Here is a 124,750-nt window from a genome sequence, read left to right as displayed (position 1 = left end):
GTTCTCTCTCTTTCTGCACTTCTCTCAATTTTGCATCCCAAGCTTCCCCCACGCCCACCCAACCTCCTCATCCACAGTCTTAGTGTCACCTCTCCCCCTGGTCCTTCCACGCTCATCTCCATCTACCCCCCCTTTCCTCGCTTTGCCCGGGCTCCTCCTTGCTCTTAGTCTGTATCAGTGTTGTTTTAGGCACAGCAGTGAAAGGTAAACAGAGAAATTGAAAATTCGTGTCAGTCACTCGGGTGAAAGAGGGACAGGGAGGGAGGGAGAGCAGAGGAGGGAGCCGACAGAGGCGGGGGGAAGAGTGTCAGTACAATTTACTAACACAACAGTGAACAGTGAAGCAGGCCAAGGAAGAGAGCGAGCATTAGGTGGAGTGAAAGAGAGACTCCTGAATCAAGAAATCCATTGGAATGAGACAGATACTAAGGAAAATGTTTCCCGTTCCATATTTAGGAGTCCCGCTGAGCTCACGTATGCGTTGTTTACTTGCTGAGCACAAAGAAAAGAAGCAGGAGCCCAAATCCAATCATTAGTGCCAAGCGAGAGCTCTGATTAGATTCCAAGGTTTCACTCAGGATCTCTGGACACATGTGCTGTGTGCCAGCTCTGGGCTGGAAATGTCATGAGACCTCCAGCGACAACATATGCAGCCGGGGCTGCGGTCATTTCTCATACATTTCCAATACAGAGGTAATCCAACGGTTCTGTTGTCCAGGCCTCAAAAACAGTTATCCTGGAACAATATCTGTGAAGTTAAATTAAAATTGGTTTCTTACAATTGAAGCCAGATGTTTGCGTGCACTGCATGAAATAATGGGTGACCTATTTTTCCACATTTCAATCAGACTGAATTTTTCCTGCTTTAGGTCAGTTAGAATTATTTTTGTTTGCTAAATACCACAATAATGAGAGCTAGAACAAGAAAGGAAATGTTGTTACAATTATGTTTTATTTTCTGTCTTTGAAGTCAGTTTATATATACTGAGATTACTATGATTGTCAATTTAGGAAAGCCCAGTTTTGGCTTTGTATGTTTATTATGGCTTTATTTAGAGCAGCTGAGTACAATGGAGGCACACTTGTTGATGTACTTTGAGGCAGCACCTCAGAGCACTGCTTTCTTGAGTGCCATCAAGACAAAGATCCAGTCCAGTCATCATGTTGTTTGGGATGGAGTCGGGTTCTGTGACCCAGAGAAGAACGTGTTTTAGGGTGAAATGTTTGAATCAATCGCAGAACAAAAGCAAAAGACGTTGTGAAGATGCTGAGTGAAGCTGATAGAGGAATGTTACTATTCATAGTAATAATGACATCCTGCACTGAGTGGGATGAAATGCCACTCGGTGAAGGAGACGCGATTAATTCAAAAGTGGGATAAAAAGTCAAATTGTGCTTGGGTTATTTGTGCACCCAAGCACAAATAACTTAATTTCTGGGCATGTCCAGAAATTAACATGAAACTGTCTAGTCTGATGAAACTAAAATGGAAACAATCTGGTCTGTAAGGAGTTGGAAAATCATGAGTGGATGTTTTGGGATTTATGCATTTCTCAAGATAAATGCCATTATCCTAAAGTGAAATCATGTGGAAATACTGGAGCAACCTCTAAAGAGATCAATCAGAGAGTTAAAGCTCAGGCATATATGTGTATGTAGACAAAAACATTTATCACACCTAAACTGGACAAGTTGATCAGGCTTGTTTCTGGCTCAGCTGAGATTCTCCTTGTTCTTTGTGTTGTTGCTCTCTGTGTGTCTGAATCAGTTGCCAGACTCCAAGGTGCCCACGTCCTATATGTAGCCAATCAGAAAAACTGAATCTACTCCTCTTTTCTGCCACATTTTTTAATCAGAGACAATCCAGTTGCAAACAAACTGTCCTTGTAGAAAACACAATATCCAGGCTGAAAATGTAGCTTAAAAAATGGAACCAGTCACAGCTAAAACAATCGATCTGCTTGAACTTCATCAAAATCTTCTTCATCTGAGAGGTATTCCTCGGCTGAAAAGTCTGACAGACAAGAGAAAATCATCAACATGAGAATTTCAAATTGTTAATCTGCCATAGAGCCTACAAACATAGTCAGGCCTGACATGGCTTCATCATCCTACATTGAAGCCATGAGATTTTTTACCATTTTTGTATTTTTTGTGAAATCCTCCAGTGGAAATCTGCTTCATTATGCAGAGTTGTGTCGCTGAGCTTTTAGAAAAAAGAAATACACCTCAGCTAAGCTTTAAAATAAGGTAAGTTGAGTCGCCAGCTTGTTTGTAGCTGGGGCGATGTGACTGAGATTGTTGATTCTGAATACAAGAATTAATTCACCTCCAGCTTCACTGAACCAACAAAGAGAGACAGAGAGAGAGAGAGAAAGCCATGTTTACGGATTTGCCAAACTGAGGGAATGAATTTTATTTGTATTTCACCCCCTGGCACCTAGCGGTCTCCCGAGATATGCACCTTGGGCAAATAATTTTCTCTGGTCTGTCAGATTTTATCCCAAGGAAAAACAGTTGTGGTTGCCTAGAATGCGCAACCCAGTCAGAGGAAAGGAATGATGGAGCAGAAATGGCAAGAAGAAAATAAGCCGTGTTCATAAAAATATTCAATCTCTCATGTCCAACATTGAGAGATGGAGAAACCGGCAGAAGCAGAACAGACGTGAAGACCACCAGGGCCCAAACACAGAGCCAAACTAGCACAAGCACAAAGCAGGGATCACAATGGTGGAAAGAAAAAAAGTTTTCACTGAGCCTCCCTGAATAAGGTGAGAGGAGGAGGAATCAGGGCGGGGGGATTAAATGGACAGCTCATGAGAGGAGTGGAAGGACTGGAGGAGACAAAGGGATTCCCCGATGGCATCTCATCTCATCTCTCTCTTTCTTTCTTGCTCTTCTTTTCCCTATTTCCCTCCTTTTTTTCTCCCAATAAATCATTCTGACTTCTCCTTAACCAACTCATTCCCAGCAGGCAAAAAAGAAAACTGTAACAATCTCACTTCTATACACCAGTCCTCTCCTTTTCTATCCCCTTTCCTGTCTCTTTTTCCAGTCTGCCCTTTCTCTCACAACAAATAATACCCTAGACGTGTATCGAAGGTGATGGAGGTGCCGGGCTTCAGCGGTCAGTCAACTCATCAGACATCTGATTCCTGTAAATTAAGACAGATAATGAAGATTTACAGACATGCTACAGCTATACTCTCAATAGGAAAACTATTTGTCAAATACTTTCCACAAATCGAGTCTTTGTGGAAGAGTGACAAGTAGAGAGTCATCGTTGAAAGAAAGCCAATAAGAGGCTCTTGTTTAAAGTCATAGGAGAGAGAATGCAGAGAAGAAGTGACCTGTGCCAGATGTGACCAAAAGTTTACTCTTTGGTCATAAAAAGTCTGGGGCAGAGCTTCACCTTTGAGCAGGATTCCAAACAGGAAGCAACAAATAAATGGTGTAAATCAAATTAAATGAGCATCCTTTTTAGACCGGCTGCATGAAAACGGAAAAAATAAATAGCGACAGACTAAGACGAGACAGATTTTTCTAAGGGATCCCTTGGGATCACTTGTAAAAAAATACCAGGTCTGGGGCTTGGAATGGTTGCAATGCTTCTGCCTACCAGGTGTTCTGTTGAAGCCCACCAACAGAAACGGATGAATACAAATACTTTACATATTTGTATCTGTTAAACACAAAAACGTTCAAAACAATGTCATATTTTTTACCCTCTTCAGCTTAACAATCATTGAGGATTTAGGTTGGAAAAATGACAAATGTGAAAAGGTTCAGTGTGCATAAATTCTTCTCTGCGAGGCAGCAGCTTTCAACGTGGATTACTTACAAAAGAAGTACATTTGGTTCAGTTTTGTGGTGAGTCACATTTTCCCAGAGGGATTTCCCCCCTTTATGAGGAGGACTGAAGATGAATAAAACTAACCTACTGTGTTTGGAGGGGAATCGGGATTATTTTATATATGGATATATGCTTTTTTGTCACCCCCGTCTTTGCATTAATAAGACAACTGTGCGTGCAGGTGTGCTTCACTGTGGTGAAAAGGCTGCACGTTGATGGAATAAACTGGTTGCAGATGATCGCTGCGTCTCATCAAGAGCGGGATGTACTTTTGCAGCATCACTGTGAATCGCAGGTACTGAAGGAAAAACCTTGAAGTCGCGCCGATGTCCGGTGATGTGCTGCAACTCGGCCACAAATCTTGGAGGAATGCGCCTTTTTTTTCTCTGTCTGTCGCTCGCAGGGGGGTGGAGTTAGGAAGTGAACGAGTGGTGCCTACCAAACAGAGAGGAGGAGGAGAAGGAGGAGAGCGACGTGCGGGCAGCCTGCTCACCGTGCACGATGGTTATGGAAGGGAAGAAAGCTTGATTTTGTTTTTAGTTGCTTTGCTGCAGCTTTGAGATCGTCTGCGCATTTATTGGGAAAGAATGAAAATAAGCTGCAACAGTTAAAAAAAAAAAACACTTAAAAAGAGGAGGACTTTTTCTTTCTTTCTTTTTTTTTTTAATTTTTTACTGTTGATCCTTTATTTATATTTTTAAATTTTATTTAAAATAACCCGCACACAACTCGTTCTCGGACTGCTTTAAAGACCCGGAGGAACACCGACCTCCCGCTTGGACCCAACGCCGACCTGCGACACTTCTCTGGCGGCCTCAGCAGCAGCAGTTCCCCGGTGAGAGGAGGAGGAGAGGGGGGCGCCTCGGTTATAAACACGGACCATAAACCCCGTTCTTTGAAGCTCTGGGATCCGCTGGTGGAAGAGGAGGAGGAGGAGGTTCGCACAGTCTGGTGTTACAACAGACTTTTACAACACTTCTTACCCAAACAGCATCTCTGAAAGTAGCCCGTTTGTGTGCATGCATGCGTGAAGCTTTGTAAAATGTTTTTCATTGTTTTTATTGCCTCCTTCTCGCTTGTTAGGCATTGCTGGGATGTTTGAGCCGCGCTGTTTGGTGGGGTGACCGAGAGAGAGGGAGAGAGAGAGAGAGAGAGAGAGAGAGTGGCCGCAGAGACCGAGAGAGGAGCCGGGAGCATGGCTCTGGCAGCGCTGTCTCTTTGGGTGCTTACGAGTCTCACCTGGGGCAGCATGCTCCAGGTGTCAGCCAACAGGCACTCCGTTTACTGGAACAGCTCCAACATACAGTAAGATCCCCGTCTTTATCTTTCTTTATCTTCGTTATTAATACTGGACGGCTCGTTTTACACTTTTAATGCATTCCCTGCTCTCTTTGTATGTGCTCTTTCTTTTTTTTTTTTTTGCATGCCCATCTATTTTTTCCTCTTGATGGAAAAGGTTGCACAAGCCCGAGAAAGAAATTCAGTGGAGCTATTTTTGAATCCTGCTCTGCCAGACCCCCGCTGTGTGGTCAAGGTGGCTCCAAAACATCTTTTCAACACCCTCTGCTCCACAGCTGCTCAGACATATTTATATTCCTGCTCCTTGTAGTCTGCTTGTAACAGTTTATTCCCTCTACGTTCATGCATAGAGAGAGGGAGAGAATGTGACTCCTCCATCTCTCATCTCCTCTGTCTTACCGTCTTCTCTTCTTCTTCATGCTGACCCCATTGTGTTGCAGCAGTGTCACCCGTTCAATCTCTCACTCTCCAAGTTGCCATCTCTTTCTGTTCCTCCCTAACTCCCCCTTTTCTGGTTTACACACAGAGCCTGAGTCTTTATTTTTATCCTCCTAATCCTTTGCTCCCCGGTTCTGTCTTTTTTATTCCTCCTCTGTTTTTTATTTAAACATTCTCCTCCTGAGTTCATGTATGGCTCTGTGCCACCGGATTTATAAGGAATGCAGCACCAGTCTGCAGCAGGACAGTAAAAATCGTTCATGCAAATGTACATTTATATGAAAACTAGCCCATTTGGATGCAGTTTGTCTCGGAAGTATTGAAATATTTTATTTGAATCTTGTTTGCAGATTGATTTATTGAGTTCACAAAACAATTCAATTACAAAAATGGTCTTATTTTCTCTTACTGCACCGTTTTCCTTTTTCTCACCATGGAGTGAGTCCTATCTTTGTGAATGGTTTCTGGTACTAGGCATCGCTCAGAATATCTTGTGTTTTGTTCTGCATCATCTACTATTTCCAAGGCTGAGCATTGAGAAAAACAATGATTCTGTACTATTAAGGGTACAAACATCATGTAAGGCTTGAGAAAATATGCTGTTGTTTTCGGACGGGGGGGGGGGACTTAAATGATTTGGTCCGCCGGCGCCAACTCCAATTGTAGGCCAGCAGTTTCTAGCTTGCGGCGTGAAATAAAACTATTAGAGGCGAGGGAGATTATTTTATAGCTCATAACTGGAGAGCTGTAAGTAGTGGATAAAGTAACAGAAGCGGAAACCACTAAGGTCTTAGTTTGTGACGTGTTACTGGAAGCATAATTGCAGGAAAATGCTGCACACTTAGTGCTCAAGTGTTTTAGCTTAAATTTTCTTGCTTTTCTCCTCATAATTTAACATCTCCCCCAACTCCCTTACTTTGAATTATAATTTTGGTAATAAATGCAAATGAAATTCCACCCTCAGTTTTTATATCTGAGACAGAAGTTGGTTTTTGCAAGGGATGCTTAAAGGCATAAAGAAAAGCAAAGGAATGGACGATCACACAATCAGCAAGGCGTAACTCGAGCAGCGCTAACCTTGACAAAGCTTTTAGTTCTGTCGTTTGTCCGTTGATCTATGCTGCACATTCACAGCCAGAAGAGGCATTTTCTTTCCAAGAAAAAGAAATAAAAATAATATGGAGCATGCCTAACCTTTAACCTAGCGCTCTTGGACCCGAGTTCTGCAAAGCCCAGCAGTTTCTTCCCCCTCCCTTCCTACCACTACTGTTTTCATCCCAGAGGCAGAATATTCTTAGCTGGTGCAGTGTGAGTGTCTTTTACAAAGAAAAAAGGAGAAGAAGAGGTGGTTAATTAAAGAACATTCTGATCTCTGTGGACCTGTCTCATCCCTGATCCTCACATCGCAGCCTTTTTTCTGTTCTCTCTGTGCTCAGACACCATGACAGCGGCCTGAGCAGTAAGAAGCAATAACTTTTTTTTCAGAGGTGCACCCATCAATCGGTTGGAGATTGAAGCCTGCCAATTTATTCCTGATCAGCTCTAATTAGTGATTGGCAAATCGAATGCTGAGAATTTCTTTTTCCTTTTTCAAATAATGCACTGATGCTAAAAATGAACATCATTTTTGGTTTTAGAGTGATTCAACAAATAATATGGTTTTTATTACACATTTTAGGACGTAATAAAATGCAGGTTGGGAAGGTGTGCTTTCATGCATAAATTGAGATAATGTTGTAAATCCTTCATTTTCTGTTAGATTCAAAATTTCATGTCTGAAAAGCACAGAGCAAAATTGCCTTTTGTGTTTCGTTGAAGAAAAAAAAATCAGAGTCAACCTATTTCCCCTTGATTGACTGTGATTGGTGATTATCAGAACAAAAATTTTTTTTCTGATTGGTTAAATGCATTAAAAATGAAAACTCCCACTATGCATTTATCAATAAGATTGTTTTTCAGTTTAATAAAAAAAATCAATATATAAAGTATAAATAAATAAAGTATATACCAAGAAACCTAAAGCACAATGGTCTCTCTTCTATGTGTTTAGTCATGGACACTCAAAACCAAGGTTGAGTGTAAACTACCTGCTGTCAAACTAACTATGGTACTTTTCTGCTATTATTTGCGCTATTATTTATTTTTTTCTATTACTTTAACATTTTCTATCTATCTATCTATCTATCTATCTATCTATCTATCTATCTATCTATCTATCTATCTATCTATCTATCTGTCTATCTGTCTATCTGTCTGTCTGTCTGTCTAGAAATTCCTTCATTTTCTGTTGGACTTTAAACAGCAATAAGAAAGAAAACAAGGGCAGAAATATTCAGTTCCTTTTATTCAGACTACAACATGCATTAGTTTCTTTTGGGTAAAAGTAAAACAGTATCAGTAGGGATACTCATCCCCCTCATCAACCACCAGTACAATTGCTTCCCTCAAGGGGACGCACCACACTTTGGGAATCTTTGCTTTACAGAAAAAAAAATCTTGAAGGTCAGATTCAAAGAAAACCAAAAATCTGGATCGGCCTGATGAATGCATCTCTGACACACAAGCATACCATTCTTAGTTAATTTGCAGGCAAAGAGCCATTGATGCCTGCATACCAAAAGACTAAAGAAAAAAACTGTCCAACCGCCTCTTGTGTACACCAGAAATATGTATTTTTTTCTGTTTCTCGGGTTCAGTTTCCACCATTTATTTTAATCTCTGCCAATAGTTACAGGCTTGGCTGGCATGCTTTGTAGCCACTGGCGGTCAGCCTCCCTGGAGTTCCTCTAACTCGCAGCGTAGTGCGGAGGCTTGCAAGGCCAATAATAAGCTGTGCTATTGCTGTCAGTTTGAGTAGTAAACACATTGTAAAGCCTCGGGATGCTGCAGCTTCCCGAGCAGCTCCTAACCTCGGGCCACTCATCAACCACAAGAAACGGTCTAGCAAGGATTAACAGCCTCATGCACTAACACATGCAAACAGATTCATGAAGCTTGGGAAATTCCAACAAGTTTGCGCACACATTTCTGGAGGTTTCTCCCTTATTAGGGCATAAAAGTTTCTTTAGATGTGTGTTTTTATGTGTGGGAGTAAGTGTTTGCTACAGATGTCTCTGTTCACTGATGGGTGACGGAAACAGAGGCAAATCCATCAGTCCGTTAAATCACACATTATCTTCCACCACCTGGCAATTAACCACCGCTGGGAGCAACCGTATACATGTGTACGAGTGTAATTCAATAACACAGCCGTTAACTTGATTAGCGATATCTCTCAATTTATCAGTTGCATATTTTGCAAGTGATTACGTCCTGTGTTATTTGTTGTTTCTGCTCATATTGCGTTCAGGCGTTCGTCCATGACGGTGTCACCTCTAAGGCAGGTCATTGAAACGTGGCCAGCTGTCGCTTGCGGCGTTTTTTCATCATGATGTTGAGCTTCCATATGTTTAGTAATTGATCTCGAGCTGGAAATTGTTTTCTATTCATGCCGCTCCCCTTGCATTGAAGAAAGCGAGGAGAGTCACATAGGCTGGGAGGGAAACAATACGAGAGTGAGTGATGCTGCGAGAGGACAGAGGAGGAAAGTCCAGAAGGGTGCAGATGAATTTTGAGCTGAATTACAAAAGAAAAAGGGGGGAAAGGGTCAACACAATAATAGTAATAGTGCTCAGCTCTGGTCAGATGGATTTTTTTCTGTGTGTGTTTTGCAAGACAGAGAGGCCTGACATTCTGCCTCTAGCATATCATCAAACCCAGTTGTATCCCAGATCCACTTAAGGCCAAAGTATGTCTGCTCAAAGAAAGTTTTAATCTGAGAGCTCCCACCTGTGTGTGAGCCTGACACCTGCATGCCTCCCGTATGGAAGCCTCACCATCCGTCCTAATCACATGACATAAGAATCAGATAATTCATTAGTGAAGAATAATAAGGCTGTGCCGTGTGCATGGGTGAATGGATCCGGGTTGCTGGGTGTGAAGATGTGTGTGCAGATGCTCTGCACTGAGGCCTCATTAATTAAAAGCAATAGGGAACTCCTGCGTGATGGATCACTGGTGTTTGCATAATATGATTCAATGTTGTTGGCTCTCCCATGCTGCTGCAAGTGTCTTTGTGAAAGTAAATAATAATTTTTTTCTGATTGGGAAGGTTTTTTTGTCTTGTAAATGAGCGAAGGAATACGGGACATGCATGCTAAAAGGGAGCAGGGGGAAATTTCTGTCGCGCCTCATTAATAAGTTGGATTTTTTAGGACTGTGCTCAGTTCCTCTTACATGAAGCCCTCCGTGGGAGGTGGTGTTTTGTGGGGTACCTTAATGGGAAACTGTCAAATTAGGTTGGTCTGACTTTTCCCACTACATTAAAATGCGTTTCCTTGCTTTGAGATCTTATTTTTCTTTTCTACGGCTACGCTTTATGAATGTTCACATTCTTTCAGGTGTTGACCAAAGCTCACAAACATGCCTTTTTGTAGAATTTAACCAACAAAAAAAAGAAAAAAATACGCATTGGCCTTGATTTGGTTTAGGAAAACAAACCGAGAAATATTGAGGTGATAAATCTGTCTTGAATGTTTTATTTTTTTCAATAGATTTTACTGTAGTGACTGGCTAATCAGTGGAAGAGCTGTGAAAGTGGAAGAGAGAATGAAGCGCTGGCACTGATCTAATTTTGAGACAGTATAGTGCCATGGTTTAGATTCTAAGTAAAGCAGTAAAGATGCACGTATCGAATGGTCAAAGAGCCACATGGATCAATATTTCTCAATCGGCTCTAATTTGACATTGACAATTAAGTTTAATTTATTTATTCTTTTCTTGTAAATGGAGCAAAAATATTAAAAAAAGCATAATTTTCAGTCTACAAATGCATGATCAGGCAGTGTGTTCCTTGTGAGACTCTGTTTCTTGAAAATTAGATAAAGATCAGAGACAAAGGTTTATGATGAATGGAGATAAATGGAGAATTTTTTAAATAATTTATTTGCTTTCTGATGAATTTAATGTTACAATCCCTGTCAAGAAAATTGCTTTGGAGTCATTAGAAATCAGTTTGGGTCAAAATCAGAATGAGCAATGAAACTGACCAAGAAAAACCTGATTTGTGTTAAAGACGGGTAGGCTGTGGTAAATTTGAAAATTAAGAACTGCACAAAAACAGTGGATTTATGCAGGCTTTGTTCATTTTCAGTGGACTATTGAGTGATCTGCTGTAATAAAAGTAATGCATGAGGCCACCTCTCAGCTGTAGCCCTAACAGTTATTAATGGGCCTTGAGTTGCAATACGGAAAATTAGCTCAAAACAGGATGAATTGTTATTTGTTATTATAAATTGAACAATCGGTAATTGTGATTTTTTGGGGGGTGGATATCTGAGATCTGGTGTCCATTTAGCTTTCTGAACATGTGCTTGTTATCTAGAATCTCATCAAGACACGTGAACGATTTTACAGGACGGTGTAAATTACTTAAAGATGTCACTGTGAGGGTGAGTGATTGCTTCTCACACTGTGGTGCTTTCTGAACAGTAGGAGGATGATTAAAAGCTTCCCTCTGCTGCTGTCCATGACGCCCGATTACAGTAACATTCCAAAACCAACAGTCTGACCGATGCACCTGGGGTCTGGCCAGGTGTGCACAGATGCGAAAACGCAGGGAGTTCAAAATGTGGAGTCTTTCCTTCTGTGCTGCTGGTTCAATTGCTGACCACAATCTGCTGCTCGACTGCACTGATAGCCCTTAATCTGATCGCCAGGGAAATATAGTTGTGAAAATCACAGAAGGCCAGAGCCAAAACTGGCATCTAAAATCACCTAGGGACTTCTGTGTTAATCTACTGTCATGTGTTATATGATGGGAGGTTTAGAATGGAGGTAATTAGGTAAGGCAGCAATTTTACTTGATTAGAGATGTACGATTAAGAAAGTTTCTTAGGAAATACTGGAATTAAAACAAGCAAAACTGGACAAGAATCAGAATGAGACTTGTTCAATAAATGCTGCATGCTTTTAATATTTAGGAATATATGGAGGCAAAGAAAGTCCAATCAGATACAACACAACCTGGAGAACAAAAAGAAAATGTACTCAGATATAAAAAACAAGAACCTAAAGAAGCAAAATCTATTTGCTTCTTCACAGATTTCCTCTGTTATTTCTTTGTTTGCATTCATCATCAAACAACTTTTGATACCAGGCATGGATAACTTGGGTAAATACAAAATACTGTTTTGATATAATGGTTTATATTAGAAAGGGAAGAAATGTATCTAAACCTGTTAAATTATGAATTATCTGTGATTATTCACATTTTCTTGGTTCAATTTTTTTGGCCAGGCCTTAGTACTGGCTAACCAGTGCAATCAAGAACCTGCTTATTGGGAATCCGTCTGACAACCTGAAGTATATAAAAAATATATAAAAAATAAGCAACATCATTCCTCGATCTGAGACATTTTAAGGACAGACTACAAATTGGTCAGTTCGGAAAAGTTCTATCCTCTAAGGCAGAGAATGTTGAAATAGCAGTGTACTCGTCTGGGAGGTTAGTAAAGAACCAAGAACATAATTTAAAGCATTGCAGCCCCCACTTACCTAAATGAAGATCAGTGTTCAACAGTAAGAAAGAGAGAAAATGGCATCCAGAGGAGAGCTAAACAAAGGAGAGAAAACCACTGCTGAGCAAAAGAAAAAAAAAACTACATAAAGACTCGTCTTACATTTAACAAAAACATCTTGTGGATCCTCAAAAATCTTGTGAAAATATCCATTGGACTCAAGAGACAAAAGTGAAACATTTTGAAAGTTTTGCCTACTGTTACACGTGGCATAATACTAACATTGAAATGTCAGAAAAAGCACATCATACTGACATTTAAAGTAAAAAGGTAGGTAAAAGTAAAGGTAATTTTATTTATATAGCACATTTTCAGCAACAAGGCAATACAAAGCGCTTTACAGGAATTAAAAGGAAATACAAACAAAATTAAAGCTGTGAAGCATTCAACTTTTGGCTGTCGTGGAGCGTGCTGGAGAAGAATATGTAAGGCATATTTTCAGTAGTTAAGCAAATGATCCGAACTGTCTAAGGAATACAAACAGATACTGTTCAATTAGTGATGTTGGCTGTAATAAGAGATGACGAAGCTAGTTGAACATATCAACTCTGTATCCACTGTTTTAAAAAAGTAAAATCCTGTTTTGCAGTTATTGTTCTATTACATACAGTGTAGCGCCACCTCTGCTACTAATATAAAGAATCATTGATGGCTCAAGGCAGTAAATGTTGAATAAAAAGGATTATGGGATATTTCTTAAAGAGAGATTGAATTGGCCATGTGTTTTCATCAGTCCCTCTGCTTCAATCCTTTTTGTACTCTAGAAACGTCCAACATGGCAGGTTCTATAAGCATCATCCATTTTTTATAACTTGAAATTTCGTCTCATGAACTGCAAGTGTTCATTTTTTATAGAGTGAAATGACTGCGTCCTCTAATTTCCCTCACCTTTAGCAACATTTAGTAACAATATGGAAGTTTTCAAAAAGCAATGTCTCCCACAGCGACCGTGTTCTTAGCAGTGCATGAAAACACGTGTACCGTTTCACACATGAGATGTTGTTGATCTTAGTGTTGCCCTGTAAGCTGATGCCTAAGCTCTAGGAGCGTAATCAGGTGCTAATAACAAGGCTGTGATGTTTACAAGCTGTTTCAAAGTGGGTTAGGCATTAGTGTGCATGAAGTGTGTGAGCGTTTTCATTGATACCTACTCTATTTCCCACAGGCACTGGGGATTTTGAGGAGGAGGAGGGGGTAACTAATATAGACTCGCGCGCACACACACATGCAGATAACAGATGCTCATATGGTGTGTTGATATCATGGCTAATGATAGCAGCGAAACAGCAGTTATGAGGCCATATGCTGAACCCGATCAGAGCAGAGCAGAGCAGAGCGGCCTAACTCTTATAAACTCTACAGATGAGACAATTAGTCCTCTTCTACATAAAGGCTGAGCAGTTTCATGTTAGATGGCTGCAGTTTTCATTAATAGCACATGTTGAAATTGATTACAGGCAGACAGATTACAGCGTTGCTGTAGTCTTGACAAAAGTGAGAAGTCTAGAATGTAACAGAGTAATGATTGTTTTCCTTTTCTGGAAGTGTACAAAAACGAAGGTAGTTCGGAAAACTGTTTCCGTCCGTCCGTCCGGTCGTCCATCCATCCATCCATTGTAGTAATGTAACTCCTCAATGGGCAGAAATTATTGTTAGTTGTTCAGCCTTGATTATGAATAATGTCCACGGTTTCTCTCAAACAGGTTTTGTAAAAATTAATTATGCACGGAGATGAGAAAGTCTCACTGAGTTTGAAGGTTCAATTTAGCAGCTTAAAAAAAAAAAAGACAAGCCAAAGAAGATTCCTCGCTTCACCAAACTGCACAGAATTTTGCTTCTTCCATCCACTGAGAGAGAGCGTGGTAGAGAGCGAGCGAGTCTTTAATTGAGGTTTTATCCATTTAAGCTGTCACTAAGAGGCCAACTCTGAAACCTTTTAACCACTCTCCTCTCAGTAATGACACGAATCAGAGAGGAGATGTGTTTGTGTCGGCGATGTGGTGTGAAGGCGTGTGTGTGTGTGTGTTAGCGTTCGCAAAGCGGGAGGGTAATTATGCGGAAATTGGGAAATGGCTAAGTGAATTATGACCTTGTTTCAGCAGAAGGTTTTAATCAGGCCCAGCCAGGCCAGAGAGGGAGGCAGAAAATGTTTGGCGCAGAGAGCACTCTGCCGCTGATGGCAACAGCGAGCAGCCGGTGAGGCTGACACTCAGCCTGCCTGATGTGTCAGAGGGAAACTAGTCAATCATCTCACCACTCAGAGAGATACTGTCAAATCGGAAATCCGTTGGTGGAAAGTTTATCCTTGGTGAAGAGGCTGAGTGTATTCTTTAGTGTATTGGTTGTTGTATCATTTTTCAGTTACTTGTAAATCTGCTCAATATTTGGATTTAGGACAGATTACTTCAGTGCTTTCCACATTTTTTTCTTTTTGGCATCCCTGGTGAGCGTGTGTGTGAAAGCCTCTAAATTAGTAGATGTTATGGAGACTTGGAGATCCCAAGATGCCACTCTGGCTGTATTTCTCTTTTGAGATTTTTTTTGCCTCCTTTACAGTCCTCCTTATTGTGGGTGGCAGCAAGATTAACTTGTCTATCACACGTCCAGTACTTTTAACTTTTTAGTGGTGGCTCCGACTGTAGACATGGCCAAGTTTAAGTCAGTAGTTATTTTTCTTTTAACCTGACCTAACTTTCATGTTTTCCACAGTTTCTTATGATCTTATGAGATCAGCCTCTGGTTACATCATATGTTTATTCCAGAGAAACAGGACATTAGATTTTCTGATTAAGACAGAAGATTAAACAAACATTTGGTTGTTCTTCTCTGCCGCATCGATGCACGTAAATTATTGACTGGATCGTTCAAAGAAACTCAGTTTGAGATTATGCCGCTGTAATTAAAGACATTGGTTGAAGAGTTCTTAAATCTTTACATGGGGTGTAATCCTGAAGGATGTTTTTATTTATGTTTTTAAAGTTCTGTATTGAGCTGAGCAATGACTGATAAAGAAGCATTTTTTTTCAAACTGGGCAAAAGATTTAATTTTAGCCCTGATTTTGCCCTTAAAATACCTATCTAAATTTATGCTGCTCAGACTAGACTGTATCTCAGTCTGTTTAGTCGTTGTAAGTTAATTTTTACATTCCAGTAATGAATGAAAAAAAATAAACAAGTTAGATGCACCATCCATAATGTTCTACTAAACTTTAACTTTTAGACCAAATTCATCCCATATTCTGCTGTCAGGATATCTGATTTACAAAATTAAACATCTTTTCAATCAAAAACTGACCTTTGTTGTGGTGATTTTGGCTTCACCGAATATTTTCATTGTGTGTTTCAGCTTCAGTGGAAATCAGAAGTGTCAGATATGATTTGTCAGCTTTTTGAAAGTACCATAACAGAGTAACCGCCAAAGTTAGCATGTGGTTCACAGCTCACTGTTGATGGTAAACCAAAGTATTGCTTTCAGTCCAGACTACATTTGATCATCTTTTATCTGAAACACTTGAACTAATTAAACCTGAGCTCAGATAGTTGCAAAAATCACTGAGATTTTTAAATCAGTTTTTGGACTTAAGAAACCTGTATTCTGTTTGTGAAAGCATAAAAAGGGATAATTAATTGTAGCACCACCACCTTTTAACCTTACAATCAGACAAACAATAACACAACAATAAGGAGACTGGTCAAACCTGTGCTTAATAAATAGAGTGGAGTATGCACATTTCAGCTGAATGCAGCTGATTCACATACAGTTATATTCAGGTTGAAATATTTTGACATGCAGTCTAATTCCATCAAGTTACAATAGAGCAGAGTCAGACTCGGCATGCCATAAAAGGTCAGTTGTTTTGATGCCTGCTTCTGAGTAGACAAATTGCTTCACTACTTTAAGTTCAGACTAATTGATTAATCCTGCTCTTCAGATGTGTGTGGGGTCAGCAGCTCTGCTGCTTGTCAGCCTGCAATGCTTCTGGTCTGGCTGTCTGTTTCTGCTGGTGTTCGATCGATGGCGTCCTGCAGACTATCCACTCTTCTCCTGAATGTTTCAGCCTGTTTTCTCTCTCCCTCATCCAGCCCTCCCATCCTTCTCTCTGCCTCTCAGTCTTTGCTGTCGGCTCGGCCTCGAGGCATCATTTCCTCTCCTCATCTGCATCAGTGTAAACTCTCCAGGCGCTCTTCCCTTCAGACAATGAACTCTCACCATGCGTGCCTATGTTTGGATATTTTCTGGACAGATTGCTTTATTACAATGAATTCCATCTGTCTTCCCATCTTGGACAGCATGTGGTCAAGTGCTAAATCTCATCAGAAAGAGAAGCCCTTCACTCGTTTTTAAAGGGCTTTTGTGTGTGTTTTTGAATATATCTGAGTCAATGATTATTTTCTAATGTAGAAAAAATGAATTCCAAAATATTTCATGTTTTTTTTCCCATATTTTTTAAATCTGGATGTACTAGAAACTAAATGAAGAATTGTATTTAGCTGATAAGACAGACATATCTGAGGCCTGATTTTGTCATTGACTGTCAATCTTAATGATCATCAGCACAATATCACGGAATTTATCATCTCTGTCTTTAATTTAAAGTGCATTGTAGCTACACATTTTCACACAGTTTGTAGTGACAAACTTTTAACCTTCAGCTACAATGAAACATTATAGTATGAATTTTGTTTTGGTCTGATTTTATTCACAATAATGCTTGTGATGGCATTCTGGACTTTTCCTTTGTGGTGGTCAGAAATCTTTGTCCCCAGATTTCTGCATAAACTCATCCATGAGGAGGAACCTTCATTTTAGCTGCTTTAAGGCTGTTAATAATGTACAAAACCTAGACTCAGAGAACTACACAAATTATGAAACAATTGGGCACAATCTCAATGGCAGCAAAAGGTTTTCTGTCAAAGCATTATAAAATATGCTTGTGGAGATGTGGAAGTAATAATCATAAATAGCTTAGTGTTAGAGTTTAGAACGATTTATATTTTTTGATGTGTTGTACAACTTTTACATGCTCAATATATATATATATATATTTATTTTTTATTGGACCAACCCTTACTTCCTTTTTATTGTTTTCATATAGTAATGTTTTTCTACCTATTTTTGTAAAGAGAAATCATCATGGCTTATAATAAATGAGATTTTTTCATAATAACTCAAGCTGTGCGAAATGGAGTTCTTTCAGTGCTACTTTGTAACTAAAGACAGAAATTGTATCAAAGAATAAAATGACATTGAAATATTTTGAAGAAAAAAATGAAACCATTGATACACAATTAGCCATAATAACTAATAACAAGCACATGAAAACCTTTTCATTCAATTCAGAAGAAGCCAGCCTAATTATTCAGATTACATATACAGTAACTGTCACAATGAACAGTGTTTAAAACTTATATGATATTGCTGCCATTACTGTCGTTTGAAGACTGTTCATTTATCCAAAGCACCTGCCAAATAAATAAATTAGTTAGGGGCCCTCAGCCTTTCTCAGATCCATGCAGGACGAAACTATGAAGTGTGGTTGCTAAACTTCACTACAAGAGTAACAGACTAATGTGAAAAAGCTTTTAGAATAAGTCAGCAGGCAGAAGCTTCCATTTTTCTTGGAATTCACAAAATAAATGAAAAACCAATATTTCCTGAAAGCATCCTTTAATGAGTCTCAGTAGAAACATGCAGCATCAATTGCCCAATCTTTCAATGCTTTATCTATTTTATGTTAAGGGTGTTTAAAATGTAAAAAACCCTAGTCTCAGGGAACAGCACAGACTATGAAACAATTGGGCGTTATCTAAATGCAAGAAAAAACTATTTTCTGACAAAGCATCATTTATGCTTATGGAGGTTACTGTACATCTCAGGAATCTAAATTCAACCAGGGAAATACTTCTCCCATTCTCAAACTTTAACTGGAACTTCCCTTTTGTCAGGCCAGACAATGGTAAACTTTTCAGCAAGAAACACTCCAGGTGAGTTTGGCCATAGAACAAAGGATGAGTGGAAAAACACTCCATGCCCACTATTGGGTACAGTGGGTACAGGAAATCTTATTGAGAACCTGGTTTCGATGAGACCTTGAAAAAGCAGGCTTTTTACTGTAAAACGTTTTCTCACAACTGAAAATGTTCGGCAGACATGTTGCCAAATTAACTATTCTTCCATAACCATCTCAGCCTGTAGATGTAAATCTTATATAGAACCTGTGGAGTGAGCTGAGAAGAGGAAAAAAAGTCTATAAAGATGCTGTTCTTACCTTGCTATGTATGTTGGAAAGTTGTGTGTTACACTGGTCTAAGCATGAGACTGTAAAGGTGATTTTTATGAAGTATCAAGTTCTGTCGGGTTATGAAAGCCTGCATGACAGCTTTTCACATGGATTGAGATCAATGGTGTCTAGTTAGAGTTCAGCTGAATCCAACAAGATTTTGATGCTTTTTTTTTTGATGACAGTCATCTTTTATGGCTTTTCCATATTTAAGAGTCAATTGACCATTTCGGAATCAAAATTCAATGCTCTGAGTGAGCAGATTGTTATGAAAACTGACTTCATGACCAACTTTCTGAATAAAAAAGTCAGTGCAAATGACTGACAATTAATTTCACCGTCAGTTTTAAGACTCCATTATGCACAGGTTGGCATTGCTGCATTATCTGTACCGTGGTTGTGTAAATGGTGTGGCAGTGACACACATGGTTAGCATAAAGAGTGTGTGAGAACTATGGTGTTCACGCCCTTACGTTGTTCAACATTTTCAAAAAATGTCTTGCACCCTGGCTTAGCTGATGATTAAATAATGTATGATACAAATTAAATGCTGAAGTTTGTAAAAGAGGCACAATTACCTAAGGCAGTTATTGAAATGTATATGCAATAGTATGAATAGGATGCAGAAGAAGATCCTGGATTGTCTTGTAAGATTGTTCAAAGTGGAATAGTCAAAAATTCAGGTAGAGAGATTTTGTAAAATGTACTCAACAATGTTGGATTTTTCTAAAAAAAAAATTTCTACAGAAGATTATTTTAGGTCTTTTTAAACATTTTTGTCTGGGTTTTATGAGTAACATCCTTATGTTTTCAACCTTTCACAACGTGACTATTTTTAGGTTTACTTGTGTTTGCGGGAAATGCAGATTCATTGCTCGCTCGAAGTAGGAACGTTCATTAAGGGAAGACTGAGAGCTAGCAGTTCTGGCTGGCCCTGGTTCCAACACCCACGCTATCTGCAGGCTCTGCTCTGTGCTTCTACGCTTTGAGGTGCAGAAATGTGCCAGTGCTGCACATGAATGAGCGCGTACGATCTTTTGCAGCCCAGTCGTCTCTCCTGTTCAACTATCTTGCTGTTAATTAGAGTGTAAAGTCCAAGACAGCTGCTTGAGGTGGATAGGTACGCTGTCTTATTCTGCTTATGGGATAGAAGGGGAGAGAACTGGAGGAGTGGGGGTGTCCATGGAGGATGTGGGGGTAGAAGGGTTCTTGTAATGAATGTACTGCAGTTAAAAAGGATTCTGTGTCACGTCCCGGGAGAGTGGGAAATAAAGGTGGTGGAGGAGGGAGAGAGGGAAATGTGGGAGGAGATGTAGTAGAATAGGATGCGTTGATAGAGTAGAGTTCTTCACATCCAGAAAAATACTCCTCCCATTCTACTATGTGCAGATACCAGTGTGTTTGAGTATGAGAACTGGTGCCCACGGCCCACGAGTGTCCCACCCACCCCCATTTATCCACCTATACATATGCATATTTCTTTTTTCTCCACTTTTACGTCTGTTTTCATTTCTTCCTCTGTATTTTTCACTTTCATAAACACACACACTCACGCACGCATCCTTTTCACTAACATTCTGGCACATACATATATGTGGGGAAAACTCATTTCACAGGGACAATCTCTGTCATTACCTCCCACAGATTCCTCAAGGGAGTTCATTGTTATTTTCTGCTAGCCGCAATCAAATGAAATAGAGCAAAGAGAGAGTACGCACTCCTCCGCACATAAACAGATAGAAAAACTTACTCTATCCAGTGCTGTTTGGTAAAGTGTGATTGAATAAATCATTGGGATGCCAACTGTACACCCACTTCCTCTATGTGTTATGAATAGCTGCTCATATCACTACTACAATTCATTTATAAAGTATTTATTGAATTTTTAGACATTTTGTCATGTTACAACAATACACATAATTTTAATTTAATAGAATTTTATCCATTAAAGTTGTGCATAATTGTCAAGTGGAAGAAAATAGACATCATTTTCTACAGTTATTTAATTTATTTTTACAACAAAACATCTAGAAAGTGTGGCTTGCATTTGTATGTAACCCACACCTCTTCCTCCTTACTAATACCGTCTTGTCAGTTCACTAAGAGTGAAGAATATCGTTTTATAACCTTACTCTCTTTCAAACGCCTCCATGCCTTGATCGTTGGCTTGTCTGCTGTTCCTTGGACTTCATGATGTTGTTTGTTCAGCAATGTTCTCCAACAAACCTCAGAGGCCTTTACAGAACAGCTGGATTTATACTCTGATTACATTACACACAGGTGAGCTTTATTTACAGATTGGGTGACTTCTGAAGGCAGGTGTTTGGTCCATATTTTATTTTAGGGGATTAGAAAGCAAATGAACACTAAAGGTTTTAGATTTTTATTTGGGAATATATATACGTATATATATACAGTACAGACCAAAAGTTTGGACACACCTTTTAATTCAATGAGTTTCCTTTATTTTCATGACTATTGACATTGTAGATTCACACTGAAGGCATCAAAACTATGAATAACACATGTGGAAATATGCACTAAACAAAAAAGTGTAAAACAACTGAAAATACCCCTTATATTCTAGTTTCTTCAAAGTAGCAACCTTTTGCTGTGATTACTGCTTTGCACATACTCTGCATTTTCTTGATGAGCGTCAAGAGGTAGTCACCTGAAATGGTTTTCACTTCATAGGTGTTGCCCTGTCAGGTTAATAAGTGGGATTTCTCGCCTTTTAAATAGTCATGAAAATAAAGAAAACCCATTAAATTAGAAAGGTGTGTCCAAACTTTTGGTCTGTACTATATATATATATATATATATATATATATATATATATGTTAGTCTACAGCATAAAATCCCAATAAAATACTTGGAAGCTTTTGGCTGTAAAATGACAAAATGTGGAAAGGTTCATGGTATAATAATTCCCTAAGCTTGTTTAAAGTAAACACTACAACATCTGTGATGCACCAGGTGTTGCTGTTTTCTGTAAAATCCTTTGACACAATCAAAAAGCATTGCCACCATCGTCCTAGACCAGTTTTGCTCAGCAGTGTCTGCTGGTCTTTTAAAAATAGGACAGAATAAGACCTGGCAGAGAAAAGAAACCTAATGGAGGGTGAAGGGGAAGGACTGAGGGCACCAAAGAATAGAAAAAGAGAGGGCATTGCAGAACAGTGGTGCCAAAACCAGGGACAATTGTAATGAAAATGGCTGTTCACATGACCACAATAGCGCCTGACTGACAGCACTAAAGCAGCGCGGACGAGCTTATCCCAATCACTCAGGGCCTTGACTGGGGAAATCACAATGCCCTGGAGATCTGTCCTTTTTGGGCTCCAAGGATCACAGAGAGTCCACGGTCCCCCAGCCTTGGCCCTGAAACGTCCCCAACATTACCATATCAATGGCGTCCCGGCTGTTCCGCCAAGGAGCAGGGCGGCTAGCGATAGTGCTCCTGGTTAGCATCAGGAGCTATTCACTGGGGTGTCAATACTAACTCAATACTCTGTGTGTGAATGGAAAGACGTGTAAGCTCAATCCTGTAGCGTGAACCCGTGTCTACAGAGCATTCAGCCCTCTGTCTGTTCCTGTATACGAGTCTGTGGGTGTCTCGCTTTCTTGCTTTATCTCTCTGGCTCACTCTGTTCTCACCTTCTTACAAGCACTTTCAAGGCTTGGATATTTGTTGAATAGTTTTGTTATGCCAACTGAAATGAGTCCAAAGCATAACAATTCATAATTCTCCAAAGCTGACATCCAATATTTGTTCAGTTTATCTTACATCAGATTTTCTCTTATGCAAGTTCTGATCAGACAGTTAAACTGTTCATTGCTAAAAGTGGTTCAAGGTCACACTTACATCTTTCTTGTAAGTACTGCTGTTTAATAATAATAAAAAAAGCAAAATACAAAACATTTTCTACCATGAAGTTAGGACAATCATTCTGCTCAGAAAAATATAATAAACCACCTCAGATTAGGTCACACCACTAATCCCATCTGATGAAAAAGGCTCTGTTGATAATATGTTTAAACGCTTCAGTTAATCAGAATTATTTATGTTGTGAGTCACTCACTTTTGTAAAGTTTAAACAGCCCTTTCTATTTTGGTGACTCCTAAAGATCATCACTGATATAGTCCTGGGTACACCCCTGCTCAGCAGTCTTAAGGAGATATTCAATATGTGCAATAATATTAAAGCATTGGTACGTTTGAAATACTTTGAGTACAACACACTAAATTAAAACTCGCTTAAGGGTTATACACAGTGGATTTGACGTATGTTAATAGCAATCATAATTAATTGAAACTCCACCTCTGCGGCAGAATCCGCTCAGATGAGATGCCACACTCAAAGTCTGGCTTGATATGAAGTCATGAACCCAGTAGAAATACAGAAACCTGTTGAGGAAAGTTCTGCCATGAAAACAGATCTAAATCCTAAATGTTTCAGCTCTCACCTGTAACTTAAAGTCTCAAGACCAACTCAGCCACAGCACACCTTAGTCACAACTTCATCAGACATGTGCAACATCAGCACAATACGCCACATGTGCACTGACAAGTTTTAAGTTTTTCATTGAACAATATTCATTAATGTTGTTAATGTCTGGCAGTCTGACTTCTTTATGCAAACACTGCTGCTCTTTTCTAAGGCAGTAGATACCAGAGGGATGGGAAACATTAAATTTCACCTCATGGCATTATCTCTTTAAACCCTTTTCCAGTAGCATAACAGGTCATTCTTTCAGCATTATCAGTTGGTTCAGCCACTAGACGTTTGAACTCTTTCTTGTCCTTGCAAAGACGCAGACTTTGCCTTAATCTTTTAAATATATTGTTGGTCTGTACTTCGGGCTCTTTGCAGTAACTTTAAAGATTTTCCTTGGTCTTTAATGGTTTCGCTCATTGTTATTTCTGCTTCACAATGAAAACATTCTGAGTTGAGTTGTGTGTGTGCTTAAAAGAGAAATGAGATGCTGCATTTTATTTTTTTTTTAGTATTCAGTTAATAGTGCTTTATTCATCACCATTTGTGGTAACGTACTATTTCCTGTCAGTTAAATTGGATTACCTTTGGTATTTTTAATAGACTCAACAAATAACATCCAAGTACCAAAAGCTGATCTTTTGACACAAAGAGTTAGTTACTTTGTTAGATTGAGTGGACACCAGATATCTTAAGTAGTGTAGTTTTAATAAGTAGTGCATCTTTATTACTAGACAGCACACAGTAGGCAGCATTTAATTACATTCCTAATAATATTGATATTTATTGCTGCTCTAATGTTGCTAGTTGGTCATAAAATCGTTAAAGCAAAAATGCCAACAATACTTTCAGTTTTCATGATAATGATGATATGATAAATGCCCATTCCTTCTGGCATCTTGCCAATGCTGTTCCCCACCTCTCACCAAATGACCACTGGAGATAGTCAAAGACAACATGAGGTTGTGTAAATATAAACTCCTATTTACACAAACTCATGTGTAAATATATAGCCTTATAGGATAAGGCTATATTGCTTGTTGGATAAAAGGACAAGATTTTATAAGAATCTTAACTTTCCAAATGTCTTCTGCTGTTTTCTGGTGGTATAATAAAATTAACTAAGCGAAGTGTTTATATTCGAACCACAATCATTACATTGTTAAATGCTGTAATTTACTTTGCTTACTCCTAAGGTCGATGGAAATGGGTATCTCGTCACTTTATATGAGGAAAGCAACTTAAAGCATAACTTAACTTAAGATTCTTAAGAAACTCTGCATTGTTTGAAAGTCAGCATTCAGGTATGAAATCTGCGCATTCCTCCTCAGTGAGGGTTTGCTTCTAGCAAAAATGACTGAAAATGAGGAGTTAAACTGAGTTGGAGATTATGTTGTGAGAGCAGGTTATTCCCTCCTTGTGCTGGGAGGATATTGTATCACGGGACTCCAGCGGTATATGGCCTTTTATGTTGTTAAAATGGCATTAGAGATAATAGTCAGTAAGGGTACAAGCCACAAAGTAGTCTTAACCTGATTATTACGCAACAGGGAGGAAATGGATGAGCTGAAGAAGAGGGGCTGCTTTTTAAATGTTGCAGAAGGGACGGAAAATGAGAGAGAGAGAGAGATTGGAAGATGGTTTATTGGAAAGAAAATCAATTCAAGTAAAAGAGGATAAACTAAATGAGTGAGGAAGACAGGTAAGATATTGGCAGTATAGATGTCCTGTTTTGTCATTGGAGCTTAGAGCCACAGGGCAGGACGTTGATTTCCAACTCTCATTTTAATCTGTCTGTCTCCACTTGAGATCTGTCACTGAGTATCGGCAGAGAGCTGAAAGGTTATCATGTGGCGTCAGGTAGCAGGCCGACTCCTGGTAGCGGGTTTGTCATTTGTAATTAGAGAGAAAGGTAGAGCGGCTTGTTTTTTTCCCCCCTCAGCTCTCCTCTGTTCTCCTGCTGAGGGCTGTCTCTCTGTATCGACAGACAAGCGATGAGGCGGACACTCTCGCACAAACACATGCACTGACACACAGTTGATGGGCCAAGTTTGATTCCATTAAGTGGAGTTTGTCAGTTAGTCGGTGCATCGCCAGGCTGAATGCTGATGGCCGTGGTGCAGAATCCCTCAGAGCTGAACAGGATCTGAAGCAGCTTGTTCTAGACACTTACAACAATGAGGGTGATTGAGGATTAAGTAGGCATTAAGAATACAGTTACAGCACAGACTGGAAAAGCATTTAAGAGAAGGAAGTATGGAAATGAGCATGGACAAATGTCTAAAAATTCCATCCATTCTCCATTGACTGTCTGTGTATCAATCAATTTGCTCAGCCATGAACTTGTCGACCCATCTCTCCATCCCCTGATGGTTTTGCAGGTGCCAATCTTAGAGTGTGACCTCCCTAGAAATATCTCTTATTTGGTGTTTGTATTAGCTAATTTGGGAACAAAAACAATACCTGAGTATAGTAGACCCACAGTATTTGCAGGGATTAGGGACCACAATCACCTGTGAATAGCCAAAATCTGTGAATACCTGAGAGCCCCTCTAAATACACTTATAACTGCTTATTTCAATAGTTCAAACACAAAATATACCCTGATATGCATTATTACACACAGGGGAAGCCACCTTGATGGACTTCTGTTTCTCCGCTCTTTGGAGTACAGCCAGTCAGTACCAAAGAATATAAATGGTGCTTCTGGATTGGTTGATTTACAAACGGCAGCCAATAACATGTCAAGTAGCATTGCACCTAAACATTCCTGCTTCCTAAGATGCATTTTCATTTAAATATTTTAGATTACCTCGAAATAATTTGTTTGCTGTCAAACTCTCTGCAAATAATTTGTGGTTATATTCCACAGAAAAATCGGACAATGGTAAATCTGTCAATACTAAACCACAAATATGCAGGGGTCCACAGTATTCTAAAAAAAATGGTCTCAAAATGTATGGATTTTAACATGAACAACCTTCATGAATTCTGCAACACATGTGTCACACATATACAAATTGTTTATCTTGAGTTGTACGGCCATGTGTTCATGGTAATGCACTTCTGAGTTGTGGTCATGGTTAAGAAAGATTCCTTCTTGAGAGAAGAGTGAAGGGGTGGGGGTGTCTTTGGAGGTGTAGGAGAGAGAGATAATAGGAACAGGCAAAGAGGAAGGTTGGAGGGCTGAGCTGACCAAAAAGAAGAGAATGAAAAGAGGAAGATAGATGCTGAAGGTGGGTTCTCTGAGTATGAAAGCCTACGTGCCTCCTTCCCTGTGCCATTGATGTATTCTAATGCTAAGTGTGTAATGCTGGGCCTCGACTGGTCTCTGGGAGAGACGAGGCTTTGATAGACACAGGCGAGCCCTGGGACAGATCCCTTTGTATGCCATTCATATGCATATCTGTGTTTGGGTGTATGTGCGTGCGTGCGTGTACAAACTGTTATTTAAGCAACTGTTTTTAGTTGTTTGTGCCAGTGGTAAATTGCTCTCATTTCCATATCAATGTAAGCATGTTTTAGGCTGTTTTCAGCATCACACACACCCTAATCCCAAATTAGCCCCGAGAAGCATGGTGGATTTCTGGTGTATGTTTTTAAGGTTTAGTAGCCGACAACTCTGTTTGTGTGCGATGTCATGTGTGTGTGTTTGAATTTTCCATGGAGGAAACATTAAAAATATAGCTAGATTCATGTGTGTCCACGCTGTAATAGGACTAATCTGTTCGAGTAATTTAACATCTGCAAAAGAGGGCAAAACATCTCACCAGCCTGTCCAGGACCACCTCTTCAGTGATTCTCAATGACAATCTAATTGGCAGCTCTCCATGACATTTGAATGTCAATTTTGGATGGGAAAGTTGCATCAACTCACACTACAAATGACGTTTACTGGCAAAATGTACAGTCTACTGTTTGCAATAAACAAATAAAACAAGGCCAATTTAAATAGCTCATGTTTAATATTACGGGGTTACTTGAAAGTGTTCACAGAAGGCCTCCTTTGTAGTCTTTAAATTTTTTAAAGACTACAGTAGTCTCATGACAAGTATCTTTAGTGCTTAGTAGAGCACCCTTTTGCTGTACAACCTGCTGCAAACATAATGCATCATCATATATCATCTTTTGGTAGCGTTCATGAGGTATCTGAGCCCACACCTAATGGGCAAAATTCATCCGGTTTATTTATATTCTTGGCTTGTATACTCTAATTTCTTTTTTTAAATGTTTGAAATATATCCCAACCTTTTAAATTGACTTTTAATAGAATTTGATAATAGATTTAACAGACTGCTAATAAAGCAGTTTGCATTAACCTACTTTTTTTTTCCTAGAGCAAATATTGCTAAGTTCAGACTACTGTTGACCACAGATGGTGGACAATTGTGAGGAGGCTGAGAAATGGCTACAACATCCAGCAAAGTCAGAAAGCTTTTTTGGTGAGTTCATGACTAAAATAACAAATTCAAGGACTTGTAATTGGTATGACCTCACTGTAAATGTACTTGTATATTGAGAATTATTTTTGTGATGGCCTGTCAAATGTAAAAATGTCTGCTTCAAGCCAACATTCGCTTTTTTGGTGCATCTTAAGTTTCAAGTGGTTGGTAAAACTGGATGATCCCCAGAAGTGCTATATATTTACCATTTACAAAGTCAGACCATTTGAACAAGAGGTCAGGTATGAACTGAGTTTGCAGGGCAGTAACTATTATTTATCAATTCATGGAAATGAAATATGGTACATTGGTGTCGAAGTTAACAACTGTATCAGCTGCTGTAGGTATTTCCTTAAAAAGAAATGAGCACAACAGGATCTGCACCAGATGAAGTTAAAATAAAATCTATGTTTTATTGTTTTGGTTAAAAAGAAGTAAATATAAATGGGATTTTATAAGTATAAAGCAACCCCAAGTAACATTAGACTGAGACTGTGTCATAAATGTGATGCGTGGTTGGTCTTTTTGTTTGACTTCCTGTTGTTTTTGGGTGGATTACTTTGTTTGCCATGTGTTGCGCTTCCTAAACGATTACAGCTTGAAACGTCTCACTGGGGAGTCTCACATGTGGACAGATTGCAGCACTTATTAAGACAGCAAAGCGAGAAGTCAGGGTGGGTGTTTAGTGACTGTGGAAGACGGAAAGGTTTGGCTGACTCTAAAATGAATTGTTTTATACTCTCAAGTTTACTTTTATGAAAATGTAACATCAGGTTCTGCAAGACTGCCTTCTCGTCGTTTTCCAATCTCCTTTATATCTCACACATAAGGCAATAACAAATCCCATTTCACACTGATCTACACACTGGCCTTTAATGCCCATTTTATGCCATGTAAAACTCAAGCATATATAGACATCCAAATGCAACATATTTTTTATGATTTGTTCATAAACTGATATATTTAGGTATGTTATAAGATACTCAAAGATATGTAATGGACTCAAAATAAATTTGTGAGTCTGTTTGCTGCTACTTCTCATAGCAGCAAAAGCTGTCGCTTTTACACACACATATGAAATTTAATAGGGAGTTGAGCCACTATTTGAGGCTATAACAACTTCAACCTTCCTGGGAAGACTTTTCACTAGGCTTGGAGTGTGCTTAAGGGAATATATGACGTTTTTCAAGGAGAGCATTTGTGGGATCCGGCATTAAAGTTTGACAGGAAGATCTGGCTTTGTAGTCAGTATGAGGTTGAGTTCATGGCTTTGTACAAATCAGTCAGATTCATCCTTATCAAATTAGCTCAACTTCATATTTACGGAGCTCGAAGGGGCTATTCCCAAACTGTTGCCACATAGTCGAGAGCAGGTAAATCTGCAGCATAAAGAATTTATTTAACTGGCACTAAGGGATCAAACTTGACCAATTCAAAGCAAATCCACACCATATATCCAACACATTCTCACTCCCAACTCGTCATATATTGACGAGATGGGACGATTTCTGACCATGTGTCACATATTGACGTGAAGGGTACCCCCTTTGCGTTAATATGTGACGACTTGGGCAGGGTCCTTCAGCGTCACATGTTGACGATTTGGGTAGGTCACATGTTTTACGTGGATTATTGAAGCGAAGGGTTCTCGCAACCGCTGCCGACACTTCAAAACCCGACAATTTGGTTAGGTTTAGGGCAAAAATTACGGTAAGGCATAGGGTAAAACACCTCGCGTCACATATTGACGCAAAAGGGTACCCTGCGCGTCAATATGCGACGAGGACGGACCGTCCGATGCGTAAATATATGACGAGTAGGGAGTGAGAATGGGCTGATATATCCTCTCCATTTGGCACAATGCAGTCAGGCGAATACTATTCTCCCTGCAACTGCCAAACAAAGGACATCTCCACTGCCCTAGAGCTTAGTGGCTTTAGTGGCTTAGTCCCTTTACACTACTGCTTCTTGTGCTTTGTTGTATACCTCATGATCTAGAGTTTGGATGTGGCCACTTGGCCATAAAAACCCTTCTTTGGGACTCTCTACACACCGTTTTTGAGTTAGACTATGTGCATATTTTTAAAAAAACTGTTGATTTATTCAGATTGTCTACACACAAAACCATTTCTCAGGTTTGCAGAGAGATGTCCAAAAGAGAGGAAATATCCATTGAGCAACAGTTGTGTGGAAGAAAATGCATTATTGGTGTCAGAGATCAGAGGAGAATGAACAGACTGTTTCAAGAAGATGAGACAGCAGTAGTCAAAATATCAGCTTGGTACATCCAAGGTATGCAGGATATTGTCTCTGAATACATAATCTGTGGCCCATCTGCATCAAAGTTTGATGCAGATGAGCAACTGCAGCAAAAGCCCACATGAGGTGTGACTCCTCTCAGCGAACAACAGAAAACTGAGTCTACAATTTATCTAGCCTCCTCCAAATAGGACTTTGAGAGATTGGAAAAGGTTGCCTTTGTTCAGTGAGTCCCAATTTCAGTTGCAACATTCAGACGATGGGGTCAGAGTATAGTAGAAACATAATGAAAGCATTATTGTGATGATTTAAAACCATCAGTATTAAACCACACTGATGGTTTAATAGTGTGGGGAGTATTTTCCTGGGATACTTTAAAAGCCTTGACATCGACTGAGCATCATTTAAACACCACAGCCTACCTGATGATATTGGTAGAGTGAAGGTGCATTGTGAAGTAGATCTTCACTATAATTGAATCTTAATCTATTTCTGTGTTCTGAACATCAATCACATCAGTGATGCTCTGTCCACCTCAGGTCTTCAGTTTGATCTCCCTGACCTGGTTTTTGATCTCCTCCTTTACCACTTCATCTAGTTTCAGTTCCCCTACAGCTGCAGACACTCTGAGCTGATGTGCATGGATCTTGGAACATACTTCATGTGTTCCATATCTGTTTTTGCAGGAGATAGTGGAGTGCGATGGGGAGGTTGTGAAAGAGTCGCTGCCTTTACATTTCTGCTCCTTCTGCCAGAAAGTTTGATGGATCTTTCAAAACACAGCAAAACCTGAACGTCGGTGCAACCCACTGATGTTGCTTCTTCTTCTGCTTTCGAATGGGTGCGTGTGCGCCTGTGTTACAGGCGCTGGGGGTTATTTGATCTCATTGTGTTGTTGGAGAGGCGACTGTTCTCTTGTTTTATGACCCACCCTGTTGGGAGATATTCAGCTTCACCTGCCTCTCCTCAACTATCCATCATCCCTCTCTCGGCAGACAAACGCACTCCACTCATCTTATTACTTTTCTACACCCTCCCAGAAACATTTAAGACTTTCTCTCACTGGCTTGCACTTATATGTGCTGCACTGTACAACCAATGTATTACTGTCAGTCTGGCTCAGACCTCACACGCACCAAATTTGATAAAATATGCATTTTCACGGGCTGAAGTCCTGCAAAAAAATTAGATGTAATATTGGAAGCATTTCTTTACGGGCTGTGAATGCTTCTAACAAGTTAACATAACACAAAATACTAAATCTAATTATCTAAATGACTTACCAGCTACAAACTCTGATTTTTATTTCATTTTTTCCCACATATTCAGTGTTATTCCCAGAGCTTTTCCCTCTATGAAAGTCCATAAAACAGCTGTTTCATTTTTCTCACCAGGGGTTCATAGTGGGGAAACATATTCAAAGTGCTGAGACACATTCACAGTAGAGTAATATGAATTATTAACTATATGGAAGTGAATACACAGATATTATCATATTATTTGCATATGTAATAGATGCTTTTGTGGCAATTTGATTAAAATGATTTAGGATAATCCACAACTGGAAAAGTTGAGAAAAAAAGGAGCAGGACTATCTGAAGTGCAATGGTGTTACAGACCATGATTGTGTGTGTGTGTGCCTTACAGTCTCATATCATTTCTGTGTGTGATTACAAGCCATGGCTGTGTGAAAGCAATGCCGCTTCTTCGTTAAGATGTTAAGTGTGTGGTAAACTGAACGGTGATGACAACTCCTCTAATGACTGTTTTGCACACTTCATCAGCCTGCAATATTGCCTTGTATCGCTCTCTAGCACCATCGGCACCTAATAGCGTGTGTAGGGGTGTGTATGTGCACACTGGAGAGTGTTTGTGCATCGCTTCACAACGTGTATTGCTTTGTAGAGCCATTACGATTTAATAGGCATAGTAGAATGAGCGGTGCGTTAATGCTCCGACAACATGAAGTAATGACACAATAAAACAATTAAATATGGTGGAGGAGAATTACTTTTTGAAGAAGAAGCACCTTGAGGCAATTTGGACTGTGAACGAATAAACAAAAAAGAATAATCAAGCTTATTAAAAGCTCTTTCTTTCTCTCCTTCTTCCTTTCTCTCGTTTTTTCCTACAACTTTATTTGTTATGCATTTGCACTGCTTTAATTAGCTAAGCATTGTATTATCTGGGGCTGCACAGTGGCGCAGTTGGTAGCACTGGGTTTGATTCCCGGCCGGGGTCTTTCTGCATGGAGTTTGCATGTTCTCCCTGTGCATGCGTGGGTTCTCTCCGGGTACTCTGGCTTCCTCCCATAGTCCAAAAACATGACTGTCAGGTCAATTGGTTTCTCTAAATTCTCCCTAGGTGTGAGTGTGTGTGTGCATGGTTGTTTGTCCTGTATGTCTCTGTGTTGCCCTGCGACAGACTGGCGACCTGTCCAGGGTGTACCCCGCCTCTCGCCCGGAACGTAGCTGGAGATGGGCACCAGCAACCCTCCCGACCCCATTAGGGACAAGGGTGAACAGAAAATGGATGGATGGATGGATGGATTGTATTATCTGCATCTGTCTCTACAGAAACCTAGTTTAATGCAACTCTTATAAGGTGGCAAATAATTAAAATTTAAGGCATGCGTGAACGCTACATTCAGCCAATCTCAAAATTTTTTTAACTTGTACATTTATGAATTCATAATAAAATTAGACACATCTTTTTCATGTTTAATCAAAAATCAGAAAATGTGAAATTTTCTGATGATTCCCATAGACACTGTGGAAAACCCTGTAACAGAAACCGGCCAGTGAGGTTCATGCCTCCACAAAGATTCAATTCATCTGTAGCATATGCACTGCAGCACCCTCCATGTTCATTGGCACCTCTAATGAAGAATATTTTCAAAAATAGCGTTACACTGATCACAGTTTTGTCAAATAACTATTTTTGTTACACGTAGATTTGCCAAAACAGATTGTTGCCAGTCCTGATTACTCTTGGAGAATGAAGGTATAAGAACTTAGTACCTGAATTCATTTAAAATTAATTGAATTAACAGACTTTTTCAAATTGACACCTTTGGAAATTGATATCAAGTTTTCCTCACCTCTTAAAATTGATGAAGGAAGGAGGAAGTTTTATTTAATATTTTGTAGCTATTCTTTAAAATGGGGAAAAAGTAGAGCAACAAAAAAAGTTGATTACAAACTGAAACTGTGATAAACGAGGTTGGACGAGGATCCAAGTTTATTTAAAAAATTTCAAAGCTCAATAGCGTCAAATATTTTTTGGGAGTTTATGCTTCTGTAAAAAAAATAAGCAAAATGAAAAATACATAGTAGATTCATTTTCAAATGTGTTTTGTGTTTAAGAGAAGAAGTTAATGTGAAGAATATAGAATATTTCAGAAAAATGTAAAAATATTTGTTTCATTTTTCACAAGTTTGTTTTAAAACTTTTTCTGCTTCTTTATTTTCCCCGTCTCAAGTTGGTCTTTATGCCGACATTTAAAGGAATTTGCTGTGAATTTAAGATTGAAAACCAATTTACAGAGGTTACTTCTGTGTGGTCACTATATTTATCTTTTGTGAAATGGAAACTTTACCCTTTACAGCCTCCCTCACTTTGCCTGTTTTTATTCTCCGATCCTTGTAAAATACCTCCCTCAAGCTCCTTTACCTGGAGGGTCACATCTCTTCAACTGAGGAGTGATGAGAGAAGAGATAAAATGATGGGAAAGAAATGAGGGAATTTATTATAGAATGAATGGAAGGTGTATTGGTTTTACCAAGAAATAAAAAGTGTTAAAGTGAAGACACATGCAATAAAGGAAGAGGGAAGAGCCATGTATGTATAAAAATGATTTTATTCTGTCTGTAAAATGATACATTGCTCCAACCATCAAAGACTGAAGACTATTCAGCCTGGCTCTTCATAATAGCACAAGAAGAACACAGAATGGAGAGTTGCATCGTTCAAGTTGTTAAATACTCCGGTTTCTTGATGATAATGACCCATCATATCTTGTGACCAGTTTCCAGTTACATTCTCAAGTAGCATAACAGCCTATATTTTCTCCTTATTTTCCTCTTGTTCACATTCACAGAGCAAATGTTAAGCTCCTTTTACACAATTTTCCATCTTGCCATCTGTGATATTAAAAGATTTCTGCAGTTTTAAATTTGTGAAAAATTAGACATTTTGTGGACCACAATGTACTGTCAGATCCTTGACGTTTGTGTGTTGCTTTTGATGGGACACACAAATCCTACTCCTTTCTGAACAGTTATACTGTTGTTTCATGACCAGGTATGTTACTTTCCTGTGACATAGCCTTTTGTTTTATTATTATCTTTTAAATATTAAAAGGGTAATTTTTTTGAGAATGAAATTATACTACTCTAGAGTTCTCAAAGTGATTAGCTGAAGTAGGAAATTCAGTCCTGCCAACAGTTTCATTATCCATTTCAAGCATTAAATATGTTGAGGCAAGTAAAGCATCTACCTAACCTGGCATGAAATTAATGGGTTATTGCTGCAATATTTATGTTGCAGTTGAGCTTATGTGTGCTTTAAGAGAAGCATGTTGCTCATTTTGCCATTTCTAAATGGGTTGTAAAGTTATGTTGGTGCATTATGTCTTTCCACTCCATTAAAACCTAGGGCAAATATGGAGTAGTGTAACAGATGTATTACATTTTAAACATGGTACATTGATTGACATGAAACAAACTGTGTGACTTGACCTTGAATAAGGTGCCTTGTACATAAAAAACTATGTTTTATATATATGTCCAGCTGTTTGTTCTTAATACTTTTACTAAAAGATAGATTTATTTTGATTCTGATTCTTTAGACTTCATAAAGGCTTCATGACCGATCACTTGCTTGTGCATACACTTCCTCTCACACACGCTCTCTGAGATGATGAGATTTTTCATCACTTGATTTAATGTTTTTATGATCTATTAATTTATTCTGCACTTGTTAGCACAATCACACCTTAATTGAGTTGGGATTTTATCTCTGAATATTAAAAGCAGTGAAAGACTGATGGCCAAAGCAATTTTGGATAAACATTAGATGAAGATGAAGTCAGTATTCCCTCATGTGTTGCAATGGTAAAGAAACTGATGATTGTGAAAACTTTAATAAATACCACAGCAGGAGAGAGCAAGCATAATGCCTGCTTATTGTTACTCTCTGGATCATTTATACTCCTAATAATAAACAGATGCTCTATTTGACATATCTTCATATTCCCTTTGTGGATCATCTTCCATTTCAGTTCATTCCTGAACTGCTCTGACACACAAACGCTATTGCACCTGATGCATTATCATTGTGTACTCTGACAAGATAATGGGAAGAATAGGTTGGCGTAAACCTTACTTTACATTCTCTCCCTGGATGTTTGAAATATAATGTTTTTCTTCTAGGGGTCCATAAAATAAATTTTCTTGAACTCCATTTGCACAACACATCTCTGCTCTTTGTTTTCATTCCTGCTATAGGGCTCAAATATAACCGTCTGCTCTTCGCTGTGCATAATCCTCCTGTAGTGGTGTGCAGTCAAACCTAAATTTCAAGTGTTTCTTTATGGGTCATGTATCTCAGGCTCTCGGTGAGGGCTTGTGAGCTCACAAATGATGGGTCCCTGGTTTTCACCTAGCATTTTTTTTCCTCCAGAATACCATATGAGCAGAGTTAGACAACAAACTGATTTTTTGTTTGTTGTAGTGAATCTATTGAAACAAGTTTGGATGGCCTTTTCAGGCAGGGGTTTCCTAATCTTTCTGTCCAAAGATACAAATATAATTTTTATCTAAGGTCTTATGGCCGGTGATGCTGGTGATGAGAAATTCCATCTTATTAAATATGCTTTCAAACTTTAAGCAATAGATGGCAATAGTGTCTGCACTTGTATATCGCCCTAATTTTTTACAGTAAAGTGTCATCAACTCATTATAAAAAAATTGCATAGCTACTTTTCATGCATAAATAGCGCTTTAAGAAACTAAATAAACTGTTTATTTAGCCGGTTATTTAGTTGAGCACGAACTGTAACCTCAAAACGACTTGGGTAAAACGCAAAGACAGATAATATCTAATAATGTTTTTAAAATAAATCTTAGGTAGGGATGTGCTGTGGTGGCTGTCGCAGGTTTGATTCCCGGCCTGGTGACCTTTGCTGCATGTCTTCCCCTTCTCTCATGACCCACTTTCCAATCAATTAACTATCAAATAAAGGCCACTAGAGCCAATAAACCTTTAAAAATAATTTATTATATAAAAAAGAAATCTTAGGTAGAAAATTACTGCCTTTCAGTGAAGATCTTTATAGTTTTTCTCACTAGTTTAATTCAAAATATCAAAGTCACACATTTTATAAAGTAAGGATTTTTTAGATTTAAAAATGATCTAATTGTATAGTTGCTGCCTAATGAATTCAGGGGAGAAAAATTGTAAAAGATGATTTGTGATTTGGATTTGGTGTGAGTATGTTATTAAATGATGTATGGTGACCGATGGGGAGGTTGGCTTGAGGATTTATCGTGAGAAAAAAAGAGCAGGAAATGATGGAAAACAGGATTAGATAGACAACGCCGCAGGGAAGTGGTTTGGCCCTGTAGTGAGGACAATTGTGTGTGAGTAAAGAGATGGAAAGTGTGTATTTCTGTGAAATACAGAAAATGTTGAAAGAGGAGGTATAAATGAGTCGTAGTAGGCATGGGCTTGATCTTGTCAAAACAAGAACAAGGATTTTTGTTGGAAAAGCAACAAAAATCCTGAATGAAAAGGCGGCAGAGGAAGGCAGACAGATAGTCAGTGTATCTGACACAAAGCTCCGACCCCGACTATTAATATCTCCTGCTAATGAGTCCCACCCCAGCATAGAGCGGCAGAACACGTAATCCTTTTTCATCACTTCTTAACTCAAATTCTGAGTAATGCTAATACCGAATTCTTGAAATAAAGAGGGGAAAAGACTGATCTGTTCTCAGTAAATTAAAAAAATACTGCTTAACCCCAATATCCTTGAAGTTGATTGCCTGGAAGGCTGCCAGAAATTAAGCTTAAAGGGACATTATTAAGTAAAATTGACTATTTGAGCTTTACATATTATTCCCTCATCAAAAACATACATACCTGGAGTATAGCCTTGATTCTTTCATGCAATTGTGGGTAGCATAGTTGATTGATTGTATTATTAAATGGTACTATGTGGCTGGATAAGACTGACCATTTAAAAGGACTGATTGGAAGAAAATGGTAAACGTTCAATATTTTTGGGGATTGTAAGCAGAGGTTATGGGCAGTAAGTACCTTAATTGCAGATAATGCCTCCATTTTTCATAATAAATTGTCTCTTTTGTCAAAAGTAGTCAGAGATGAGCCAGTTAAAAAGCACATTCCACACAGTCATTGACTTGCAGCATTCAATCCTCCTGAATGAGCATGTAGAGACAGGAGGCAATCGTTTGCTTTGTGTTCTTTACTTTATAGCAACCCCTCATACTGAGCGTGCATGTAGTGACAGCAGAACCTGGCTCAGTACGTTCTGCCTTCTGCCATTTCTGATGGTGGGTTTGAGAAGACAGTATATACACAAAATAATAGACAAAAGAACTGATGTTGGAATACTTTCTAAGTTAAAGAAAATGAAAAAACTAATAGCAGCACTATTTGGATGTTGACTACATGCTGTGGAGATAATTCAGTCATTCCATTCCGGTGGGCTGGACCAGAATGTTAAAATTTTTCTGCGTATTCACGCCGCTTTTCTGTCACCACATATTTGCCTTCATAGCAAGTATTTCAATAACTTTTGAATGAGAAGCTGACATTGCTCCGGCATGCTGCTCGGCTGAATGAGCTCTATTAAGGTGGAACTGAAGGAGCTTGTTGAGTTTTTATCTTTCATATGCAATAGATTGTTATGCAATCATATGCAATCTATGATAGATAGATTGTATTTCCCATCCCACACCAGAGTTTTCACTCCCCTGTTCTGGGATACCTCTGCCATGCTTATTTCTGTGTTAACTGGTTCAACTTAATAATCCTCCTTAAATACCTTAAATACTTAATAAATACCAAAAAACAAAGCAGGTTGAATGTTATAGGATTTATCATTCATTTCAGCAATATTCCTTTGCCTACGATAACTTTGCTAACTTTCTAATAGTTCTTCTGTTTTCACTAATTGCTTCCTTAATTTGTTATGTGATTTCCCCTTGGGGATTATTAAAGTAGCATTAAAGTTAATTTAATTAAGGAAGAAATAAAAACCATATTATTTTTATCTATAGATTAAATAAGTGTATATTCTAGTTACTGCTTTGATAGTTGATTATATATACTGTATATATATACAGTATATAGCATAGCATATAGCATAGCATATATGTACAGAATATCTACGTCTTCAGGAAGAGCTATTCATGCAATCTAAAAAGGAAGAACTGTGCTGTACAGATATACACTTTCTAGAGAAGACAATCATCTTACCCAGTGAACTCTTCTGAATGATCAATCAGCATAATGATCTTTTCACTCTCCAAACAATGTTTTGATGTAAGACACTTGACGGTTGCCTGAAGGTTTCTACTCATGTTTTACATTTTTGATCCCTTTATTGTTAATTTCGTTTTAACATGCATGGTTAAAGGCAATTTCAAGTATGTCTCGCCTTACCTCTAAGGCTCATTAGTTCCATTTAATTACAAATGGCACAGAAAACCTCGGAGACCTCTAATTCAGTCATAGAATGTAATCAGTCAGTTTGAATAAGAAGCTAATTATTGTTTCTTTTAAGAGGAGCATCAGAAGACTGGTAGCAAGATGTAGAGCGCTGCACATTGCAAGGTTATCTTGCATATAAAAACAATCTTGATGTAAAGCTTGAATCTCTTCTCCAAGTATTTCCTTTTGAGATAAAATCTGAGTCAATGTTTGAGAAGGGAGCACAGTGAATGTGAGGTTGCAGAAAAACATTACAAGCAGTCGATTACACATGTATTTTTCGCCTCAAAGAGGCATCTGTTTGGAAATGGTGCTTGTATCTGAAAAGAGAATTTTAGAAATGCTAAAAGGGAGCATGTAATTTTAAATGCGTTCACTCGGTTAGTGTTTTTATCTAAAGTAAATTTGATTTGCTTCAAATCAAACGCTAATGCAGTGTAAAACCTCTGTGATCGTATTCATGGTACAGCTGCATAGAAAGCAATCAAGTGTGTTAAACCTTTACAGAGCGGGAATGATAAGAGACAGAGAGAGGATTTTTAGGTTTAGCTTCAGGTTTTCATTTTCTCTTCATGGAGTGTTTTTGGACAGTTTAATGCCAAGATGATGCTTAATTCCACTCAAAACTTGTATGTCTCTAAAACTAACATTCAGATAACATTGAAAAATCATTTTGAAAAAGTCTTTAAATTACAAAGAAAGCCAGAATACATTTTTTAAAATGGTTATCACTACTATGTATCTCTGAAATGTTAGCATTACTCACATTAATAAACCCCAAAGTAAAGGGGCAGTTTTTTAAAGTTGACTTGAGCTTGTTATATCAAGTTTCAAGATTTTAAAAAGTTATAGTTTCAAACCTGCTAAAATTTATTGTTATAGCTTACCTGTAGTTTAATGCCATACGAATGAGATGTCTGATGGTTTATCCATTGCTGGTCAATATAGGAAGTCTTTGCACAATCATGATTGAAAGGTTTTGAACATGAGCAGACAAAAGTGTGCACCCTCGGTCTCCTAACTCAGTCCAGCTCTGCCCTCCCTTTTCCCATTTAGTCCAAACTTTCTCTGTCTGCTTGTTGTTTTTGACATTTTACTTGCTCATGCATGCAGAAAACAAAGCAAAGCTGAAACACATTCTGAAATGTTCAGCTGTCCCTCTCAGGTTTACGCCATGGGTTATGTAAAATTAGCACTTGTTCACTGTAATCACTTAACATGGAAAATATTGTGGATTAACATTTTTTGTAAATCAGAATGTTTGATGTAGAGAAGTGAGATATATTTAGATCCTAAAGGCACAGATTGCTTCGCAGAAGACTGACATCATATCACTGCTCCTTCTCAACTGCTTATAGAGGGAGCCGTGGGGTGACTGGGGAGGATGGGAGAAGTGAGGATGGCAGGAAAGTAAATAAGATGAAAAGAAGATTCAAGAGACATGGAGGTAATAAAGGGACTCTGAGGCATGAAGGCTGACTCAGCACAGTTCTGTTCAGTAGGTGGTCGAGAGATATGTGTTGTTTAAACCAAGCAGAAGTTTTTTGCTTTTTTTTCAGCCTTTAAATTCAAGTAATGATGAGTGTGTACATATAGATGAACACATTTATAGTACAATAAGCACATTTTCTACTGATGTAAAACATCACACTTAAAGCCACGTCTGTACTGGACCAAGATTGCACCACAACACTAAAAATAAATCTGAACGGGGTGCGTCAAAAAAATCATCCTCATTTAGTGTGACAGATTTTCAGTAGTTGCCGACTGTTTTCAGAATGGACACTGTGGTGAGATTGTGGTAGTTTATTATCCAGTGGCAGCATATGTTTGGCCTCGGTGCTACAGAAAGCAACCTGGAGTCATCCATGACTCCTGACTCGCATGCACTGATGTGGAATGATTTGGAGAGTATTTGTATGAAGTGATGTGAGTTTAAAAACTGCTTCATGTCATTTCATGTTCTGTCACTGTTCTGACAGCAACTGACACAACAAATACACCTTCCCACCCCTACACCTCATTTGGGGATTCTTGCACATAGAGCTTTATATGAGTGATTTTCTGGTGGAAAAGGGCTCTTGTGTGAGAGAAGCACACACACCTCCAAAATGCGCATGCAAGCAGGTTGGTGGGAGGACACAATCTTGTCTTTACAATAGTACCAGTAGGACTTTTGTGTTTCCTCTACCACAGCAACGCAGGGACACTGATAGTGGAGGAACAGAAATATTAAAATTCTGCAGATCCTGTTGCAATGTGATACCCGTGGTGACATTATTTTAGGAATATAACAGGTACAGTATTATGTATGTATTTGCAAATTGAAGAGAAATGTAGGTCGTTCATGCTTCAAATTGTGTTTTTCAGAAGTTTTTGCAACCTAAGGAGGTTCAAAAAACAGCCTCCAAGATTCTGGGGACCATAAGGCATGATTCATACCTCCTACTCCTTTCTATTGTTCTCTTGATCTTGAAGGTTGTTGAATGTAAATCTCCTTATTTGTATCTGCCCACGTGGCGTCCACGTCCAAGTGGGCAGCTTGGAGTCCTGAGCTCACGATGACACTGTGCATGTGTAGGAAACGTAGTAGTCAAATTCGAAGGTTGCTGACAAACAGGACAAAAATTTATTGAGAGATGATAATCACAAGTAATTTTCTTCTTCTGTTGTATGAATGTATGAATCACCACAATATTGTCGGAAAACAATTCTTAAATCAGTGTTGGATGCTTTCGTCTGTGCCCAAAACACCTGAGCCATTACAATTTTAAAACAGTCACCTCTAGTGTTTTCTGATGTAATCCAGATGCTTTATGCTCACTTTTCGACAATATCCTTCATTTGGGTGCTGCAGTTCATCAAACAACCCACTCCAGGTCCTCCAACATCTCCAATTAGCCGAACACATGTTGCCTTGTTCTATTTGACTCTTAATATTGAGTGAGGCAGTTGGAAAATAAGCATAAGTAGAATTTACATCTACAGGTCATAAAACCTTTCTGTGGCATATTTGACTTGAAAATGCACATCTTTTACTGACATTATTTTATTCTACTGTTAGAGTCTGTTCTCTGTTATATATTGCTTGCAGGCTCGCCTCACACAGGGCATGATACCAACACAAATGCATGCTCATATGTTACCTGAGATACATGTTATGCCTCCATAAGCACTGTCTTCACTTTGCTCTTCACTTTCTCTTTGACTTATCTGATCTCATGTTTTGTTTTGTTTTTACTCTGACCAATCTAACCTTTCCCACTCGTTTTTTTATGCCACTATCTTTTTTTCGTTTGAGGACGTGTGTTTCGGTCCAGTGTGCACAACGCAGGCTTAAGGTTGGCACCAACCTCAATGCACCAACATAGATCAGTGCACACGTTGACACACAAAATAAACAGGCCTTCAATTTGTGTGTTTATGCAAAGCCAGCATTTGCTGCTCGAATCAGCAGACCACAACCAATTACAGCCAATCCAATTACCTTCTAACGTGCAACACTTGATATGAAGAAAATTGTGCCTGGACCTTAAAGAACAAAGCTGTGATTAAAACAAGCAGCCGTTGTTGATTGTAGGCGTGTGTGTAAGTGTGTGTTTACTGACCTGCAGGTTATTCCCCGGTTGGCTTGTCGTCATGTCTGATTGGCTGCCTGCCGGTTTCATCACATTGCACCAGAGACAGAAACAGACCTCTGTGGCCTCTCACCCACGGGTCTCCATCCTTCTCTTTCTTTCTCTCCCTCCCTCTTTCTCTCACTGTTTGTCTCGTTGTCCGATTGAGCCAGGCTTTGAGCCCAGTGTTGGATGATGCTGGTTTTGTCTGGCAGGCTGAGCTGTGGGGAATCACTTTGATTTAAGTGAAAGACAAAGCTCACGCTGCCATCTTTGAAGCAGCTGTCCTGCACAAGAAAGCCTAATGGTTGACACACACAAACACACACACACACGCACAAAGTACACAAATACATGAAAATAACTGATTCTTTCTCTCACACACACACCCCTACAAACACCAAAGCTTATAAAAGACAGCTGTGACACAAAGTAACGTGTGTGGAACCTGTCCTCTGCTTACACATGTTAAAAAGAAAATATTTTCTTCTTTGAGCTTCTGGACAAACACATAAAAATCAGCCAAGCTGCGTTCTGATTGTTTTATAAACTTTAAAGCCTCAGTTTAAAGTCTTTTTACACTGAGAATCATGTGGGTAATCATTAACATGTCTAAAAAATGTTTATGACATATTCCTATACATAGCTACTTTGAATTTTTTGCTTTGGATCTAGTTTGGTGCCTATCTCCACTATTCATTGGGTGGGAGGCAGAGTTCAGGGTGAACAGGTTGCCGGTCCATCACAGGGCAACACAGGACAAACAACCCTACACACATATACTCACACCCGACCTAGAGACTAATTTACCTAAAAGTTATGTTGTTTGACCTTAGGAGGAAGTTGGACCTCTTAGAGATAATCTATACATGCAGGGAGAACATGCGAACTCTATGCAGAAAGACCCCAGGCCAGGATTTGAACCCATAACCTTTTTGACGTAAGGCAACAGTGCTTACGTTACCTTATGTAAGCACGTAAGGCTTACGTGCACGTGGACTATTCCACTGTGCAGTCCAGCATACACAATATGCAATTTAATTTCTTGTCATCCAAGAAATTAAATTAAATTAACACAAATATCTACAAATATAAAAGCTATACTCCCCATCAGTCAGTTGATCAGTTTTACAAAATAGCCAAGGACTTTAAATGTGTAATGTTTAATGCTAATGAGGCTAATAAGGGAGTCAGTGCATACATAACCTGGAATTTGTATGTTGCGCCACCTGAATTGCTGGCAGATCAAAAATCGTGGCTCACAAAACTTATTTCTTCAGGCCAAATAAGGACCTAAAACACTGAGGAATGATCAAGATATTTGAGACAGACCTTTAAACAGAGGTTGCATTCATTTTGTATAGAATTCTTGTTTGGGACTTTGCCTTTCCTTTGCATGTACCAAAGAGTAACATAACTCTTTGGTGCATGAGTCAAGTCAATTAAATGTTAAGTGGGGGTGAAATTGAAAGTATTGATTATTTTGCCCATCTCTTACCTTCAATGCCCAACGTTTCCAGTTGCTTTCAGTTTTTAACTTAACTTATTCTTATCACTACATTACTAATGTTCTCTTGTTCTGGTTCTTCAATAGATGACAAAAGAAACAAATAGTAGACTGATAAGGAGAATGCGGTGCTTAATTTAGGAGAGAAACAAACTTAGTTGAGAGTTCAGACAGAAATGTGAGTTCTGACTAACAGCTGGTGGTGTTAGTTCAGGGATAATGATAAACATTATAACAAAATAATGGGCGGGGGACCCTGTTACCGTGGCTTCTGATGTGGCTTTATCTTCTCTCTTAACACCCAACACCAGATTGCTCCCAACCTCTGCAGACTTGGATGGGAACGTGCAGTAAGCAAATCGCTGACCGCACGAGCTGCCGGCAAAGCTCGGGTTTGAATTTCAATCAGCGCACAACCAGGAGGAGGGATGGAAAGATGGTTGGAAGGAGGGGAAAGATGAAGGGGTCAGCTCAATGAGATAAGGAAGGGTGTGGAATGAGAAATGGATTATGAAAGTGGTAGCAGATGGAGATATTTTACATAGAGGCAGATAGATGGATGACAGGGTTGGGGGGAGGCTGCGACAAGGGGACAGAGCAGAGAGATAATTACTAAGATAGAGAAGGAAGTAAACCGCCAAAGAGAAAGAGGGGATTACAACTTTCCACCACGGTGGATAGATTGGCAGTAGCAGACAGGAAGACAGGCAAGACAGAGGTGCAGGAGATGAGAGGAACAGGTGATGCCAAGCAGAGGCAGAAAAGACATGGATAGAGAGTATTTGATGGTGAGGGATGACAGTGGGTGAGAGAGAGAAGTCCTTGCCAGAGGGAACAAATATGTCTAAAAGCAAACACCAACGATTCATTTCTCAGTCAATTTTCCCTTGCACTTACTATGTTTTTTTGTGTGATATAAGGCTTGCCTATTTGTATTCTTAAGCAAATTTATCCTCTCATGTGCAGTGCTTAACTAGATGCACACGCACAAACATCCGTGTACAAATGCTCAGTGGTCTCTCAAGACGTAACGAACATCTTTTCGTATTCCTGAAATTGGCTGAATCAAAGAGCTGCTAACAAGACAGGGAGTCGGTTTATCAAAAGAGCTCCTCAGCAGCCGAGGTGAGTGGCTAAAACGTGGTTTCAAAAGAGATATTTTTAAATATGCAACCAGGAGGCAGCGGCACACCAGTGGCGGTTCCAAACTCTTGCTGCATTTACATTTTGACAATGTTCATATGCTTGAGGAGCAGAGTATCCCCAGGTGGGAAGAAGAGAAATCGAGTTTAAAAGTGGGAGGAAGTGTTTTGGGCCTCTAGGCTTCTTAGAGTAAAAGTTTGATTTAGTTTATAAACTAGAATGGTTAGGGATTTGTTACTATGTTGATAACGTGGATACTGTTACAAATTTTCTGTTCTAGTCTTTGCATTCCTAACAACTTATGAATAGGAGTCTCTCTTTTGCTTATAATACAAAAGCACTTACCGCAGATTTGCATTTGTGAAGAATATGTTACAATTTTAATTATAGAATTTTATACAGGATCTCCTAAGTTGCTGTCACACTGTTTCCCATCTCCCCACATGTTGGCATATTACATAAAATGTGTTGCAAAGCTTTTATTTGTGGGCATGTAGCAGATTACATCCTATCATATCTTTGAAGTATGTCTGGATGGGATACATAACTTTTCACTACGACATCAAGTTCTTGCTTTATTTATTTTAAATGGAAGTAACATCTAACTACCTGGAAATTATATTTCAAATATTTGTGAGTGCCTGCAAGTGATCAGATAATTCTTAGCCAAATTAAAAAGAATATAGATTTAGGCATCAGTTTCTCTTTCATGTATCCAGCATTTAGTGTTTTCAACTACACTGAATGAGCACATGGGATGCTAGATGCAGTCCATCTTCTACCAGAAGGAAAAGGTTATTACATGTTGTCTAATGAGAGTTTAAATTACAAATAATGCTTCCTCTAATGGTTTTACCTCTGCAGAAGCATCAACATCCAAACAATCTTATTTAATTTTACTTTCAGGGGAAGTTTGACAGCAGAAACAGTATTGGCTACCTCTACACCATGCACCGTCCCGCCCGACATCATTCTTACACATAAAAAGAAACAGCCTTTTAAAGTTGGCACGTAAAGTAACGAGAGTGCGGCACCCATTAGCAGACTGATGTTATAGGAGCACCTTAGCTGACAACTTTTCGGCAAAGTGAGATGGAGAGAAGAAATGAAGACCAGCAGAAAGAGCGGAGAGATGAGATAAAAAGGAAAGTCATTTTGTAGTTGTCCTGTTTGTGCACACCTCCGTTTCTGTCTGCATGGATGATAGAATATGACGCTGACTTAGTGTCAGGCTCTTCGCTGACACCTGCTGTAGGAAAAGATTACAGAGATAGGGTGGTAAAAGAGGCGATGAAAGAGGACAGAGGGCAGATTTGGATGCAAAGATACTCACTCAGTGGTCATTTCCTGCAAAATCTGAATGAGAACTTACTCTCTCCTCCTAGATTTATTTATTTTTTTAGTTAATCTCCATCTCCTTTATCAATAATCACCTTTTGTTTTCTTTTGTTCTCCTAATTTGTTGAGAGTTTTTTAACATTTTATTTTATCTAAGCACTTTGTTTATCTGCCTTTGTCTCTTCTCCCAATGTTAAATGTGAATTCCCGGCAGTGGATGGCCAGAAGACCTGATTTTGACAGAGCTTATCAGAGGTGTGGTGAAAACAATATCAAAAGTGACAGTTTAGAGGGTGTTTGTATGTAAGACAGACAGAAACAGGGACTATTTTTCTTTACAAAGACAATTCTGACGCGGCAGCTGTTAACGTGTCAAAATGAACGGAAAAATTCTGCGGTGTGCTAGTTTACTTAAACTAATGTCACATCCCCTCCTATCTCCTAAATGAGTGTGTGCATGCCTTTGCTTTTCACTGCGTGCACGCTGTCAGCAAAAAGTTGGTGCTGAAAACTGATAAACCATTATGCACGACGTGGGAGTGCATGTTTATGTGCCATTTGGTGTGTACTTGTGTGTGTGCGAGCAGGCGAGTGTGTGTTCGGTTTAATGATCTTTTTGATGGTTCGCTGTAGCGGATATTGAGATGGATGGTCCATATGCTCTTTATGGGCCATGCATATTTCATATTCCAGCAGCAAAGCTGAGCGGAGCAGGCATTGCTTATATGGCCAGGATGTTGCACTGGGACGTGGGAAGACTTTATGAGGCCTCAAATGCACATCCCACAGCTTTCCTCCTTTCTCCCCCCCTTTTTTCCAGTAAATGCCAGAATACAAATAAATACAGCACATTTCTAAAAGACACCTTAACACCAATAAACTATAATTCTGTTTAAAGCTATCTGCTTTATAATGGACCCAGGTGCCCACCTGCTCATTGCTGTCATGAGTGTATGTGTGTTGAAATATTATTTACACCAAAGAGCTGCACTTTAGCTCAGAGTTGAGCCAATTACAGCTTTTCAACTTGTTGTGATAAAAAAAAAAAAAAAAAAAAAAAAAAAAAAAAAAAAAAATTAGAATTGTCAAACAAATACCAGATTACAGAGCTGCCTTATTTAGTTTCACTGGAAACTAAAGATGAATTTATTAAATATGTATATGTGTAATATGTGTAGCTGCAGTACACATATAATGTGTTAAATTGTAATGTTGTCGTTTATAGTATGTTGAATATCGGCAAATGACAAAACAAAATGCTCATATTAAATATGATGCATTTTTTAAATCATGCCTTCTGCCAGTTAATTCCCACAAATATTGATTCCCACTAAAAGCTTCCAATTTGAAATATTTTACATAACTTTCAACAACTTACACCTTACATCAAAAGGACGAATCATATACAGTGTCCTTGACATTCATGCATCTCAATACAGATAAAACATCTATTTTATTTGCAACACATGTTGCCATATGCTCTAAAATATGATCTCCTCTGCAAATGAACGCACCTTTTTTGGAGTTATCTGATAATTGACAAGTTGTTGGCGTATAAAGAAACAGGACAGTGAGAAGGAAGGAGTGACAGATTGACAGCTGGCAGAGGAATATGTCTCTTAGGAGAGGACCGTCAAAGATTGGACCAGAAATGAGAAAGTAAAAGTTGGACAGATGGAAGGATGCTGATAAGCATGAGGAGACATAAGAGAATGGCTGATAGTGGGGGCAGGGTGGATGGGTGGGACATGAGAGGAGGGATGTTTTACTGATACTCTGATACTTTGACAGACTGCTCATGTTCAGTGGAGAGAGTCGACCACATCATCAAGCACTGACACAAACACCCCCTGACATGCCAACAAATCAAGATCCTTCTCCGTTTGTAATCCCTTCAAACTCTGTCTCTGTTTTTTACATTAATATTTCTGCTGCTCTGCCGTCACAGGTTTATATTTTCATTAGACCCTGCATTTGTACTCTTAAAGTTTTTGCACGGGAGAGCTACAGTACTCTCAAAAATATATTTCTCCTTACAGATTTCTTCTGTTTTGATTTATTTTTGTAACAGTTAAATGTTTTATGTCAAGAAATGCATTTTAATATCAGGCAAAGACAGCCTGATTAAACACAGGAGGCAATTTGCAAAATTTGATTTTATTTTTTGAAAAGATAAAAGATACTGAGTTTCATATTGAGAGTATCTCAAACTTTAGCATGTATTCAGGATTTGCTTTTCTTTTTATTTGTTTGTTTTTTCAGTTACCTTTCAGTTTTATAGTCTCTTTTTTTAGTTACTGTTTGGTTTGTCTGTATTTAGTACACTGTTTCTGGTACTGCATTTTATGTTGTCTCTGTCATACCTGCTTTCCAAAAAAAGCTTGATAAATATATGAGTGCAAAAAGTGGAAAAGAAACGAAAGAATAAAAACTATACAAAACAATCTTACCCCAGGTGAAAAATACATTTTGGCTTCTTATTAAGTCTTGACTAACCTGTGAATAATCACAGTTTTTTTTTTAATATTAGCTCACCTTCTCTAGCCACACCTTGGCCTGACTCACAGGCAGGTCTATAGAACCAAGATATTGCTTAGATAGAACCTGTCTCACAGCATGAAGAAGGCCAAACATCCCAAAACACTTAATGCCTGGCTGTTCCAAAACAGATGAGCACGCTTCGGTCACACAAAATTAAGGGTTTTGCATGACTATTTAAAATGTTGTGCCATGAACCTAAATAGACTGTTTGTGTTTGAAACACCGGCAGAATATTGGAATTAAAACAAATTTGCAAAAAAGAGTGGCCAAAACTCCATAACAGCATTTTAAAAACTCGTTGCCAATTACAACAAATGATTGATGGTTGCCGTGGCTGCCAAGTGTGGCACAACCAGTTTTTAGGTTATGGGTACAATCACTTTTTAACACAGTGGCCAAGTTGTTTTGTATTTTCTCAGGTTATCTTTGACATTAAGATCTTATTTTACACAGAGAAGAAATATATGGGGAATCAAATCCTTTTTTCACAGCACAGTGAGGACCTGGCTGTTGAACTGACTGAGTGTAATGAAACAAAGCCTATGTATTTGTAAGTACGGACTCCACATGCTATAGATACATTCAGGCAGTTGTTCTGTTCTTTCATAAGCTACACAAGTTCCAACTTTGTGTTTTATTTGTAGGCCTTTGCTGACTTTTATTTAGGGGTCGAAAAACTTGTTTGCTCATTCATTAGCCGACAAAGCCTTGTGCTTGTGTTGTCACTTTGGCCTGCATGCTTTCTCTGTGCAAAGACATCAGTATGCTCTCTTTGTCTTTTATGTTCCTCTTTGACAAAGAATAAAAATAGAAAGCTCACAATCAGGTAAGCTTGATCATTATTGTTTCCTGGTGAGCAAGCTTTCGTTTTCCTCCGCTCGTTGTTTCACTCCATTGATTCAATTTTTCCTAAACGGGTAATTGAGCTCTCATTGTTTAGATTAGCAAAGGGCCTCCATCAGCATGCTTTAATTTCAGGCCTTTGTGACCAAGTATGTTTGAATGCCTTTAATTAATTCTCGATGTCAATGTTCATTAATAGAAACATTGGAGCTCAATGTCATCTCCTGCCTGACAAGACTACCCAGACATATTTAAACACTTGAAAGACGTGTGTGTGCGTGTGCCATCACTGTCCATCTTTTTTTTTATACTAAAGCTAAGAGAAGCTGTTGCTGCTGCTCACCGGTGATAACATTTATTGTTCTCTTCACATAACCATCCAATAGCAATAGATATCTCTAACTGTGTTTCACTGACTACATGTCCAATTGCGCAAAATGGACTTAGGAAATAAATTTGCTCAATAGAAACATGTCAATTTTAGAAAAATCACACTGTTTTCATGAAAAGATTTTGCGTTAGGATAAGGTGATTTTTTCAACCATATCAAATTTTGTGTATTTTGGGCTGTCTTACTTGTTTAATTAAATCATTTGGTCACTTTGTTTTAAGTATTGTTGTAAATTGTAGGAATCACTGAAATATGTCCTGTCTAAGATGTTCTGTCTGGCTTTCAAAATATGCACAATCTTTATACAAGGTGGAAGTTCTGATTTTTACCTTCTGAATACAATCGCAAAAGAGGAAGTCACTGAGTAAATGCCTTCTGCTTGTTTGAGTGTAGCTTGATCGATGACAGCAGATTCAAGCTTCTTTTTTCTTCTTTCAGAAGCAAATGAATACAAATAAAGTATAATATTCAGAGAGAACAAAACTAATAATATCACAAGAGAAGTCAGACTAATTCTATGTGGCCATTTCTTTGTTAATATAAAGCTTTTTTCTTTTTTACTATTAGTTGCCTTGTTCTTTTGTACTTGCGTGTGAGGGGTCTGACTACATTACTCAGCAGCTTTTGTAGACCAGCTACTCCTGTGTGTGACAACAAGCTTAACATGTCTTTCTTGTCTTTATTCTTCTGGTAATTATTTTTTCTCCCTGAATCAGCCTGAAAAGTGAGACTTAGCGTCTCCCTTAATGTTTGGTGGTAAAGAAGGTAATACAAATTAAAAGCCAAAATAAACACTGACATTCAAAGACATTGCAGTATAAACAAGTCCCTAAGTCATGTTGCAAACCTTTACAGTAACTCTTTCCTCCAGTTTGCCTACAATGCATGAAGCAGGATGCTGCATCTGCCTCACAATCTCACTATGATGAAATGTGGCTATATTGGGAGAATATATGAATACGTTGAGTATATGTGCAGTTAATGCCATTTTCAGTTTCAAGAAAATAGCGCATTTCACATTTAAGAGACAGGATATTTATCACTTTCCTCTAATCTCATGGCACTATTTGCTTGGTATTTTAGTGTTGAGCCTAACCGATTGCAGCGTTTGCTTAAATATTCTTTCTCTCTGTCTCTTTTTGAAAATACAAATATTAAGGAATATTTTTAGAGATCCTTTTTTTTAAAAAAAGAACATAGTCTTTTCTTCTGACCATATTTCATTTTGTGGACATCTCCCCTGGAGTGCAAGTGAAACATATAAAACTGGTTGTACGGTAAAACAGATTTAGCAACACTTCTTCTCCACCTCACTGCTTTCAGCCTACTCCTTTTGGACCCAGAAGGAACGAAAAAAAAACAAAACAGAAACTAAAAATTCCCCACCTTAATTTGCTTTAAAACATGTTTTGGCACAGTAATAGCAGATGATTTGTGATAATACAGAATGATAATAAGTAATGCTTAATTGGCCATTAGAGAGAAAGAGGATGTTAAAGTAAAGGGGGGTGTATTTTAGCACAAACCCCTGATGTCCTCCCCACCCTCGTTCTTTCCCCTCTATTTCTGCTAAAATCGAGGACTTCTTTGGTCGTCATAGAGACTAATGTTGAAAGCCAGCTGAGGTTTTGTCTTGAAAGCCCATTAGGCTGGAGCTTAGTTGGCACTCGCCTCGGTTTTGCTTTTCTTTGCTTCCTTTAGAGCAACAAAGGAAAAAAAGTACGCCATGTGTTTAACTGCACTCTAATTTAGTGTGAGGGTTAAATAAAAGTTGCAGTTTCCTCTGAGCTGTTGTCTTGCATAAAGTGTCCCCCAGGTTTTTCCTAATATATCGGAAAACTTGACCACATACGGCTACGCAGTTGGGCACGGCACTAACAAGCAGATCATGGTGTTAAATATATTCACTGGCCACAATATTAGGAACACTTTACCAGTACGATTTTTTTTTCTTGCTTTAAATCTTTTTATGTCCTTTAGATTTTATGGAAGGCAGATTCATTGCTTGAAACTTGAGCAATAAAACAAATGCTAATGCCAAGAGGTACAAATAATTTTGAGCTCAACTATAATTGGTTATTTTTACCACTATTCTCTCATTTCTTGCAATCCAATAAACAAAAATAGTTGTACACATATTGGATTACAATTGAAAAAAATAACAAATGTAACATTAAATCCAATGAACACTTTGAGTTTTGTGAACCCTGCATTTCTTTTTTAATTGTAAGGACAAGGTTACAACAGATTTGAGTTAATGTAAATGCACAGGTCTGACTCACAGATATGACTCAACGCATCCTAGATTCATGTCTAAATGAGGTTTCCATGTTGCCTTCGACCTGAAATGAAATCTATCTCAGTGGGAAATGGCAACCTATGTGGTCTTCTCCTGCTGTAGCCCATCTGCTTCGAGGCTTGAAGCAGAGAATATCACCTCTGCTATCAGAGATGATATTCTTCCCAACTTTTTTGTAATTGTTGCTTGAATTATTTTCTGTCTCGGGTTGTAAAGAACCGATAGATAGATAGATAGACAGACAGACAGACAGACAGACAGACAGACAGACAGACAGACAGACAGATAGATAGAAAGAATTGATTTGCTATTTGGGTTAGCAAGGAATTGAACAGGTGTTCCTAATATAGTGGCATGTGAGTGGGGTTTAGGAGTGCTTATGTTTTATGAGGCAGAATCATCCCACCCACCCTGTAGTTCAAGTGGGTTAAAACAAGTGCATGCAGAAAAAGAGGTATTTGCAAATTCTCCATGACCCAGGTCTGCTTGATTGATGGCGCCAGTCCCTCCGCCTGGCGAGCCCCGTTTCTTAGCCCAGATCCCTCAGTAAAACGGCTCTGCAGAGGGATCTGAGTAATAAGCTGCTGTTGTAGGGACTACAGGCTTATCCCTGCTCCGGAGTGGTCTTGATATCCAAGCCTCCAGAAGCCGGCCCAAACACATCAGTCAGCGGCACACGTACTGCCACGTGATTTTGCCAGGAAGTGAGCCCAAACAGGCTGGGGCAATGATTGTAATGCAGTCGATTGATCAGGTTTCACAGTACGCTTCCAAGCGATCAATGTGTAGGGCAGTGTACTGATGTTAGTATGTTTTTTTAATGTTTTTTATTTGTGGGCACAAGGGGGTCAGGGCTAGTGTTGTATGTTTGGGACAGTGCATGTAGGAATCAATAGCTGGGTCAGAGGGTAATGTCTCACTGAGTGCTGAGTCTATACAAAGCCATCAGAGAGGATCACCATCAATCATGTAGAAGCTTAGTGAACGTATGCTTTCTTTCTCTTCAGTGCGTTTCTTTACCTCTGATGTCCCGAGCGTCTGAGGGGATCACTGCTGCTCGTGTAAGGGCTTTGGGAACAGAGACTGAGGGAGATGCAGGGAAGCAGAGGGATATAGAAGCCCACAGATGGTTGATGGGAACAAAGTGGCAGAAGAGGAATGAAAGACGGGTTTGTTTTGCAAATATTGAGTGATCGACACAGTGCCTTGCAAAGGTTTTCATGCCTATTTGAAGTTTTACGCATTTTCACACATCACAACTGCAAACCTCTATGTACTCTATTGGGATTTTATGTCCTAGACAAACACAAAGTAGTGCATGACTGAAGTGAATGGAAAATAGTGCTTAGTTTCCAGCGTTTTTAAAAATACTACTAAGTAAAGTTTGACGAGTATGCTTTAAATATCGCCCCCTTTACTCTGATATTCCAAATTAAAATACAGTGCAGCCAATTTTCTAATTGGCAAATTTAGTCCACCTTTGTGATATGTTGTACAAACATATTTATATATAAATATGCGCCATTGTAAATGATCGAATTATCAGGAAATAGAAACACAAGAAAGTTGAGCTTAGCAAGTGAAAGCAACAGTAGTGCCCATGGTCATTGGAGCAGTCGGGACATTGACCCCCACACTAAAGAAATGGCTCCAGCAGATATTTGGAGAAACACAAGAGATCTTTGTCCAGGAGATAACAAATTGCAGACCAACACAAAATTCAGGTGTTCTTTATTTTCTTTGACCTGATGTATTCTGACATCTCTATTCTCCTTCCTTCATCTTCTGGTCGAGCATGTGTTTTGGCCTCGCCTTTCTCCATCTGTTTTTCCCTTCATGCTCATTTCCTCCCTTCCAACTATCTGCGTGTGCGAGAATGGAACCCACAATAAAAGCACATGTGATGGATGCCTGTGCGAGGAGAACATGCTTATTACCGAGCATAATCGTGCTGGACAGTATGCTTGTTGAATGTGGCTCCACTTTGGAGCCGGACAGCTCGATCAAAGGGGCCAATAAAGCGGGCCGTGAGGTTTTGAGAGGACGTCTGAAGGAATAAGAGTGAAAGGAAAGAGAGAGGAAGTGGAAATACAGTAGTGTGCAAACGGTAAGGCAAGAGCAGAAAAGTGAAGCAAATGTGGGAAAAGGACGGAGAAGAGAAAAGATGCCCGTTTAATTGGATCATATGTGAGGGCTCTAATCAAGAATCCCTGTTATCTCTAATACTTTGATCAATTACCGATGATGAACCAACGCTGCGCAGGGCTAGACTGCTATATATGCTTGTTAAAGTGTGGGTTTGTGTGTAGAGAAGGGAGCATATACTGCTGTGTTAAGACACACTCTAGAAACATACTGATTTTAATGGGGAGGATTTAGAATCAAGTCAACCATTTCACGGCGTCAGACAAACGTATACACGTAAGTTTTTCATCAGCTCCACATGCTTGCTGTCAGGCAATACCAAACAGAAACAGAGGGAACGAATGGGGTTTAGGAGAAAAAAGAAAAGAGGAGCAGGATGCAGTGAGGAAGACTCCTGTCTGTGTTTGATGAGAGCCTCATTGATGCTACAAATCTCTGGGAGTCTCCGTTCAGCAGGGGAGCCATTCAATTATACCTACCGCTCCGCTGACTGATTGGAGTCCTCCCGCAACAGTGTTCGCATCTCTGTACCAAACTGAGATGCGATTAAGATTTTAGGCCCCAGGAGGCAGAGAGGCTTTTAAAAATCCTGATTGGCAATTTTTTGTTACGCTACTGGACAACTTTTAATCTGTCCCAACCTTATGTCCATCTGCGGTGCCTCCTTTGATTTCTGTAACCTTGTTTTATCTTGGCATTTATATTTTTATCTTTCTTTTTTGGTAGTTTGCTGACTGTCAAACAGCTTCAAACACCCACTGCAGCCTAATCAACCCCATGTAGGGTTGTACTTTGATGGCCAAGTGCTCAGCAGATAGAAATAGTAAACAGAAAAACTTAGACACGTAAATCCTCAGTGTCTCAATATCACCTACTGGGATAAACCCACTTATCGGGGTCTGTTGTTGAGCAGCGTTCGCCTCCCCTTCAACATGGCGTTGGAACGTATCTGCAGAAAGATGACAACTTTTAAAAAGTGGAATTATGAAATAATGTGTTGCATTTTCAACTAAACTCTTTACAAATACTTTTGGAATTTTTCATATTGCTACTAAATCAATTGGAAAAGAAAACACATACAGTTGTGCAACACTGCACGTATCTGACGAACCAAGTAAATATTTAGCAGTACACTCCACCGTCGGCTCTACAAATGGAAAAGAACCTGAAAGAGCTAACTTTCTGGGTAAAACCTTAGATCATGACTGACTATTAAGAATATTTGTACTAGTTTCACATATGACATTTTTACAAGTCATATAAGGAAAAAACTCAGTTAAGGACCAGGATCACAACGGCGGCTGTACACAGGCGGCTGTACTATTATTTGTTGCAATAATAGTAGCTGAGTCTCATAATTGCAAATAGTTGTGATGTGCACTGTTATTTGTCTGTTTTCATTCCAGTATTGAAAGCTGCTTTAAAAGGTGTACCTTCTATATATTTTCAGATTTTTTTCTAGATTTAGGCGTTGCCTCTCATTATAACACAACTCACCTTAATTCAAAAATAAATGAATAAATAAAATCTTTTTATTATTCTGTTGTATCTTTTTTTTAATGCCATAGGGATTTCATTGCTGTGCAGCTTCCTCCAATACTATCTTAGCCCCAATAGCCCCTTTTAATGAACAGCAGGAGAAGTAAGGCAGTCCTTGAAGCTCGTTCTACAAAACGGGCTGTTTGCGCTCTCTGTCAAAGTGTTTTATTGAAGCACGATACTCCGAGAGGCGAGGCAAATAATAGGCAGGCAGGGGGCAACTCTGTGGCATTATATTGCCTCTGACTGATTTATATCGGCAACATGCCCTCTGTAAGTCTCCCCCTCACACCCTCACTGATGTGATTTTTACAGTAGTGACATTGATCCGGGCCTTCTTTGATCTTGCTCTTAGCTGTTGCTATCTCTCTCTGCTCCCCAGTGGCCACACTCTGCTGCTTTTTAACCCCAACTACCCCTTGTCTCATCTTATAAGTCCTCCATCTCTCCTGCCGATCTTTCCATCTCTCCATCTCGCTGGAGGATCTGTTTATATATAAGTGTGTGTTGGCTCTTGGAAACTGCTGTTCAGCTCCTCTGAGTTGTGCTGCTGAAGAGGCGACTCATTGAACTGGATTCTTATCAGCTTTAACTAGGCAGGTGGCACTTCAAAGAGAGAAAATTTGTGGGGATTTTAAAAATGTGAAAAAAAATTCACAATTTAATAGAACATAATCAAATACGCAGTCGCAGTCAAAGAGCAAGAGGTAGGATAATATCAACTCTCTGATACTAACTTCCATGTTTTTTTAGGTCTGACCTGATGTTTTCCACTTCTTTTCTAAGTACGGTAAAACATACAACAAGATTTACTTGATCTCATTTTTATTTCAACACTTAAAAGTAACAAGTAGTAAGTAGTTGCACGGTGCTTGATAGAGGTAATAGTTTTAAATTTAACAGAAATTAAAGAATATCCCCAAATCTTTTGCAAAATATGTATCTGCATATTTATTTCTTCTTAGAACATTTACAGGCTAAAAAGTGTCTTATCTTTTTTTAGCTTTGATGCATTTTTGAACATGAAAAAAAACCTGAGTTTCCATTGTTTGAAGTGCCAATCACTCATCAGTCATTCACAACAAAACTGGCCAATTGATGAGTCCATCACTCTTCATGAAAAATATGAGAGCGAAAACTAAAGACATGATTGCAGAGATTGGAACAATGTGACACTAATAAATAATTTAGAAATGAGTTTTAGTCATAAATGATTATATTTACAATTTTCCCCTGTAGAATGGAGAAGATTGCAGGAACAGTATGACAGTTTTACCAGACTATTACAACTACACTGTAAAGAAAAAGAAAAAACAACAACTCTAATTTGCAGTAAAATACCGGCAGCTGTGGTTGCCAGAATTTTACCATATGGTTACAATTAAATTTATGTTAAATTTTACTGTATAAAATTTACCGTATAAGAAGATGTACCAACTGTTGTTCAACTCCACAGACTCATTTGTTTCTCAGCAAAAAAATTCAGGTTACAGTTTGTATCTTGTTCATTTTCTTATAGAAAACAAACAAGTAATTTGGTTTAAGTTGTACAGATTAAATAAGGCTCTACTCTCAGTCATTCCAAAGTTCCTTTTTACATGCATGAGAAGCATTTTGTTTAAACATGCTTGTGCTGATAATAGTAGCAGATGTATTTTCCTGCGCAGATAAGATTAAGGGTTTGATATCGGAAATGATGGTCTGAATACATTTTTCATGCGCCTCCTCCGTCCTGCATACTCCCTGTTATCTAATCTTACTATTAAATTGACCACATCTTATTTTCTGACTACCCTTGACATAAAACTACTTCGCTTTATGCTGTTCAAGCACTCTGATGAGAGTTTTACATAAAATTTCATTGGGCACTTATTTGTTTCCACGTGTGTGTGTACTTAATATTCCCCTTAGATCTCACTGCATGAAATGCAGTGTTTGTTTTGTGCATTGTGCAACATCGCATGTACAGTGGGAATTCTACAGCCAGCTTTTATCTTTGGAAACTCATTTACTTTCAGATTGCTCCAGGATGATGCCCCCAGATGCCCCCCCCCCCCATTATCCCTTCATCTCAGTAAACTTGCTTTTGTTTGGGAGCATAAAACATTCCAACTGTATCTTTTTAAGTCTGTTACATTCCTGCTCTCAGAGTTCTTTCTCTTAATTTGCATTCACGCCTCCCTCGTGGACCGAAACTCACTTTTGTTCTTTATGGGGTTTTTTGTCCTGGTTTATGTCTCCAGGAAACATGAAAGAAACTTTGTTGTTCTTCTAATGTTATATTTAAAAAGTAAAAAGGGTTAGTAAATGACATAATGAGGGAACGTGAAGGAAGGTGAGTGGAGAGCAGAAGATGAGTTTTTAACTGTCTTTGTTACTAAAAGAAAGACATAAAAAAAAACAAAGAGCTTTGAGAAAAAGACAAATCCAGGAAGGGTTTTAACTGAGCCGAGAAACGCAGCAGCAAGAGAGAGAAAGAGAGAGACAGAGACACTGGGAACAGAGGTTCGATCTTCATTTAATAATTGAATAATAATCTCCCTGGAGACGTGACCTAGAACTGGCAAACAGGGAAAGAGGCTAAAGATTACACTCTGCTGCCCCCTTGTGACTTTATCCTGTCACATATCTAACTTTTGAGTGAGTGAGTGAGTGTGTACAGACGACCATCGATGTGTGTATGATTTACAACTGCAAACGGTCTGTGTCACACAGATATGGGCCTGTGTATGTGTGACGGGGAGGGAAAGGAAGATGCCTTTGGGTGACAGGAAGGAATCTATTTTACTTTGTCTCACACACGCACATACACACACCCCCGCACGCCCACACAGCTTCACAATCAGACCTTATCTTTCTGTCAAGCGGAGCCTTTTTTAGGGTTGACGCTGATATATGAGCTGGGAGGATGGAGAGGAACGTTGCCAGGACTTTGACGGCTGATGCGAGCACAGCATTTGCGCTCCGGTTGATGTACGAGCGCAGGGGTTAGGGGACAATGCAGCGCTGACACCAGGAGAAGAAGCTTGTGGCCCTGGGCCCTTGAGTCCATCCTGAAGAGGAAGCTCTATGTTCTTTAAATACAGTAACCCGACAGGAATAAACACAAACACACACATGCTTTGTGTTATTAATATCTAGATAAGGTGAAGGCATTCCTGCAGAAAGAATACAAACACTACATTCTGATGTATTTGCATCACGTCTTGGAATTTTAACAGCAGACTACATGGCTAACATGTGTGTAGATGAAATTGCTCAAATCTGCTGATAATTAAAACTTTTACTTGTTTGAAGATTGAAAGATACTACATATTAAAAAAAGGGTGGAACGTTTGCTTTGATTCTCTTTTAAATGTTCATAGTTTCATCAAAAATGCTGCATAATGTTTTATAATGTCTAATGTTGTGTAACGTTTTATGAATATGTGCAGTGCATCAATACTGACAGGTGATACTGGAACCTCCATGTTTTACGATGGGGAAGGGGTGTCCAGGGTGATTTACAGTGTTCATTTTCCTGCACACACTTTGAAAGTTTCATTTTGGTGTCATCTGACTAGAGAGTCTTCTTTTATATGTTTGCTGTGTCTCCTTCATGATGCTAAACCATGGTAATAGTAGTAAACTTGATTTCTTGTAATTTTCGTTGGGTAGTTGCTTACCTTTGAACAGTTGACCTGTCAGTAGATTCTTCCACCTGAGCTCTGGGTTGCTGCAGCAGCTTCAGATTTACCACATGCCTCTCAGCTGTCTCTTAATTAAAACTATCCTCCCCTATACTATGTTCAAAGTTTAATGTTGTTGTATAATCCATCGCTTATTTAAGCTGTAACTTTCTCCTTGACCTGTCTGGTGTGTGTTTTTCATGATGCTTCTTGGTAATTTATCATGTGCATTGATTGCATTAGTACCTATTAGTTTGTAAATCGAAAGAGTGGACCGGACTCGTTGAACATCCTGAGTGATTAGTTTATTCAAAATAATTTGAAAAAAGAAAAGGGCTACACCTACATAAGTTGTGGAATAATTTATGTAAAATGGCATAGTAATTTTATGTAAATTGTAATTAGCAATTTTAATAAATAATAATTAGTAATTAGCAACTCTTACATAATATAGTAATTTTATGTAAATTGACATAGCTTAATGCCAATTTAGATACTTAATGTAGAATTTCATACTCAGTGTTGTTTTTCCTGTTTGCACAGTCTCCGCAGGGAGGGTTACACGATGCAGGTGAACGTCAACGACTACCTGGACATCTACTGCCCTCATTACAATGACAGCCAGCGCATGGTGGGCACTGGAGAGCAGTACATCCTCTACATGGTCAGCTACCGTGGTTACAGGAACTGCGACCCTCAGCTTGGCTTCAAGAGGTGGGAGTGCAACCGGCCCCACGCCCCCCACGCACCCATCAAGTTCTCGGAGAAGTTCCAGCGCTACAGCGCCTTCTCGCTGGGCTACGAGTTCCACGTCGGCCAGGAATACTACTACATCTGTGAGTGGAGTTGAACTTGCAACCTGCACCGAGAATATGTCAGTATAACTGATGTCCTTAGAGTGTTAAAGGACAGAAAAAATAATGAATTGCTGAAGGTTTGAAGAGAAAACTGTAAATTGAGAGGGAGCAGTTGACAAACACTTAGTTTTAAGATTAAATAAGCTAATCCTACATGCAGGCATACATTTTATAGATACTCATATTAGTTAGTAATTTTATGTAAATTGACATAAAATTACCATTAGTTAGTGTGACGGACGTGTACATTGATGGCTAGTCGCCCCCTCACTGACTATGTGCTCCGGTCAGAGAACAGCTGCGACTTTAGGTGATGTTATGGGATTTATTGATAAACATATGTGTATGTGTGTGTGTGTGTGTGTGTGGTCTCTGCAAGATAAACATATACAGAAAGAGTAATTAGAATATTGTACATCTAAATTCCACGTATGCATATACAAATTCTAACGTATGCAGAATATTCGATTTCAGGTAGAATCAAATATACATCCAGTTACATTAACAATATATATAATTGTAATTCAGTAACACTTCAGTAACATTAATGTAACAAGGAAGAGAATTACTGCAAGTAACAAGTAATAACAGGATAATATAGGTGAGAACTAGGCACTCAGAGTGTTAATACAGAGCATATAGATGCAGTACACTTAATGACCACAGGGTGGTGCATAAAGACCACAAATGGTAGAAGCAGTTCTTCCCGCCGCAAGATCGAGAAAATGTTTATCCACTCGAACATACCGGCTCCATAAGCGCTCGATGCTACATTTGGAAGCTAGTTTACCGTCCTGAACGTCTTCAGAACAGTAGAAATAACACTACAATTCAGAGTACTGCCAGGCAACTCTCAAACTGAACTATTCTTGTAACGTTAAACCAAGAAATGAGCGTTTAGCCAGGCGTTTAAGAAATAGGCATTTCCTCATCAAAATACGTTGGAGCTCGCGGTAACCAAGGTTACACGGTTGCCGAACTAAACAGCGTGTAAGAAACACGAGCGGATGAAATGAATTATGTACTTACATTGTCATCAACGCACAAGTACACACAAAGAATTCAACATTTTAGTGAGGTGCTGGAACAGAACTGCATGTGTCTGCTAGCGAAGCACACTGAAAGTCAAGAGTCATGAATACGCGCAGGCGCGTGGTACATCCCCAATAATGTCTCTGACGTCACGACGCTGGCTCCAGCAGGGAGTTTTCCACAGCCGCCCCCGGATTCGTGGAATGAATACGTAGACCAGGAAAGTCTCTGCTGGATTAGCACAGCTGGGTTCTCAGTTGTCAGGCATCTCTGGAAGTTCGACCAGCTTGGCGACTGGACGGGTGTAGAGGTTACCCTTGATGTCTACCTCTGCAACTCGCACCTTGCCGTCGTTGCTGTGGATGATGCGGGTGATGCGCCCAACGGGCCATAGCGCCCTTGGGAGCTGTGAGTCGAGCACCATGACGACAGTGCCCACTGCCAGGTCTGGGGTAGTAGTTCTCCACTTCTGGCGTGGCTGTAGACCAGGTAAGTAATTACGGATGAAGTGACTCCAGAAGAGGTCGGCAAGTACCTGACTATGTCGCCATCGGCGTCGTCCTAGTAGGTCGCTGGACCCGTAGACTGCCTGAGGAAGTGAAGCATCTCGCCGCCCCATGAGGAGGAGATTGGGGGTAATCGGGTCAGGATCGGCCAAGTCTGAAGATGCGTAGCCTAAGGGCTTAGAATTGAGGATTCCCTCAACTTCAATGAGTACAGTCATTAGAGCTTCCTCTGGCAGAACTTGGTCCTTCAGGACTGTCTGGAGGGAGGCCTTGGCCGATTTAATCTCCCTCTCCCACACTCCCCCAAAGTGTGGAGCGAGAGGGGGGTTGAATCTGAATATGATGCACTGTTTGGCCAGCTGTTCCTTGAGCGATGGCTCAAGTGCAGCAAAAGATTGCTGGAGTTCTCTCTCACCGCCACGGAAATTGGTACCCCTGTCGCAGAGTATCTCATAGGGCTTGCCCCTGCGTGCTATGAAACGGCGGAGGGCAAGAAGAAAGGAGTCCGTGTCCATACTTGGCATCAGATCGAGATGGATACAGCGGGATGTGAGACATTTGAACATGATGCCCCAACGTTTCTCGTGCCGTCGTCCCAACTTGGTAGTGTATGGGCCGAAGCAGTCCACTCCGGTGGACCAAAATGGCGGCTTGTTAATACGAAGACGCGCAGCAGGCAGATCGGCCATCTTGGGGATCGTAGGCTTACTTCGCCATCTACGACACTCAACACAGTGTCGTTGGTGTTTCTTGATAGCTTGGCGGCCTCTGAGGACCCAGTATGACCTCCTAATCTCCGCGAAGACTCGCTCTGGACCAGCGTGTAGAAGACGGTCATCGTAGTCCTTCACCAGGAGCTGAGTGATGGGATGCTCTGGTGACAGGACGACCGGGTGGATTGAGTCTTCGGGTAAATCATCAGCTTTGCGGAGGCGACCTCCCACTCTAATAAGGCCAAGTGTCTGGTCGTACTCTGGTGAGAGAGATCTGAGGCGACTACTAGGTCGGATTGGACGGTCGTGTTGCAGAGCACTGAGTTCCTCAGGGAAGCTATCTGCTTGCACCCACTTCAGGAGAGCTACTTCTGTCTCTATGCGAGCTGAAGCAGGCATGGGGCCCACAGCCGCCCCGTGTTGAGACTGGTAAGTAGCGTCCACTAGGTCAGACCAGGTCACGTACTGCAGTGGATCGGGATAGGTGTCAGGGACTGTAACCTGGCCACAGAACATGTACTTCCTGAGCTCTACTGTATCTTCTGCTTTCACCACCAAGTTCTCTGGCCATTGGCTGGGGTGTTCATACAGGAAGGCAGGACCATTGTTCCAGCGGGTGGCTGAGCGAGCTGATGTAGTGACTTCCCCCGAGTGATGTCATCAGCTGGGTTCTGGTCGGAGGGAACGTACCTCCAGTCACTGGCATCGGTGTGCTCTTGGATTTCCGCTATGCGAGTTCCAACAAACACCTTGTATTGTGCTGAGTCAGACCGGATCCAACTGAGCACCGTGGTGGAGTCTGACCACATGACGGTGTAACTCATAGTTAGAGTGAGCTCAGAGTGCAGCAGTTTGGCGAGCTGTGCTCCGGTCAACGCAGCGCTGAGCTCCAGGCGAGGCATGGATAGCTGCTTCCGTGGTGCAACCCTGGATCGTGCCATAACGAATGACACATGTGAGTGTCCTTCTGCATCTTCCATACGGAGGTATGCAACGGATCCGTATGCCTTCTCAGAGGCGTCACAGAAGACATGTAGGGAGACATTAGAAGGTTTAGCGCTCACGTTGACAGGCATGTAGCAGCGTAGCATGCTGACGTGCTGAAGGTGAGAAAGTTCAATCTCCCAATTTTGCCACACCGAGAGGAGTTCCCCGGTGATGGGCTCATCCCACTGTTGATCGTGTCTCCAGAGGGCTTGGATCAGGACCTTAGCACGAGTGGTATACGGAATAATATACCCTAGTGGGTCATACTGGGATGCTAGGACTCTGTACACGTTCCTCAGTGTGGGCTCAGAGGTAACTGGTTGACGGTACTTGTAGCCAAGCGTGTCTGAGGGACAGTGCCACCGTAGACCTAGGGTTGACTCCTGAGGATCCGCTCTCTCTGCAGTTAGCCACAGCTCGCAGCCTTCAGACCTTGCCTCTGACGAAAGGTGGGCGATTACCTCTGGTCGGTTGCTTGCCCACTGCCTCATGTCGAATCCACCAGCAGCAAGCAGAGCTCTCATCTTGTCTATCAGCTGTCTAGCCTGTTTTGGAGTGCAGACAGACTGAAGACAGTTATCTACGTAGAAGGCGTTGTTGACTGAGTTCAGGACCTCTTCGTTGCTGGCACTGTTGGTCTTGACATGCTGTTGCAGTGCATATATGGCACAGCACGGACTACAGGTAGTCCCGAAGGGTAGAACATGCCATTCGTAGATGTCTGGGTTACGCTCCTTCTCCATGTCACGCCACAGGAAACGAAGGAGTGGTTGATCTTCTGGAAGTAACCGGATCTGGTGGAACATCCCACGGATGTCTCCGCTGATGGCTACCGGGTACTCTCTGAACCGGAGGAGCACGCTGAGGAGTGAGGCTCCGAGGTTAGGTCCAGGAAGTAGGATGTCATTGAGGGCAGTCTGCTGGTACTTGAACGAACAGTTGAACACGACTCTGGCCTTCCCGTTGTGGTGAACAATGTGGTGCGGAATGTACCAGGACTCCTCTGACTGGCTTGCTTCATCGCTGCTGATTTTGACGACGTATCCAGCTCTCTCCAACCTGTGGATCTCCTCGTTGTATACCTTGGCCAGATCTGGGTTGCCGGATAAGCGTCGCTCTGTGGCTCGTAGCAAGGGCATCACTGCCAATGAAAGCGCATGTAACTTGGGGGCTGATGACTTGCGAAGTAGAGGTGTAGCGTAGCGAGCTATACCATCTACGGTGACACGGACAGTTCGTTGTTCCAGTGTGTTGACAGCCAGCTGATCTTGCTTGGAGCGTGTTGCTTCCTTCTCAGAACGAAACGGCAGGGTGTCGACTTGCCAGAGCATCTCAACATGCCGATGTAGGTCTTGATTAGGAGACTGGAACGCTGCTTGGAGACATGACGTCTCTGTGGAGGGGGCCTGCAGGAAGTTGGTCGGTCCCTGTATGGCCCATCCCAACAGAGTGCACACAGCGACTGGACTGCCTTGAGGTCCTCTCAGTACCGGACATACAGGAGTGATCAGGTGTGGGTGATCGGAGCCGATGAGGAGTAAAGGCTGTACTAAGTTGAAGCCTCGCACCGGAACTCCACGGAGATAATCAAACCTCCTCTTGAGTATCTCTGCAGGGCAGGACTGTTCTGCAAGACTGAGCTCATCTGCGGTAAAGGCATGACTGATGGCGTATTTCTTTCGAGTGCTGTTAGAATTGCATACCTCGAATGACACCGACGCTCCATTAAGCTTCACTACATCTTGTCTGATAGTGCGAAGCGACAGAACTTCATTCTCCCTCTGCAGGCCAAGGTACTTGGCAGCGGCAGGGAGGAGAATGGTTCTTTCAGAGCCGTCATCCAGTACGGCGTAAGTGTCCAGCGTCTTGCCTCCACTGTGCAGCTGGATAGGGACGACCTTCACCATGACGCGGCTAGAGTGACTGGACTGGCTGACGTACACCATGCTGGAAGATGTAGCAACTGTGAAAAGGCTCTGGCAGGCTTTGGTGGCCACTTCGTGCAGGACAAGAAGGTGTTGCTCATTGCAGGTGGAGCATGGCTTCTTCAAGGTGCAGCTCTCCGGCTTGTGTCCACGACCACATCGCCAGCATTTACTCTTCTCTTTGATCCAATTACCTTTCTCAGTTGTGCTGAGCTTGGCGAACTCTGTACAGGCACTGAGGTAGTGTTCTTGGTTGGAGCAGTAAGGGCAATAGGGCTTAAAGCGCTCTCGCTTCTTGGGTGCTTGGCCGGGATTAGAACTGGCTGGGAAGGTAGCAGAACCTTGTGGTGGCTCTGAGTTCTCAGGCTGGTTAGTCACATAGATAGTAGCAGACTTAGGTGGTTGGGTCTTGGCGGTCTTGTGCCTGCGCTCGGACTGAGTGACTGCAGGTGTGGAGGTTTCAGTAGCACGTCTTGCCACCTGAATAGCTTGTGCCTTGCGTTCCAACCAATCGGCAAAATCAGGGAGTGTGTATGTCCGGTCACTGCCACTGCGGATGATCCCTTTAGCTATGCAATACTCTGCGAAGCGGTCTCTGTAGGTGGCGGGCAGCTTGCTCAGCAGCGTATCCACATGAGAGCCGCATCTCAGTTCAGCTCGAGAGGAACCATCGATAGTGCTTAGCAGGCCCACTAAAGTGCTGACAGCGTATGAGAAGTCCTCAAAGGCCTGTGCGTCACCTGGCTTGATAGGGGGAGAGTTCAGGATAGCCTTCAGCTCTCCTTGGACAAGCTGGCGCGGCTGACCATAACGCTGTTCAAGGGCGTGCATAGTACTGGTGTATGGCATTTGGTCGTTGACATACCTCTTTGCCACCTGATAGGCGTTTGGTAGTTTGAGGAGGTCGAGGAGTACTTGGTACTTGTAGTCCTCGGTTAGGTGCTTGTGTGGACCCAGCACACTGTCCAGTCCCTTCTTCATCATTATGAAGTCACTCTCCTTGCCAGAGCTGAATGGGATAAGCTTGGGCTTTGGAATGCCGTAGGAAGAGGCAATGGCCATTTCCAGGATACCAGGAGCTGTAGGTTCCGATGGTAGGACGGTTTGCCTGTTAGGCGTTTGCGTTGGCATTGTAGTTATTTGTGTAGCTGGCAGGAGTGATGGGTAATGGGAGTAGTGTTGAACTGCAGGTGCATAGGCAGGGTACTGAGGGTAGGACTGATATATGAAAGGAGCCTGAGGCATAATGGGCTGTGGCACAGACCGTAGCGGTTGTCCATTCTGTCTATTTGGAGTATGGGGTGCAGAGATGGGGTTGGAAATCCATCCGTCATCAACCGGCACTTGTCCCAAGGCCTGGTGGACTGGCTGGCTAAGCATGGCTTGGTCTTGTGTACCTGGCTCCCCGGTCTGCAGTTGAAGACTGGGCTGTCGTGATGGGGAGCTGCGCTGTGACATTGGCTGCCGTGGGGGTTCTTCGTCAACTACAGTAGTGTAGCGAGTGGGGCTGTGTACTGGTGTTGACCAATGGCTGCTAGCAGGACTGTCCAGGGTTAGCCTTGGCACTCTAGTGAACTGTGGAGGATAGGGTGGCTGATACACTGGAGCACTTTGTGGGTAGGACAGTCGTTTAACATTGTCCATTGCGAGCTGCAACTCCTGCAGTTGTTTGGTTAGGTCATTGTGGCGTGCTTCCATGCGATGCCATTGCTCCTCTTTGCTTGCACTCTGCGGAGTTGGAACAGGTGTGATGAATTCGGCAGGCGCTAGCTGGCTAGCCGGTTGACTCTCGGTAGACTGATGGGGGTGTTGATCAAAGGGAGGCAGCTGTTTGGCTGGGAAACCGAGTTCGTAGTCCCCAAGATGCCGTGGGACCTGTCTCACTCTCTGAGGACGGGCTTGGATGTTGTCCCCTCTGTATTCACCTTGGAAGGTCGCCATAGCGCAGTGGGCGGAGCTACTCCGGCTCGAAGGACCACTTGTGACGGACGTGTACATTGATGGCTAGTCGCCCCCTCACTGACTATGTGCTCCGGTCAGAGAACAGCTGCGACTTTAGGTGATGTTATGGGATTTATTGATAAACATATGTGTATGTGTGTGTGTGTGTGTGTGTGGTCTCTGCAAGATAAACATATACAGAAAGAGTAATTAGAATATTGTACATCTAAATTCCACGTATGCATATACAAATTCTAACGTATGCAGAATATTCGATTTCAGGTAGAATCAAATATACATCCAGTTACATTAACAATATATATAATTGTAATTCAGTAACACTTCAGTAACATTAATGTAACAAGGAAGAGAATTACTGCAAGTAACAAGTAATAACAGGATAATATAGGTGAGAACTAGGCACTCAGAGTGTTAATACAGAGCATATAGATGCAGTACACTTAATGACCACAGGGTGGTGCATAAAGACCACAAATGGTAGAAGCAGTTCTTCCCGCCGCAAGATCGAGAAAATGTTTATCCACTCGAACATACCGGCTCCATAAGCGCTCGATGCTACATTTGGAAGCTAGTTTACCGTCCTGAACGTCTTCAGAACAGTAGAAATAACACTACAATTCAGAGTACTGCCAGGCAACTCTCAAACTGAACTATTCTTGTAACGTTAAACCAAGAAATGAGCGTTTAGCCAGGCGTTTAAGAAATAGGCATTTCCTCATCAAAATACGTTGGAGCTCGCGGTAACCAAGGTTACACGGTTGCCGAACTAAACAGCGTGTAAGAAACACGAGCGGATGAAATGAATTATGTACTTACATTGTCATCAACGCACAAGTACACACAAAGAATTCAACATTTTAGTGAGGTGCTGGAACAGAACTGCATGTGTCTGCTAGCGAAGCACACTGAAAGTCAAGAGTCATGAATACGCGCAGGCGCGTGGTACATCCCCAATAATGTCTCTGACGTCACGACGCTGGCTCCAGCAGGGAGTTTTCCACAGTTAGTCTATCTTATGGTAATGCTGCACTACTTTCACACTTGGAATTCCTTGAAGAAATGCACCTTCAGACTAATGTGTTCTGCGTTCCCTGATTGGAAAATATATATATATGAATTTTAATACATGACCAGATGATTACTGTTTACTAGAATTGACTGAATTATATTATTGCATTACTAACTCACTTAAATGCTCTCAAAATCATAATCTGGCTTAGAAACGTGAAGTTTCTCACCAAAACCACCTCCAAAATCTAACATGTCATGTATTAAGCATCGTAAGAAAAATATTCTGTTAGATTGAAATGGGTAAAATAAAGATATTTAGGCATATTTTTTAGGCTGTTATTGCTCATTGTGGTTAGCTTTGTGACTGAACACCACAATTAACAAATCCCTTTGGTTTTCCAACATTCAACTGGAGAATGGTTAAGTTGGATCACACGTAACTCCCAGATCTGACTTCCGAGCCAAGTAGAACACAGTATCATTTCAGGATAACAAATTACTGCTTCACATCTAATCACATCACCTTGCAGTCAAGCAGACTCATTCATTTTGTTGACTGCTCATCAAATTAACTCGCTGCACCTTGTGCCGAAATGACATGAGTAATGAACTTTGGGTCTCGTCAGCAAACAGTTCGACAACAAATGTCATAAACAAACTTCTATAATCAGTGCCGTGCCCATTCAGCCCACAATGCTTAATGGAAGATGTCTCCAGAACGTTCTGCTCCGCTGCGCAGCAGTAAGAAAGCTGCTCAGCTCTGTCACAAACAGAAGTTATGTCTTGGTCTTTGTTTAGTTTTCCACTCGGTGTTGTTTCCAAAACCTCATAATTGACTTAAAATGATCCGATGGAAGTACGTATTTTTCCATTTTTGAATGAGTTGTTTGGTTGAATTATTCAAATAAAACATTTCTAAGCTTTAAGAGAGTATGTGACCTATTCTTAAATTCTAAAAAAGAGGTTTAGAACATGCTTTCTAGATAATTATGACACCAGGCAGTGCTAGAAAAGTGCAGGTGCCTGGATGTTATTAAGTCTGTAAGAATCCCTGTAAGCACTGATACCTGTCAGCCTGGCATTAAACAGAAACCAAATGAGCTGAATAGATTTCTTTTACAATTATTGTCATTCATGCTTGAATTTTCACATGAAGAAACTGTAAAATAATTTACTTTTCCTATTCTCGTTTTTGCACATTTGCGTAAAAAAGATTTTAAAGCCTTAGTTTTGCTCTTATCTCCTTTTAAGGAATGTATCTTGTTTTAATTTCAAATTTTAAATATTTAATCTATTTTCTCTTAACTGTTTTATTGATTGTAGCACATTAAGATTTCTATAAATTTAAAGTGCATTATAAATGAAATTCACTAGTGTTATTATTATTAAATAGAGCAGCAATGAAATATGTGGTTTGTTCCTTTGGTACTTTAAATTAAAGTAAAATTTAAACAAAAGAATACCACATCATATTAAAACTCTAATAAAGGTACTTTTTACTGTACATAATATCTGCAGCTAACAAGAGGAAACAAACTTGTCTCTTGTGTGCTCACCATTTTGATCTGCTGTTTGTTTTATGTTGCGCAGCCACGCCCACTCACCACCACGGACGCAGCTGTCTTAGACTACGCGTGTACGTCTGCTGCTCCACAGGTATGCTCCATGCTGTGTCTTTGTTTGTATGAGGTTTGACCTCTGTTGAAGCGCTCAGACTTTGCTGCAGATTTTTACCTATGGACTGCCATCTGTCAGACCACAGACCTTTTTCAATCTAAAAAAAAAACCACACAAGTCCCCTCTCATTGCTCCTCATTGTCCCCTTCTTCCCTTTATCCCCGTTTTCCTCCTCCACAGAGAGTAGTTTTTGCTTTAAAGACCCCATCACCTCCGCCTCCTTCCTGTCCTCTTCCCCTCTCTTTCCTGCTCTTTCACCCTTTCTCCACCGCTCCCTGTCAGAATCCATTAATTGCTCTGTTCGGTCAGTGGGTGGCTATGTATACGTACCGTTATGCTTCCCCTCTCTCTTGCTCTCTCTCTCTTTCTCTGCTGCCACCTTTCAGTTTCTCCGCCCGCTCACACATGCGGTCACACACACTCATGCTCGTGTACACACAGTCTTTGATCCCTAGCCTGTCCGGTCCTTTTAACTTCCACAGCCCTGTAGTATTAACCTCTCCTCCCTCCTTCAATTCTGCAACTCCATCCCTTTCTTCTCGCACACTGGCCCTCTTCAGTTTTGATCTGCCGTCCCTCACAGCCCTCTTTCTCTCTTTCCCATCTCTTTGTTGAGAGCTCTGCTGATGTTACAGCTTGTCAGTCTGGTCTGCTCTGGGCTTTTTTAACCTCTGCACCCTTGTCTTGCCACTCTCTTGCATGTTCCCCCTCAAGATGTCAGAATGGATGTAATTAAAATCCTTTAGGCTGGAACAGTAGTTTAAACCCCAGCTCTCTGGTCAACTGTGATTTAGTTTCACACAATTACTTCTGTTTTCACTCTCTTTCTCTCCCTGCAAGCCTCTGATGTGGATGATGAGCCAGAGCCCACAGAACCAGACTACACGCTGAGACCAGGCCTAAAAATCGATGATATTGGTAAGTGTTTAAAAACATACTAATGAAATTAGGTTAGAGTGTAACATGCAGATCTATACTCATGACATCTAGGCAATTTGATGAAAAGTGTGAATGTAAATTAAATTTCAGTAACATTTGTAGTCTGTAGCATTATGTATACAAAGATGGAAAGCATGGGTGTTACGAAGCATGATAAATAAAGAAATACAAGTGAACTAGAGAAAAAATTATGGTGTGTACTATTAATACGTATATAAATATTGAGAATATAAGTACTATTAAAGAAAATTAATAATGCTTTTGCACACGAGTTTCCAGGGTTGCCTGGATTATTATTAAATAGGTCACTGATATGAAATATCTGAGTGGCAGCACACATTTAACGAGGGTGAAATGTGCCATTTTCCAAAATGACATTCATCCCATTTAACTTCACAGCACCAGCTGGCTTGTCAGAGACCTGATCTTGCTAAGCAACTGCATGAATATTCATTTTACACCTCTTCTGCATATTTCCAGGCTATTTGCAAAGTACATACAGTTTTGTGATTATCACACAGAAAATAGTGTTGAAAAAAATCATTAAGAAAATAAAAGGCTGATTCAGATCTTATGTATTTATCTTTGGCATCCTAAAACACTTTGCCGTTTAACATAGCTTAGTTTTAGTCAGTTTTAATTGACAGCAATTAAAGCAAACCTATAATTTACAGTAATCGTGTTTCCACATTCACTGTTTCTTGGCAGTTGTTCTGAATCCCCACTAGAGCGCATATTTGGACTGATAATATTTGGGTCACGCAACAGCTAGGAGTTTCATTTCTTTATTGCAGCCCAGCAAGCAAGGAACTTTGTATGCGTGACTGAAAATGTGAGTTTTATATTGTTCCTTATGATGTTGATATGGGGTTTATAGTCATGTTAGGATGTAATTCCTGCAGCAGTGCTTGTTATGACTTTGTTTACTATAAGTTTGCAGTGTAATTCATCAGTGTTACTGATAATAAGCTAATTAGTGAGCTGAATGTCACTTATATGACATAGACATTATATGTATAATTACTTTATGTTTTTGCTGTTGTTGTGTTGCAGATACCATACAACTGGTTCTGTAATTTGGATGGAAAGTGCAAACCTTCATTAAACTCTGCTAAATTAAGAGCTCTGCTTCCATGTCACCTCTCTAATTGGAGTCCCACCGTAGATGAGGAGCTAGCGAAGAGGTCTCAATTTATTACAGCAGTAAATCAAAGATTCAAGGGCGGCATTTGTATTTGTATTCCTACAATGTCAATTTGTTGACACTCAAAAAAAGCCAAAGACAAAACAACAACTATGAATAAGAACTGTGAATAAATAAGCTATACATAATAAATAAATAATAAATTAATCAATAATTAATCAAATTAAGTGTGTAAGAAACTCTGGCATCATGGATAATAAGGTTTACTGTTTTTCTTATGACAACAGCACCTCAACTGAAACCAACATGTACGCCAAGCCCAAATATTACACAACCAGAGAGTACAGACGTAATGCAGTTTGTAAAACATGTTGCTCTGTTGCTGTGTGTCTGTGTGCACATTTACATTTGTGTAATAAATCAGTTTGTTTTAATAGCCGTCAGGAGAAAACTCCCGACTAGCTGCGACAAACAGCTCCAGGTCATGCCAGTTTGTTCAAATTCCTCCCCGTCTCCGTTTGTCCTCCCATCACTCTTCAATCATATTTTCCCTCCATCTTTTTTTTCCTTCCTTTTTGCCCTCTAATTCCCATCTTACATTTTTCCCCTCTGGAGTACATGTAGTGGTGCAGTGAGGAGGAAAGTCACCTAAAATCGGTTTATTCACCTTCTGATGTGTGAAATTGAGTTTTTCCCTTTTAATACACACAACGCACGCCCACACACGTACATATACAGTATATATATATATATATAAATATATATAAATAGATGCAGTTACATTTATAAATTTTTCTCTTTCTTTTTTATTTTAATACCAAATAATATGTTGTAGGAAAATATATTGATGTCTTGAAAACATCAAAATTAGACCTTAAAACATAATGCAATTGTGGCCAACACTTCTAAGTTATGCCAAATATTCACTCATCAGAGTGTGACAAGTAATTGTAATAGTAGATACAATAATAGCAATATCAGTTACAAGTAAGCTACATTTTCTTAACTTTTTCACTTTTCTTTTTTTTCTTTCTTCTTTGCTGATGACCTTTTGGTATAGAATAATGAAAGAGGAAAACTATTTCCAAACTCCTCAAGTTTATCACATCAGTGGATGAAACCTGGACACATGGATTTATGATATCCATTTCAACAATGAGTGCATGTAAAACTTAGAATGTGCACTTTAATTTCCTTCTAAGGTGTTTTTCCCTGAATTGCTGGAAACTGTTGTAAACTTGAACTGCTGACACAGTAGCTGAGTACAGATCAACGAGACTTTTATATGGGCCAGTCTCACCTGAAGTTTTATGTCCCTCATTAAATAAATAGCTTCAGAGGCATAAGACCAAGTTATAAAATGAGATGGGCATTTTTAAGTGAACTGTAAACAGAAATGTAGTTGTTTTCCCGTTCTCCATCCCTGACTGATGTTTATATTCATCACATCACAACTGGTACTCAGGTAGCCCTAAGTGAACTTCCCTGAATGTTGCAAGCCCCCCATCTCTTTCCCTCATTCACTGCTCATAGTTTATTTCCTAGGCGCTCAATCAATGTCCACAGCTCAACTGAGTGTCCCCCCTGAATATGCCCTGTAGTATTAGATTTCATTTAGATCTCATTTACAACACAGATTGCAGCTCCCTGTGCAGCCATGTGATTACTGATGGCTTTCCGTGGGAGGAGGCTCATTTACACATTGTGTTGGCGGAGGTTACTGCAACTGACGATCGAGTTCGACCATCAAAGGCAAAATCTGAGCACTTTTCTTTAATTCCCATTTACTCTGTCAATTACAGTTTCTGTGAGTAATTTGTGTGTTTTGAGGTTGTTAAACATTTACCCATTATTAATGCTTATTTTCATCTGCACTTCTCAAAAGTTTTAACTCTAGAGATGCACCGATCAGAGGTTTGTGGACAATTTCTGATTTCTGTATCATTTCTAACTGCTCAGTTATGAACTACTTCAGTTCACAACTTAGCAGGGAACTATAACATATTATTTGTACTGGAGTCAAAATATTTTTGGTGACCTTCCTGCAATGAGTGATCAGAAATGATTACATTAGAAGCAGAGGAGACATCCCACTGTGCTTGATAGAGAGCAGCCGCTGTAATACTAGAGCTTATAGGAGCAACATTAAATTATTATGTCTTTAGCATCTTATTTTAGCATTTAACACTAAATGTGCTGCTAGAATCATTAATACAAACATCACTCTTCCTTTGTTTCCTCAAGACAAGGCAGGCTTTAGCTGTAAAGGGCAGCACATATCAACTGCATTAGAAAAATACAATCCTATTATTTTCTATTAAACCACTCAAACAGCAACATCTGAGCCACAGATACATGGTGATCATAAAGCTGTGCTTTTCACCAGCCTCATCATTTTACCTTCACTGTGAAATGTCCTAGAGGTTGACAACATTTCTAAATCCATCATGTTCTGTTACAGATGCTAAAAGCTCAAGAGAATAGAAACCTTCTGTTATCTGCTAAAGCTGGCTACACATCTGTTTGCCTCTACCGTTTCAACAAAACATCCAAAAGCTGGCTCTGAATTGATGGCATAGGTGGGTAGAATACCCCAAAATTTTACTCAGGTATAAAATAATACAAAACAATAAACTAAGGGAACTCCCCTCCTCTTTTCTAAGTACACTTTTCAATATACATATACAATATATACAGTATGTATACAATATTGTATACAATATACAATATGTCTTATTAAAGTAATGCAGTATGCAATATGTATATTTCAGAAGAGGGTAAAGAGCTAAATTGTTTCCTTTTTATTCCATACTCTTAAAAACTGAAGTATTGAAGTCACGAATGAAGTCATAAAAAACTGTTTATAATGCTGTCACATTATGTTCCAATTTCTTTGGTTATATCTCTGAGAAATGCCAAAGATAAGACTACTTTGGTATTTTTCTTAAATATTATTCTAGCATTGATAAGGTGATTCGTAAAGTTTTCTGTTGAAAACATACTGTATCTCACACAGTATAATCAAGCTAGATAATGTTTTCCCTCATTCTGTTTAAGACTGTTGCATATTTTGCCAGATCCGACCTTCAGATAGTAATTTGTGAAGAAACAAAATCAACAAAAAATCTACCAAAGCTCAAACAAAGACTCCAGAAATACTGGATTACTACTGAAAAAAAAGCACTTTAAAGAATAGCATAAAACATGGTTTTATGAAAGGCAGAACAGGATTTTTCATAGGTTTATAGAGTTACTGTACTGTACAGAAGCAGATACCTTAGGAAAATACAGTTAAAAGGATGAGCTGGTAATTCATCTAATGGTTGGACAGTAAGTTGCTTGAAAATGCTGTTTTACTAACACCTATGCTCTGGTTAAATTTTGACATGGCTTAAAACTTAGAATAAATTTTTCAAAGCTAAATTAGAGAAGAGCTGCCCAGTGGAAATTGTTGAGAAAATATGTCCCTGGACATCCAATGTCTGTAAGAGACTATCTGTTGAAATGATCGTCAGAAGAAGTTTTAGCAGACTTAAATTGTTTCTTGGAATAAATATAAACACATCTGAAGGCTCTGTTCTGTTTAGTCTGTAATTCAAGTTTCACAAAGCTGCTCAGAAAGTTTACCACTTTCCCACTGTGTTACAACTCATTGAAAATCTGTTCTCTTATTTGGACATTAATTTATTCAGAACTCAATTTGCTGTTTTTTGGCGTTGAGCTTAAAATCACATGGAAATATAATTTTAAAAGGTTGTAAACTTTAAAGGTTTCAACAGAATGAGTTTAATTTAGCCTATTGTACCTCTCTTTGAGACTCTGTAAACTCAACTCCTTCTTTCTACCAAGTGTCCTAAATAACACTCATGAACATTGCACTGGACTGTTCACTCTTGCGTGTCTCTCTCTTTTTTTCTTTTTAGGAATGTACAAAGTTTGAATCTATGTTTATGACCGGGTGTTGAGGTCATTGTAAAGCAAAGAGAAGAATATTGTTTCCACCAAGGAGTAAATTTCCAAATTAATTTGACATATTTACAAGAAAAAATGTTATCTGTTGAAATTTTAAAATCAGAAAGTTGCATATAAAAACCTCAGATTTTTACTAAAATCCATAAAAAATGTCAGAAATTAAACTACCATAAGCCAACTATGCAATAAGTTATCTAAGATGGAGACAGTAAGGTTATGAGATGCACATGTGATTTAAAATTAATATAGAAATTTCTGAGTTGCCATGTTATTTGTTTTTTAATCTACAGTAGCGCTAAAACTCTGTCATATATTTGTCATAACTTTTGTCTCATGTTAGGACCAAACTCATCTTCTTTAAAATATTATGTGTTGTCTGTATATTGATCTACAGAGTGTTGCTTTAAAAGTGTGGATATTATATTATCCAGTTGGGTAGCATCACATTAAAGATGCTCTGAAGTGCCTTTCGGCTGTGTTTGTATTTATATCTGTAACTCAATAACTGCGAACGATGCCGGTTTATAGACTGCTCTTTATAAGGTCATTTTTAGCTCATACTTGAGGGGAAGCATCTGTCTCGTGGCAGCATGGTAATTGATCAACATGACACACTGTACATCTTTGGTGAATAATTAAACATACAACCGCAACACCAGAACATGCCCTTAAAATAAACATGCACACAGCAGTGAAACAACTTTTTCTTTTCTTTTTAAAGAAATGTTTGTCTTAAAAATAAAGAACAACATGAAGCACAAGGTTGATAATACCGGCATTTCACAGAAGAATTAAAATGTCATTTTGAATTTAACACCTGTGTTAACCTGACTTTACTCTTCCGGTCTCAACTGTGAATGTAAACAATAATAAAATATATATTTTTCAGAAACCTTGATGGTTTTCCAGGGCTACTTTTCTCCTCTAATTGTTTTCACTGAAGTAACAGTAAAATCTTGTTATGGAGGCTTCATTTCATACTGGTTTAGTTTTACCAGTTTTCTTTTTGCCATCACTGCACCCAGATTTCAGGCCTGATCAGAAGCTTCTAGCTGTAAAAATGAAGCTGTTCACTGAATGTTTATTGCTCCTCTCTAGGTCCAAAGATTTAGCTTTGTTTCTATTTGGCTGAAGAAAGTTATGGCACAGCCATGCACTGATTTGTTCTATATGCATCTGCTCAGTCCTTGAATGGGTTAATTTTCACCTAGTGTCACTGTAATGTAAAGCTATGTATCATTTGCAAATCTTGTTACCAGTTATAATCTGAGATAGTAGCGCCATGTAGGTATTGAATAAGTGGAACTCTGCATATGATTTTTGCCAGCTCCGATGAAAAGTATTCACACAAAGAAGACCCAAGCAGTACACATTCAGGCTCAATGCTGTTTACATCAACAGTAGATCTTTTTACCATGCCACAAGGCCATACAATGAGGCATATACAGCTCACACCGTCTGCCAGTACTAATTTGTTGCCTGTGACAGACAGGGCTATGTGTGTCAGTGTAATGAGGCATAGAGCCAGATTTTAGACTAGTTATGCAAGATTCTCTCCAGTCTGCTTGTTGCGTATTTAAAGTCACATTCCTCTGTCAGTCAGCTGCAGAGAAACACAGCGAGGTAACAGAGTGTCCTGACTCCCTCAGCTGCATGCTTGGACAAAGCATTTAACCTGAGGGCCACTGCTGCATAGACCTCATTAGACTGCCCCGCCGAGCACACCAGAATAGGCCTGCTCTAAAACCAGGTGTCAGCCGGTCATTACTGTGCTGTTTGACCCACAGGGTGGCTGGAAATATTCTGGAGCTAAATACAGTGCTGGGTGGAGAACACTGAGCGCATCACCACTTTTTTCTTATCTCTAGACCGCAAACAGAACCACTAATCGGCCTCAGCTGACTTTTGTGCAGACGAAAAATTGTGCTTCTGTCTCGCCTCCATGCTCATTAATCAAGTGACTTGGGTGTGTTTGGCTGCACATGTCTCAAAGGTGCTGGCATGCAGCGAGATGTCTGCTTCTGTTTTTTTTTATCTTTTGTTCATTGATTACACATCAACAGTCGATGTCTACTCATGAACAAAAGAATACAAACTATTTTTAGATTATCACCAGGTGTAAATGCCTGGAGCTGGAAGAGGTTTACAGCACTTATTGTGTCTTTGTCCAACATTATTATAGAAATGTGTCACTGTATTAAGACAATAAAGCTCTGATAACAGCTGCTATTACGTATATGGTCTATTTATTAACGCATTTCTATTTGGCAGAGAAGTTTTTTGCCTAACGAATACATTTTTGTTTTCAGATCTGCAATTCTTGCTGCCATTTTGTACCCACATGTAACCAGTTTAATTCCATCTGATAACAATAAACAAATAATTTTGTACCTACTTACTTATCATTTGCTGATATACAAATTTTAAGTAAGTAGGTACAAACTGAGTAATTAAAAAGTTCATGTAATTGTCTGCTTTTTTCCTTAAGCTCTTATTCTGACACAAAATCAACTGACTCCTGTTCAAACACAATAGAACCGCATTTCCTTGCAGTAGACTATATGTGGATAATAGAAAAGTATTATAAACCAGCTAGGAAAGCTTGTATGAAATCTCACCAAAGAAGGTAGGTACTAACACAAGTTTTAACACAAAATGTTCCCTTGCAAATGGCTTCACAATCATGCAACTAAAACTGCAAAAGTGAGAAATGAAAAAGATTCTAAATGTCCACTGGATTTCCTTCAAATTCCTTCAAAATCTTACCAATGAGATTTTGAAGGAAATCTCATCTGTAAGTGGCGGTGGGATAAGGTGATTTAAGATATTGTTTCTTCTTTTTCTATTTCACAGATGAATACAACCCATTTGTTCCCAAACTGGAGAAGAGCGTCAGCGGAAGCAGTCCATCCAGGGATCGACTTCTCCTAACAGTGACGATGCTCTTCCTTGCTGCCCTCTTCATCTCCTAGCAGCAGGTGTGCCGTCAGCGTCACCATGCCTTTCGGGGAAGATGTTCACTGTCAGCGTGTGGGAGAGCTGGGTCAGAGGGAAAAGCGAGGGCATGAAGAAGCAGGAGGGGAAGAGCAGCAGGGTTTTTTTTAAGCTATACGTTTTTCAATCGTCAACATGCAAATGAGTAAGTTTGGACAGCTGTTTTTTTTTAGGGAGCACCGAAAGACCTCGAGGGACTCGGTGACATAGACCGAACTGTTAAGTTGTGCTAAACACAGCCTGTTCTCGCAGGTGCAGGTGCCATTGACTGTGTTTTGTTTCTGTGTGCATCTGCTTGCCTGAGCAGGCCGCAGGGTGAGCTTGTTGAATCACGCTGAGCCCTCTAAGCATTTATACAACCAGAGAGGAGGAGCTAAAACCTCCACTTAAAAGAAAGAACTCCAGCCACCCAATTATAAATGGTTTGAAGAATTTTTTTTGGACCTGATTGGCTATAACACTTTCTTAGGGCTAGTTGCCATAGTTTCTTGCACCAAGATGAAAGGAGCAGGTTTCAGCAGAACTGAACTGATAATGCCTTTTCTTTTCTTGTTCCTAATGCTGGGAGCTTGTCCTAATCTGCAAAGGAAAATATAAAGAACCCAACAAATGATCTGCGCTGGGTCTGGTTAGGAAACTAGACAGAGTAGCTAATAGTTTATACACACACCCAGAAAAGAACACCACTGGGCTCAGATGCAAGTGTTTCATCAGCCATTTAAACTGTGTCATTGTACATTTATGTCTGATCACTCTATAGAAGGGAAAAGGAGAAAATACAGAGCATTTAAAAGATGAATCTTTTACTATATTGTAATTTTTTGTGGGGGAAAAAAAAGAATTTAAATGTGCCATTTACAGAAACTGCAAGGGTTTGTTAATGTTTTAATTTTCCGAGTTAGATATTATTTCCGTCTTGTTTGTTAAAATACTCAGTTATTCTTCTGACATCTCTGGGGTTAACAAAGCACATGATGGCGACGGAGCAGCCACTCAGCAATACCGCGCCTCCTCACAACAGACTGTTCAGACGAGAAGAGGAGGAGCGTGCAGGAAGGAGATTCCTTCACACAGCCACAAGCATCAACAAACAAGTTCCCCTCTGGTCCAAGATTCCACCATGTTCTCTGTAAACCTTTGATGTTCTGGTTCTGTTTGAGTGAGAAAATATGCTTGGCAGTTAAAAGATGGGTTTTAAATGGTACTAACAAATGATAATTTATGCACACATGGTTGTGTTAAAAGTATGGCAAGTAACAAAAAACAAAACACGTTGTAGAGGCAAACTAAGTGCTACGGTGGGGAGATACAGTAATTCATTTATATCATTCAGTTGCATCAGAATAGCATTTCAATAGTTACTAGCACCTTATTCACCGTGGTCCCCCACCCCTGATTATCTCCTGTAGAGAGTGGTTCACTGTAGACTCTGGTAACACAGACAGAGGGGATGATTATACTGTTGATTAAAAGAATGATGATGATGGACTGCGAGCTGATGGCTGGCCCATAAGGTCATTCATCAGCTCACCCACCGGCACATGAGGCATTCAGGTACTCGTGTAAATGTCACAATAGACATAGAATGAAATTTACAAAGTCTTGAAATATACAGAAGTGAAATGTGCTGTAAGAATCATTATAAACTTGAAGTTCTAGGTTTTTTTTCCCCGTTTGTTTTTTTTGTGATTTGTGTTTTCTTTTCCATTCTTCTGTAGCTGATTAATGAGGTACAGTTGTAACCAGATATTAACACTATGTAAAAAGACGTGTCCATTTTTTCCCTCCCTGTCTCACATTGAATCAGACAAAAGTTTCCTATTTTGGGTCACTTAGGATGAGCAAAGCTCCTTTTACCTACTAAGAACACATACTGTACATTTTCTCAATATTTGGAAGAATTATCTTGACTTGGGTCAAATATTTTGGCCATTCTTCTACTTAATTTTCTCAGAATAATTTTCTGGGGAACAGATCCTGACAGAATTGGTTAGAAGTTAGAACTGAGTTTGGCTGCTACTCAAATGTAATTGTTTTAACAGGTGACACCTTTAGTTATCTGGGAATTTTACCCTACGCTTAACAAAACATGTGGAAATCCACCGCCATCTTCCTGTTATCTTGAATCTTCAGATTTGTTTCATGATATTACACAAGGAAGTTTGTAATTTAAGGTGTTGTCTAAATTTAATCAACAATTAACTTTGGCTGTTCTAAATGACCTAAAAGAAATCAACTTAGACTGAGAGGAAAAATGGTGGTCTTTTTTTACAGTGCATGTAAATATCTATCTTCAAATGTTTATTTTGGTTATGTTGAGCTGATGATCTAGGGTAAAAATTTGCAAACTAAAATGGAGAGAGCCATATGTAAATGTGGGCTGTGGAATATCTCTTTAACTTATTTAAATTTTTTTTTCATCTTTGCTTTTTTTGTTTTTTTTTATTGATCTAACAACAAGCCACGCATGTGTTGTTTTGATAAAGGGTCATATTCTGTCTATTGCTCACAAGTCAACCATAATCAATGAAAGTAAGGTATTATATGCAACATACAGTACATGTGAATGCAAGATTTGACTCTTTATCTCTATGATTACTTTCAACACTTAAACACCTGGGAAAATGAACTCATACATAAGTACAAGGGGTATAAAATAGTTTGTAGAAAATGGGAGCAGAAAACGATGACATGGGTCCAAAACAGGCAAGAATCTGAAAAGGAGCTTTTGGAAATTAGTGATGAGGTTAGCCATCATAAGAAACTTTGTGAAATATTTGTTTATAGTTGTTCTTTATAAATTAAGGAAAGAGAACCAAGACAAACTGCTTAGTCATAATATTTAAGAAAAACAAAAAAAACTTGGTCCCTCGTATTACCTTCAATGAAGAAAATTCTTTTAGAAAAGGTATGAGTTAAGCATAGCCTACAACCCACAAAGCTTTTTAATGATTTTATGTCTGGTCAAATGAGTTATTATATACTTCCAAATTTCTTTTAAAGATGTGTAAAAACCCCAAAATAGATATTTAATTGCAGTAGCATAATCTCAGCTTGAAAAAATATGAAAAATCCAACCTTTAACTTTTTTCTTTGCTTTACAAAGTTAGAAATAGATGCTTTTTTGAAACTTGAGCTGTTTCTACAAAATAAATCTGGTTTAAGCATTTGAATTTATATTTCTTTTAAAACTTGACAAGGTCTCAACATTTTTAATGAGTAGTCTGTTACTTTCTGTGTCCCTTGTTCATAAATACAGAGGTCCATTTCTCTTATCCGCTCTTTGTAACGACAAGAAAACATGTAAGTATGGAAGATGTGTGTTGATTCTTGTAAATCAGGAAATGGCAAACAGAAACTACTCGGCCAAAATTGACTATATCAACAGTCACTGCAATGACTAAAAAAACTGAAAATTGGAACTCTTACTGTTTACTCTTCTTGCTTGTAGTTAAAGAGTCTATTATTGTTATGAAAGTTTTAAAATTTTTAAAGTCTTGAATTTCTTACTGACAAGTGCAAACACACATCTAGAAAATCTAAGTTAAACAGACAAGAGATTGTGCCTACAAATGAATAACAAACTTTATCAGACTTATGCGAAACAGCCCATGTGTACATATGGCTCTCAGTGGAAGAGTGAGTATTAAAAGTGAGGTATTAAAATGTTGGGGTTGGAGGGTTGAGGATCACCCTGAAAGATTAAATCACTCTTCTAGAAGCTGCACTTACGAACTCAAAACACGAGAGCAAGAGAGTGAATGAGTGAGAGGCAGAACTGATTTCTGTTCATCACTGTAAATGTGCGTGTGTGTGAATGAATAGGTAAGAGACTGTGTGAGTCACTGTCTGTGTTTTTGTTCCTTTGCTGTCAGTGAGAATGTGCGACCAACCGTCTGGCAAAACAAAAGCATTTAATAGCGTTGGAAACAACATTTACAATCATGTTTACCTTTGACTGGAATGACTTTAAGTGAACTTGAAAAATAAAATGTAAACTGAACAAACCATAACAGAGGTTATAACAGTGATCAAGATAACAAAATAATAAGCTTACAAATGTTACTTTTAATCAAGCTGTGTTTGTGTCTTTATTTATCTCACTTTTTAATTCCTCGTCTCCTTCCACACAGTGTCAGTATTTTCCCAGAATATTATACCGGGTATAAGGTTGAAGGTTTTCTGAGAAATTCAATTCAGTTTTCTGTTGATAATATTGTTTCCATGCACGGATATGTGATTTTACATATCAAAGTTGATGCTTCAAGGCGGGTAAAGCAGTAATACCTTTGCCCGCTCTAAATAGGGAAGAGAATCATTTTAATCGTCAGATGAACATGTGAATAGCAATGGGGAAACACCATCAGTTAGCATCTGGAGTGTCTGAACTGGATAATGAAGAGATAAAGCTGCTCCTGATATAATATTATGGTAGGAAGGATTGTCTGTAATCTTATGCAACAGGTTTTGTCAAACAGGTGTGAAGTATCTAATCCCACAGCAAGACATGAGTGCAGCACATACAGGACACCAATAGAGCCTAATGTTCTGTGTAGAGAAAGTGCAGATTAAAAAACTACATTTGGAGACAAAATGATGCTCCTGTCAGAAGATTATAAACACACTCCATTGATCCAAATGTCATAATTATTTGTGACTTGTAAGGATTTATTTGAATTATTATTTTTGGTTTACAAAAATAGATAAACTGCTAAATATATGCATGCAGTTCCACCAATATTTAGTTAAATCTCTCTATGCAATTTGCACATGACTGTATATTTTATTACTTTGCAGAGCAAGTGTTTAATTTAGATGGTATTCTATCATGGACCCAGGTTTTAAAGTTCACAGTTTTTCAGTATGTTTGAGTTCAGGGCTTCGGGAAGTGCCATTCCAGAAGCTTAATGTTAGCATGCTCAATTCAATCTAAAACCAGTTGAGATGTGTTTGAGATATTTGTCTTACTGGAACATCCATAGCTGTAGGTTTTATTGTTAAGTTTATGATTCTGAAGGTCATTCTCCTTCATCATTATTCACTATTGTTCATTATTTATCATTGCAATACAGTAATGTTGCTGTCAGTTAAACAGTCAACGATGATGCCATCACCACCGTCCTTGATACAATGTACCTAAATTTAAAGCCTCACCTTGACCACTAAAAAACATGCTTTTTGTCATTGTGTCTAAATAGCTCAATCTTCTCATATCAACTTTAAAGCTTCCTTCAGAAGGCATTTGGCCAAGCCAGTATTGGCAGCTGCACATTTCAGTTGAGGTAAAGGTGTCAGGCACATCTTTATCACTCAGTACTCTCTCAGCACTTGATGTGTTGATGTTCCAGCAGTTTGTTCCTGTAGTCCCTTGATGTTCTCAGGATTTATTCAATCTAGGATCTAGGATCCAAGTTATGCAGTTATATCTGCGTAACTTGGTTCCTAGATCATCTCTAAGCTCCACTGATGTTGCTTTTTCAATGAATGTTTGACAATGATTGCTGTCAAAGCCTCCTCCATGGGCTGCCACCTTATCGTGGTGGAGGGGTTTGAGTGCCCCAATGATCCTAGGAGCTATGCTGTCTGGGGCTTCATGCCCCTGGTAGGGTCACCCAAGGCAGACAGGTCCTAGGTGAGGGACCAGACAAAGTGCAGCCCGAAGACCCCAATGATGAAGGAAAACCTTGGACTTGGTGTTCCCTCGCCCGGACGCGGGTCACCGGGGCCCCACTCTGGAGCCAGGCCTGGAGGGGGGGCACGATGGCGAGCGTCTGGTGGCCGGGCTTTTACCCATGGAGCCCGGCCGGGCTCAGCCCGAAGAGGAAACATGGGCCCCCCCTCCCATGGGCCCACCACCCGTGGGAGGGGCCAAAGGGGTCGGGTGCGCTGTGTGATGGGTGGCGGCCAAGGGAGGGGACCCTGGCGGTCCGATCCTCGGTTGCAGAAACTGGCTCTTGGGACGTGGAATGTCACCTCTCTGGTGGGGAAGGAGCCGGAGCTAGTGCGTGAGGTCGAGAGGTTCCGGCTAGAAATAGTCGGTCTCACCTCGACGCATGGCTCTGGTTCTGGAACCAGTCTCCTTGAGAGGGGCTGGACATACTTCCACTCTGGAGTTGCCCAGGGAGAGAGACGTCGGGCAGGAGTGGGCATACTTGTTGCTCCCCATCTCGGCGCCTGTACGTTGGGGTTTACCCCGGTGAACGAGAGGGTAGCATCCCTCCGCCTACGGGTGGGGGGACGGGTTCTGACTGTCGTTTGTGCTTACGGGCCGAACGACAGTTCAGATTACCCACCCTTTTTGGAGTCCTTAGAGGGGGTACTGGAGAGTGCTCCTCCTGGGGACTCCCTTGTTCTGCTGGGGGACTTCAACGCTCACGTGGGCAGCGACAGTGAGACCTGGAGGGGCGTGGTTGGGAGGAACGGCCCACCCGACCTGAACTCGAGCGTTGTTCTGTTGCTGGACTTCTGTGCTCGCCATGGATTGTCCATAACGAACACCATGTTCAAGCATAAGGGTGTCCATATGTGCACTTGGCACCAGGACACCCTAGGCCGCAGTTCGATGATCGACTTTGTCATCGTTTCATCGGATCTGCGGCCGTATGTCTTGGACACTCGGGTGAAGAGAGGTGCGGAGCTGTCCACTGACCACTACCTGGTGGTGAGTTGGCTCCGGTGGTGGGGGCGAAAGCCGGTCAGACCTGGCAGGCCCAAACGTGTTGTGAGGGTCTGCTGGGAACGTCTGGCGGAATCCCCTGTGAGACGGAGCTTTAACTCCCATCTCCGGCAAAACTTCGAACACGTCCCGGGGGAGGTGGGGGACATGGAGTCTGAGTGGACCGTGTTCCGTGCCTCCATTGTCGAGGCGGCTGATCGGAGCTGTGGCCGCAAGGTTGTCGGTGCCTGTCGCGGCGGCAACCCTCGAACCCGTTGGTGGACACCTTCGGTGAGGGATGCCGTCAGGCTGAAGAAGGAGTCCTATCGAGCCTTTTTGGCCTGTGGGACTCCGGAAGCAGCTGATGGGTACCGGCGGGCGAAGCGGCATGCGGCTCGGGCGGTTGCTGAGGCAAAAACTCGGGTGTGGGAGGAGTTTGGAGAGGCCATGGAGAAAGACTTCCGCATGGCTTCGAGGCGATTCTGGTCCACCATCCGGTGTCTCGGGGGGGGAAGCGGTGCAGCACCAACACTGTTTATAGTGGGGATGGTGTGCTGCTGACCTCTACTCGGAACGTTGTGGGCCGGTGGGCAGAGTACTTCGAAGACCTCCTCAATCCCACCAACATGCCTTCCACTGAGGAAGCGGAGCCTGGGGACTCTGGGTTGGGCTCTCCAATCTCTGGGGGCGAGGTCGCCGAGGTGGTTAAAAAGCTCCTCGGTGGCAAGGCCCCGGGGGTGGATGAGATCCGTCCGGAGTTCCTTAAGGCTCTGGATGTTGTAGGGTTGTGTTGGTTGACGCGACTCTGCAATATCGCATGGACATCGGGGGCAGTTCCCCTGGATTGGCAGACTGGGGTGGTGGTCCCCCTGTTCAAAAAGGGGGACCGGAGGGTGTGCTCCAATTATAGAGGGGTCACACTCTTAAGCCTCCCTGGCAAGGTCTATTCAGGGGTCCTGGAGAGGAGGGTCCGTCGGATAGTCGAACCTCGGATTCAGGAAGAGCAGTGTGGTTTTCGTCCTGGTCGTGGAACACTGGACCAGCTCTACACCCTCAGCAGGGTCCTGGAGGGTGCATGGGAGTTCGCCCAACCAGTCTACATGTGTTTTGTGGACTTGGAGAAGGCGTTCGACCGTGTCCCTCGGGGAGCCCTGTGGGGGGTTCTCCGGGAGTATGGGGTACCGGGCCCTTTGATACGGGCTGTCAGGTCCCTGTATGACCGGTGTCAGAGTCTGGTCCGCATTGCCGGCAGTAAGTCGGGCTCGTTTCCGGTGAGAGTTGGACTCCGCCAGGGCTGCCCTTTGTCACCGATTCTGTTCATCACTTTCATGGACAGAATTTCTAGGCGCAGCCAAGGTGTTGAGGGGATCCGATTTGGTGGCCTTAGGATCTCATCTCTGCTTTTCGCAGACGATGTGGTCCTTTTGGCTTCATCAGATCGTGATCTGCAGCTCTCGCTGGATCGGTTCGCAGCCGAGTGTGAAGCGGCCGGGATGGGGATCAGTGCCTCCAAATCCGAGGCCATGGTCTTGAGCCGGAAAAGGGTAGAGTGCCTTCTCCGGGTCAGGGGGGGTGTCCTGCCCCAAGTGGAGGAGTTTAAGTATCTCGGGATCTTGTTCACGAATGGGGGAAGAAGGGAGCGGGAGATCGACAGGCGGATTGGCGCAGCGTCTGCTGTCAAGCGGGCGCTGTACCGGTCCGTCGTGGTGAAGAGAGAGCTGAGCCAAAAAGCGAAGCTCTCGATTTACCGGTCGATCTACGTTCCCACCCTCATCTATGGTCATGAGCTTTGGGTCATGACTGAAAGAACGAGATCGCGGATACAAGCGGCCGAAATGGGTTTTCTCCGTAGGGTGGCTGGGCTCTCCCTTAGAGATAGGGTGAGAAGCTCAGTCATCCGGGAGGGACTCAGAGTAGAGCCGCTGCTCCTTCACATCGAGAGGAGCCAGTTGAGGTGGCTTGGGCATCTGGTCAGGATGCCTCCTGGACGCCTCCCTGGTGAGGTGTTCCGGGCACGTCCCACCGGGAGGAGGCCCCGGGGAAGACCCAGGACACGCTGGAGGGACTATGTCTCTCGGCTGGCCTGGGAACGCCTCGGGATTCCCCCGGAGGAGCTGGAAGAAGTGGCTGGGGAGAGGGAAGTCTGGGCCTCCCTTCTGAAGCTGCTACCCCCGCGACCCGACCTCGGATAAGCGGAAGAAGATGGATGGATGGATGGATGCTGTCAAAGCAAGTAGTTTATATGATTCTACCAGCTGCTCTCAGTCATTATTCTGAAGTCAGAAATGATTTAAGGATGAACTTCTTGTGAATGTGACGCTCTGAGTTTATTGGAGAAAGAGCTCCACTGAATGTTGGAGCAGGCAGGCAGGGTATTATGAAGAAGGTGGAGTGGACTATCCATGATGGAGAGTCATTTGAGTCAAAGTTCAGGTTTGTTTTCAATTTTCATTTTTAATGAGGTGGAATGGTCTGCTCTCATATCTGGCACTGACGCTGCTTTCCTAGCACACTGCACCTGTGTTTCCTCAGATGCTCATTCGCTTGTCGTCCAAGTTGCTGTTTACTTGCTGCTTGAAATTTTTCAAAACCATTACATCAGATTGCAATGTATTTTAGTTAAATAACAACCGCAGGTGTATCTTGCTTCTTATTTTTATGTGAGAATTATAAACAAACAACTCAAAACTTTCCAATAAAAATTTCTGAAATTTACAAAAGTGAATCTGTCACCAATGTAGCCAGCCTTCTTTTAACAGGTTTCACCCTTCCATTCATGAAGTCTGACCGTTTCTTGATCTGTTGATGATCAATTTTTTGTGCACTTTTTGATATAGAGTGTTGACCTTCTTAGACCACACCCTCCCTAATTACACAGATGTACTTAATCTGCTAAATCTATTAAACGTTCATCCAGCTGGGAGTTAGAAAATACACTTAAACTGTTATGGTTAAAATATTCACTTGCTTAATAATTATGCACCCAGTGTATAAGATTGAGCCATGCATTGTTTTTAAATCAGGCATCCTTTTAATCCCCACTGTAATACTGAGTAATGACCACATGGTGCCACTATTCAGTTATAGCTTCAGCTATTAGCTCTGTTCCTTTCTGAGTGCTTACCCTCTTTTAGAAAACAAAAAGGCATTAGACCAACAATGGCAGTTGTGTAACTGGAGCTGTTAGATTAAACAGAAATTCATTAAGCTCTGATGATATAACAGCTTAGTTTTGCACATGATGATAAGAGCAAAGCTTTTGGTTTTGTTTTAGCTCCTTCAGAAGTGAAAGTGTTTGTGTGCAGACTGTTAACTTCCACCCTCAGAGTGAGCTGAAAAAAAAAACAGTGCAATGAATAGACATCCAAGGTCTGCAAATGACTGTGTAAACGCAAGGTCTTTCAGTCACGGACTTGAAAGCAGCCTTTCTTGCTGCATTCATTTATCACAATGAGTAAGGCGGAGAAGAAACAGCATTTACGTCTTCTGAGCGTCTTTGTACAGAGGGACCAATGTTATGCATGGAGAAACTTGTGAATGTGAAGCTGTCGACTGTAGGATTGTTCTGTAGGGGTTGAAAATACATTCAGAGGATGTTTTGGAATCTCAAGCATAACAGTTACTGTCAAAAACTGGAAGTTTTGTACATTTTTGCATTGTAAAAACAACAAAGTCATTTTAGTTGTGCTAAAAAAAATGTGGTGTTAGTAAGAATGTATGAAATATAATGAACATTTGCTAAATGAGAGAATAGGCACTAAAATGAGTCTGAAAGTTAACCTTAATGATGTTAAAAAAGGAAAGGTAAGGGACATCACAAAATATAAACTTAGATACTAATGTGACAGCAGAGAAAGGAAAATGTGGAAACATTTGAAAGCTGGTCCATGGGAAACTGAAAACAAAACCAATCAGGAAAAATTGATATTCATAGAAATGAAACCAAAATGAGAAAGTGAATATAAGTATAATTGCTGATAAAGTTTTGTCACAATCATTCAAACACTTTGTGTTGGACTACTACACAGGACCTAAATAAAACTGGGGTTGAGAGGTATTTAAAGGTTACACATATAAATAGTTCTAGAAGATATTGTATGATGATATTATGTCAAAATTAAGCTTATTGTTCCTGTTCAGAAAACTGTATGCAATAAATTTATAAGTGAATTCAAGGTGAAGCCACATGTTAAAGCACTTTATACAGGCTGTGTTCAATATGTTTTGAAGGTTGAAACTCAGCTCATCACACCTGAGTGATTCCCTGGTAGCATGTAAGGAATAAATTTGGGTTTGGTAATTGTTGTGGGGAGGTACTACGGAAACAGCTAATTGTAATGCAAGCCAATAACAATATACTTCTCGTTTTATTGCATCTAAATACTAAAAGATGTTCAGTTTTAGTTTTAAAGCACAGAGAGTACCTTGTGTGCTGCCTGTTTAATGCTATACAGATGGCCTAAAACAAAAATAAACTTTATTCCGGGAACTTGGATTACATTTCATATGCTTGGCAGAAATTATGAATTTTCAACTGTAAGGGACTTCTTCCCTTTCCAGTTATAGCTCTGTTCTCTTAATATTTCTAATCAGTTTTCAACACCATGGAAACAGAAAGTATATCAGTCTTCTCCAACTGATTAACATTTAGATTTCAAAAACCACGTGAAGCCATGGTCTGAAACAGGTCATCAAACAAGCCGTAAGATCCAGTTTGTAATCATATAATTTTCTTTTCTGCATCTTGAGACCTCATACATGCTGACAAACCCCACTCCCCATGTTCCCACAACCTGCCTGTTAGGTGTTGAGCCATGTGATTTGTGCTGCATGAGGTCAGGAGAGTGCTCCTACTCAGCCTTATGCTCCCTCTGCCTAAAACACCTGCTGCCTGACTCAAGTGAGAATGTGCCTTGCTGTATGGCTACCACGTGTATCTGTTCAACATAAGGGCCACCCCATCAATACGTTTCACTGGCTATGTAACATGCATAGACCCAAACATAAACCCACGTTTATGTGTGGATCTCTGAGCATATGTTTGTGCGTGTGCAGGGTGACGCAGTATCTCTGAAAAACCTTTCCAGAAGGTGAGAGCTACTGAGTTACTAATGTCATGTTGCAACCCCTATCCAAAAACCGTCAGCCTACTTCATCACCAGCGTGATGCAATTATCAGTCATGTGTTGCAGATGAAGCACTAAGGGGAAATTTGTTCTGCCTTCTCAAGAAATAAGTACAGTAAACCAGATACTCCTGTTCAACCTCCACCAGTATTCTCCACCTATAAATGCATTTTGTTTACCTGTTTAATCCTGGCAGAGTTTCGGAGATTGAAAACCATCTCTAGTGATCAATGGGCAAGAAGTGTAGTACGTATTAGGCAGGATCTCCAGTCCTTCAAAGTGCAGCGTGGAGACACACAAGTCATACATCCATGCAGACATTTATGTCTAAGGGCAATGAAATGAAACCAGTGTACTCAACGTGAATAGACACATGCAAATGGTTTGTACACAGCATGCTAAAATTGCAGAGTGTGGATCAATAACTGGGATAAAAGAATAACCACTGATAACCATTGATTTGGTTACAAATTATTTAAGGAAATTAAAATCAATAACCTGATCTGCCATTTGGAACGTGCCTAATTCAAAGTGTTTATTTTGCTTTTTATGGCCAAGTTAACTTTTATTATCCAGATATGTATATCTTAATAAAAACAGTTTTTGGTTAAAACCAATGTTATGGTCAAGGTAAACCTTCCTTTTAAAAGGACTATTCCTTAGTGCCTCTGAGCATTTAACAAGTTGGTTGTACTTCCTCAACCTGTCTGGAAGTTCAGGCTAACAGAAATTGATCGGCCATCGTTTCAGTAATACTTCTCAAACACTTGTATTCGCTGCCTGTGGGTGGAAATAAAAGTTTATTCAAAGTTCAAATCAATGTCTCCTACCAGCTTCAGGGGAAGTTACAGTGAAAAGAAAAGCCTCCTTGTGACTCTTGAGATTGACAGCATATAGGCAAAACTCTCAAGGAAAGGGCACAAACTCAGAAAGCTGGAAAATTTTAGAAGTTGGTGTAATTTTTATTAAACTAGAAAATGATAAAAGAGAAGTGGATGATGAAAAATACTCTAGTAAGGATAAGATTTAGCCAGGTTACGAACAGCAATCAAAAAGGAATAAGTTTTTTACTTAAAGCTTTCACTCCAAGGTGCCAAGACTGATGACCATTAAGAATACAAAAAAGCAGTTTGGGTTAAAATTCTTTGTACAGATAAACACTTCAGGCTAGTAAGTTTTACAACAACATTAACTCAATGATCAGTTTTATAAGGTACACCTTGTCTTTAAAACCACCCTAATGCTTCAGGGCAAGAGTTCAATAAGGTGTTGGAAACATTCCTCTGCTGTTTTATGAGAATCTCAGATGTGATCGTGGACGCCATTGGCGTACGGTGAACTCACTGTCATGATCAATTAGTTTGAGATGATTTTTGCTTGAAGACATTGAGTTTGATCCTGCTTAACATAGAAATTGGAAGACAGGTACACTGTGGTTATTATGGGATGCATTTGCTCAGTAACAACACTCAGGTAGGCTGTGGGGTTGATTTGGTGTTGAAAGGTCCAAAGTGTCCTAATAAAATATTCCCATCATTATTACACCACAAACCTAAACTTTTATACAGGATTTTTTTCATGTTTTCATGTTGTGCATTCTTGTTTCTGACATTACTACCTGAATGTTACAGGTGAAATCCAGACTCATTAAACTAGGTAATGCAGGGGTCTCAAACTCCAGTCCTCGAGGGCCGCAGTCCTGCAACTTTTAGATGTGCCTCTGCTGCACCACACCTGAAAAGAATAATTAGTTCATTAGCAAGGCTGGGAGAACTGATCTACACAAGGAGGAGGTAATTAAGCCATTTCATTCCAGCGTTTTGTACCTGTGGCACATCTAAAAACTGCAGGACTGCGGCCCTCGAGGACTGGAGTTTGACACCCCTGAGGTAATGTCTTCATAAACAGTTACTGTCTAATTGTGGTGACCCTGTATAAGCTGTATTTTGTGTATTCAGAGATGACATTTTGCATATATCTTAGTCGTGAGGAGTAGTTATTTACTGCTGTTTTTCTTTATTCCAAAACCAATCTGTCCATTCTCCTCTGAAATACAAAATCAACAACTCATTATATGTTTTCTTTCCTTAGACTAGTATTTGTGAACCTGGAAAATAACCATCTGCCACTGAAAACCATTGTATGCTGAAAGTTTGTGAAATCTGTTTTTTTTTATTTCTTTACTTTCACATCTTTTTTGACCATTGCAAACAGATGATTTTCTTACTGTTCGAGTGTCCCTTAGGGCCTGATAATGTGCTCTCTCTAGCTGTTCATGTTTTTCATTTAAGGTTATTTTTTGTTTGTTTGTTTTTCTTGTTTTAGCTCGGCTACACCAAGTGAAAATATACCCATATACTGTTCTGTGAAGTAAAGTAAAGTAAAATAAATGTCAGTTTAAGTAGAAGAAGAGGTTTTATCCCCTTATAGCACTTTCCTTATTTTGTAATGACTGGACATATTTATTTAATAGTGCACAAAGCATTATAGCTACAGAAATAATTTGATCTCTTCTCTTTATTTTGTAATTTTCTTTATTTGGACATTTTCCTAACCCTATTTCTGCATCCCTAACTCCCTACTTTAACATCCTCCATCTTTTCTCTCATCCTCCCTCTAAACAGCTGTCAGGCTTTAGTCAGTCGCCTCCTTTTGTTAGTCACTGCCTGGCCTTTCCCTCATCCACTCATCACATACCCCCTGCGCGCTCTCTCTTTTCCTCTCTCTCTAACTTTAGCCTTAATTTACTGTTTTTCAGACAGCATATGTACAGACCCAACAGAGAAGGACAATAACATTTACACTGTCTGGCATGCACATTCATAGAGTGACTTCACAGCACACATAGAAACAGAAACACCAAGGTGAAAGACATATCATGTTCAGTTTTCTGTGTAGATGTTTTCCATTTGTTCCTGTGTACCTGAAATGCTCCTGGCATTACTTAAGGCCTGACTTGAACCTGCCTGTGTGGAAAATTTCTTTAAATGGATAAGACTTTGGGACCAAGTTTCAGATTGACTAAATTAATTTAGACCTAATGAGTTAATCTGATCTTCAGTGTCGTAATTGGACAGCTAACAAGCCATGTTCTCCCCTTGTATCCTCTTATCGCCAGATTATCTGCGCTTTGATAAGATTTCCGGTGTGACAATCTAGTCTCTTTTCTTTTGTTGATCCCAACAACAACAGCGTATTCCACTGGTTCAGATAATGAATAGGTGTCAACAACAAAATACTAAACCATAACCCCACTTTGCTTACAGATTTTAAATTCAAAAAGCTGATAACTAGTGCAAAAGACATAGAAAAAAATGCCTAGTGTGAAGGAAAATGTTCAACTTACTACTAAAATTTAGCCATTAGAGACCTTAGAGAGTATTTGACTCTTTGTGTCATAATATCTTACATTAAATCATTTTGTTAAAGATAGATTTAATATCAAACTTATTTCAATTTGAACAAAGCTAAACTTATTTCTCTTTTAAAAGATCTGAAATGCTTATTTAAATTATGAGGTCCAGGCCTCTACTGTTACCCAGCTCACATGGCGCCCAACTTCAGCTTCTGTTTTTGCTCGTGGGCTCATGTTGAGGGAGCCTGCAGGAGTGGGTAAGGCTATCTGCCCTTTGCATGCCATCAGGACCAGCAGTCTGACTCTGAAGGACAACTGGGAGAGAAACACTGTTGTCATAAGGGTACTCTAACCCCTCTACTGTGTTAAAGTGGGGATACTGTGGAGGGGAATTCAAGTGGCTGAAATTAACCCAAGTTATGCTACCCCTGGGCCAGTTGAATTCAGCTGTATAAATTGAGGTGAGCGCTGCGTAATTATGGAAGGGTTTACAGAATAGCCTCTGCTCTCCTGCGTTAAATTAACTTGCTGGAGTAACTAAATATCCCTTCTGGCCTGGGGATGCTTTGGGATTCCCCCAAATGAGCTACACACCACTACTGGGGAGAGGCATGTTTGGTTTCCCATCTGGATCTGATGGATGGATGGATGGATGGCTGCCAACATACACATAAAATATATAACTAAGAGATAAACTGATCATATGTAATTTTGGCATAACTGAAAATATTGCTTTTAATATTGGCTTTGGCAATTTGTTAGTAAAATCTTTTACAGATTCTTCTGATTATATTCAGTTAAACACTGTTTGTATTGTGCAATCCCCAGGGGCCTCATGCATAAGAGAGTGCGCAGTTTTCACACTAAAACGTGGCGTAGGCAAATTTTTGAAAAGTGCGGCGCACAAAAGAAAAAAAAAAATCAGATGCATAAAGCCGTGGCCGCGCACCTTTCCTTTATAAATCCTAATTTGCTGAAAATAGAGCGCAGCTGCTAGTCTGCCCTGTCGCCTCCCACAAATACGTATGTAAATTAGTATAAATACCCGGAAGTCTGCCACCATGTGAAGCAATAACCATGGCAACATAAGTATTTATAATAATAATAATTATATATTTTATTTAAAAGGTGCTTTGAGGACATACAATGTAACATCATAAAAATTTAAATACATTTAAAAAAAAACAAATCCAAATTAACATCGTGTAAATGCCTGTTTGAATAGTAGCGCGTTCAGCCGGGATTTAAAGACAGAGAGTGTCAGAGAGGCCTTTGAGTGGGGAATGAGGACGTTTATTCTAAATAGTAGAATCATGTGTATGAGTTGTACATTTACAGAATAAAATGCTTTATGTCCATAAGGCGCATTCACAAAGCGGGCATTGCTCGATTGAAGGATGAATGCAGCTGGACCGGTACCGGTACGGCTCTTTTGCTCAGAGCTCCAGGATGATCAGTCAGAGCAATCTAAACGCTCATAAACCATCATCAACATTTCCCAGCAGATCAATATGATCTCTGACCAAACGCTCCCTCTGAATCCTTCCATTGGCGATGTTCTCCATCAGAGCCTCCACAATTACGCAGCACAACTTTGCGCAGCTACTTATATACGTGTGATTGCATACACACCTTGATCGCCTTAAAAATAGTCAAACCTGTTGATTATTTTTAATTAGCAGGTTTGAGGTAATCTGCTGATCCAACCCTGTTTTCTTCTTTTAGCGAAAGCTGGTGCAACAAGTGAAGACGAATGTAAAAAAAGTAAACCAACTGTGCTTGTGGGTCTATACATATGGATGAATGTATATGTGTAGATGATGACTAGGCTCAAAGTAAGTAATATGACAATCAAACTGTTTTCCATTAAGAAGTTAGAGGATTTAATCAGCTTCAAACATTAGTCACTGTTTTTTTATGTCTGTCACTTGCTCAGCTAAGCCCCTTTTTGATCAAAAAAGCCTACTTCCTCTAGATCTAAGAAATTATTAGACAGTATAAAATTGTAACTGTGTGTCCTGATGAAGACATTGAGGACAGGGGAGGGCAACAATCTGTCATTCCAGGTCAGCAATACCTCACTTCAAATGTAGAACAGTGACATGTTTTTTTTCTTGTAAACTTTTCAATTGTAACATTGTATTTTGCATGTCGATCATGTTAAAACTCAATAATTTTGAGAGTCAATCCTTAAACTTCAGCCGGGGTCAGACTCTTCAGTAGCTTTCCCAGAATTTCTGCTAAACCTATGTCACAGCTGAAGATTAAACTTTGTTATTGTTCCCAAAAATGTTGAACAACTCCTTTAAATAATGAAAGGATGTTTTAATCCTCAGGATTATTGGTCGACAATCAAAGATACTTTTGGGTAAATATTTATCTCGGAATGATTTTCTGTGAATTTTACTATTAAAAATCAAAATCCCCCGTTTTCCTCAATCCCCTTTCTAGTAACGTATTATTAAACGATAAACAGCCTCAAAAATGGTTAAATGCTCTACTTTTTGTTGCCATTCTTTGAAGAGCCTTTAAAATCCATGACATTTATAAAAGCGAGTTACAGTGAAGTGTTGGGTAATGGAACATGGAGCATATGGCGCCCTCTTTTCTCGCTAGATTTCCTCTAAATCTCTCCTGAGTCTCATTTTGTCCAACTGTTTTTCTTTTTTTTTCTTTTTCTGCAAATGAAAAACAAAAAAAAAACAGACAGACCTTTTTACTACGAGAGCTCTAACCCCAAAGTAGTCGCTCAAATACCCAACAACTTTGAAGTAAACAGCTGAACCATCTGGCCTGCGCACACACTTATAGAAGCTGCTGGACATGACTGAAACTGTGAGCACGTTGGAACGTGATAAGTGCTGCTCCGGCCAAATTGAGGATTTAATGAGAAAAATAAATAACAGGATGGCCTGGTGGGACAATGTGTCTGTGCAATGTCATAGCAGATCTCAAATGGCTGTGATATGCTGTGGCAAGGCATGCACAATATCTTTTATAAATCTTTTTTATTATCATTTCTTACAGATCACTGTGTTGGTTTTGGTTTCTGACAATTGGTGACGTTGATCCTTTTCTGAAACTGGGCCATAAAGCAATTCCAAGAAAACAGCTCTGGTTTCCCAAATCTCTCTAAAGAACTTTAGAAACAAACCTGAAACCCTGAAATGACTCATTGCAGGTGCAATAGACACTTTCCGTTGTTTTACACAAGGGGGATGAAGCTACATCAAGTTAACAAAGACATGATACATGGTGCCGAGTTCACAAGAACAAAATAAGATTTGGTTTTAGTCAGAATTTTGGAAAAATTCAAAACTGTCCCCTCTTTAAAAAGACATCAGTAATGTTAAGGTCACACAAAATCATGCTGTTTTAAATCCTCTGTAATAAGTACAGATTTCAGGTCTCAGTTTGACCAGCCCCCCACAGTTTTTATGACTGGCTGGTTTTAATGTCGAAGAAGCAACAATTATTGTTAAATTAGAAAGTGTGTTCCAACGGGGAGCCACATGGCTCTCTACATACATTACTTTACATTAACTGCTGAATAAAGGTCACTACTGCCACAAAAACCTTAACAAATAGATGTTTAAAACATTTGTTTGTGTAAAATGTCTCCATTCAGATATTTTTTCTTATGCATTTGTAGGGTTAGGGACTACAGCAACTCAATACCTGGAACCCCCGCTAAAACACTTAGCCGCTATCAGAGAAGCTAATTTCTACAGTCTTCCTTTCCTTGTCTTTGCTCTACAGCTAGTCAGTGGCAAGGAAAATGAATGATGCACTTAGATTGGATGCTTTGCAAATGCCAGCCAGTAGCGTGTCAAAAAGCCTTCTCCCTAGATATTTAAGCTTTCTAAACTGCTTTTTCTAATATATATTAGATATATTTTCTTGAAAAATTTTCACAAAATATTTGAAGTTGTGCTCCACAGAAACAAATTGCAAATAGGTGATTCTGCAAATATTGAATCACGATTAGACAAGCGTGTACCTCAGTTTGTAAAGCAATTTTTCCCTCTTATTTCATTAATCCCAGTAGATATTTTGCACCCATGTTGGTGTCAGGTTTTCTGTAAATTAATCTCTGGTTGTGAAAGATTTCATAGAACCTCCCACAAAATTTATTTTCTCCAGTGAGAGACTTAATAAAAAGTCAGATTTGACATTTTCACAAACAAACAAAAAAAGAAGAATTATTTACAAAAAGTAATAAATTTAGCCTTCTATGACATCTCTGACCTATTTATGTGAAGCAGGTCAGTTTTACCCCTTTTGTCCCAATAATCAAAATAAAAAATAGTTTTCAGTGAATGGTATCTCTCCACAAAATTGCAATAACGTAACTTTGAGAATGTTAAGTAATTTGTTCTAGCTGCAATTAGCATGAACATTAATAAATATTAGCAGATTTTTCCCATAACTCTGCACAAAATACAGTTTGCCCTCAGTTGAATTGGGTATCACAAGACTTTCTGAATTAGAAGTAGACATAAACAAAGGTTTGCTCACATTTAGCAACTGCAAATGTCTTCATGAATATGTCTCTAAATATTTCAGATTTTGAACTGGAGAATGTCAAATGGAGTCCTGACTTTTACCAAAAAAAGATGTTTCATCGTAACTGGGCAACTCGAGAAATGAGAAAATAATTGTTTCAAACTTAGGTCATCACGCTGAAAGCAGACACCTTCTGACACCCATTATAAGTCACGCGCTGACAGCAGCACACAAGACATCATTCACAATGATGAGAAGTGTTGTGTTAATATTGTGAAATCTTGTGCCACCAGATCTTGTTACATTCTTATTTTACACAGTTACTCAGACACTGATCATCAGGCTGTCAGCCGCATAGCTCAGTGAAGGTGAGGACATGTTTGCATGACACAGGAAATGGAAAACAGGAAAAACATTTCATAAAATTAGCACCACATGTGAGCACGAGCACATGGTTGAGTTTCATCCTGTGTCTAATTATCACACGTGTGTTTGTACATGGAAGAAAAAAGACGACATCAATCTGTGGAGCCACTCCCTGTGTAAGCAATGCACCGGTTTAAATCATCCTACTGGCTGCTGGACCTCAAATAACCTCTCTCATTTTGTCAAGACATGTGCTAAACCTCAGCTCATCTTCTTAGCTCGTGTAATTACACTCCAGCATTGGCTTAATGCTGCAAGAGGTTCATGTTTAGCTTTATTCCAGCGTTGTTCTCATGTCCTAAACTTCTATTTTTTATGTGGATGTTTTACCTCAAGTAACCTGTTTGAGTCTAAAATTGAAATTCCAAGTAGGATTTTAGGTTTATCTTTATCTACCCACAATCTGAACAGTTTCTACAATATATCTGGAGAAAATTTTTCAGAATAAACACCAGATGTCATATATATATATATATATATATATATATATATATATATATATATATACATAAAACTAATACAAACAGGTTTAAGCCTTCATGCTTTTGCATTTTGTTTCTTTTTGGTGATGTCAACATTATTCTATTAATCTGCACAAATAAGCTGATGCAAGTTCTTTCTTCAAAATGAGATTTCATTTCAAACATTCTTTGCTCTGGTTTCATAACCTAATCTATTGACTTTTTCTTTGCTCCGCCATGACATGCCCTCCTCTGGCCTGACCCCGGCATCCACCAGATGCGAGATACACACCAACTGTTTTCATAATGACAATGAAAACTTGGGTATTATGATGACCATTGTATAACACAATTATGGCTACTACTGTGACAAATCTAAGTATAAGCTGATGCTTTCAAATAGGGAATTTCATAATATGGATTGAGTCGTTCTGGTTAATATCGATGACGTCCCATTAAAACAGTGGACTGCAATCTAAGTCCAGTGACCCTGAAGTCAAGTGTATTAGAGGCATCATTTTGTAGGAAAAAATATGTTTTTAATGACCTGCATGACACAGTTGAGTGTTATCTAATTCAAAGTTATGTTATCTAATATTTCAATCTGTCCAATGTAATCACTGCACTGATCCACTGCAATCAGGGAAGGTCTTAAACTGTGTTAATGCTCATTTTGCTGTACGCAATGTTTGCTCATTAAAAAGTCACTTGTTTCTCAACAATCACTATTGTGTACTTTTTGTCAATCATCTGTAACCATAAGCTGTATTGTTGAGAGGATGTTGCAAAATGCTGTGGCGTGTGTTGCTTTCCGCTGTGTGTTCTAGAATCATCAGTGTGTAATCAGAAATCATCAACAATTCGCTTTTATGAAACCGTTTGAGCCAAAAACCAGAGTATTTGTGCCTGAACACATTACAGAGACACTGTACCAGTGCTGCTCACACCCTCAGTGTAACTGACATCCTAAAAAAAGCTTGTTTCTTCTCCTCAGATGGTGAGGACCTGGGGCTTTGGGCCAGAAGAAAAACAAACCACATTGTGTCTTGTGAGCTCTTCGAATTATGGCATAAGTTTTCACAGCTTTATTTTTTTGTGCTATCCAAACTTGTTGACCCTTTTAAGGTGAGCAGATAACTCTTATATGCATGATTGACCCATAAGTGGGTCAAAAATGACCTGTATTAAAATCAGTATGTTTGTCATTTCAATCGTAATGGTTATTGTGTTATATTTGTGTCCATATAAGAAGGATTTCAAGGTTCAAATTATTTTATCTCTAACATTTTGAACATTTTCAAAACACCTAATTAGCACCTAATTAAAAGGATTAAAGAATAAAATAAAGTGATCTTTTCCTGCAGTGGCATAGTTTCATGCTGACAAGTTTAGAAAAATCCAACTCTTCATTTGAATACATTTATTCAGTGAAGGAAAAACATCTCATATTAAGAAATAATTAAAATCACTGATGCCACATTTCTTGAAAAATAAAACTGAAATATTTTATTAGTCAGCACTTCACTTTTTTGAGCTAATCAGAGTAGAATATCTAATTATTAACCTATGACATCCCAAAGAGGGCAATTCATTCAGGTATCGGCCACTAGACTGGATGAGGTTTTAAGACCAGAAAAAACATGAATATAAAAGCTGTTTAAATGAATTGGTGTTGTTTAGAGAAAGCCAAACTTTCAGTCAATGTTCTACAGTAAACTATGGTTGCCAACTAAGGAAATACATGTGAAAAGTAATCTCACTGCATTCATCAGCCCAGTTTAACCCAAAGATTCTTTGGATTTATATGAAATTAAGGACTACTCAATCAGTTGGAAACTATATTGTCCTGTTTTCTTATAAGGTATCTGTTATTTAGTGAACAAAAGTATTACTATAGCAATACATTTTTTCACTAAGATTCTATAAAAGTGTAAACATGTCACAAAGAGAACAAATAAGTAAAATAGACTACATTTAGACAGAAAAAACTGATGACTGAAATATTTGTGTTTAGAATTGCCCCAATTTCAATCTCCTCCTTTCAAAGACTTCCAACATTTAACCCAGCTGCATATTACTTATTCTTTTTTTACATTTTTGCATCATATTTCATTCTAGGTTATTATGTAAAGCATAATTAAGCAGCCCGTAAAGTGCTTTATAAATACATGTTTTATTGTCACCATTATGATTATAATCATTATATAAGCCCTCTGGGGCTTGTTCAGATCTACACACCCGTGTGGGGTATGCGTGCCGAACAATATGTCCAAATCAACCCACTCCTTATGGGCACGTAACTTGATTCTTCACCATTTTCGTCACTGAGAGCATACATTGAGCTAAGGTTTTAATCCTGGTTTTATCTAAAACCCCACATTTAGGAGTTTTTATGATAAAAATGACTATGTGTGTAGGAGTGATGTAATGCATTAGAGACGATTTGATCCGATGTTCTCTGGGTCTTTGCTCAGGATGATCATATTTGGAAGAGTACTCCAGTAAAAGAGGAACACACTCAGTATGCACAAACAGCAGTGGACACATAATATAGAACATAACCTACTTAATCCACAACAATGGGAAAAGTAAAAGATATTAAAAATTCAGTTCTTTGTCAAGAAAGGGTCATATGTCTGTGTTTTTTTTTTTTTCTGTGGTAGGTGACTTCTTTACAGTTGAAAAACGTTTACAAGTCATGAATCAAAATTGTCACCAAACATTGGTTTTCAACACCCCAATGGCTTATGAGATCCCATGATCTTATGTTTTATATTTATTATCTTACAGGGTTCAGTTCTTCTCCTGCAATGCTGCATTAGGTTCATGCCAACAATATCCTCTGTCCTGGTGTCCTAATACTACAATTTTAAAAAGTTCACACTTGAACATCTGCCATCTCTTTCTGTCTTCACAGTCATGCAGTGTCGTATTAATAGTAGAAGTAATCTACAGTATGTCTTATGAGGTCATTTTAAGGTTTTGTGGAGACTTCTAGCATCTTGTAGTCCGCTAAATTGGATGAACTTTCTTAGATGACCAGACCAAGGCATGTTGGAGTTGTTTGAAAGTTTCTCAACTTGTTGAGTCTCGTTCAAGATAACATCACTGGAAATGTCTGAGCTGTAGACGGAGCAAACCTCCTGTTAGCTCAATGTGACACATCAGTGTGTGATTCTAGCCAAAGTGGGAATAAGTGTCAGGATGTCCTCATTTATTCCTCACTGGAATTTGCATTTTCTTTGTTTTAAAATGTTCATAGTTTTTACTGCTTGTTTATTATATTACTTATTTCCTTTTTAGTTTTTTGTTAAATTGTTGTCAAATACAAATGCTTTTTAAATAACATGCAGTATTGGCTACATATGATTTCACATTAACACCACATACACACATTTATTGAAGCCTTACTGTACTCAACCTCTCCGTTTTATAGGCCCATCTCAAAAGGGGTTATACAAGACATCCAAAAATAAAACTTGAATTAGAGAAAAGATTAAAGGAAATGACTGATGGACAGACAAATACATGACGACGTGGCTATGGGTGGAAGCAAAAAAGGAGATAAAAGAGGGGATTACACATATCAGCAGCACTAAGTCAGTGGGACGTCACAGAAGAGGGAGGGATGATGGATGATGGAGAAATAATCTGGGAACATCTGGACATGCTGTCTCCGAAGTGGTGTCTTATACTGGAAAATGTCTGTTCATGTGCTCTTCCCTTTTCTCATAGGCTGACAGAACAAAAATGTGACCAAAAATAGTTTATTGTTAATCTCCTGCTTAAAACACAACATTGTGTCCCGTTTCCTTCGCTGCTTCTTTATTCATCGCCTCTCAGTTAAAACGCTGCGTGGCAATCTCTTTTCCAACACTCTATTCATGATGATTTCCTGTAACATCTTTCACAGTCCTTCTGGAAACAGAGCCATTCACATCCAGGTGCAGCTCTCAGCAGTAACAGCAAAGCGAATAATGATAACAGACAGCAAGAGTCCTGAGGTGGGAGGACATGGGAGTTGGTGTGTACTTTGTAGAAAACACAAAATGTTTCTGACCACGTTATATTTGGATTCACTGACTCTTCCACCTGGAATGATATTGCTAGTTTTTGACCCTCCTACTCGATCACTCGCACTGTAAAACATGCACAAAACAAAATTTAGTACTGGCAACTAACAGGTAAAAATGTTACCCATTGTGTTCTTTTCATGAAATTATCACAAGAATCATTATGACACTTAGCATACTATAATAGCCAGAGGTATGCACAAACAAGGAAAATCAAATTGTAGAGTCATGTTTTTAGATGCCAGACTCACTTTCTAATTATAATCATGAATTTTGGCTGCTTTTGTATTTCATAACTGTAATGTTTACAATTGAGCACCCACAGTAATTAGATATCTGTGCCGACAAATACATTTTTAAGATGTAACTGTTTTAAACAAAAGCTATGGTTATCTTTGGCCTATAATGTTTTGCTTTTTTTTAAACCAGGACATTGCATGTCATAATTTTGACTCCAACCTCTTCTGTCTTGTTATGTTGACATACATGATTCATGTTGTCATGTTGTACTTTTGGACTATGCTGTTGTTTGTGCAATGTAAACGTTTCATATAAATGTATCATTCTAGAGAACTACTAAACAAAGACAAAAAAACTCCTGGATAAAACAGACACAAGGCATCAAGGAGGGTTTGTATTATTTCAAACAAGATGGACAATCTGGTACCAATTGTGATCCTTGCTGGTCTTTTTGTGCCATGGCTTGATTAGTTGATGACATGCAGGTGGGAGAGCTGCACAACCTGTAAGTGATCAGCTCCACTTGAAGATCGGAAGAAATAAAAAAAGCAGCCATGGAAAACACAAAGCACACCCAAGGACTGACAGAAGTACACAGGTGTACTTCTGTACTTTTTAAAGAGGGGACTTCTGTAAAATAATAATAGTAGGAGGAGTATATTATTGAATATAGTAATATGGCAATAAAGCAGCATTTGTTGCATAAAAGAAATAAAGATTTTCTGTTGATAAATGTGCAGCGAGTGTTTTACCTCAAGATTAGAAATAAGTACTAAAGTTAAAATAATATATCTCTATTTATTCAATGTAGTCATTTTGAAATTGCAGCCATGGACCAGCAGACCCAGTAGTGTAAACCTTTTCAACTAAACAAGGTTTTGTTATACGAAAGTATCATTTTGTCCTTCACTGCTAAGAAACAGGTGCATAACAAGGCCATTTTCAATCACTGGAGTCAAATGTGTGATGTTGTAGGAATAACAAGTACAAATGTCTGCAATTAAAAAGATCAGCAGACACATACACCCCCCTCTATCCCCCCATATATATATATATATGTGTGTATAATTATCAATAATTATTTCATATATATACATATATATATATATATATATATATATATATATATATATATGAAATAATTATTGAACTAGGATGCTTTGAAGGAACGTGATTGAATTTAATGAACATAAAAAACTGAACTCTGTAGGGGATTAGTGTTTGTAATCAGCTTCTGTATCCACAAGTGATTCTTTATGGCACACAATGCAGTAATGCTCAAGTGCACCAATTGATTTGTTATTATGAAGCCCACATCACAAGTTTTGGTTTGCTTCATTCTGGAACGGCTTCATGTTTCCATTAGCTATGAGATTATAGCTGCTTTATATAGTACACTTTGTTTAGAAAGTTGCTTTTAATCAACAAATAAACAAAATTGGGTCTATGGGAATGTGCATGTTTTTATTACTCATTTGTGATTTACCAGAATATATCAAAGCATAAAGAACTTACCAGAAGTGTTAATTTTTCCTTCCCAGAAAAAACGTAATGATGGCTTCGCATGAAAAACCTGGCCTTGTTCTCTTTGAGTCTTTCATATTAGTCAGAAGAGTCACAAAACTATAGAAAAAAGTCATTCACTTTCAAGGTTTTAACTGCTGTATCACATTTTGCCTCTATTAGGATGGTTCTGAGAACTGATGAAGTAAAAGTAAAATGAAACAAATGAATAAATTCTATATATGTTGTATGTTAGTAAATATGTTAGTATGTTAGTAAAGACAATTGGACATTTTCCTTTTTGGAAGAAAATGTCCAAAAAATCTAAAACAAAAAGTTCTTTCAAAGTTTTCTGGCCTGGCAAACGTCTGGTTTCAACTGTAATTAGTATCTAAAGGTATATTGTCAACAATCACAAAATTGGTACGAGTTCTGTGTGTGCTCATAACCCTCCGTGACCTATTACACATAATGGTTACCATGCTGTGCTCTTCATAGGCTGCTGAAAATTTGCAAAGAAGACAATGCCTGTTGTGGCAATTTTATTTATGCCACAGCGGGGTCTTAATGCTACTTAGGCATGCTTCAACGTTTCATGAAAAAGAAAAAACAGACCAAATCAAACAGAACTTCTGCCTGATAAGTGCCAAAAGCTCATTAATGATCCTAAACCCGGTTTAAAACTAGCTGTCCCATTATGGTGCTGAAGTATGAAACCCCACAAAAGGTTTTTGCAAGATGACTCCAAGGTAGGAGGATTTCCAACACGAGAAAGTAACTAAAACTGACCATGTTTGAACTTTGGCTTGTCTTTTTTTATTTGTATGACTTTTAATGTCGAAAACAAACGTGTTGATTGCGAACCCAGAATCCAATTTGTGGGTGTTTCAGCACTGACTGCCATGGCTGACTCAAAAGAGAGGGATTTTCAGATTGACCGAGACGATTAGCAAATGTTACATAATCATTAAGCCTGAACAAACGTTCTCTCTCCCTCTGCCACAAATTCAATTCTCTCTCTTCTCCTTCATTAATCCCCAAATTCCTTCTATTTTCCTCTTTTCTTTGGGTTTTGTTTGGACCTGTCTCAGGGCTAACAAATGGTCAGTTAACAAGTTTGTTCAGAGACGGCCTTGAAAGCCCGCTCTTCCCACGATGGTACATACACCCACCAAGCCAGGCACACACTGCTCTAATTGTTTCCCTTTGGACAAAAACAGAATTCTTTTTAGATCCATCACCAGGCAGAAACAAACAGGTTTTTGACACTCTCACAGGGAGCTCTGTGCAACAAGGAAACCTAACGGAAATTGTCTAATTGATAGCCACATGAAATGATTCCAATCACAAGGAGGAGCAGAGAAGAATCTTTGATCTTTTCTGAGCTAAAACTGGGAGCTGGATCACACTAGTTGTTGACTAAATACAGACATAAAAGCTAGGACAAGAACAGTAAAATAATAGCCCTAAGGTATTTGACAAATAATCAGAAAACCTGTTAACTCTGCACGTGTAGTAAGAAACTTGCAACCAGCATTACTACAGTTCAAAAAATCAGACAGCCTGGGTAAAAGCTTTGCGTGCTTAATTCTAAAAACAACAGCTTGCAAAACATCATAAACTTGAGGCACTGTGCCTTGTCATCTCTGAGTATTTTATGCAGTCATATTCAGTGAAGTAACACATGAGTCTGATGAGGCTTGTTTTTTAGACTACCTGGTGAAAACAACATGTAAGTTGGAAATACATTTTGTTTAGCCTACATTTCTGTATTGTAAATGTATTGTTATTGGTCTGATGTAATATTCAAATCCACTTCCTATCACATGAAATCCCCCCAGAATACTTGAAAGTGTATGTGTAGCAATAGAAAAAACAGTGCAAAAAATCAGGGGGTATGAATATGTTTTGAAAGGCACTGTACCTCTGATCTATGAATCATTCACAGGTCCTGAAACTCAAGGAATGCACCACTGTGCATTTCTTCATGTTTTTATTAACAAATAATTAATAAACACTTGCTGTACTTGTTTGTTTATATTCAGTAATGACATATCTGTCAGATACTGTTTATCTGCTGGACATTGTTTAGTTTTGTTATGACTCCTCTTATCAATGTCCAGTTATTCAATTTACTCATATTGATGTACACAATAAGGTATGATGCTCAGACAAAATGACTTGACCAAGCTCCAAAGGAAAAAACTGAAAGTATCATCATCTCTTTTGTGACTCATGGGCAGATAGTGAACAGATAACATGAGGAACATACAGGAATCAAAGTTCCCCAGCACCCAGATGGATTTTGTTCTGCTGGATTCCAAAGAGCATGTGTCTGACATCATGTGTGGGATCATGTGTAAGATATAGACAGGAGGAGGTTATAGGAGGAGATCTGGGAGTAACAGATGATTCATGTTAGCCAGCACCAATGCTTTTACTGTATGAAGACGACACCAATGCATTGGAAACAGATAAAACTCCTTACAGATCTATTTAGATGGGCTTATTTCTGGAGAACATAGCTGCAATCCTTCCTTAAATTAAACATGACAGTCAGGGTTTGTTGTTGCATGGAGCATCACAAAGGAGTAGAGACTCGCATAGTGTGGCAAACAGAAAGTAGCTACCCAGTTAAAATAAATTTAATACAATAGAAAGCTTCCAGAGCTTATTCATTTTACAATAAAATAAATCAAGTACGAAATAAAGGCTGATCAGCTTGTCTGCTATGTTGCCTCACAACTAGAAGGTCATCACTTTCAGTCATGGCCTTTTCTGTGTGTAGATGATTTTTCTATGTGTGGGTTTTCTCCAGGTACTTCATATTCCTCCCACAGTGAAAAAACTTCCATGTAAGATTAACCAGGGGCTCTAAATTACCTTCAGGTGTGAGCATGGATGTTTCTCTGGTCTTCTTCCACCTTGGTTCTTTTAAGCCCTAACATGCAGTCCAGGGCATCATTGGCTGCAGTTCCCTCCCATGGGCCATGTGTAAGAAGTTAACAAACACCAACTTTTCATCAATTGTACTTGTGAAATATCACTTGATTTTAAACTATTTTGTCAGTTGTTTTGATTTGTTGTTGCTGCAGTGGCAGTTCTCGTATGATAAGTCACAAATTTCCTAATTTCTTATGGGCTTTGAAACCCGGAGCTGATACATTTTTGACTATCTCTGGGTAGGTGCCTTAAGAAATGTTTTCAGGAAGTCCTCTACCAATATACTAGTCAAGAGACAATGAAAAGTCAAACTTGTTTATTTGTTGTAACATTCTTGTTAGTGGCAATAATTGGCCACCCAAAACAAGCAAAACAATCAACCAAAGAACTTACCAAATGCTGTTAATTCAAAACAGCTTTTTCTGCTATTGACTCATGTCTGGTGTGATTTATTAAATTGGATAGTTGAAATTTAAAGAAACAACACTCCATTTTATCCTTTTAACAAATGTGGGCCTCAGTAGTGGATGGGTGAACAATGCACAATCACAACAGTCTAACATCCAATAGATATTTGTCAGTTATTAGTGAGTATCTTTTGTTGTGTAGTCAATGAATTTAATACAATGTGTGGAAGTGGGAGGAAGAGCAGTACTCCTGATGGCTAAATTAATCTCAATAGGAGCACCCAGAGACAAGCGTAACACAACAAATACATGTTGCATGTGCAGTAGATAAATGACACTTTGTTCCCTGAGTGCTTGAGCTCACCTGCACTCTGGCACCCTGGTGGTGAAGCATATTATTTGTATCAATAGCCCCTGCAGATAATCAACAGCATTTCAGAGCTTAAAAAGAAGAAGCCTCATTGTGTTCTTGTGTGGCAGATGGAAAAATTACGATTCTGAGCTGATGTTGCTTCACCTTTCCTCTAAATTTCCCTGTTTGCTCTTCTAAATCCGCTTGTCTCCTGAAAACAAATCAAACTTACCGTAACCCTGTTTAAACAAACAAGAAGAGGCAAGCTGCAATTACCCATAGCAGAGTGCAATCACTAATCTGGCATTAAAGACTATATCTCTAACGCAGGGGGTTTCAGATTGCACTGCCAGGAATATTGCTGAGCACATCCCAACATCAAGCAGCAGAGGACAATGCAGCACCTTTGTGGTTGAGTCATGTCGGGGAACACGTAGTGTATGGTGAGGTAAACACGAGTAGTGTTTCTGGTGATGCAAATAGTGTAGTATCAGTGGTCCACCTTACCGGCACTCATGATGTCACCTTGTTTAATATGATAAGACAAAGTTCCACAGGGAGGTTCTTGTGTTTTTGTCCGTGAATACCAACGTTCACTGACTCTTTGTGAACTCTGAGAATTTATAATCTGTGTGTGCATTAATTTACAGCCCTATGTACACTAACAGATACCTTCCACACCATGATGCACAATGCAAAATGCACATCCATGCACAAACAGGGACAATGGTGGTTTGAAGCTGGCACAATACGTCCTGTGAGAGCCTAGAGAGCATCACTGTGCTTGTCTCTGTGGGAGTTTAATTTATTCTACAGTTCCGCAGAAAGGAAGGTTTCAGAGCTGAGTTTCATGTTTCTTATTGTTCGGCCAAAATAACCCAGCTTTCACAGTATCTTCTTCAGAAACACAGTTGGACTTTGCACAAACCCTTATGTAATAAAAGTTTTATCAGTGCATGATAACAGTTACAAGAAGTTGCCAGGTTATTATTTTACAACTCTTTCTCTTCACAATGTTCTTATCTGCTCTAGTGAAAAGTGCACACTCGCACACCTTTGCAATTGAATACAGTTTGGCATGATCAAATGCACGTACGCTAGTTCTAGTGACTAATCACGGGCATGATGAAAATATCACGTAACATTGGCATTGTGTGAGCAAGTTGTCATATTCAAGGCTTGCTTTCTTTCAACATCAATATAGCACTTTTGACCTCTTTTAGAAGAGTGGTTGTGTAACAAAAGTCAGTACTATGAGAAAATACCACCAGTTTTATATTGGATTTTACTCGAGAAAAGAAACAGAAGCATCACAAAATGTTGTTTGTGAGCGATCGTGGGTTAAAATGGGAGATGGAGACACAGATTAGACTCAACTGCAGTAAAATGAATGCTGGTCTGTCCAGTTGTACTGAAAGACAAAATGAGACCACGATAACTCATTTCCACATTTAATGTGCCATTTACAGAACTGTGCACCATCTTGGACTAAGCACATTCTGAATTACTTTCAACAATCAGTCTTCAGTATGCTGAAAAAGTTTGTATGTCCTTGTCTGATCTTCTAGATTTTCATCCATTTGTTTTCTTGAGCTGCAACCATAGTTTGCAGAAAGCATATCATGGGTCTCATTATACAAAAACCTCAGTCATTAGAAGGCAATATAAATGTTCAACAGCACTCCATTTATTCCGTAGGACCCACAAAAGTATGCGACATTACAAAACTATTTATTTCTCCAAAATGACTGAAAGGACAATAGAGAAACTTCAGCAACAGTGGAGATTGCTGCAGGAATTTCCAACAACCATTCGTGTTGTGACAGTAATCTCCTGCATAACTCATTTGTTTATGATTAGGGTTGTGGTTACTAAGCAGAAACCTTTTCTTCAAAAGAAATCAACTAGACCTCACAAAAATGTCCCCAAACTTTGTAGGAGGATGTGCCTGAAACTAACCTGGCAGTTTTAGGCCATAGCTCCAAAAGGTGTGTTTGGCAAAAAAAAAGAAAAGAAAGAAAGAAAAAAAGCAGCATTACCAACAAATGACCACACCTACAGTAAAACATGTTGGTGTCAGAATCTTGTTCTGGGATTAATTTTCTTCAGATGGTGCTGGAGTTTTTGTGGAACAGAATGCAGAAACTGACTTGTATTTGCAAATACAAGTCAGCTTTGAATCCAAAACTTTCAGGAGTTGGTTAGAAAGGAGAAGACGAGGAGGCATTTCGGGAGGAGGTTTTCATCACATTTAATCTAAGCATATATCTAAATTCATGACTAACTTCATAAAAAAATAGGGCTAAAGTTTTGGAATGACCAAGCCAGAGATCAGAACTAACTTTGAGAGACAATCTGTGAGGTGTCTTCAAGACGTCTATGGGAAGAACCTCTGAAAGGCAGAGTGGACGAATTTTAAGACATCATGATGGGGACTCCAACCAAAGACGATTACATGCTGAATTTGAATCAAATGGTGCTTTAATAAAGTGTTAATATGAACAATATATGAACAGTTACCTTGCTGGGTTGGTGCAGATTGTTTTCAAATTATTATGTTCTTTAGTTTAACTGCACAGGATATAAAAAAGGAACAAAATTACAGAAAAAAATCTGGCATTTTACTAGGGGTGTTTATACTGTTGGGAGCCAAGCGGTACAAACAAAAGCAGCTCTAACACTTTCTTGAGTTACTATAGATCCCTCCTGAGTATAGGAGAATGTTTAAGGATACCTCAGCTGGAGTGTGTCACTGGGGAGAGAGCTGTCTGTTTTTATTTCCTGGACTTATCTTTAGGGGTGTAATTATGATAGAGTGGTGCTTTTTACGTACACCTTACTGTATCCATGTTTGAAATTCTTATTTTGATGAAAGAAAGGAAGAACTTCTAAATTTGTTGATCTTTTACAGTGTTAACTAATAAGGATGTCCAGTGGCGTGGTCGCCAACACTAATTACATCCATACATCACTAATGTCGTATGTGAATACAGTTTGGGTTCTCAGGTAAATTAAGGATCATTAACTGTGACAGACAACATGACAGTGCATCATTGTAAGTGGGTAACTACTGCTAAGAAAACTAAAGGTGGAATCTGGACTACATTTATGTGTCTCTAACTAAATGTCTAAAACACATTGATTGCATTTTAAACCTCAGTGTCTCTTTACAATGTAAGAGGATATTAAAAATATGATTTGAAGTGTATTAAACTTGTTTTAGCACGTCACCCGCCCTCCAGGCCACCTTCATTTGGATCATCTTGGAAATAGGCCACCATAAAAACTTCTATGTAGAGACCTGGTCAAAATGGGACTGGAATGTTTTATACTGATTCTTTAAGCCTTCTATCTCTTTCAATAAAATAAAATGGGATTTTAAGTCTTCCCAAAATAATTGAACTCTCATTGTGTTCTTGTCAACCTAATAGAATGAATCATTCCATTTTATGATCAGAGTGTATAAATAAATCTCTACCTATCTATTTATCTATCCTGGGGAGGATCTGTCCAACCTTCCCAGGATAGGCGGATATTTCACCAAGATTTCACTTATTCGGTTATGGCTGATTGATATTCTCAGGCTTACTACCCATTAATGAAGGCCGTAATTACAGTTTGCCCCCCCCCCTCCCTCCCTCCCTGCTTGCGCCCCATGTTTCTGTTCCTAAACCCATCTTTCTCCTTCTGAAGAACTCTTCCTCCCCTTTCATCTGCTGGATTCTCAGCTTGACAGAAACTACAAAGAACAACTATTTTATTGGTATCTGACTCAGTATGTACCGTTTGCGTCTGTGAATTAAATTCAGTCAGTCTGAATCTGTCTGATCCTCCTGACCTCAGGGACTTTAAATGGCCAATCCAGGTTTGACTCTAATAACTCGTCCTTTTTGTTGAGACTCCCATGGACTGGACCCTTCATTAAAGGCATTGGGATCAAAGCGGAAAGTGACCCAAATGCAATTTGTTCTATGGCTACCATTCAACCTAGCTCATAAACAAATGTACAGCTTTTATTTTCTGTGTGAACAGTGTTCTTATGGTAGTAGAATAAGATCCGGTAAGCATCCTGCAGTGCAATGATATGCATAAGTAGGGCTTAGCCTACTGTTAACTGTCTGATACAATACGGACGGTTGGATATAGGTCAAGGCAATCCGTTTGGACAAAGGCTGACAAGTTGAACGAGCAACATGTGTGTATGTGTTTTAATCTGGTCTATCCTTTACTGGGTCAGACAGACAATCTGAGAGATGCTGGTCTCATTTAGTCCACATTTCGTCATATAACCCAGAAAAGTCAACAGCAGCAGTCATAAAATATCTTCGGAGCCAACAGGAACATGGAAGCATCTAATCTAAACGCTCTTGGAGCCCACCTAAAACTCTGAAACAAGCCACCCAAGCCCCTGAGACTCATGAAGTTATGATCTCACCAACATGGTGTTTTCCACTGACATCACCAAGTTAAACTCCTTTTATTTACATCAGTAGGATTTCTCACCAGTTTTTCACTGGACCTAATATCAATAATTGGGTCGCTACCTCTGACCTGTCCTAGTTTTCCCTTACTTGCAATGTAATGTGTTTTTAAGACAGGAAGTTGTCCTACTGTAAAAAAAAATGTTAATGGCTCATTTTATCTCATTTTTATTACTTAAATATACTGTCAAATGACTTGGGCTGGCTTTTGATATAAAAGTTCTAGTTTCAAAACCACTATTTTTTGTCTGTCTGTATGAAGCCAAGCTAAGACAGAAATACCCTTCCCCATGTTGCTGTGCACTTTCATGTAACTGACTAATAGAAGACTGCTTTGCTTTTTCTTTGATTACAACAAAAATATCATTGGGTTGAATTATTTTTAGTTTCAAATAACACAGATGTCCAATTAACCCGTTAAGTGTCATGCAGACACTGGTTTCCTCATGGACCCATTGATTTGCATGAAAGTGTTTTTGGGGTGACAGTGAAGGTCAACATGTTAGATATGTTTTAGTTTTCGATATTCTGTAGTAAAACCTTTTAAATAGATAATTTTATACATTATTGTAAATTTTATAACCATAAAAATTTACAATAATTAATTTACTTAAGGTTATTATACGGTGAGAATTTCACACCACACCTTGCCTAATGACTGCAGCCCTATTCAACAGTGTACTTGTTTTTTTTCTCTTTTAATCTGCATAGTAACCCTGAGCTGTTTCTGCCCCCTCAAAATAAATTTGGCTTTCTCGGGGTAAGGATCGAGTTACACACCTCACCCTTTCCCACTATCCAGCTCTCTTATTCCCTCTCTTTGCTCTCTCAGTGACCCCCCCTCCTCTATAACTTCTTCAATCTCTCCAGTTTCTTCAAACTCCTGCAAACATTTCCTACATTTCAATGATTTTATTAGCTTTTTCAAAAAAAACAAACAAAAAAACCCCGCTAGCCTCATGCTCATTTCCTGCAGTGTGTGTTTTCTATGCAGTAAAACAGATGAAATAATTAGAATCATGAACTTGTAATTAGCTTTTTTTCCAGGCACACTCATAATAGTGGCATTTGAAATCACGACCATAATATCAGGGCACGGGCGCGTGTGTGTTACCGAGGGCAGAAGTGTGAAATTAAACTTGCCAGAGTGTAATAAAAGCACAGTGAACTCCTGACATGACTTGAATGTGTTTCATTGTATTGCTGTTGCATGTGTGTGTGGTGCACTCATTAGTCCATGTCTTCTAATGAGCACCACGGGTGGTTTAACACCTCGGCCCTATAGACAGTTAAAGTGGGGCTGTGCCAGGCTGAGTCCAGGCAACTCATAATTACAGCGGCTGGACTGAGCAGACCACAGTGCATTAAAAGCCTCTCTCTCTCTTTTCCTGTCTACCATGCCCTGTTCTTTAATTAGAAATATCAGAGCTAACCTTTTGTGTATCGTTGCTTGTTTTACTGACCTGCTTCTGCTTAGACAAACAAGACAAACAGATGGTGGGAGTTAAACCGGCAACCCCGCTGGCAGCGATTCGCAGTGAGGGAATCCAGTGTGGTTGTGATGGAGAGAAGGCTAGTAGAGAGATGATGCAAAACTACAGGGACCAAACCCATGACCTTGATTTTAAGCATGTGTGTGCGTTTGATAAAGCACATGAATAGAGCTTTGCAAACCACCGTGAAGGGATGTAACTAAGATGGAGGTTTATTGAGAATACTGAGGAAAAGATTGTCAAAATATAAGTTATACAACATGTGTTGTTACAGTATGCGATGGACTCAAAGTCTTGTGTCGAATTTGCAAAAAAATAAGATAAAATCAATATGTGTGTTTTATTATCAGCAAACTAGGTTGTTTAACAACCTCAGGAGAGCTTAGTTTGAGAACTTTTTCCTCAGTCACAAGGTTTTTTTTATCACTTTGTATTCACATCATGCACCGACTTTTCTTTAATCACATTTCAAATTTCCAACACTCTTACCTCTACTAAAATTTCCATTTCACTGAATATGCAGTGCTGAGCCGTGTGACTTAGAGACTAATCATTTCCAAAAGTAGACATTTGATTGAATTACATCAAGGTTGTTTGGTGGATTACGTATATGCCCATATATGGCCATTTATTGGAAAGGACACTCAGACAAGCAGTTTGACTTTTGTTCTTGCAAAAGCAAATGATGCATAGGTGGTCCAGTCAGGTTGTTGCCTCCGTTGAAAAACATGCACTGCATTGAATATGATGCATATTACTGGGCTTTTGGAAGTCCCTCTATACAGAGCGGATGGAAAAATAAATGCATATACAGCATATCTTGTTGTATTTTGCATTAAACACAATTCCTCTCATTCCAACCCAAAGCGTTTTAGCAGCTTTTCTAGACTATCCCAAAGGCTCTTCCTCTCTGCAACCTTCCAAAGCTTGGGAAAAGGTGGTCTCTGTGTTTTCTGAGACACTCAGCACCCAACGGACAATAAGATCAAATAAAATAATGAAAGAACAAACAAGCCTCTCTGCACAATCAAGCTTAGCAGAGTAAGCAAGATGAAATACTTTTGAGCTTTGTTGCTTTCTGTAGTAAAGTGCCAATTGTTACATTGCTTGTCTCTTCCGAAAGAACATGATTGTAAAGCCATCAATCTCACTTATCTCTCAGGGCTGCTGGAAAGACCTGCAGAACATTTCACACTGACTGGACCAAGAGCTTGTCTGCTCCATTTGAGAAGTGCCCTGAGATTGCTGCTGTCGTAAACTGGCTCTATGTAATTTAACAAACTGAAGTCAGTTGACTCGAGCTTGGCCTGCCTTGCACGGTAACTGTATATATTAAACTCTCTACAGTTCCGTGCACACATCCTCCTGGATTAGCTCTGGCACTTCCCTCACTCTGGCTTTATTATAACCAACTCTTACGGTTCTCTGAAGGGCAGCATGTGGACAGTGCCAAACCATACATAGAGAGTCTGAGCCACAACACAGACTCAAACCTCACTGATGCGCAGATCAATTCCTCTCTGTTGCTACACGATGTAAAAAGTTTTGAAATTATTTGTATTGATGGGACAAACAGATTTCCTCAAGAAAATCTTGTGTAGGAATCTCAATAATTTTAAAAGAACTATAAGAAGTATGGAGAAATGCACAGTTTCTAAGTTTATAAAAAAAAATCTGTCAGAAAGATTTTGTGGAAATAAATTATTCGTGAAAAGTTTAATTCAAGTATTAAATATTAGCACTAAGAACTAACACGCTAAGGTTTGTAAGAATTTTTCAAGAAATATTCAGAAAACTGCTGTTTAAAAAAACATAAAAGAATTATTTTCATGGCTATCTAGATGGGATTACAGGTATTAACCCATGAACATAAAGAATAGGACTCATCATAAATGTTAAACTATTAACATTAAGGTCTTGAATAAGATGTTCCTTCATTACCACAAAAACCTATGGAAGTATACTTCTTACTTCCTAAAAGAAGTAATAAATATATGTATGTATATATCAATTTTTATCCATGTTTGTGTTATTTTTTTATAATTATTATTTTAGTTTTTGTATAACCATCCTCAGCTTAGTAGCATCCTTCTTACATATCCTTTTTTTCACTTTCATCCTACAAGTAAGTTGCATTTGAGATTTTCTTCTACATTGCTACAGGTATGAAATGGAGCCTTGGGATAAATTCAAACTGTAAGACTCTACAGACTCCCCTACATCATCCAAACGGTGCATCTTGCATGTCTACCACAGCCCATCAGTGTTTTACTGTGCCTCATCAAAGCCAATCATCAAACAAGCCTTCATTTACATGGACCTCTATCCATGGCTCCATTTGCCCAGGAGCTCAAACCTCCTCTGTCTCTGCTCCACCTTCATGAAGCTCCTTCAGGCTTCCATCCACTCTTTGACCTCCATCAACAGTGTCCGCCCACGTCTTCTGCCAGAGTCTGAGCGCCAAAACTTTAATTCATTCATGTCAATAAAACATTATAATTGCAGCTTCTCTCCATGTGAGTATATCCAGGTTGAAATAGGGATAGTAATAAGCATTTCTACTCCAGTTAACCCACTTCTATAAAATATCTCTCAGGGATCGGGTTTTTATTCTTTGGATGTAAAGCAAAAGAAAGGAAGTATCATGTGAACTGAAGAAATTATAAAAATTGATTCTCAGAGACACAGTAGAATTTATTATAATACCACAGTTTTCCATCTCAAAGATGTTTACAGCCATAACAGGTCTGAGATTTTACAGGTGAGGCGCCATTTGGATTAGTGGACAAATACTGAGAGCTAACAACAATAATCCGAGGTGATTTGACGCTCATAGCATTTAGCTGTAAGCCTGTAAAGACCAGACTTAGAGCGCTTTCTTTTCACACTTTATCAGCTTTCTATAGATGGGGCCCCTATAATGCAATTGGTTTTAATGGCCTAATAATACAGACTTCCAAGAACATTGTAATCCAGCCGTAGGCTATTCTTTTACTGCTAGTTGTTCACAATGTTCTACGCTACGTTTGTGAGTTACAATGGGTTTCTTACCTCCACTGCAGACACAATGATGCATGAAGATGAGAAGAAATAGAGAAGCTTTGAAATTGGGACTTGTAGCTGAACATGGGAGGTTTTGGGATATGATCATTTTGGGATATGATCATTGTATGAATTAATCATTCGTAATGCATTCAAGAATTAGGTTTTCAATTATCTCATATCTAGGACAAGTCAACACCCAGATCTGAGCGATCCACATGTGGAAACTGTTCCAAAATCTCAATAGATTTGGCCAACGAGTCTGCACAGACGGTAGCGATCAAAGCCAAATATGATCAAAAAAATCTCTTTTATCCCTCAACACGCCCATCTAATTTGGATTTCTTTCTAAGTTGACTTTTATCTTAAGTGTCTTTATCATGATTAAATCTAATTACAAGATGCATTTTCTGAACAGCTTAATTTTAATTTCTGAGAATGTGCCAATGTGCTGAAGATTTTGCTTACAAAATATCATTCTTTCAATAAACCTCCCTTTCTTTTAAAACTGAATGATCTGAGTCATTTCTCCTCAGTTTCCTATGAGACTCTTCCCTGGCAGGATAAATGTGTTTCTGCCTTTTTCTTAGTGAATCATGGTAGTTTTATTCCTTTGCTTCATTCTAGTAAGGGACGCCATCTGTTAGTCATTAAGAATTTGGGTGAAGACCACCACCCTCTTCTGTCACTGCCTGTTTTAACTCCCTATAATATCCAAAGTCTGACCTAAACTTCCTCAACCCATTTTGGTCATCATTTTGGTGCTCGGATTTCTATAAATCACTCAAGCTAAGCATGCCTGTCTTTGTGCATGAATGACCTTTTGCTGATCAGCTTTAGTGATGGTTCAAAACATCCACGCATGAACATGCTGTCCATGTGTCCATCTGCCACGGACAAGCATGTGTGTGTGTGTATGTTTGCTTGTGTGTGGTCTGCTTAAGCTGCTGTATGAGGACAGACCTTAGCTCTGAGATCAGATGAGGACGTTTCTGAGTCCACCTACTGACTGTAGAAGGCAATGTGACAGTTCAGATTGCGCTATTTTGATTTATGAAAAAGGAAATCTAGTTTTCATCTTCTATAAAGTAGACGCATCATTATGTGGTAACATAACGTACCTGCTAGCCTACAGGAAAAGTAATGTATGAATTTACTTCTATCAATGGAAGTCAAAAGCACATGATTGTCTATGTAGTCTTGAAATAATGCTTAGTCAATGAAATAATTTCTACAGTTTATTAGTCTCAAAGTGGCCCAAAATAACCTTCAGCATGGGAGATACCTTATTTTACTTTTTTAACTTTTTAAACGCATAGACAGAGTTTGTAAAAAAATATATATATAATGAGTGTTTTGGAGGGAAACCTTTCTTGCGTTTTTTTTTCCTGCAAAACACAAGTATAAATGCAGTATGCAATACATAGCTCTCAGATATGGATCACCAGCAGGTTAGCCCAACCTCTCTAGTAAACAGAGGAGAAGTGAATGATCACATGAGCCAAGGATAGTTTATTGTCTATAGATGCAGGAGGTGAATTGTTTTACTCCACAGCTTTTCAATGGTTCATGGAAAGTCAGTAAGTGGATTGCGGGTTTATAGAAATTATGAACAATATTTAAGAATATGTAGATCTTACTCTGTTGCATTATTGCTCCATTACTTCATTTGTGCATTTGTAGGTATTAAATTTGTCAAGAAAACCCTTCTGCTGCTAAACACTGTCAAAGCAGAGTACAGAATGTAATAGAAAAGCCAATGTGTGTTTGTGCTAAAGTCTGATAGGCAGACTTTACCACCCACTTGTGTCACTTAAAAGAACCTGGTTTAAAAGATCACCATGGTGACCATTCTTTGCCCAAGGCTGCACACAAAAAACACACAAATACACATCTGCTTGACCAGAAAATACATCAGTAATTAGTAAGCTTCAATTTCTAAATTGATTTCCAGGTCCATAAAAGACTGTCTCCACAAGAATCACATCTGGGTTCTGGTGTAGAGGGATTTCTCCTTGCACCCCTTATCATATTCACCATTTTGATCAATTAATTGTTGGGATCTTTGCAAAATGGCATATACAAAAAACTGTTCATCCCCCAGAGGTGCATGATGATTGTCAGTGTGACTGCGTCGCTAAATGGTAGTAAATCTGGTTTTGTTATGCGATGCTGCGCTTGCTATAATTGCATTGACAGGTGTTTTTTCGCAGCGGTGCGTCAAATTTACACCCCACTTCTTCTCAAGAGGAGAAAACAACAGAGGCATGGATGATTGATCAGATAAGAACAGTGATCAGTTTTGTGTGCATGATTGCTTAGGTTGAAGCCTCTGGTGTAGAATGGGAATTAGGACAGACTCCTGGCATGGTAAGTGCTAGACTGAGCGTTCTTGACAATTAGGCAACTGTGCAATTATGCAACGATCGTGACCATGCGAAATGATGGACAAAGAAAGAACAGAGAGACAGAACAGGAGGCTGAGAGAGAGCACAGCGTGACAGGACTGGAAAACTTCCTGAAAAAGAAAACAGAAAATCCAGTAAGAAAAAAAAAGGTTTTGCAGCAGAGACAGATTTGAATGTTAAGTTATATGACATGTTAGGGGCTTGCAGAGAAGCTGGGGTGAATCTTGTTTTTATAGCTTCTACACAAGTGATCTTTTGTAACAAGTGAAAAAAACTAGCAAACTATTTTTGGAAGGAGGGGGTGTCAGCCAGTGAGTGTATGCATTTGAAGAATCCCTGTGTATCCATGGCATGCATGCACTTTGACCTTGCACCTGTAACATTGTAACCTTAGCACACAGTGTGTGTGTCCATATGTTTGTTTGTGTGTGTGAACCACTTGCACCTAAACTTGTTTAGCAGCAGGGTTTTAACTTCTTGGCTTCTGTGACTTGTTAATGCTTTTGGCCTGTTGAGTCATTTTGCATAGCTTAGATTTATGTGAGTGAAAACAATGTGTGATCTGTGACTGGAACAACAAAATCAATAAATGGAGATCTGGGTATTTTTTGTTTTTGAGATAACATATAATAGCTATAAAACACGTCCAACACCACATGAATATGTAAAACATAAATGACTTCCAAAAAATGCTGGAACATTATTAGAGGGATCTCCTCCAGTCCATAAGAACATAAGGACATTAAAGTGGAATGGATCTCTGGTATCAGGTGATAAACCTTGGCTCACTGTCATCACTCCAGTCTGTCTTGTTGGAAGTGAACAAAACAGAGATCAAGGCTGCCTTGCTGGCAGGTCGAGTTCTTACACAACAAACTTGTTAAAACATTACACATTACGCCGCTAGACTCTGTCCTTTCACTTCTCGCTTAGCACAAATAGGCACAATCCTATTGAGGATTTTAACTAAAATGCCCAGAAATTTACCATCTGACCCCCCGCCTTTAAATATTGACCAGGCCTTAACTGATGCAGGAGTAGGTAAACATTATGAGCTGTTTCCTCATTAACTTGTTTGTTTCTACAATGCTGTGAAAGTGTTGTTGTCCCCTTACAGTTTTCTGCTCTTTTATGCCACAATGACATCAGATAAACAAAGATATGTATATCAGACAAAGATAAAATTAATAAATGCAATGAGAAATCCAAAATATTTTGCAAAAGATGATTATATGAGGCATATCTTGGTATCTGAGATGTTGTACTTGGATCTCTCCCATGAATGTCACTTTATGTCTCTTTCTTATTCCTTTGACACCATTTCCAGACTGATGGGTGTCAGTGAATATGGTTCTAATTTCTTCCTAAATTTCTTAGGTCTGGGACATAACTTGTTGCTTTTCAAGATTTACTAGTCTACTTCTTGTTAGATCTGGCTGTAATCAGTCCTGCGTGTATCTAGATAACCTGAAGTAGAAAATTGTTGTTAATTAATTATATAGCAAGAGAGTAGTACTCTTTGTATACAGTATCCTCATAATTTCATTTTGTCTTTTAATTTTATGAATTAAGAACTTTGCATTCACTCGGGTTATCTTGGTTTGATATTAAAATTTGTTTGATAAGATGTAACAATCAAAAGCCTGAATAATTATGTAAGAGAGAAAATACTTTATTGCAGCACTGTATGTAATTGGATTTAGCATGCAAACCTATCAAACTTATTTTTAGAGCAGCAGAATATTAAGAATGGTCTTAAAGTGTTGGTGGTGCTGGGTGGCTCATTTCATAGATCATTGTGTAGAGACTATAGTTCTCATTCTGGTTGTCCTGTGTTGGATACCAGGTCTGGTGGTATGTTTTCCCCTCTCTCTCCTCTCTATTTCCTCTCTTAGTACTGTTCAAAAAAGGCCATTTGTGCAAAAAAGCAGAATGGTTGTAAAACTTCTTTACGTTTTTAAGACTTCCATGATAAAACAGGTGCATTACCTTTTAAATTCAAATGCCATCACAATTCGTCATGAACCCAACCAGGCACAGTCATCATAACATAGAAATGTTTTTTTTCCCAGGAGGAAAACAAGCAATCACCCTTCAGAAGCTTGCATGAAGGCATGTAAACCAGACAACATGCACACATGCACACCCCATCATCCTCACATGTAGACAGGGTTATGCACACATGTACCCACCAGCCATGCATGCCCACACTCAAGCACATGCATACTCCCACGCTCATCCTTTGGAACCCTTGGAAGAAGGCTCTCACACTTCGCCCCCGTTGACTACATGTCAGTCCATCTGGGATCATTAACGCTATGTTAATGAATATAGGGCCGGGGCCCAGAGCATGTGAGGAAATGACAGGGAAAGAAAAGGCTGGAAGGAGTTGGATAAAGAGGATAGAAGGTGAGAAGATGGGGGAGGATAATGGATTCTCTCCTAACAAAATGCACTGTTTGAGAGACTTCTAGGGCCAAAAAAACGGGCATGAGAAAGAGGAGTCCTGTTGCTTGGAGTCCTGCAAGCAACAGGACTCCAAAACGTGAGGAAGGAAACAGTCAGCACTTACAAAGCAGGGAGATGCAAAAATAAAACAACAGAAAGCAGAGTCACGACGAGCTGTACTTGGTATGTTCTCACCAGGGGCAGATGAGAGCTTTATGGAAATAGCTGAACAGATGAACAGAAGAAAGGGAAGGAAGGAAAGACAGCAGAGACAGCAGATGAGCCGAGAGAACAAACAGGGGTACAGACAAGGAGCTACAGTGTAAAAAATGATGGCAGCTGAATGGGCTCTGCGGTTAAATATTTCACCAGGGTCTGTTTGTGCCTTTGTGGGTGTGTGGGCATGTATAGGCGCGTGTGTGTGTGTGTGTGTTTAAAGGAGGACAGAGAGAGCTAACAAGTGGAGTGTGCCTGTTGACTGGGAGAGTTAATGATTCCTGTGGTCTGAATAGTGAGACAGTATTAATCCTGGAAAGAGGAAGGTTGCTCATTTACCTCCTGCTGACACACTCATGCAGCAGCATCTATGGTTTGTGTGTCGATGGAGTTTGTTTTGATTGCTTTATGTGCTGCATGGCTGAAAACAGAACAGGTTCCTTGGCAACTCTCCAGAAGATGCTCAAAGCAGAACCGCAATGTTATAACAAGTTTATCACAGCAAGAATGAACATTTTCCCCACCACTAGCAGCTGAACTCAGTGAAGCAAGAAGTGTGCCAACAAGGGGGGCAGTGAAGGACCACCTGTATGCAGATGAATGGGCTTGAACAGAGGAGCCAGAGGACACAGGGAAAGTGTGCCAATATGCGCCAGAGGGACAAAGTTGGGGGTAAAGAGGACAGAGGGCAGCGGGGTGACAAGCCGTCCAAATGGAGGTGAAACAATACCAAGTGTTGACAAGCTTAAACTAACAGTAATGACAGAGTTCGGACTTACAAAAGGCATTTTGAAATGCAATCTGTTATCAGTTAGAGTCAATAGGAAGACTATTACAGTGATTTCCAGCCCCTTATCCCCCTTAATACATAGAATAAGATCATCTAATGTCAAATGTCTCTGGAGTAGTTGGCAGAGTAATTTTAGATTGTGAAATGTAAAAACAATGATCCTGAAGTATCAGCAAAAACAATTACATTTCAGAACATGAGAAAAATAAATAAATACAATAATTTGAATAGAATAGAATAGAATTCAACTTTATTGTCATTGCACTGTCACAAGTACAAGCAACGAGATGTAGTTTGCATCTATCCAGAAGTGCTCTACAAGATATAAATATTTATTCACAGATGTACAAGACTATGTATGTATGGACTATAAGGGGTTATAGCAAGAGATATACTGTAGATATTGTGTATAAATATAAATATGGGAGCTATATGCACAGATTACACAGACTATACAAGAATGTTATGGAATGGATTATAGATAAATAATGGCAGATAAAATTTACAGGTTGTATGTGTGTGTGAAGAAAACAGTCCGTGATGTGTGTAAAACTATGCTCTGCATGTCCTGTTTGAACAATGTGTTGTTTTGTTTTACTTCCATAAATATAGTTATCCATCAGCAGATCATTTTGTTTTTGGGTTTTGTTT

General features: G+C 39.5%; 1 protein-coding gene across 5 annotated transcripts; it reads left to right on the top strand.

The window, feature by feature from the left end:
- Nucleotides 1-4,042: 4,042 nt before the first annotated feature.
- Nucleotides 4,043-83,250, top strand: efna3b (ephrin-A3b). Of its 5 annotated transcripts, none has more exons than XM_028013013.1 (6): nt 4,043-4,790; nt 4,937-5,158; nt 59,999-60,291; nt 70,039-70,104; nt 70,966-71,043; nt 72,118-72,186. In XM_028013013.1, the coding sequence occupies exons 2-6, from the start codon at nt 5,049-5,051 to the stop codon at nt 72,138-72,140; spliced, it is 570 nt and encodes a 189-aa protein (XP_027868814.1). In that variant the 5' UTR covers nt 4,043-4,790; nt 4,937-5,048; the 3' UTR covers nt 72,141-72,186. The 5 variants fall into 5 exon arrangements, with proteins under 5 accessions (XP_027868814.1, XP_027868812.1, XP_027868809.1 ...); XM_028013011.1 differs by lacking the exon at nt 72,118-72,186 and adding an exon at nt 79,034-83,250 and having other exon boundaries at nt 4,049-4,688; XM_028013008.1 differs by lacking the exon at nt 72,118-72,186 and adding an exon at nt 79,034-83,250 and having other exon boundaries at nt 4,050-4,790.
- Nucleotides 83,251-124,750: the final 41,500 nt, after the last annotated feature.

Source organism: Xiphophorus couchianus, chromosome 3, assembly GCF_001444195.1.
Source record: "Xiphophorus couchianus chromosome 3, X_couchianus-1.0, whole genome shotgun sequence".
Taxonomy (NCBI): domain Eukaryota; kingdom Metazoa; phylum Chordata; class Actinopteri; order Cyprinodontiformes; family Poeciliidae; genus Xiphophorus; species Xiphophorus couchianus.
This window is presented reverse-complemented; position numbering and strand designations above follow the sequence as displayed.

Coding starts and splice junctions, on each gene's coding strand:
- efna3b (XM_028013011.1), top strand. CDS start 5,049: ATGGCTCTGGCAGCGCTGTCTCTTTGGGTGCTTACGAGTCTCACCTGG. Junction 5,159..59,998: donor TGGAACAGCTCCAACATACA/GTAAGATCCCCG, acceptor CTGTTTGCACAG/TCTCCGCAGGGAGGGTTACA. Junction 60,292..70,038: donor CCAGGAATACTACTACATCT/GTGAGTGGAGTT, acceptor TATGTTGCGCAG/CCACGCCCACTCACCACCAC.